The sequence below is a fragment of the Homarus americanus genome, unplaced genomic scaffold (genome assembly GCF_018991925.1).
Source record: "Homarus americanus isolate GMGI-L3 unplaced genomic scaffold, GMGI_Hamer_2.0 scaffold23518, whole genome shotgun sequence".
NCBI classification, from domain to species: domain Eukaryota; kingdom Metazoa; phylum Arthropoda; class Malacostraca; order Decapoda; family Nephropidae; genus Homarus; species Homarus americanus.
In genome coordinates this window covers 295875-440053 of record NW_024745451.1, presented here as the reverse complement: position 1 = coordinate 440053, position 144179 = coordinate 295875, and the positions used below count along the sequence as shown (strand labels likewise).

Below are 144179 nucleotides of genomic sequence, written 5' to 3'. Positions count from 1 at the left end.
GGGGGCAAAAATATTATAATAATAATAATAATAATAATAATAATAATAATAATAATAATAATAATAATAATAATAATAATAATAATAATAATAATAATAGACCATAAATAAATGCAAAAACTAAAAAAAAAGATCAAGACTCCTGTAGTGAGAAATGATATATGTATACTGTATTGGGTTGTCAAAGTAAGAGAAACAATTGAAACCCTGCAATTGTGGGCAAATGACACAGAAAGTCAGATCAGCAACCTGGAACTTGGTCACAATTTTTGTGATGCCATATGGCAGCAGAGTCTACTGTACCATGAGACAACACATTATGCCTCCAATATCTTACCAACACAGATAATTCTAGCTAAATTTTTGAGAACACCTCAATGTAGTAAATACTGTACAATACAGTATAGGGAAGAGCTGTCCATCTACCCTTAAAACAAAAATTATGAGGTTTAGAGACCATGGCTGTTACCACACAGATGTAGCTCACATGCACAACTTTCTCAAAGGCATTTCCTTCATTGTTTGTGAAATATTTCACTTTTCTGAATCATGCACCTAAATTAGACAAACCAATTTAGGCTGTAAAGTACTATATACTGTACACACAGTGAAAAAAGTATCGCGCAGTGGGGGGGGGGGGTGTCTGCTGACTTCCGTAATGATCCATACATCACCTCATGTGCCGGGAGGGTTGGCATGCGTGCCTGTATGGAAAAGATTTCCACCTACCTATTACTTACGTCACCACAGGACCGGCAAGGACAGCAGAGCTACCACCATAATACAGGACCAACACACATATTCCACTATCCCTCGTCGTTGGTGTCATATTGTTTCACACATAATCCGTGCGGTACTTTTTTTACTGTGTGTACACTCGCCAACAAAAGTCCTGTCGCCTCACCTCCCTCTTCATGAACCCAGAGATTCAGAGACCTCACAGGTCTCTGAATCTCTGGGTTCATGAAGAGGCAGGTGAGGGAACAGAACTTTTTGTTGGTGAGTGTACATGTTAGTAAATATTTCTTACTATCAAAGATAATATTTTTCCTAATTATTAACCCAGATAGCATAAACACTTATACTCACATTCACTATGACTCATAATACTGTATACAGAACTCAACTTCTAACAAAGGTTTTACCTCTGCATGTAAAAAAACATAATTTAGGTTATTCTTTCATTATAATACAACTGCAGGATTGCTAAGAATTCCTCAATTTGACAATGTCTTGAGTATTAATAACTAAAATATTAACACAAACAAAATATTTATGTATTCACAGGATTTTAGTATACATGAAGGAAAAAGTAGGCAGAATCTTAAACTGCAATACTGTACTATACCTGCTAAGTGTAAGGATCACAGCCAACACATCCCCCAAACACCACAACATACCGGGTAGCAATGCTATGAATTCTGTTCCTGGATCACATTATCAACAGTATAGTTGACTGGAACTTGTGATGCCATTTGGACATCTGGTACATGTCTGGCACGGCAATATGGGCAATTCAGCTTGCCTCTCATAAGTGTTTCAGCTACACAGTTTGTGCAAAGGGAATGACCACAGCTCAGAGAACGCGGGCGTCGCTCAATATTGTCATAGTCTTCGAGGCAAACCTGACACTCAAACTTTATCTGCAGGTAGAAATATATATCTTGAGCAGTTTCTCTTCATTGTATATATAACAAATACCAAATATAATCTTCAAGCAAATCACGACAATAATTGACATACGATTTCTATATAATTTGTAGCCATTAACAAGAAATAGCAACTTTTCTAAAACCTTACAATTGATTATCTAAATTTTACTGATCAACCTCAGTGCAATGACCTATACCTGGGATGAAATATATACAGTATACTGTACACTAAGTTAAGTTAGGTTAGGTTAGGTTAGCATCACTGGGTAATCTTATGGTGAAATAAGCTGGGTGGGCTAATCTTTAGGTGATCCAACATAACTACAGTAGAATCCCAGTTATCCTGCACCTACAGGGATTACGAGGTGCCGGATAAAGATTTTTTCGGTTAGCTGAAACTCACTCTTATGATCCCCCAAAAAATCCTTCAATGCAGTGCTACAGGCTGACCTCACAAATGTGTGTCTCAGAAAAATGGACTTCTTTAATACTTATTCCACTTTATATAAGTAATGTGGCTTAGAAATAAAGAAAATATAATGTAAAACTATAAAATAAGAAAATGAAGAGCATGAGTGTGTGTGGAGGCGGTGGGCTATAACTGTGTGGCCACGCTGCATCCCAATGTGATGTCATGACATACACACAGTGCAGAGCGGCAGCCACTCGTCTGTGAGTCAACTGGTTGACTGCTTGACTGAAGTGGGTCGTGTCGCCCAGAAGATGGTTTGAGTGTGGAAGGAGCTATTTTTTGTACATAAAATACACAATGTGCTACGTATTTTATGATATGCTATGTATCGATTAATGTTTTCATAACAATAAATATGGCAACTCATCCCCGTCACGCGTGGTATTCAAACTCACGGTACCAGCTGATCTTGAAAGAATCTTTATTATTTAATTTTGATGCCGGTTAGTTGAATCGGCCAGTCGTCTAGTTACTGGATAACTGGGATTCTACTGTAATATTAGCTGAGCCCAATAAAATAAGGTACAGTACTGAATCCTGTGAACCCATTTTATGACTAAGAGGTGAACTAATGGCTCAAGACTCTTACAACCTGCTACTGTAGATCCCAGTACAAGAGTCATACTGTTACACTCTGGAAATAGTGACTAAAGTTACTGCAAAAACACCTTCTTTTCCTACCACACGTGGATCTCTCAGTCCAAAAAAGATAATGTCACTTCCCCAATCAGCTGTCACAAATCCCTCAGTAAATCTTCTCTTCCTGTTAATTTTTTCTCTCATAAAAAAGAAGATTAAATGGGACTTTAGTAAATATGACTGGCTTCAATCACTTGTATTCCAAATTGTGAAGAAAATGGTGGAAAACTTTCATCTCTCACTCGCAAAAAGGAATTTCAGGACAACCATTAAAAAAATGAAAACACAATTAGTAAGTGGCAACTAGAAAAAAAGGTGGCGGAAATGATCTACAGTACTTGAAACACACCCAGATGCTTCAGCACATTTGGTTTTGGACTGCACGTTGACACCATGTATGCATACTTCCTTCACCTCATTGTTGCTGGCAAATAAATGGCATTTCATAGTTTCTCAAAGGCCCAACAGTTGATAATCAGATGGGGTATGGTCCGAGTTGTATGATGGGTGACTGAAAACCTAAAACTTCAACTGCTGCATAATTTTACCAACTGATGACTCAGTTCTTAAATACATTATCTACTGTTTGCATTGATACTCAAAATGGTGGGTTACTTCAGGATGCCTTGTGATTAAATTGATTGTTACCCTTTTGTTGTCAAGAATCATATTTGAACAATTCTGACATTTGTATTGGTGATTCATTTGTACATGTTCTACTGTGACAAAGCTTGTTCACCACACTGTACAGATAATGCGTGAAATTCTGCCACCTTTACAACCTTATCCCAGAGAAAATGGATGACAGCAAGTTACTCTTCTTTGGTGCAAATCAAAAGTTGTGCTGCCATGTTTACAGTGTAATTACACCTGAAAAACTGTGTGTGAAGGTATGAAACTCACAAAGCAGTGATCTGTATGCTAAGTGCCTGCAGAAATACCAATAGCAAGCAGTGTAGACAATTAAGAAAAAAAAAGACAAATTATGGATACTTTTTTACTTATCCTCACATGTCTCGGTGTAGTGAGACAAACAACACAAGTAAATTCCACTTTCTAAGAGACTGTGAACTGTGTCAGGGAATTGAGTGCGGAGATTCTAGGCCGAGTCCGGTGACTTCTTAGTCTTAAATGACAAAATCCATAATATACCGGTAAAACAAAATTTTCTTTTAAAATTAAAGAAATCCAGGTATGACTGGTAATGTACCTGTACCGATCATGCTGCTATTTCCAAAATCTTAGAGGGAGCTGATGAGTTGTTACGATCACAAGCCCTTTGTAGAAACTTAAGACATAAAAATGATGATGAAACACTCGAATATGACTAATCTAATTCCATCCTATCAGAAAAAAAATAGTAAAGAAAAAAAAGCCTTAAAAACATTATTAGTATTATATAACACTTACCTCAAGACAGCTTTGAACTTTTGTGGGTGATTTTTCCATTTTGAAGTCTCCAAGTGCTAGTAACTGTAAGGAAAATTCATATAGTAGCTACTGTACATTGTGTTTGTTTCAAACTAATTAACACATAGATCTATACATCATATGTGCCATATAATTACTGTATTCTTAACAGTGACCAAGTTATTAAAGCATTTCTTAACCCCTTGTGTGTGGGGTCCCCATTGTGTTGAATAAAATTGTCTGGTGTTAGTCAAATAAAATATTGAAAGTGGCATCCCCATAGTGAAGGGGTTAAAGTATCATACTGTACTGTTAATACATAATTTATGGGCACATGACTCAAAAAGTGTATATCATGGTTAACTTATGGGCACACGACTCAAAAAGTGTATATCATGATTAACTTATGGGCACACGACTCAATAAGTGTATATCATGGTTAATTTATGGGCACACGACTCATAAAGTGTATATCATGGTTAATTTATGGGCACATGACTCATAAAGTGTATATCATGGTTAACTTTTGGGCACATGACTCATAAAGTGTATATTACGGTTAATTTATGGGTAGTACATGACTCAAAGTGTATATCATAATTGAAACAGCATGAAAAATTCTTCAACAGATGTTCCAAACACTGCTTCAAGACAGAGGTGGTGTGGGGTAGAAATATTTTTAAGTACATTACTGCATGTAATCCTAAATGTGGCTCCACCCTGAATACAAAAGGAATAAAGCTTGATAACCAATACACACCTGTGGTAGTTCTACACTCTGAAGGTATTCCACCACGTCAGAATGATCATTAGAGGCAGCCAAGGATATTGCAGTATCGTTGTAATTATTCACTGCGTCCAAATCTAAGCGGCACTATAAATAATGTAAAACAAAATAAAAATATAAATAATATACATCCCATACGGAGCAAATAAATTATGTTTCTACAAATTAAATACATGTTAACATTAATCAGAAATTAGAATCCTATGTTTGTTGAAGAATTAATATAAGTAAAATTAAATACAACCATCATTCTCATTACTATCAATATTTTACAGACACCTACACACATTCTAAAAAGTAACTTTACGGTGGGGTCTGATGAATTTCAGAACGAACACCGTGACTCCTGTTGCCTCAGTAGGGTTGTCAAAATCCCTCTGCCATTGTGTCATATTGTCTAACAAAAAATCGTAAGGATACTTTTTGGAGCAAGTTTACCGGATACTAACTGGATGAGGCCTCGTTATCAGTTCCTTCACCACATCAAAATGCCCCAGCATCGCAGCATACATTAGGGGAGTGTCACCGGCCCAAGTTTTGGTGTTCCGATGAAGATACGGCTGTTTATGCAAGTACCGCACCAGCGCCACTTGTCCTCCAACACATGCACTTGAAAGCAGGGTATAACCATCCTCATCTGTGGCATTGATGTCGCTTCCATTTTGTAAGTACTGCCTCACCTCCATAATTTTTCCATTTTTGGCAGACAAGTACATTCCCTAAAAGGAATAAGCGGTTAAATCACAGTGTATAAGAGTTACAAGTGAATACACACACAAGGTGTCTGGGAAAAAAATTGTTTTTTAGAGGTACAGGTACTGTATTTTGGAAGAGTTTGGAAGTGTGTTGATGCTAAGAGGTTGTGAGCTCCTTTACTGTATCATATCTCGCTTGTTAGAGATGACTGGTGTGGTGTGGAGGCAGTAAACATCAGAAGGCTAGTTCAGTACAGTACAGTATTTCCCCAAACTCATCCTAAAAAGTCATACAAGTCTCATCCAACTTCATATGCTGTACAACACATACAATACCTTACTGAATAAATAAAAATAATAAATCTATAATTCAAATAGAATATTTTCAAAAAACAAACTTAAAGAATATGTTATTTACATACCTCAGGTAATGCATGATAAGGAACAGATGGGCACGCACATGGCTTACCGTCATCCTCTTCCTGGAGAGAAAAAATTATAATTATCTTCAAGTTTGTCTTCTAAAATCCTAGCAAGAGTTCAATCTGACAAAGGAAGTGGAAGGTAAAACTTACAACTCTTTACTTCAGAGCTGCTATGGTTTACAAACTGTGACAGTACAATATTCATTTTTATTTATCTTAGGGTTTACCTGTCACAATTAATGAATCACAGCCACACACACATCCCTTGAAATCTTCCCCACCCATTCACACCTGTTCCTTCCACTTACATTTAGTCTTATATTGACAGATTTCCTACTGAAAGATCAATGAATTCCACACTTCTGCCTCTAAAAACATGAACCTGTCAGTTTAAAGCATAGATATAGTTCCACAAAGGATACACTATTTTGTTTTTACTTTTACATAACTCTCAGAGTGGGCAGAGTAAGAGGAACCCTCAATTACGTGCCCTACTCAAACACATATTTCCCAAGCCACACCCAAGTCTCACACTACATTTGCCTCCTCATTCTTAAACACATCTCAATGATGAATCCCTAACTTAGTAGTGCAGTTACTATCCACCATAAAAATGTAAATGACGTCCTGATTTATCACAGATACGGATGCATTTTCATGAATGCAAACTACTGTGCATATAATGTGATTCAATTCTATGGCTGATAAGGACCATTATAATATTTATATATACTGTATATATATATATATATATATATATATATATATATATATATATATATATATATATATATATATATATATATATATATATATATATATATATATATATATATATATATATATATATATATATATATATATATATATATATATGCAAGTAAATCACTGTAGGTGCGCGTGATCTAGGTATATGCTGATAACCACAAGGAAAGAAGAAAACACGAAGTTCCCACGAAGGTTATCAGCATATATATAGTATATATATATGTGTGTGTGTGTGTGTATAGACATACACACACAAAACACATACAAATAAATAATAATGGGAAAATCCTCTCACAAATAATCAGAAACAAATGTAGTACGTATTAAAAATGTTGAGTTTACCCCTAAGACTTGAGGGTAAACTCAATATTTTTAAAACATTTGTTTCTGATTATTTGTGAGAGGATTTTCCCATTATTATTTATTTGTATGTGTTTTGTGTGTGTATGTCTACACACACAGGTAAAGGAAATTACAGGTAAAGGAAATTAGTCTCTAGAACAAAGGGCTCCCTGTCCCATCCACGAAAAAGCCAACAACTTTAAAACAACCCACAGACATTCTTGGGTACATCCAGGATGTCCTCCGCGAATAATAGTGGACTGCGAAATAAAATACCAAGAATTATCCGGGCGCACTGTAGTTTCAATAAGCAAGAAATATCAGAATGTGAGATAAGTTCAGTGTTATGAAACTGACTATGACAAACTGGGAAAGTACTTGAAGAAACTCACATTACTCGCCATTACGTCTGCATTACTTGGTTAACTGCAGTGATCTGTAAATAATATAACCAATGTATACTAATCATGGAATCTGTGAGATGGGAAACAAAAAATCAAGCAGCAGCAGCAATAATAATAATAATAATAATAATAATAATAATAATAATAATAATAATAATAATAATAATAATAATAATAATAATAATAATACCTGCAATAATAATAATAAAACACAAAGATTAGCACATCTACCTTATTTCTGATTAAACACCTTAACACTAATCTAACCAAACCCCCCCCCAGGTATAATTCCAGCATCAATTAAACATTTACAGGTACAGTGGGGTATGCTATAACGAACGGATCCTACTACGAATATTCCTATAACGAACGGTTTTACCTATAAAATTGAGAATGCTATAACGAACGCAACTCCTACAACGAACGCGGATGAATACGGGACTATTTCGCCTGGCGCATGAATATTGTTGTACCGCGACCCACAACAAGAGCGTCAGGCGCCATCTTTGTCTCATTGTGTAGCCAGTGCACCACTGTTATTGTTGAAATTTCGTCTTTTGATGTGGAAATTCGCGTTATTTGTATAACTATTTTGTTATACAAGTATACAATTGTAACAATGAGTCGTCCAAAGCGAGTGAGAAAGCTAATAACCCTTGAAACTAAGAAAGAAATTATAAAGAAACGTGAGAATGGAAGAAGCATTGCGAAACTTAGTGATGAATATGGGATGGCTAAATCGACTATATGTACGATTTTGAAGAATAAAGAGGAGTTAAAAACTGTGCAAGTGGCTAAGGGAATCTTTAGACTTAGCAAAGCAAAGTGTAATGTGATTGAAGAGATGGAAAATTTACTCTTAGTGTGGATAAAGGAGAAAGAAATGGCAGGTGGTAACATTAGTGAAGCTATAATTTGTGAGAAGGCCAGACAATTGTTTGAGGACCTTAAAGCCAAGACTCCCAGTGGAAGTGATAGTTATGTGCCAGTGTTTAGGGGTACCTGCATGCTGAATAACACTAAGGTAAGATAAAGTACCGTATTTTTTACATTTTCCACAGAATTTTTCCAGTGTTAAGTGATTGTATTTGGGGGCCTGGAACGGATTAATCCTATAACGAACGAATGCTATAACGAACGAGGTTCTGGAACCAATTACGTTCGTTATAGCATACCCCACTGTACCAAGAAATTATCAACTTATCTTGTGGTAGCATAGCATGCAAAAGATCTCCCCTAAGTACAGTATTTACAATGTCCTATTAAAACTACTGTTCATCCTGATCATAGAAACAATTTGAAACATTAGTTTTTTAAATGATCAGGTGCTGTACTGTAACCAGTCAAATGTTTACCAAAGTCTGAAGAGAAGCACTAACATGATGTGACCCGTGACCTCCAACCAACATCCACAATGACTAACCTACCTCAGTACAGTATTACAGAAATATTTCTTAAGTTATTCTACATACAGAGGATTATTGGGCATGATTCTCAGGTTAACAACACATGTCAGAAAGCCAGAACTATACTAATATTAATTTACTCTTATTGTGACCATGGAAGTGCAATGAACAAGAACACACAAATGGAATCTAGTAGGTAGTAGGCAGGTCCCAAACAGGGAGGTACTACCGCCTGGGAAGATATTGGAAGCATAATGTATTGTCTAATGGTAGACCCTGCTGCCATATGGCATCACAAAAATTGTGACCAAGTCCCAGGTTGCTGATCTGACTTTCTGCTTCATTTACACACAATTGCAGGGTCTCAATTATTTCTCTTACTATTGACAACACAACATACATACAATGTTTCTCACTTTTTATTTTTTTTCATTTTTGTATTTTTGTATTTCTTTATGGTTCTTTGTTATTATTTTTATAATTTTTATTGTATTTTATTATCAACTTTGTATTTTATATAATTTTATTTACTATGAATTATTATTATTATTATTATTATTACAGTATTAAATTTTCGCCCCCCAGGCCCCGATGTGGGTCAGTGACCTGTGCCCGGGTGGGCTAATTCAGGTACTGAACCCGAAAAAAAAAAAAAAAGGAACCGTATTATATGTTATCTGAAGATGACCTACACATCACACCGTAGCTTGACATCAAAACTTTACATCTCACCACAGCAAGACACACAACAGTCTACATGCCAGCCTGGTACCAAATTTATACAAAGTGGCAAGTAGGCTGTGGCTTTTATGCCTACCAGAGTTCCAGTGATGTTCAGTAAGATCTTGTATTTCGCGGGTAATATAGACAGGAAAAATTTCGCCAAATTCAAATTCGCCAAATGCAAATACATAGACTAATGGGAAAAATAACAATATAGACTGGCCACTCTACACCAACCTCTGATTTTCCCATTTATAACCTCAAAATGATACAAATTCTTCCTTTATTGACCTGATTGTGCTTTCCAGAAACTAATTTGAAGGCCTTCCTCAAGTAACTTAATCACACGCTGCTTATCCTGCATCGAGTACTTGGCAAACTTAACTCCCTTATTATAGTCCCACTTCTCCTTTTCCTTATTTGGCTGCTTAGGTGAGTCTGTCCCACCAGCACCAGTAGAGGTAGAGGCCATTATCTTGACTCAACAGGTGGTAGCACCACCCAAAAAAGCACACAATAGCAGCCCGGGCGGTCGCTAGGATAGCACGGGCTACAACGCGATAGTTGCGTTCTTGTAAACCTCTTTTACATCCACTACCGGCAATTCGATCACCAGAACACTTCTTAGAAACATTCTTCTTACCTTGTCTTTCCATATTCATTGGAGAAAACAGCGAAAATCACGGAGCAATCGACAGAAACAGCGCGATTCAACTGATCACGTGATGTAAACAGAGAGCGCTGGAGTAAACCGTTATTATTCCTCACTGCGAAACATTCTTTTTACTTATTCCTTTCATGCAGTATTTATGGGTAACAGCTAAATTTGCACAAAAAAAAAGAACGAAATTTACAGAGTACCTCTCAAAAAACACTTCACAAACAAAAGACACGAATCAATTGAACATGTGATGTCGAATGTGAACTGTAAACACTGCATAACCCCGCGGCACGCTTAAAACGTTGAGGATGGAATCAAGCTATAGCCAATATTCTTAAGCAAAAGTTCGAGTTTTACAAACAGCGTTCCCCTATTCATCAATCGTGTTACAACGCGAATGCGTTGAGAAAACACGCGTTGTAACAGATATGAATGTAACTGGTATGAGGGCTGTGGTGTCATTCAAGACGGTGGCCAGCATTCAACTTGCTGGATCTCGCAAAATTCACAATATTTTACGCCAAATATATGACTTGGTTACATTAGGTAGTGCTCGCGAAATTTAAAAACAAGAAATGAAATCCACCAAAATATGAGATTTTACTGAATATAAAATCACTGAACTTTCATCCCATCACAAAAAAATCACTAAGCAGGACTATTTAACTTATTGCTGAGTTTAATGGCTGGCAAAAAATAACTTAAACAGTCTTTTGCACTAATATTTTTTTAACAGATTCAAAGAATTTTCAACAATTCTAATACAGTACAATAAAAGGCACAGTATCATTTTAAGCTAATTTTTTGGGTAATGTAATACCGGTAAAAATTAATCCTTTAATCACTTGGCATTAAATTCTTGTGTAAGTACTTCAAATAATAATAAAACCTAACCTACTGGAAGTAACAGTTTTCAGCTAAACCTGATCTAATCAACGCTAACCAAAGCCAATCAAACCAAACCAAACCTAAGCTTTATTATTTTACTTGGTAATAGTGGAGCAGCTGGCTAACACCAGTTGTTCCATTACACTAATTTTTTTTTCTCCAGATGTTCTTTGTATGACAGTAAGTAATAAAAACGATACAACATTTTATTTTCTAGTATTTTTATTTTTTTACCTTTTTAGTTTTCTCTATCTACAATCATAAAATCACCTGTGGGCAGGGCTTGAAGGATGGGGGAAATTGCGGGGTAAAACACCATGAAAAATTTATCATATGACACTAAAATGTCTTTACGTGCTTTGTAAGTGAAGAAATTAATTATTCACCATATATATTCTGCCAAAAAATGCTGTGTTCACTCATGTTGTTGTCCACTATTAGTTTGTTTCAGTAACCGATCGGGTAAATATTTAGTAGTTACCATCACCTTCTTATATAAAGAAAATGATGGAAAAATAAAAATAATTTGGCTATTCTTTAACATTTCCATAGGAAACTTTTATTTTCCGAGTAATTTAACTGATAAAATTACCAACAATATTAGATGTTCAAAGTGGGCAGGGCTTTGAAGTGGATAAAAAAAATGTGGAATAAAATACTAAAAAGAACAACAAACACACCTTTAAAAACTTTACCCAACCTTTCCTAATTTGTAAAAAGGTCAATAAGAATCAATTTCATGTTTATGAGTCTCTCCTCATCTGAACACCAAAAACACCACCGTGACATACCAAACACCAAAAGAGAACACCACTACACACATAACAGCAAACACACGAGTAAGGTAAGTTTTTTATAGTTTAATGATTTTTATAAGTTAAGAAAGGTTAGGTAAGGTTTTCAAATTTTTTTTTATTTAGTACTGTACTTTAACCTTGCATTTTCCCTCTACTTCAAAGCCCTGCCCAATTTGAACAACTAATATGGTTAGAAATTATTGGGGGTGGGGGGTCACATCGGTTAAATTACCTGAAAAATATAAATTTCCGATGGAAACTCAAGATTTTTTCCACTTCATTCTCCCAATATATGACTCAATATATATGTAGGTTTTGGGAACTACTAAATATTAACCGTTCTACTTCACTTCACCTTTACTTTTTACACAGTGGATATTTTGCCATGACCGGCTAAGTTCCTAACACTATTTTACCATGATTGTGCTCCGATTGGCTAATCGTCCATTACCGGCAAAAAAAACAGCAAAATATCCACTGCATTCATTTTTTCTGGGGATGTTGTTTGGATGATAGTAGGAAAATAGAAATGACAATGCACAGGTTTGGAAGTTAGGTTAGGTTAGGTTAGGTTAGGTTACGTTAGGTTAGGTTCTAATAGGTTCTGTGCATTGTCGTTTTGATTTGATTAGCCAATCAGAGCGCACTCACGGTAAATAGCATTAGTAGGAACTTAGCTGGTCATGGCAAAATATCCACTGCGTACTTTTTACTTAATTTATATTTCTGGGGAAAAAATAGAAGAGAGACCAAGTACAGTACAAGGAGCTGTGGATAATCATTTTATGGTTTTAATGACCCACTTCAAACAGGTAATGCCAAGCGTCACAAAAAAAAATCAATTGAAGCGTCAACTGTCTGAGTTGTGAATTAATGTCACACCTGCGAAGGAATAATTTACAACCATCACACATTGGTTATCATTTTACTGATAAATTGGCAAAGCTCTTCTGTAATTTCACCCCTTTGTGAATACATAGTTGGTGTGCAAAGAGTTAAGATGAGTAAAAAATTTTTAACAGTACGTACAGTATTTTACCAATGGTTATGACTCGCTATCAACATCCTCCCTAGTGGTCTAGACAGTAAATACTGACGACTGACCCCCCGGCAATTTAGCATAGTAAACGATTATAAAAACACTGGTACATTTTTACTTTAGGACATGAGTCCCAAGGGGTTGACCAATATGTTTTTCCAGTTTATTTTGGTGTTTTAAACGAACCTGACCGCCACATTACAGCCAAGAAGACAAAGTAGTGAGCACCTTAGGCATCTAAATATCTACCCAACAAATCATTTGCACAAGAAATGATCATCATATCACAACTCACTGATGAAGAGAGAGTCAACTTAGGATAGAGGCCAGGTTTCAGTTAGGTTAAGGCAGTTAGCACCAGAAACGAAGATCAAATTCGTTAAAATTACAAGAACCATAGGAAAAACATATAAAATACACAGTGGATATTTTGCCGTGACCGGCTAAGTTCCTACCAACACTATTTTACTGTGAGTATGCTCCGGCTAATCATCCATTACCGGTAAACAACACAAGAACGATATGTGACCGTGGCTGACGGCATTTGGCATTTATTTTACTGAGTCGATCGTTGTGTAGCTATAAATATACCAAACCAGGCGTTGTTCAATTCTGTAAAATTTTTCCACTGACGTTCATATTATAAAAGAGGCGACTTTACAAGAACCTAATAGAACCTGACCTAACCAACCAAAGAAACCTACCTAACTTCCTAGCCAGGGGCTTGACCCCGCCTCCCCCCTCTCCCATCATATTAAACAGAAAGTACTTAAACTCTCCGAGCGTACTCACGGTAAAATAGCGTTAGCAGGAACTTCCCCGGTCACGGCAAAATATCCACTGTGTATTTTATATGGAAAATCAAAACCTGGCTACTGTGATAAACTGACCGAAGAGAAGAAAATAAACACCAAACAAGTAATTCGTCGGCAGATCAGTCGTCAATATTAACCTCGTAGGTTTCGCAGCCCTCCAATTCTAATAGTCATCATTATATTAACCTGAAAGTATCTAATATGTCAACTCACTTTACTCTGCTTCCCACACTTGCTGGCTGGAACTATTGTGTCTTAAGTCTTAACCAGTCAGACATTCACTAGTTTGCTTATAAGACGACAGCAACATTCGTCCGGATCATTCTACACGACCTGTCTTCTGCTCTGCCCAGAGCCGTAGAGACCTCCCCTTCACAAGTGTCTTCCTTACCTTTAAAATATATCTTTACTGAGATCCTATAATTAATTTACTTTTAAACCAATAAGGTAATATTGAGTTATAATTAGGGATAAACGTTGACTGCACAAACTTTCGTAGAAGGCGCCAGTCGACGACCAAGCCAACGACGTCACCATGTTTGAGTTGACCAAAGACTTTTGTTTTTATTGGGCACTACCCCCTACATCCTTGTGTAAGGTGAAGCGCAGAAGCGTTTACAGCGCTCAACAGGGAAGCATGCTTGCCTTATGTCTCATGAGTTAAGGGCGTAGAAGCCTGAAGAGTCAAGGACATAGAAGCCTGAAGAGTTAATGGTTTATGTCTAAGCAAGTTATTGGAAGCTCCAACAACTTGTCCCTGAATACGAATTCGCAACTTTCGATTTACAGCAGGTACCTACTTTTCTGCTAGATGAACAGGGACCAAGTTGACTAGGAAGAGTGTCCAAACAACTTCCGCCGGCCCTTGAATCGAACCCGTGACATCTTGCTTGCGAGGCAAGAGCGGTACCGCTCTACCCCAAAGACTCTTTAGTTTTTAATTTGACTATTTGGCTTTTATTCTTTCCAACTTACTCGCAAAACACTATAGCTAGTCTGTACTATAAAAAATGTTTCTCGGAAAGTCCACCCAAGAGAAATATTAAAAAAAAAATATAAAAAAGTATTTACTATTTATGTAAAAAAAATTGGTCAAGATTGTATTTTCTGAATGAAAGGGGACCCATTTAAACTGAATTGAATTGAAACAGTTTATTTAGCCAGAAAAACACAGATACAGAGTGGATAATAATAACAATATTAACATGGCTGAGCCATTAAAACAGTTGCTTAATGTGGTAATGATTAGGTGTTAGTGATCAATCAGTGGCGATTCTAGGATATTTTTCTTGGGGGAGAACGGGGGCAAAGGCTCAGAAATTTCCCTAATTTGTGTGATTGAGGGAGCAGCCAATTACCCAAACACCAAGAAAAGACTAGAGTAGGTTGTGGACTGTGGGCACGTCTCAAAACCAGAATGAATAAACGTTTACTGTACGCATAACATCTGGTGGCTGGGGATGCCACCTGTGATCAATGGATTCCTTCTGAAAGAGGAAGCCAAACCTTAAATATTCAGTAATATACTGAACTAGACGATATACTGTATACCTGTATACGTCGTCCTTAAGTCTAAAAGAGGAGGATTCATCAGTAAATATAATAATATATATATATATATATATATATATATATATATATATATATATATATATATATATATATATATATATATATATATATTGCATAATACATACAAAGTGTAATATAACACATTTTATATTGCACTTGATCCTCAGAGATAAACAATTGTTCGAATCTTCACTGCCAGTTTGTTTTAGAAGTTCAAGAGGATATATATATATATATATATGAATTCAGCTGTTTTTATTCTGCTTCCCCGATTCGGTTCTTTCTATTTCCATCACCCATCACTGCCCAGATCATCCTTGGCGTGGAGGGAGATAGTTGACACGGGCGTTGAAGCCTCCCGCGCCATTGACCTTGTAAGACACCACCCTGAGGCGGCCGTCGGGCTGCAGGAGGTGATAGCCGCCAGACACCACCCCCTTATTGTCCTTCACTTCGTGGGCGCCCTTCACGTCCCCGGTGGTGAGACTATTAACTGTGTACCCGTGTGAGTACTGGGGTTCCTGGAGGAATGTTGGTTCATTGACAGTAAATTTATAGTTTATTCTAAGATTTTATATTCCATTCTTAAACAAACTGTCTACATGGATACAAATGAGTGAATAGGCAAAAAGAGCACATTACTGAACAAAAAGCTTCGTCTTAATTCCTTTTGAAAATTTAAAAAGAATATTACAAATATATGTAAACTTTTTGTAGTTCATTCGTTGGGCAATACATATTCTCCTCCTTTACCTTGATTTGTTGTTTAATTTTCTTACTTGGTGGCTATCACTTCATTGTGAACTGGAGTCACATCTAACCGTGACAAAATATCTTTATAAACTTGAATTAACTATTACTTGAGTGATATCATTTTATTAAGCCACAAATCACTGCCAATCTGACCAAATCAAAGTCCTACCTTATGAAAATTACTCCACAGATGAAAACAAGCCTCTTACCTGTTCGAATTCATACACAGGTGGTTGCAGTACTATATCTGGATGGCTGTGAACAGTGGGAATCCCACCACTGTGTCCCTGACCTGAAGGCTGCAAATTCCTGACGATGGGGAAATTGTGTGAGTCAAGCTGGTTGCTAGCGAAAGTATGATAGCCGAAAGGATTTGTCACCAAGAAATTTGGATTTGGGAACCTCGGCAATGGATGAATGTGTGGGTAACCCTGGGGTATGACTGGGTAGCCGCTGAAGTTAGGTACAAATAACAAAAAGTTGGGGTTCAGTTGGCTACCATACGACGGTACTCTGTTTACGTTGGGATGTAAAGGTGGCTTAAAGACGCCTGGAGTAAATGTTGGTGGGTGCAGAGGTTCTTGAGGAGATGTTGACGGGTTGGGAAGTATTGGAGGGGATCTTGTTATTTCGGGCGACACTGAACTTGGTGTCGTTGGTATTGGGAAAATTATGCCAGTTATCGATGGTCTTTGGGTTGTAGGTCTCGGGACAAATATCGTTGGTCTTGGGACAAATGACCCTAGTGTTGTTGGTCCCGGGACAAATGGCCTTGGTGTCGTTGGTCCTGGGACAAATGGTCTTGGGACAACTGGTCTTGGCGTCGTTGGTCCTGGGACAAATCGGCTTGGCGTCGTTGGTCCTGGGACAAATGGCCTTGATGTTGTTGGTCTTGGGACAAATGGCCTTGGCGTCGTTGGTCCTGGGATAAATGGCCTTGGCGTCGTTGGTCCTGGGATAAATGGCCTTGATGTTGTTGGTCTTGGGACAAAGGGATTTGGAGAAAAATTATCTGGGAATAAAATATTTGGCGTTGAGGGTTGGGAGGCAATTGGGGGGAAGTTGGATGGTGTTTGGGAGGGGCGACTTGGGACTACAACTCCTGGAGCGAAAGGAGTTGGTGTGGTTGGTATGAAGTCTGGGGGATTTTGAGCAGTTGGTCTTGACCCAAAGGAATTCTGAGTAGTAGATACTGGGAAGGAGAGACTTGGTGTTGTTTGTCTTCGGTCAAAGGGATTTGGGGTAGTTGGCCTTGGGATAAAGGGACTTGGGGTAGTTGGCCTTGGGATAAAGGGATTTAGAGTAGTTGGCCTTGGGATAAGGGGATTTGGGGTGATTGGTCTTGCATCAGAGGGACGTGGAATGGTTGGTCTTGGTGTAAATGGTCTGAAAGTGGTCGGTACTGCAAAAATAATATTAGGCCTTGGCGGCTGAGGGAAAGATAGGAAAGGTGTTGTTGGCCTTGAGAAGAGAACGTTTGGAGTTGTAGTTACTGGGAACAACGTGCCTGGGTAGGATGGGCTATGAAATATTGTAGGAGGAGACTGTATGCACGGCTGCCCTGACGGATTACCAAAAGGACAACCACCCTGGAAGGTATCAACTGGCTGCTCTGAAGGATTATCAATGGGTCTATTTGGGAAACCATCTTCAGGCCGCCCCGAGGGATTATTAAAAGGTCGACCTTGAGAATTATCGAAGGGCTGCTCTGAAGGATTACCATAAGGACGATTTGGGAAACCATCTTCAGGCCGCCCCGAGGGATTATTAAAAGGTCGACCTTGAGAATTATCGAGGGGCTGCTCTGAAGGATTACCATAAGGACGATTTGGGAAACCATCTTCAGGGCGCCCCGAGGGATTATTAAAAGGTCGACCTTGAGAATTATCGAGGGGCTGCTCTGAAGGATTACCATAAGGACGATTTGGGAAACCATCTTCAGGCCGCCCCGAGGGATTATTAAAAGGTCGACCTTGAGAATTATCAAAGGGCTGCCCTGAAGGATTACCATAAGGACGATTTGGGAAACCATCTTCAGGCCGCCCCGAGGGATTATTAAAAGGTCGACCTTGAGAATTATCGAAGGGCTGCTCTGAAGGATTATCATAAGGACGATTTGGGAAACCATCTTCAGGCCGCCCCGAGGGATTATTAAAAGGTCGACCCTGAGAACTATCGACTGGGGGCTGAGGACTGCTAGAAGGACCACCGACTGGACGGCCAGTTAACGGATCGATGGTTGACCCAGCACCAACGTTGACGAGTATACCTGCGCCCACCGGCACCTCTAAAGCTCGTGCCGGCCTTTCTATAGCTGTCAAGAAAAAACAACGTTGGATCACCAAACTATACAAACATATATGAATCTGTAATATATACACAACACAACAGTGAACTTCCTACGTTTATGTGGTAATATCTGAATCTCATGTAATAAATGATGAAATTATATTTAATATCATGAAATATTTATAAAACTGCCAAAAGTTGGTGGGGTTTTCTCGAGCGTCTGCAATGATCATGTTACATACACGGGTTAATTCATCGTTGCAGCATTTGAAAATAAAAATAAAGCTGCAAACGAAATGAATTACAACAGCAAAATGTATGTGTTCGATGCGTATATCCCATGTGGACTTAAGGAGCGTTTTATAATTTTGTCGTAACCCTTGATGTCTAGTTGCTTACGTTCGCCATTCTCGCCAACTGGAGCTGGTTTTAGCACTGGCGTCAACTCCCCGCGCCTTCGTTGGATGAAGTCTCTCCTGAATGACGCCGCCTCCAGGAACCTTGAAGGAGGTGCTTTGGCCTTGTTACGATCTGAAATAGAACCCACTGATATTATTTATCCTGTTCTTTTTTTTAATTGAATGAAAATTAAATAATAACGAATATCAGATTATAAACAAACAAAAGATGTACTTTACCAGGTGAATCTGTAAACGGAGGATGTCGTATTCCCTTTTCTCCTGCACCCACCAGCTGGGGCATAGGATTCACTTCGCCTTGAGGGAACGGAAACTTCATTTCCTGCTGCAGCTCGAAAACACCCTCGGCGTTCGGGGCCTCCGTTGATTCCGCTATGGATTTCGGGAATGAGTCAGACTTCGGGGATGAATCAGACTTCGGTGATGATTGAGAAACAAGATTTGACCCTGTGTCCGGGGAGGAGATAGAACCCCAGACATCCTTGGGAACTGTGACGGAACTCGAATCCCCATCGGAGTTATTACTATCAACTCGCGGTGAGGGTCGAGGAGCGTGTATTGGAGCAGGTACAGCACTGACTACTGCCACCACACACACCGCAGCACACACAACCTGAAGTCAACAGTAACACCATTACCACACATGAAATAACCTCAAGGGCTTCAAGATAAATCATACCTTATATAAATATTAATTCAAGACCGCATATTAAAAACATGGTATTGTGATTTCTTGATTTAATACCAAAGTGCTTCTTCTAATGTTTCCTGACAAGACTGATCGCTCGATGCTCCACCAACGTAAACAAACTTTTCTTCGTTAGTGTGGCTAATTTTTTACACCAGACATTTTTCTATCAAATATACCACTTTACCTATCAATTAATTAGAATGACTGAGAAAAAAAAGTTATGTTGAGTTTGATAAGTATTTTTTTTTACCAAATTTGAATGATTTCTTTATCAATGCTTATTTGGATAAAACTGCTAGCCTAGTGCAAGGTCTATGGTCTAAAGTTGACTTCAGTAAGCACAGATATACCCAGACATACTGTACCTAAATAATTATTTAAACATACAAAACAGTCTCTTAGAATGAGGATTGTGTCGATTTGCGTTCAGTACAGTCTTGACGCAGACGGATCTTAGTTGATCTTGTGAATCAATAATTACATGTATTTTTTTCGGACATTAGCCCACCCGAGTACATGTAACTGACCCACATCGGGGTCTAGGAGGCGAAAACATAATAATAATAATAATAATAATAATAATAATAATAATAATAATAATAATAATAATAATAATAATAATAATAATAATAATAATAATAATAAATACAAATTATAATAAATAAAGAACCATAAATATTTATAACAGTGAAGAAAAAAGTGAGAAACGATATATGTACAGTATGTGATGTCATTATGTCATTGAGGCAGAATGGCAGGTCAGCAACCTGGGACTTGGTCACAATTTTTGTGATGCCATATGGCAGCGGGGTTTACCATTAGACATCACATTATGCTTCCTATATCTTCCCAGGAGGTAGTACCTCCCTGTTTTATAGCTGCCTACTACCTAATACCTTTATTGTCCACTTAATACCTTCACTGGCAAATTATACTTCGACAGCGAACAATCAGTCATTTATTGCCGAAGTAAACGGATGCTGTGCACTTATTGTGTACACTGTTACACCCCAACCACCAGTCAGCGGTCAGCAGCTACCCTGGCCGTAATATCCAGCGTGGTTCTTGGCTAACTGTGAGTGAAGACAAGGCAAGACAAGACGCAAGTGAAAATAAATAACTTAAAAATCCTCCAAGGTATACAGTTAAGTATTAATATATGAATTAACTGATAAATAAGTCACGGTAATCGCCCCTGGTTAGCCCTTAAAAACTTACATTGAATTATCCACAACAAAACATACACACTCCCTATGTTGGAGTATCAGTGCAATTTCTACGGCATTTAGACTATTATATCTGAGTCCCAGTTTAAGTGAGTCAGATCTGTTCTCACATCACAAATTCGTAGAAAACGAACTCGTGCAGAGGAAATAGCTCCCTGCCTCACTGAGTAAACGTCCTGCCATCAAGCTACACACCAAGGCCAGCGATAAGCACAATAACACACATTCTACTGCACTCACTAGTAATGGAGAAATGTAATGATTACCTACTGTGACACGCACATGTCCTGCTGAATTACGAAAAATCATTAAATTTAAACCACCACTTATGACCTATAATCTATATTTACTTAAAACCTGATTATAAAGCATGTACTCTTTCAAAGTAATAAAAATATTAATACTGTACATAACTCTTTTCGATCCCTTACTGCCCTCGGTTGCGCCCGGTCGAGGAAACATCCCCTAAAAAACTGAACCTTCTTGAGAACAAGAAGTTCTTCGATAGCAAAAATATTGAAGGAATCACCAAAGTAGAACGCCTGCAACACGGAATTATCAAGATCACGTACGCAGAGCTTGGACAGGCCAGACAACTCGTGGATAACACCATCACCGGCATCGAGATGCTCTCATTTGCCTATGGTTGGGACAATCTGAAGCTGAGAGTTATCGCCCACGGCGAAATAGCCCACATGGACAATGGAGAACTAGAACAACGACTAGACAGACAGCTCGGCGTTATCAAGAGGCTGTCCGAAACTACAGCACTAATCGGGCACCCCCAGACCATGCCCAAGGAACTTCAGTTGGCCTGGGTTACCATCCCAGTCAAGCCATACATCAAACCTATACGCTGCTACAAATGGCAGAAATACGGACACACCGTACACAAGTGCAAAGCGCAGGAGGATGTATGCTCCAAGTGTGGAAACACCGGGCATCGCTACACCTCCTGCCCCAACCAAGAGAAGAAGTGCGCAGCCTGTGGCGGCCCACACTCCTCCGCCGACAAGCTATGTCACACGTGGCAGGAGCAGTGCAGGGTAGCCAAGGTTAAACTCGAGAAGAAACTCAGCTACAGGGAAGCTCTCCTTGCAGTACACTCCCAAGATAAGAAAAAACAAGAGACCAAGAATCAAAAAGAGAAGAAATACAAGAAAAGACACAATTACCAACTACCCCTGTACCAGGTGCCCCTGTTGCCCCTGCACCAGCTGCCCCTGCTGACCAACACCTCAAGATGTCCGACTTCTTCCACTTCTACCGTCCGCGAGCAACTTGGACACGAGGAAGAACAAGAACAAGACACTCGTGAATGGACAGTCCAAGAAAAGAAGAGGAAGAGAAGATCTTCGTTTTCAATATAACAAGACTCATAGCAGCCCGCCCATCAGAAACCAGCAATTACACCAAGAAACGTTTACACAAGAGACCAAGCCGACTTGAAGTAAATAACTTGTCGCCATCCACTCTGTTGCCGAGCCTGGCCATTCACCAATCAGAGCACAGCTCACCTCCCCCACGCAAGCAGTGTTTAAGCCACTGCATCCTTCTTCTCTTCCTAAAATTCACTTCATTCTGCCTTTATCCTTCCCCTGAACCTACTTTCCCGTCACTAGCCTTTATTCGTTCATTCGACGGCCTATATAAGTATTACAATATATCCACTATGGTTGTGGGTCTTACGAGTCTTACCCTACGTTGCTGCACCTGAAGTTTTTTCTTTAATTCTGAATAAATTTCAAAAATAAATAACTTTAAATAAATTTAATTTGCCATATAATATGATTTTAACAGTAAAAAAAAAACAGATTTCGCGAACCAGATCAAACCCACTGCACAGGTCTTCGCCGACTGTACTGAGTAACTGTACTGTTTGGTGAAGTAAAGGTTAACACGTTGACCCCTGCTGAGATGATGTTATGTAATAGATGATCCGGAAAGCGTAAAATAGTTCGGTGACGTACTGTCTAAAGAACTGTGATTTTCTTGCACCTCACTGATCACTCCACTGCAAAATCTGAACAGTTGATGCTTACATACATTACTTGAACTGTGATTTTCTTGCACCTCACTGATCACTCCACTACAAAATCTAAACAGTTGATGCTTACACACATTACTTGTATATTGGTCATTTTTTTGCAACTAAGGCTTTCTTTTAAACCTTTCAGTTCCGATTTCGGTGGACAGCATATTTATCTAGCTACTTTAAAGGGATACATGTACACATTAAACCTGCACAGATACAAGTCAAGAAACTCAAATTAGGAGTGGCCCATTCATCAACACTCCAGTATTGACTCGTACAAAGTCAGCCATTACAAACGCTTCTGTGACGTATTTAATGAATAGAAATAGCTGTTTTGAAAGACACCACTAATTATCATTTTATAAATACGATTATCACTTTATATATAAAGGAGATTGAGAGCTTTGCTAGAGAATATGTAAACAGTTCAACTAACCAAATGGTTGTCATCCAAATACTGTACAGTACGTTTCCCGATATTGTCGAATAGCGTCAAGGTACCTGGGTTAAGAAAACCGTACAAACATTATCACCCATCCTTAACTCCTTAACACATAGTCAGTAACTCGATACATAATAACTATTCCAAACGAAAATATATTGAATATATAATCTACTAAAGGGCCATATCGTAGCCAGACATTAAGATTTGTCTGACTGACTGGTAATATTCACCATTATCGCACTAATAAAGAATGGAAAGGACATCAACAAACACCTTGAGTGGCGCCATCTAGGCAACCTCTCACACCGACCCAGACAATAACACTCCCGACCACACCCGACTGACCAACTTATATCAGCGCTGAGCCTCAAGGACGATCAGCCTCGGAACGCATAACTAAGGGATAAGAGAGGAACGGAAAAAAGAGAGGAGGGGAAAGGAGGTGTGACTTACGGGATGACGACATGTACAGTAGGAACTGGGTGATACACAGGGGAGCAAAACTCAGAAATTATATTCTTTTATGAAACAGGAAAGATAAAATAAAATAAGTAGACCAAAGTACAAAAAAAAACGCACAAAGATAATATAAATAAATAAATATAATTATAAATATATATATATATATATATATATATATATATATATATATATATATATATATATATATATATATATATATATATATATCTTGATAAAATCACACGGGAAGATGGAAACCGTGTGATTTTATCAAATTATCTTATCCACGTTTTCATTATTATTTACATGAAATATATATATATATATATATATATATATATATATATATATATATATATATATATATATATACAGTGTATATATATATATATATATATATGTATACAGTATATATATATATATATATATATATATATATATATATATATATATATATATATATATATATATATATATATATATATATATATATATTTGTCAGTGACCCAAGTTAAAATGCTTTTAAAGCATGTGAGTGGATATATATATATATATATATATATATATATATATACTGTACTGTATAATTATTATCTACCTTACGTGCTTTCAAAGCATTTTTAACCTTGGGCCACTGACAAATATATTTATGCTACATAGTATTAGTTTTGTACTGACCATCACTAAGGTTTAAAGAATACATTCTCTAATCAAACTTGCTTCAACTAGAAGTCTTTCTGTGACACATGATTTATACACTTCTAAACTGTTTTCCCAATCTATGGGATGATTATTGTTCCTTATACGAACGAAAAGCGCACTGCTTTCAGATGCCGTTTTAATATTGTACTTGAGCTGTTATATATATATATATATATATATATATATATATATATATATATATATATATATATATATATATATATATATATATAAAATACTAAACGTATGTTTAGTATTATATAATTATTATATCAAATAATGGTTCTTCAGATAACAGCGCCTCCACACCCCTTATTGCTAGGGACCAAAGAAAGGTTATGCCCCAATAATCCTTTAGTTCACAATAAAAATAGAATGCCTAGTACTGTACTGTATCGTCTAACATTATACATAAAATAAATAAATATATAAGCTACATCGGTTGATGAATACACTCCACATATACACATACACACTGATAAATCAAAGGATACCTTAATTCATGTGGTGATAGCGTATGTCGGCACATTTATCATCGGTGAGCTGAGACGCGGTGAGCAGTAGTGTCACAGGGCTGGAGTCTCATCCAGGGTGAGTTCGGGGCTGGCTGTCATCAGTGACATCCACACAAGCACACACTACCTGCACCATTCACTCACCAAGAGTTCTCCACGCACCTATTTTTTCTGCGGTTGAGAAGCTAAGGAGGTGTGTCAGTATAAATGACTTGGAACAAGATATTTGGTATCAACATGGTCGAAGAGAATTTTATGTAGATACCATCTTCCATCCGCCTTTAGAATAAACTAATTAATTAGATACAGGGCCTTCGCAATTTCGGAGGTTAAATTAGATAACAAAGATGACGCAGCAAGTGTCCACAAAAAGCTCCTATGCCATTGATCAGAATTAGGCTAATTAGCATTATAATACCCATGCCTTAAAAAATAATCCTTTACTAAAACTACAACCATTGGTCAGAATTAGCACAATAACACCTAAACCCAAACTCCATGCCCATACGGTCTGTTTAATCACGAACTGGAAGGAAGACCGTTCCACTGTAACCTTGATGGAACGTCAGGTTTCACCACACAAACCTGTGTCGAATTGCAGCGCTTCGATACAACTTAAAGAATGAAATCTTCGCATCATTTGGTGTTAGTGGGGAGGGAGGAGAGAAGAGAGAAATACAGGCAGAAAGGGAAAAGAATAATACACACACACACACATATATATATATATATATATATATATATATATATATATATATATATATATATATATATATATATATATATATATATATATATATATATATATATATATATATATATAAGGCAGAGAAAGAGATACAGATTGATAGTATCAACAAATAACTGAATAAACAGAAAAAAATAAAAAATAAAAAAACGAGAGGAGGGAGAGACAAGGCATTTAACAGCCTAGCCGTGTCCATCCTAAGCATCAAGGTCGCTTTGCTCCACTGTGCAAAACTAAGAACTAGGCAAAATCATACTTCGTGAAGTGTAAGCAAGGACCCACCACGGACACAAATTTGCATGAAATATTGTCAATGCTACTCACCGCCAAACATCGAAAAATAAGTACATGTAATATGCAGTTTTACAATACTTTTTCAAGAAAAAAAAAACAAAAGATTTTAAATCTTTCATTGCATTGAAATACTGCGTTGAATGAACACTATTGCAATAAAAGAGTCAATTATAACGATGCAAACTTTAGAATAATATATAAAATTGAATTAAGTTTCACTTTTTGTTTTGGAAGATATGAAGGAAACGTGGTAAGTTTTCTTCTGTCTATTAGTATACACTATACAGTATATATCTATTTTTTAGTATATCGGTAAAGGGTGGACATTGCTTCCAAGGTTGAGTTCAATCTTTCCCTCCACTTTTGTATTTTGAGATGCCAGTCACTGTATACGGACCAATTCTTGAGGTATGTTATCAAGTTAAGCATCGTATTTGCAAGTTAAACACATAATAAGAATACCTTATTCAATGGGCATTATTTTAGTGATTGGGATAACTAGCCGTAAGTTTATGGACCCACCAAGATATATCATCGATAAGCCAAGCACTTCCCTCTCGTAAAAATCATCACATTTTATTGAAGCAGATTCACTGAGGAAAAACCGTGTCCAAGGATAAGTAAAAAAGTAAAAATAAAAACGCCATTTCCTCAGTGAAAATTATTTGATATGTTGAACATATTAAAGCATAGGAAAACTGACCAATACGGGGATAGCAGATATACAGTCATCACTATTTACTGTAACTTGCAAGAATGCAGAGGCCAAGTGTTGTCCTAACAAAAGATGATAAGTTATATAATCCTCAGAGCAACTCACACCACCGGAAGTGATGTCAAGGAACATATCTTTCACTGCTCTATTGAAAGTGAGTGGAGAAGTAAGAGGAAAAATGAGTGATGTTAAAACAGGTATATTACAAAAACATAATAGCTAGTTGATATGTTATTGTAACATTTTCTTGCTGCAAGTTTTTTTTTTTATTCCGGTCGAGTGTGATTAAAATATATATACTTTTTAAACAAATTCAAGCATTATAGATTACAAATATACAATTAAGACCTGTCAACTCAAAATAGTGTTGTTTCCACTCCACTGTGGTACAATAAGTACAGTAATAAATAGAAAAAGATGTGCGTACGTGTATATTTATGAAAGTAATTCCATGTTTATTAAAGTCTGTGTATACTCGTGTACAGTATTGTGTTTGTGCGCGTGAGTGTTATGGCATGCGCTCCTGGCTACGGTTACATAGGGACGGACGCTGGGGACTGTGAAGGCTAGTCACCAGTGCCACCAAGGTAGGTAGGTATCTACCTACCTTGACTGCCACAACTTCCTCCAAGAAGTCACGGGCTAATAATATAACCTTACCGCTCAGTTTTCGCTTGTTCTCTGCTTGATTTTCTCTCGTTTCCCACTAGCTTCCCGCCCTCTTTCCTTTCGTTTCCGCACACACTTGGCCAATTGGCCTTGTTTTCCGGCACTATTTCTCATATTTTACATTAAATCTCCGACCACGTACTTCGTACAGCGTAGCAGATCAATAGTGCCATGGTACAGAGGTCATGATTTGTTTTCGCTGTACGATACAGGCCATAAACCTTTTTGTTTTGGATACAGAGGTCATGATTCTTTTACCTAGAGGTCATGAATCGTTACACATTGATCCAATAGTCACGCATAATTTCTGCTTCACGGTGCCATTATATTCATGAATACGAAAATACGGTTATGAATATTGTGCTACGATTGCGTTATGAATCAGTTTGCGATGGAAATTATTGTGTTATGTGTAATATATTCAGGCATGAACGGTGTACTACTGTAATCATGGCATGAACGGTGTACTACTGTAGTCATGGCATGAACGGTGTACTACTGTAGTCATGGCATGAACGGTGTACTACTGTAGCCATGGCATGAACGGTGTACTACTGTGAACATGGCATGAACGGTGTACTACTGTAATCATGGCATGAACGGTGTACTACTGTAGTCATGGCATGAACGGTGTACTACTGTAGCCATGGCATGAACGGTGTACTACTGTAATCATGGCATGAACGGTGTACTACTGTAGTCATGCATAACGGTGTACTACTGTAACATGGCATGAGCGGTGTACTACTGTAATCATGGCATGAACGGTGTACTACTGTAGTCGGCATACTGTACTACTGTAGTCATGGCATGAACGGTGTACTACTGTAGCCATGGCATGAACGGTGTACTACTGTAATCATGGCATGAACGGTGTACTACTGTAGTCATGGCATGAACGGTGTACTACTGTAGCCATGGCATGAACGGTGTACTACTGTAATCATGGCATGAACGGTGTACTACTGTAGTCATGGCATGAACGGTGTACTACTGTAGTTATGGCATGAACGGTGTACTACTGTAGTCATGAATCGTTTACTAGATTCCAGACGTCAAAAATCATCGTAAATATTAGAACAGAAGCTCATGAAACATATTATTATGATATACTGTTATGATTGGTTGTCTGTGAAGAAACAAACAATAAACACATCTGCAACACATTTCTAAAACAAAATCGAGTTTCCTATATAACAAATAAAAATTTTTTGATTGACATTTACATTTCGTTAAATGTAAAGTATACTAATACAGTATACAGTATACTACCATTCAGAGTGGTGACCAAACAACCGTGTGCTATTATATATTTAAATACCGGAAGTGTAGAGTACACTATCAAGGACAAATGCCAGCCACAAGGCTACAGAAAAAAATAAATACCCAGGAAAGCAAAACAACAGTATTCGTGAAATTATAGACATTTTGAAGTTTGTTATTAACGTATAGAGGGAAGGGAAATGTTAATCTTGGAAAAGCATACTTGACTAAGTATATCGCTAAACTCGATAGGCCTACTTCTTAGCTCTATCACCTCTGTAACTGTTGCTAAATCTGTCTTTAACTGCATTTATTCGGGGATTTTCAACAGTGAATGGGGTCGTAAGTTACTGAAGTTATTTTTGAATTAATGTTTACAAATCAAAGCTAGATTCTCGGGGGGCGCACACTGCATACTTTATTTACCTACCTAACCTAATGGCCACCCCAATTAGAGGTGGCCATGCCAGGGAAGAAGTCTATTGGCCTGTATAGGATCTCTCCATTGTTGTTTACAGGTAGTCTTGCCAAGTGCTATTTTGCAGTACTGTTCTCACGTCTTCCAAAACTTGAGCTGTGCGAAGAAATATTTCGTTATATTCGTCTTGCTTGATGTATTGGAGAGCTTCTTTTATCCTCTTCACCAAATGATCGGCTCGTTAGCCGCTTGGGCGATCGGCCACGTCTCTGTTACGCACTGTTGGCAAGTACTGGGCATGCACCGGCTCCTGAACCTGCTCCAGTGTTGGTCAAGTCTTGTCTTGAAAGAGCTCACACTCGGTGCCATCACAACACTCTCTGGTAGATTGTTCCAAGAGTTCACAACCCTCACTCCGAAAAAGTTTTCCCTCACAGTTTTCTGGACTTGCGGCTTCTTCAATCTTGAGCTGTGACCCCCTGTGAGGCGAGCGTCCGCCAGCTCCAAGTAAGGACTCTCGACGAGTAGTGCCCCTTGAGATGCTTATACACCTCAATTAGGTCACCCTTTGCCCGGCTGTAGTATAAGCTAGGGAGGTTCAGGCGCTCCAATCTCTTAGGGTAGCTGAGGTGCCGAAGTAGTCCCCCTGTAGTCTTATGTTGGTCATGCGTGACAGATAACTGACGGTAAGTCGGTGACGCGCCTGACAAGTGATGACATAACTGTCGAGTGTCGATTAGTGTCGAGTCCGAGGTGTTCGACATCAGGTGATCCGGAAATAATGGCTTTGTTTACGTGTCATCCCATAATTTCAAGAATAAATATTGACCCTTTTCATGTCTTGTGTGAAGAGTTATTAGTTCTTATGCCCTGAAAAAATTACATATTGATATATGTTATGGCTAATAGATTGGCAGTTAATAGTTTAAGAAGAAAGTCAACCGAAAAAAAACCCAGCAGAAATCTTGTTTATTCAGAATTGGTGAAAATGAATTATCCGGCACATTAGTACAGTAAGCGACTATAAATATATGTGATAAAAGAAGAAATAACGTTTGTCATATTCATGTTGTTAATGATATTTTTAATAATATTTGATATTTTAATGAGCTGAGCAAAATGCACCAAAAGTGCTACTAGAGGTAAGTAGCACCTTTTTCTATTGACGATGACAAGTGTATTTAAAAACCTGGAGTATGAGCTTAGAAATTATAGTTGCCAAAGTGCAGTTATAGATTGAAGATTAATAAAATGATAAAGTAAAGTAAATTAACTTAGCATCAGCAAAGAGTACAAGAAGCGCTACAATTGTTTGTTTACAGATGGCGGTGCTGACGCTTCACCCCATGGACCTCGTCTTTAGTTCCTCTCCAGGCTAGACACGCACTTTCTAGCCATAAACTTAATTGAACTTGACTTAATATAGTATAATATTATTTATAATATTACAGTACAATACAAATATGTTTTTTGAACCTATTAAAATTAATTTAACCTCGTAGAAGCAGGTGGTTCATTCTGTACCTCTCACCGTAAGAAACTAATGATCACAGCAGTGAAACACGTTGTTTGTCAGCAAGTGTAATTACTAATTCTTCATTAGCTTTTAATTATATTACAGTACTTGTTAGCTATATTATGGAGGTGGCTAATTCAGTAAATATTTGTCAAGTGTGTACAGAAGCTACTTCGAAGTATAAATGTCCAAAATGTAGATTAAAATAGTAAGTACCCCTGTATATTCTATTAACTTTCCATAAATCTAATCCAAGGCCTTATGCCCTAATAATCAGCTTAGTGAATTGCATGTTTGCAACCACTGCAATTAGTATTTTCGGTAAATTTGCATAAGTGCACACAACTGTTAGAAAGTAAAAAATATGTTTTTCCGGTGTTTTTATGTGTTTAGATCGGTTATAACCTTCATTTCCGTCGGAAATTTGCTGTTTTTTTATCGTTTTTTGGGGTGGTGGGGCGTTTTCCAACAAAAATTATGTAAGCGAATATAAAAAACACGAGAAAAACAAACCTGACCTAACCTAACTGACTCACCATATGATGGAATCACTTATTTCTTACCTTATTGGCCTGGTTCTCGTTTGTCGTTGGATTCTGAGAATAGTACATGATGCTGACGCTGATTCTCGCTTAACGGGGGGTATAGGCGGGCAGCTTGCACTTAGGACACTTTACTAGGGTCGGGAGAACACCATGAGATTGAAAAAATGCCATGTTTCTTAGTTTTTTCTTCAAAACTCGCAGTCAGCTCCATATAATTGAAGTGACACCCATCGCAGACTTCCACGGTCGGAAATGAATTTGAATTTCAAAATATGACCCAAAATAAGAATCGAATTTGATTGGGCCAAAAATACAACAAAGTAAACCACAAATCATTTTAATTGGTTGTCCCCCCCAAAACGCTTTTGATTGGCCGTGTGACGTGCACAGAAACGCATGCGAGTGATGATTTATGAAGGAGACACGCAGTGTGGGAGGTGAGGTAGGCGATAATGGCAGAAGATAAATGGAAGAAACTAGATCAAATTTTGGATACGCTCTCTCCATTATTATACATTTGCGACGGTAATGTAATAAAAGAAAATTTTCTTATAATTAGACGTCTTATTCGAATATGATAATAGATTAGGGGTTGGAATGTTGTGTGCGGAAATGCAATAATACTGTATTTTCTTTGCTCTTTGAAACCGTCCAATATAGTCAGGGGTAAGTTACGGTATTTAGGGGAATTAAGAACTTAGCAGACTGAGGAGCTGCAGAAAGATCTCTTTGAGCTTCAAGAATTGTTGAAGAAATGGCTGTGAAGATTCAATGTTGCGAAATGTAAGAGGCTGTACCTAGGACGTACCAACGGTAAGGAGGCGTATCATAATTATATCCCAATGAGATGAAAAAACTGCATTATTTAAAATTGTGAAAAGGTCCTAGGTGTGTACCAGTACGTTGACAATGAAGCCTGAGCAAGTGCAGAAGTATCACTTGATGCCATGACTTCAGCTGCTTGGCAGGTTTTATTCATGTGAGGAAGAAGTAAACAATGTATCCTACTAATTTGTGCTTCTTTAAGTGAAATCGAAAAGTAAAAATAACAAAAAAATATAAATGTGCAACGGAAAGACTATAAAATATTTTTTGCTCTTTCTCCCCATGGACCGTAAACATCAATATAGAATTCTGTGGTTGTCCTTTAGTTACATAATCTAAACAATTGATAACCAGTAACATTTCCATACAAATGCTTACATCAACTGCTACGTTATATGATTTATGCTTTCATGATTACTGTACCTGATGGCATGGTGTCCTGGTTACCTTCAGGCAATTTTTTTAAGCAAGTTTTAGAGCTGGGTGCCCTTCTAATTTTTACAGAATGGGAATTTGGCATTTTATTTAGGACTTCCAAGTGCATTCTTTATTGGCAAGTCAGGGTTGCAACTCCCTTAGGTAATCAATGATTAATTATTTATCTGCCAACCTATAGCCTCACTTAATTATGTAATTTAATTAATTTAAATTGTTTGGCTCATCTTAACTCAGATAAATCATATAATGCTGTTCCCTTTAAACATGATACTATATTTTTATTAATTTTATTATCAAGGTATTGTAATCTGATGGGTATCACTATGTTCACCACTCATAAAATCCTTTTTCTTGACAGCTGCAGCGTAGCATGTTACAAGGTCCATTCTCAAGATGAGTGTCGTGTCTCTCCACCTGAGCCCAGTGTTGTAATAGAGTTTGATACTAAAGGCAATATATCATCTCAGAGAGTTCTCTTCCCTACTGATGATACAGTTATGCCTCAAACGTTGGAAAAACTACGTAAGTATACATTGGTAATAGAGAGATTAAAACTTATGGTATTCATTTTCATTTAGTTATATTATCCCTGTTAAGTGACTATTACCAACATTGGAAGGATGATACAGTACAGTACCCTGTTTAGAAACTTCCATGTACATACTGTACTATGGTTTCTGCACAGGGCCATGTACAGTATGTATAAATGTTCTGTACTTATATCCATCCCTATCTCACTTTTATGTAACCCTTTATGGTAGTTTATATAATATCTAAGGCTGGCCCTGCTCTTGGACATGCTGATTGGAAATCTTAGTTTAAAAACCACAAATTCAAGTGAATGAGGATTACATATCCCTACTTGGACTACTATCATAACTACTAATACAGGTACCACAATTATAAATAATACCATCATACCACCATCATTATAACTGCCACCACCACCATTATAGCTAATATTGTACAACAACCACCATTATAACTGCTGTACTACTACTATCATCACCATTATATAATGACTACTACTACTACCACCACAAATATAATGACTACTTTTCTACTACAGTACTACTAAAATCATAAGATAGAGAAAATCTAACCTATTCAAGGTGACGTATATTGCATCTTGAAATTACAGGGTGTACAGTATGCCTGAGATGATGGGAATTCATGATATGATCGAGTGTCCTCACGACAATCATGAATTTATTTTTTATTACTTGGTATATAAAACACAGATAGCATTACAGTATAATTTTATGTTCTTTGCAAGGCTATCTTAGAGGTCTTATTTCTTCTCTTTGAACAGACTATGGGATTTATTTTATACGCTAATCCGTATTTATGTTCTTTTGTGTTTGATACTCTGTTATATTGGAAACGGTTTATTAGAATAGCATTACTGTATGATTATACAGGTATAATAAAAGATAAACTACAACAACCACTAATAATTTAGAAGCAGAACATGGGGGAAATAATTTATTAACTGATAATTTATAAACAACAGAAACACCAGGATGACTTATACAGTATGTACTTTGTAAATTCACAGTTATTTACAAAATCTTTTCCATGTATTTTGTATATAAAAATATATTTAATCCAAACACAGGTGATTCCAGAATCCTTAAAACCCTACTGAAGAATCCCCATTTAAGGGATGTGATAAAAGAGGTGGACAGTGCACGCAATACTGATGCTGTCATCCAGAGAGCCATGATGGAACCCATCTTCACAGAATTTGCCGATGTTTGCCTGAGCCTTACAGAACCAGCAGAGGAGGATGTAGATCTTGAGTCAGGCGATGATGCTTAGAGGTACTGTACGATTTATTAATGATAAATGTTCACTTTTGTTAGATATAATTTCTATACTGTACAATAGTTCTTTTTTGTAATTGTTCACCATTGACTGTCATTCTAAGGTCATGTTCTGATAGTTAGCAGTTGATGAGTTTCAATACAGTACCTACGATCAAAATATACAGTACATCCCAAGAATTTATTAGGCATTTTACTTGTAGACTGATATATTTTTAGTATCAATCCCCTGGGCTGAGCTGAGGTACAGTAATACTTACAGATGTGTGCAGTTCCATAAGTCCAGAATTTGTGTAACTTGATATTAGCTATAGCCACATATACAGTATAGAGTTTATTACATTGTCTAGTACACTTGACTTAATGGTGCTAATTCCTCAGTACCAAAAAAGTGTCAGATAAAAAAATGGGGGAGGGGGAGAGAAAATTAAAATGAAAGTTAAGAGGAAGGTTGAGGAGGGTGAGCCTAGAACCCCTCACCATTTTTAAATATTTCCTACCACCTACATTCCTCACATAATTTTTTCATCTTTCACTTTATTGTTCTTCATTCCTTCATATCACAAACAGGATACCTCTGCCTTTCTCTCATCTGTGACATTCAGTAGTTGCACAAAATATTCTGTTTCTCATCTACCCGCTCATTTGTCTTCAACTGTCATAATCATTTGTTCTCGGTTTTTTTTTTTTTTTAGTACTGTCTCTTCCATAAACGTATGATAGTATAATCCCGAATGACAGTAAGGCTTTATAAAACCTATGTAAAGTCCAAAATAAACTACAATAAACTTACACAAAAGTAAATAAACCAATACAGTACTGTATATGTCTTGTCTTGTGGAAAAAAAACAACACTTACTTATTCTTAGGAGGCTGCAGCCATCAGGAACTAGAGAGGAGGAGTATACCTGAAGGTTTTGCAATGTGTGTTATAGTAACTTTCAGAATACACAAAGCACGGTTTCATAATCACAACTCTGAAATCCGACCACTCACTTAATAGACTTCCCATAAAAAGTACATGAATATGAATAGCAGCAGAGACTTGATTGTTATCATTGTTTGAATATTCAAATAATATTTCAGAATTTTTTTTAATCAACTTCACAACACCCAAAGGACTGTTTTATGATCAAAACACTAAAATTTGAGAGTGCAGCGAGGCACTGAGTGTAATGGGAGATTTTTTTTAAAGGACAAGTTGCCTGCTGAGAGAACTGAAATTATATCTTCTATGCACTGCCCAGCCTAATTCACTAAACAGTAATTAGAAACTACATTGGGAGTGAAGGCCCCGCCATATGACGCTCTTTGGATGCAAACTTAATTTATGGCAAATATTTTAATTTCTATGACACATTTCAGCCACTGATCAAATTTGATAAAACCAGCTTGACTAGCCTTACACCTCCTTACCATTCATTTGCTGCTATCCTTTTACCATTTTCTTTCTTATCTGTCTGTACTTCCTCCTTTATACAGGTACAGTATTTGATAGGATAGAATGAATAGGCAAAATGGGTGTGTGTAAACTTATCACCAGAAATAACTTATGAAATTGCACTAAAATTTCTGGAATGTTAATTGCATGATACTAAGTAAGAAAATGGAAACAACAATGCACAGAACCTGATCTACCCTAACCTTAACTAAATTCCTCCCTGGACCCCCCAGCCATATAAAGTTGCTAATCAGGGACTCCCATAACAGGAAAAGAAGCGTACTTTACCTTAAAATGAAGGTAGATCAAATGCAGTAATGGCTTCCGACTGTTACTCCTAAACATGTATTTTTCCTTTAATGTTACTTCCACATCTCATTTTGGATACTTGTACAGCCTTCCAAGATGTCCTTGATCACGTATTAAGTTTTTAATACGATTTTGATCCCCAAGAAGCACAGATGGCTTGGGATAACTTAGATTATCCAGAAGATGCCATTATTGCATTTATATGGCAATGCGTTTCTGATTCTCCTTGTGGAAAAACAACAACAGTAGGAACACACAGCTGACTTAGAATCCAATCCTATAAAATAAAAAATAAAAGAAAATCAATCCATTAATTTTATGTTACAGTATTACAAACCCCACATCAGATCATCCTCCATCGTTTCTTGTACATGTTGACAAAATCGGATTCACTTCCTTATATCTTGAGAGTAGCAGGACGATAGTTGCCAATGGAGATGTGATGCTGCCACTTTTTCGGTAAATAAATTATTTCTTCACATACAAAGCACTTAAGAGACTGTTAATTACTGCGGTATGATCTTTTTTTTGGGGGGGAGGTGGGGGGGGGGGCTATATTTTAGCCCATAATTTTTCTCTTCTTTCATGCCCTGCCCACTACAGGTGAAAAAGTTGTCGTCAAGTGCTGACCCGACCCCTCCCACTTAGCCACATCTAACACTGAGAGCACCCATCCTGTAAGCACAGAGGTGAAAACAGTGGACCAGCCCTTAACCACTAAGTTCCTCCCACTAGTTACATAGGCTGGCAGATGTGTTTCTAAGGGTGCAATTTGAGTCTGGATTGCTCTACCAAATGTGTACTAAAATGGAAAAGCCGTTCGTGTTACATACGAAAGACTGTGAGGCGGTGTGATTGTAAATGGCACTTTTTGCATTGAAACCGCAAGGGGGTGAGATTTCCGATCATGGCCAGGAGTGGAAAAAATGAACGAATTCTAAAAACTCTTTCTGGTGATAATCGTCTCCCCTTTTTATCCAGCAATCTACAATGAGGTGTCCAGAGAAGCTTGTTTGTGGATGGCATCAAATACTTGAAGATGTTCATTGGACATGTACAGTAGACAATATAAACACTTATAAAATAGGCTAACAAAAGGTAATTCATTTTAAGTTTTCTTTATTCATTTTGGACACATCATTGACACAATGTCATGCTGTTCTTCAACCTATGATAGAAATAGTTGAAAATATACATTATAGTCATAGTCGACACCTGTTCAAAAATAGAATCGGTTCGTTTCTAAACATACAGTACATGGCAAACTAATATGGAGGTGTTTTCTTTGTTTTATGAAGTATGTGTTTAATAATATTTGAAATATTGTGAGTTGTTGGACCAATCCACAGTTGGCTCAAATATAAGCAGAGAGAAGAAAGAAGAGAGACAGAGATTGTTTGATGATCATCAGTTACAAGCCATACAAGTAAATGTATTGACGCCTATAGTCCTGATTGTTGTGTCAAGTTTTTTTTATGGTTTCAGCGAGTTAAAAATACTATACTGATTTTATTTAGATAAGCTGAAATTTCAGGGTTTGGACTGAATTCTCTTGGGTCTACTTTATGGTGATAAAGTCAAAGACTCTGATACATCAGTTATCATTAAGATTTATAGGGTATCAATACTTACATAAATCTGATATTTGAGATTATACAATGTTCTGTAAAGTTGTTCCTTGGACAGCCAAAGTTGTATGTAAATATAATTTTTTTTATCACAGTTGTAAACTGTCATTATCTGACCTCATATCATACAATGGATTCAGGGTAGAGTCAACCCAAATTTAACATGAAATCTTAATTTTGACATTCATTTGTAGACAATGAAAATGTTAAAATTTACAAAAGGAGATCTATACAGCACTCCCTAAAACCACAAAACATAATATTCACAATCATCCTTAAAGAGCATGGAAATAGGTAAATTAAATGCTTATATTGTATGTAGGAATTCATTTTACTGTTTGGAATGCTTATGGTCTAGTTAGTCATCCACCACGACAGACTCCTCAATCCATTCTTGATCCTTTTATTTATATAACCGAGTTTTCGTTAGATATACTCCAGCATGACACAGTACGCAATTGTAAACTAAGCCTGAAAACCTTCTCGTATGCTCAATCTGGGACTAGCAATTACTAAAGACCTATAATTGAGCATGGAAGTACTCAAAGTGTTCTTACTTTACACCCTCAACTCTTACCTCAATTGTATAAGGTAACAACCCATGAGTTATTGCAAATGAGGTGTGCAGCTGATGACAACCAGGAAGTGGTTAGATTGTACCAACGCACTGGTACATAGATTGAGATTTCTTCAGGTACAAGATAACCTACTGAATTGGAATTTCTTGGGATGAAATCATTTGACAAAGGACAAGGGATATATCAAAATAAATGTCAAGGTGTCAAAACAGAAAACAAAAAAGTATTAAGTCATATATCACATAATCTTCAACATATTATTAACTAATTAGGAAAAGCCTATATGGCAACCATATAAAATGAAGAATGAGAGACACTTGCATGAAACTTGCCTAAGTATCCAACATTATGAAAATGAAGTACTATACATTGCACATACAGTAGTTAAAATGAAGTTGGGAAGCTTGAGAGTAATGGGGCATAATTTGCTATTTTTACCCAATCACAGATTTTCCTGCTCATTGTTAAAGAGATCCATGTCCCTGTGGAATACTCAGTGCTGTAGCTTGAAGAACTTCTTTATTGCCCTTTAGTCATTTGCCAGTCTTCACATTCCACAATAATCAAAACCCTTTTTTTCTTTTCTAAATGATATGTTATTGTCCACTTTTACAGTATTTACTATTGGTTTTTTTCTAAGAAAAAGAATGAGTAATCAGTAAGTTAAATTTTTATAGAACATTGAGCGAATCATCACAGAGTTATTCCACATGCGTCATTGCAAATATATACTGTATGACAGAAATCCAACATATTAGGATCCTGATCATGTTGTACACTGTATATCCTCTTCATCCAGTAAGTGAAGACGTGATCACGCACATGGAAGTTGGTAGTCTTAAAATCTGACCAGCAGATAACTACCGACAATTCATGACCAAGTTTATGATGAGGTGATTACTTGAAAGCCATCCAGTTATGAATTGTTCTACTCTGAATTTTGTATTATGGGGCTAGTAACCATATATAAACTGAAAAGATTTCTGAAGTTAAATTTCTATATATAATTGAAATACTACAATGTTGGAACTAAAGGTTCTAGAAACCTGCTAAACTGGCAAAGTACAGTCTACTGATACAGTAGTGAACACCTAGAACTTCCTCCCACAAAACCACTTTACTAAATTGGATAAAGAGCTCTTTGTCTGATCAAAGCTTCAATCCCTTGATGGTAATATCAATGGACGAGTTTCTGATCAATACGAGTAACAGCATACAGCAGTGTTTCACATTTTCAGAGATATTCCTGGTAATGAGGAATCCATGAATTGGAGTTATCATGAAGCTCATAAGTGTTTCTTCAGGAAAGTTTAAATCAAACTTCCTATTGTTTTTCCATATCAAATTGTCTCACATTTAATAACGTCAGTTTAGTTTGATTAAATGTAAATGTTTTTCCCCAATTGGGAGCAAAATCATTCTTTGAATTCATTCAATTGGTCCTTGAGCCAGAATGTATGAGAAGGTATTTTAGGTAGGGTTCAGAAGTGCATACTTTGGCGTCGTGTTTTAGCTTGGCCGCCATTAGTCACTTTGTAGTTGTGATCACGTGTAAGCATCAATCCCGGGCATGAGAAGATAGAGTCCTCTGTAAAAATATAAATAAATTTGTTTGCAGTGTTACATGAAATAACTATTGTAAGTCTTAAAAACAGAACATGCCTATGAGTAAACTGTTGTCCACTAATTGAGTTTCATAAAGTATTATATTTTGCATCTGAATGAAAACTTTTAATTATTACAAAATTAAACAATTAACAAAGATGACTTACGATCTTTGAGGGTGTGTATAGTATGTCCTAAAGACTCAAAGAATGGGTGTTTCATTGCTGTTGCTGCCGAGATCCTTTTCTTGGCTTCATACTAGAATGATATAAACTAATAATAGTGAAGAGTTCACTTATGCACATTTTTTATATACAGTAATTGGATTACAGAATTATAGAAAACACAGTTACATAATTATTAATTTTTGAACCTTTAAATAATTCAGCAATCTTATTTCATATCACTTACTTTCATCAATTATTTCACCTGTTATTTTCAATAAAAAAGTTAAAATAAGAGATATTTAATATTTAAACAACTGAATCAATAACACAATAAAAAATATTTGTACATTTTAAGTCGGCTCTATATACAGTACAGGTATACCTTTCTTGACTGAGCCACTAAAAATATTTCACCTACATGCAGGGATGACACTTAAATGGGGAGAAAGCAGGTGTGGGTAGGTTCTAGTAACTACAGTGTAACTAAACAGTGCTCAGGAAGCCTTCTCTGTTTCTGTTATTGCATCAAATCATTTTAGCTTCAATTGGGTAAATTTACAATTGTTGTTCTGTGTGTTAGGTGCTGATTAGCAACTTGACAGAAAATATGTAAGCCCCTTTCTTTTATGCAGCAGTGTTTAGTGTAAGTTTGAAGAATAATGAGTGCAGTGACATCCAAACAAACAAAATAATATTCTTGAGCCACCTGATACACAAAACAGCTTCAAAATAAGTTCTGTATGTACTGCACTACTCTTTATTTATTTTTTGTGTATTGGAGGATTACTGTACTTTGAAAGGGTGTTTTGCTTGTTGTACTTAGTAAGGTACATATAAATTTATTCAAATTTTACTATGACTCAAATAAGGAATTGCCTGGTACCATAAAAATATTGATACTGTACAGTATTACTAACCAAAAGGAACTTTGTTAGAAGCCCTAATGCAGAATCATGAGCCAGCCTAGGTGCCCTGGCCAGTAGTGGCTCTCCTGTGTGAGCAGGAAAGGAATACTGGCCAAATTCTTCATTATTGCCAATACCAGCCCAATTTGCTTCTGTGGGCGTGCCAAAAGTACGGAAAATTAAGTGAAGTTCATCTTCAACCGTGGCACCGGGGAAAAGTGGTCGTCCACTGATCATCTCGTACATTATACAACCAACTCCCCTGTAAAATGAGAATGTTATAAGTAACTTAATGATTTAAAATTTTTACATACAGACAGTACTGCATTTACTTTTCATGAACCTGTCTATCCCCCCCCAAAATACACAGGGAATAGTTTGTTAAAATTTACTTCCATATCTCAACCTGCAGTATTAAAAAACAAAGTGCACAAAGATGAACATGGCACACAAGACGTTGCAATTGTTATACCTACACCATTTTTCAGGTTTGGGGGCAAATATAAATTATATCTGACTTTGCAAGATGATAATATAACTCACCACATATCAATTTGTGTGGAGTACTCTGTTGACCCTAGGAGGACATCCGGAGGTCGGTACCATAACGTAACAACCTCATTACTGTATGTCTTGGTTGGTACAGACTTGGCCCGAGCCAAGCCAAAATCTGCAAGCTGGAGAGAATAAAATGTAATTAATTATACACTGCACAGTAACATACATACATATATTCAAGTACAGTAAATGTGGGACAATACAGTATCCTTATATAAAATATAAAAGTAAAGAGAAAACTATTTAATGATTTGGGTGAAGACTGTCGTTTTAGAAAGATCACCTTATCATATGTACAGTGAGAGTGCTATGTAACAGAGAACTTCAAGTAGTAGTATACAGTTACCCCTCATCAATTCTGGATTTCCCATCTGCGGATTCCAGGTATCCACGGTTCTATTTGTATACCATTTCACCAACCATGGCATTGAATTTTGAGTATCCATGGATTAGTGTGGCACCTTTATCCCTCTACAGTCTAATTTATTCCTACATAAATACGAGGAATTAATAAAAATAATACCTGTACTAATAGATAAAACAAAAACAAAAACAATCTTTTCACTAAAGAAACGGGTAACAGGTACACACTCCCCCATCCCCCTCCCATGATTGTGGGCTAATTCCCACGCATATAGGAAATGTTTATTCTCATTTGTATTTGACCTTATGATAACTTTTTTTGTTTGCACATTCTGTATGAATGATTGTGTACTGAGTATATAAATAAAAAGTATATCTATTGAAGTTGCGAGTTGAAAACAAACAATAAAGCACCTCACAGCATGACCTAGCAGGGAGAGGCTGAGATCCTCACCACCATACCTCCCCCCCTTTCTAAGTTCCGATACTAACTCCCGTGGATGTAAGAAGTGTTTATTCTCTTTATTTACCTTTCTACACATTCTGTGTGGACGAATGCCTGTGCATGTAATAGTGCCATATATATATATATATATATATATATATATATATATATATATATATATATATATATATATATATATATATATATATATATATATATATATATATATATATATATATACTGCATATACAGTGGTCCCTCGGTTAACAACCCTGTTGTAAAGAGATGAGACAACATGCCTAGCTTTGTCATTTAAATATCTATTACCATTTCACACTTGCTTCTTCCTTTCTCCAACATTCAGTTCACTACAGCAAACTAATCTGGAAAAATCATTATGAAAATGTAATGGAACATTTACAAGATGAATCATTCAAGCACTAAAATGTTGCCTTTTTGTGTCATTACAAAAACTAAAAGTTACAGCAATATAATAATTCTTTACCTTTAGTTCTCCGAGGTCATTGATAAGAAGGTTCTGAGGTTTTAAATCACGATGCAAGACCCGTCGCTGATGACAATAAGCTAACCCACGTAGCAGTTGAAACAGGAAGATCTGCAAATAAAAGCATTACATTACTTTTTTGCTCATTTAAAGTGCCGTAGCTGCATAATTTAGTGATACTGAAAATCCAGAATAATCCTCATGTTACCTAACTCAAAAGGTTCTCTGCTCCAATTTTACTCAAGCAAACACAAAGAGCAGCTTCCAATGGTTGAACTGTCAAGATACCTACCTGCATGTCCAGAACAACATAACACCAGTCTGGGGTTTTTCCAACCAATTTTTTACACAAAAAATTAGACAAACCTCAAGTGAACATTACACTCAGTGGTGAGGCTGGTTCATGCGAGTCCTGAATGAATAAAACCAACTCAGGTTACCAAATTTACCAGACTTATATTTATATACCTTAATGTCAATGTCTTTTCTTGTCTATTTGTACAGATAAAGAATATTACCATACAATTTATTTATACGTCTCTTAATATAAATGTGCTCGACAGGATACCAGCATACTGTATTTACTTTTTTATGTACCCATGTGTCTTCTGTGGGCAGAACTGGGATCTCGGATAACAACTGGATGTATTCTCTGGATTACAGATGTTTGACAACCTCCAGGAAGATCCTTGATTACTGACACAATGCCACAGTGTAAACTGCCTTGAAATAATGTTTTTTTTAATACAGTACTGTACTGCTCAGCATGCAACACCTTTGTTTCTCTTGACATGACTCAACATATACAGTACCTTTTTTTACTTTATTACAATCCACCAATATATTCAAAATTTAATTGACACTGGTTATATAGTTTTAGCTGATACTGTACAGATTTATGAAACTGGCAACGTCAGTGACAACAACACTGATATACCCTACGGAATGATTTAATTTAAAATCTATAATCCTTCCACCGAACTAAATACAGTGGGGTATGCCATAACGAACGGATCCTACTACGAATATTCCTATAACGAACGGTTTACCTATAAAATTGAGAATGCTATAACGAACATTGTTTAAAAAAATTTTTTTTTTTTTTACTAATTTATTGTTTTTTATTACAAGTATTAATGATATTGGTTATTTCAGGGGTTTATATGCATATTTATGCACTTTTTTACAATTTTTACAATTTTATATTATATTTCTCACTGTTAAGTGGTTGTATTTGGGGGCCTGGAACGGATTAATCCTATAACGAACGAATGCTATAACGAACAAGGTTCTAGAACCAATTAGATTCGTTATAGCATACCCCACTGTACAATACTGGTACAGCTACTCCCTGACTTACGACCTACTCGACTTACGTCCACCCGCACTTACGACCTGCCTCAGTTGTACCAAAATTTGGTCAAATTATGTATTTTCAAGTCCCAAAGCCAGTACACAGACAAAATTTTAATCTGAAATTCACTTTAGAATGGCTGGCAAGCTTAAAAGTGAGTGTTTTGTGGTGCCGAGAAGAAAAAGAGACCCCCATTTTCGATTTTATGTGTGTTATTTAAGCATTTCCGATTTACGACCATTTCGACTTATGACCTGGATGTAGGTCCCTAACCCCGTCGTAAGTCAGGGAGCAGCTGTACTGTACATTACCGTTGCTGCAGTACCTATTACAGTCAGTACTGTTTTTACTAACCTAACTCATTCACCATTAACACTACCTGGCATACAAATATCCTGAAAGTGTGTTTTTACATCAAATTTTTAGGTTAACAAAAGTAACCATATTTATGTATCAGCAATTGTAATTAAAGTATCCAAGATAAAATTAAAGTACAGTACAGTACATTAACTGTTCGGTTTAAGTCTATCATGATTTTTCTCTAATAAGGTGGAAACTACTGATGTGTTGCATGGTTTACTTACCTTAACATTATTCATTGATAGTTGTGCTCCACATTCATCCATGTATTGTTTAAGATCACGGTCTAAATACTCAAATACAAGAGTTAAACTCTTGTCTGTATGAACAATATCATGTAATGTGACTGAAAAGAAAGATAAAGAAATCATTAGTACCATTATAAACACAGTTGTTTCTTTTAGAATAAGTACAAAAAGATCCATCACATAAATACATTATTTTTATCTGATTTCAGGTAAGATAAGTCCCCAGTCCAGACAGATACATCATGTCCACTTTATACAGTCAATGCAACTAAAATACTATGTCCCTGGATCACAATGACCCCCAGTACCAGCAGAATGCCACTCCCAGGTAAAAATTAATAGTGTTGTGGTTCTAGACTGGGAGTGGCATTTTGCTGGTACGAAGTTCAAATATCCAGGGATATTTCAGGTATGCCCTCCAAATTATGTAGAGTCTGGGAAACAAATACAATTAATGTTTATGGTTATAAAAAGTTTGAGAAAATTAAAAATCAAACACTTGATAATATTATATTTAAATGTGAAGGCTATTGCTCCAGAAAATAAATTTATAATATTGTACTGGTATTTTCAATTGGATGTATTGTACAAGGAATTCTTGTCATACTTGACTACAGTACGTATATTATCAGAAAGGGAATTACACTTGAACTCCCAGAAAGTTTTGAATTGGTGCCATTCACACAGAGTTGATGAAGTTCACTCACCAATATTTGCATGTTTGAGTTCCTTGAGCAGAGACACCTCCCTGATGGCTGTACATGGTGCACCCTCTTCATGTTCCAACCGAATCTCCTTCAGCGCCACTAGATTGTCAGTTAGTCGTGATCGTCCTTTGTACACTGTTGCATATGTTCCCTGTAAGATATAACTTTATAGTAATGAAAAAATAAAGTAACTATTGAAAAACTATACCCGTAGTCATTTTCTCAAACAATCATAACTAGGCCTTTTTTATTCACAAAATTAGGTGTTTACCCCTGGCACCAATACCTACTGTTGTGTAAATATTTTAAGAATATTGTTTATTCTTTATCAGAATTATTAGGTTCAAGTACTGAACAGATTTATGAATACAATATTGTCAAGTACATAAAAATTACCTGGGAAAAAGATTATAGAGCAGATAAAATAGTTGAAAAGATGAGAAATAGAATCTCTGTTCCCTGCATCTCTCTCTCTCTCTCTCTCTTTACAATATCAAACCTTTATCATAAAAATTGCTCCTAATAACTAAAATCATCAAATAAAATTTTTTTTACAGTAGACTGTACTGTACTAAATCCTAGTGTAAAGGCACACAAGATCAAGCCTAAAATTGAAAATAAATCTGAGCTAACACACCATGCAGAGTACACTGCTGGCTTTTATGTCTACTCACCTCTCCTAACTTATCAAGTTTGGTATATGTTTCCATTCTCCCAAAACCAATTTCTGATAGGGATTGTCTACGAGAAGCTCGGCTGAGAGGACCATCTGGGCTAATGGACTGCTTCTGAAGAAACGCATCTGGCACCCGCAAATCCGCTGGCAACGATAACCGTTTGTTGACATCCTGCAATAATTATATATTTACACAACACAGGAATAATAAGTAACACTCAAGATTGATAAATCATAATGCTATCTAATAAAATCCCTGTGTCTTTATACCAATTCCTACTGTATCACAAATGAAGGTCATTAATTAATAGGTATTGAATCATGTTTAATACTGCATTAATTACACCAGGTCGGTTCTCCTTTTACTATTGAAGAGTTTGCATTGTTTCAACAAATAATAATTCCTTCACCATAACAGTAATACTGTATTGCTAACTATTGGAAAAAATCAAATACTAAACCATACAGGTACAAAGTCTCATAAAAACTAACCACATTTAAAATAAGGGAGTAAATGATGACAAACCAACAATGTAAAATATACCAATGATATAATATTTTGGAATACATTTAAGTGTACAGTGCTAAACCAGTTTTTGCAGTGGAAATGCACAATTCTCCATGACTCACACCCACAATGTTCTCTAAAAACAAACTTTCTAGCCACTTGGCAGACCACCTGAAGAACAACTCTAATATGACATCACTCAGAGCCTACATATATTATCAGGGTTGACAAAAACTTGTTTAACAGTTTAAACAAGAGTTGACTATTAGACTACACCCATCAGTGGACACACAAACATCACATAATTCCCTTAAATTTTGACCAATGAGCTTAAAAAGGAAGTCTAAAATCATCTAATGAATCCAAATACTGTACCCTGTACAAACATAGACTGCATACAGTACAGTACTCGTATATCCAAGACATAACACAAACTACAGTTAAAAATCTGGAAATGTAATACTGTACAACTACAGTGCTAGATTATATGAAAACCCGGGGAACTGGATCCCTGGTGCACAATTTTGAGCCAAGAACCACAGTCGGAAAACTGTGTGTCCAGCTGTGAAATACCCAGATGTTAGGGGTAAAAGTCCAGCACAGTGGATCTCAAAACCAAGAGGGGCAAATGGAATTGTAATAAGTATCATACTCCCACCCAACACTGTTGGGTGGGAGTATGAACACAGTTCATCTGACAACAAATAGTTTCTAGGTCAAACACAAAGTGAGAAGTCAAATCAGGTCAATATGGAACAGCAGCAAGCAATATGAGACAAGCTTGGCCAGGTCAAGTGAGATAAACATGCTGACACTCAATGTGGTGGGACAGGTTGTGTGCAATGGGGTTGGTTATTGAGTACAGTACCTGCCACAGACCACCATGTGTGGCTGCTTCTTGACACAATTGTTAAGGAAGATCTCTATCTGTTGCATCATTTCAGAGCAAGGCGATCATTTGACCAGACACCAAGGAAGAGCGAGCTTGGAACACTGCCATTGTAATTTCAGTGAAAAACAGTGAAATCTAGCTTTCAATTAAGAGGTTTCAATGTCGTGTTCTTTGTCACAATATTAACCTTGTTGGAAAACTAACAACTGACATTTTATCAACAAATTATGGTTCGTATTTAAATTACCACATTCAGGCAGGTAAAAAATAGATCAAACCAAATAAATATGAAAAAGTGGTGCGTGACCAAAAATAGAGTTGTAACAAACTTAACAGTTCTGCCCTTCCACTGACTCAGAGGTACAGTACTATACTGTATTCAATTCATCTCTGGAGTGTAAGTGGATGGCAAGTATGGAGGTTGAGCACATTAAACAGTTAAACATTAAATCTGCTGAATGCTGATGACCCAAGATCCTAAAATACTGTCCATACACACAAGTCTTGATGGAACGAGTGTATTGCAGAAGCTCTGGTGGCAGTAAATGGTGAAATAAAAAACAAAAAAAGTAGCAGAGGTAGACTGAGTGTGTTAGAATAAGTTGTGAATTATGGGATACAGATGATGGGACTGCAGTGATGTAATGGTTTATGTACAGTTTAATAAAAGTACAGGTTTTTAAAAATAATAACAATAATCAAGAGGAGTGAACTAAACAGTGATATGAAAAAAGTGTATGACAGAAGAATGTATGAGAGTTACGAATATACCAGGTAGATGGAAAGATAAAAGACCATGTGACTTAGGTAGACACACTGAACTACGTGTTAAGGTAGACACACTGAACTACGTGTTAAGGTAGACACACTGAACTACGTGTTAAGGTAGACACACTGAACTACGTGTTAAGGTAGACACACTGAACTACGTGTTAAGGTAGACACACTGAACTACGTGTTAAGGTAGACACACTGAACTACGTGTTAAGGTAGACACACTGAACTACGTGTTAAGGTAGACACACTGAACTACGTGTTAGTGGTTTTGAGGGCAAATTATTCTGGAACATAGATGTGATCAAATATCCAGGGTATTTACATGTCGAACTGGTTGACACATGGTAGCTCACGACACATGCCTGTACCTCAAAACAATCTACTGTGTTGTGTTAGAGCATCGCCATCTGGGTCTTTTTTTAAAACTGGCTCAACAGGATGTCAACAACACTTGCCTCTTGTGTAATGCGTCGATTTTTATTCTGCCTGAGTTTAACGTTGACGGGTGAGGTGACTTCATCGCTGGCCCCTGACGCCTCCTCACTCTCTCCATCACTGCCAATCCTGGGAACCTCATGCACCACACCTGCAAGATAACACAATATACTTAAGAAGGGAAGAAAAAATAGCAACTTAAACTTAACTTGCTTTTTAAGTGGCCCAAATTTTGCACTCAATGATTTCCTATTGACAGAAATATAACAGGACGAAATTCAACAATTTTTCTGGTCAAATTCATCCAAGATCTTAATAGGTTACATCCACATTTTAAATAACATCAAATTTCTTTTCCGACTGTTTCATTTAGCATATAACAAGTTGGGCCTAACCCAGCACACGGGTCATAATTCCCTCAAATTCTGAACACACGGGAAATAATGACTACAACCAACAAAGACTTTATTGGGCAAACATCCACACTGCATCAAAATCTGTTAATTTTTATCCGAATTACCATAATCACTATAGAATATACACAGGAAAGCAAAGTGAACCACAACTTAAAAAAAAGTTAGGAAAAATTGACATACAGGGGTTCTCAACCAGGGGGGAATTTCCCCCCTCAGGTTTTCGGGGGGGGAACTGATACTAATATGGAAAAAATAAAGGATTTTCAGTATTATATGCATATTATTTGGAATGCACTTTTTGAGGCAGACAATCTTGGAAAGGAGGGGGGAATGACATTCTGACATATGGTGAAAGGGGTGCATGGGGCAAACAAGGTTGAGAACCACTGTTGTAGAGGGTTTCATCCACGTTCTTTTCACTTGTTTAATGGGGTGACCCTGATGATTCCAGATACGATGACAAGAGTGGCCGCCTGGGGAATGAGTGGAAGTGACATTTAACTTTTCATCAAGTGATATTTAAGAAGTGGTCAAGTGATATTTGTAATACAGGAAATGCGGAAAGTGAAAAAAAATACCACTTTTATTAATTATGTCTTTATAACACGGAGGGTGCGTTTAACTGACTGAGCATCAATTACTGTGTGGCCTCCTGACAATAATTACGAGAACGACTTATAATTAAATAATTTCCTAAGATGACATATCAGAATTTTCATTTATGAGCTTTGAACATTTGGGTCATGTCGAAATTGCACCGCCTCCTGTTACTCTTGTCAGAGGAGAAATATCGACCCTAATGTGTTCAGTGATTACGGGAGAGATAAAGTATACAGTACATATCATAATGAACATATTAAGTTATATTTTGGCCTGTGTGTGTGTGATATAACATATGGTAGATGCAGGTTATGTCACGAAATGTTTATTCCTTTTCAATATAAATACTGAATTTACAAATGGTGGCATGGATTTTAAACGACTCTGGAACACGCCGCCTTCTCCTCCTCCTCCTTTGTAAACCATCAAACAACACAACAGGGGCAGGAAACACATCCCCTGTCTGGTCATAACATGATGTTATCACTCAACCTCGCTTGAATATATATATATATATATATATATATATATATATATATATATATATATATATCTCTCTCAAGAACTTAAACAAGTGAAAAATTTTGTGCATTAGAGAAATAACATTACCTACGATGGTAGATGTATGGAAGAATTAAAAAACAATAATAGGGGAAAAACAGCATATAACAATCTAAAAGACCTAATGAAAATTGAGAAACTTCAATTTAGGAAAAAGGCTGCTGAGTGGCTTTACAGTATACGGAAATGACTATTGTGTGGGTCAGATGCGTGGACACTTGGCAGACACCAGAAAGTGGTTGAAGGACTTTGAAATGTGATAGGCGAATGCTAAGAATAAGCTACACTGACAGGAAAACAAATGAAGTACTAAGATCAGCACAAAATTCAAGAGCAATACTTTAATGTACAAACAAAAAACGAAAAATAAGCTACTTTGAACATATATATAATAATTTGGGATGCGGGGATAATAGCAAATATTAACGAACAAAGTTGAAGGTGGGAGGGTTAGGGGAAGGTAGAGACTGGGATAGATGAATGGAATTAAAAACTGGTTCCCCAAAGAGATACAACACCTTAGAGGATTGGTAAAAACAGCCCGAGAACGTTTAGAGTGGAGGACTGTGGTCGTCAATACTAAGATTACAAGGATTCAGCAGGCATTTGGCGCACCATAAAAAGAAAAAACAGTGACCATGATCTCACTCTCTGTTTCACGACCAGAACAATTGCGTCACAACACTTCTGAAACAACTCCAATTTGGCCAACTAATTATTCATAAACTCACAACAATTATCCTCAGTCTGGTTCGGCAATAAATTCCTGGTTCCTAAAATGACCGCCATAATTTTCAGCATTCGGAGAGCTATTACAGTATACGTAAATCTTTCCTTTCAGCAGAATTCTCCAATATCTGTTTTAATGTAATAAATGTTGCAATATCATGAATCACAAGCAATATAAATAGGCTGTGTAATACTGTACGTACATATAACTGTCGTCTTTCCTAAATGGAGACTAAAATAAGAGCGTAACAGAACAGCAATCTTGACGAACCTGACATTGAGGAAAAAAATAAAATAAAATAAATAAATAAATAAATAAAAGTTATGATTTTTTCAACATTACCTCTTCCCATAAATTTTAAACCTATGCACCACCCTCCCCCTTCTCTATTTACACTATCCTCTAATAAATTTCAATGTTTGTATCTTGCCATCCCCTGCTATTAAGGGTTTATCCCCCTACAATCACTTTCGGTGTTTGCCGCCCACTCCAGCACATTCAATGTTTACCTCATACCTGTATTTTTTTAGGGCCGTCTCCCCTAAGCAATTACAATTTTTGTGTTATTTCCACTGCTCACCTACCCATGCATATTCAATGTCAGCATCCGACCACTTGTACTAAAGGGTTGTTATCAATATTCACGACGTGATTACTGTACTCATAGGGTTGGTATCGTACTCAATAGATTGTCATTGGACTCGCAGGGTTGTAACATACTCACGACTCTTAACTGTACTGGTTTATCTTATAGCGAGTCCTTCATAAACGTAGCCACTTTGACAGGCGGACACATGTAACAGGAACAGCAGCAGCAGTATATTAAAAATTAGCACTTGGACAGCAACAGCGGGTAGAGTATACAGTAGATGGTATACAAACGCTAGGAGCAACTTGGGTAAATGACGCTCCTGAGGTACTGTACAACACACCGCAAGGCCGCTACACTCGCCCACGCTGTGTACTGTGACCCCTCAACACTCCCACGCTGTGTACTGTGACCCCTCAACACTCCCACACTGTGTACTGTGACCTCTAAACACCCCCCACGCTGTGTATTGTGACCTCTAAACACTCCAGGTCAACAATAACACTCACGATTTAACAATAACATATTTACACATTCACAATTTATACACCCGAGCGTCTATCTCAAAACTCACTAAGTGTTGTTTCCATGTGGTCTCAAAACTCACTAAGCTTGTATCCATGTGGTCTCAAAACTCACTAAGCTTGTATCCATATGGTCTCAAAACTCACTAAGCTTGTATCCATGTGGTCTCAAACCTCACTAAGCTTGTGTCCGTGTGGTCTCAAAACTCACTAAGCGTGTGTCCATATGGTCTCAAAACTCACTAAGCTTGTATCCATGTGGTCTCAAAACTCACTAAGCTTGTGTCCATGTGGTCTCAAAACTCACTAAGCGTGTGTCCATATGCTCTCAAAACGAACACCAGAATCATCAATAAGACGACAGGGATGGTTAAGGTATCCATCCGGTACCCTGAATGGTTAATATTATACTGTTTAACATATATCCTAACTCTGATAAGATACCGGGAAACACACGGATCATGTCAAGATTAAGGCTTATCACCTGACGATCCACAACACCCTAATGCTACCAGGTGGGTGGGTAAGCGTAAGGGTTGGTGACCTCTGACCTTCTATAAGCACACCCCCCCCCTACATTACGCCTCAACGGTACCATCACTTTAAACATAATTTTCTACACGGGCCTAGGAAACCTGACCCACCTCCGCCACACACACACGAGAGAGAGAGAGAGAGAGAGAGAGAGAGAGAGAGAGTGTGTGTGTGTGTGTGTGTCGTACCATCACCAAGACAGACGAAGCTGGTGGTGTAGTGTTGTGAGTATATTTTCCAGGCCTGGTGACGTCCGCAGATATCACAACAGTGCCGGAAATGGTCAGTAGATAAACAGAGAGGGAATGGAGGGATGGGGGGGAGGTAGATGGAGGAGGGAGGGGAGGTAGATGGAGGAGGAGGAGGGAGGGAGGATGGGAGGGAGGAGGAGGGAGGAGGAGGGAGGAGGGAGAGAGAGGGAGGGAGGAGTAATGGGAGAGAGGGAGTAATGAGAGAGAGAGAGAGAGAGGAATGGAGAGGAATGGAGAGAGGGAGGAATGGAGAGTGGGGAAGGGATGGGGGGGTGTGTACACATTACCATCCCCGGTTTAGCAGACGCCTTTAACCTCCCCCCCACCATAATGACTGCAGATATCACCCCCTCCACATTTCCTTCCTCCCTCTCATCATCTTCATCACACACCTCTTCCACCAACACCACAACCGCACATCCATCATCGCCTCCTTCCCCTATCACCACTACAACCACACCACTTCCCCCATCACCACCACACTGCCTCCTCTTCCCCCATCACCACCACACTGCCTCCTCTACACGGCCGCTTCACTGGCAGCGACAACCCAAGCCTCGAATCAAGTGGTCATGAATATTTGTGTCAATCTACGTATACATAAGATCAAGTTACAAGTGTACATGGCCAACACACACACACACACACACACACGTCTTGAAAAAAAATCAGGGAACCAATCCATACCTCCCCCAGGCCCCGCCCAGCGAGACTTTGAACCGCGTCAGTCCTGAATCCCCGTCGAGGTTACTGACTTGTGACCTTACTACCAGCGGCGCCCTCTCGTGTACCCGCTGGGTCTCCACACGTGCCGCCCGCAGCGATGTCTGGGTCACCTGCAGAGGCCCTGGGATATATCTGGTAAAGCCAGCCCACCACCACCACCGCAGTCTGTTTGTCTTTTTCTGCCTGCGCCGTGTGTGTGTGTGTGTGTGTGTGTGTGTGTGTGTAATAATAATAATAATAATAATAATAATTAACGGTTTATTGAAAGAGCTTGGCAGCCAGAAGGCTGAAAATATACAGTTACATATTTGGGGAATGGGTTACGAATTACAAATAATATTCAAGTAACATAAGTGACACAAATAAGACATATAATAACTAGATGTGGAAAAGCTCAAACTACAGTTCATTTCAACATAGTGACAGTGTAAGGAGCAGTGTTTACTGGGAGTGAATACACTGATTTATTACAAGTTATTGATAATTTTTACAATGGTTGGGACTGGGCTGTTCTTATAGCGATCAGTTCGTGCACGTATGGGCTGAATGCGGTTGTGGTGTCGAACAGCAATTCTCGGACAAGGGATCTCAGGTGGTAGTAGGAGCCGGTGTCGGGGATGGTGTAGAAGCTTCTTACCAAATTTGCAGATGAGGTCGTGGTGATGGTCAGTGAGAGTCGAAAGGGTCAGTGTGTTGAGCGCTTCTTGATATGTGGAGTAGGAAGGGGAGAGAATAATCTTGCATGCCCTCTTTTGCACTTTTTCTAGGTGTTTACGTTGTGTGGTATTTAGGGAGGAAGACCAGGTGGGGGAGGCATAGGTGAGCTTGGGAAGTATGAATGTTGTGTAAACACTGAGGAGCTCGTGTGCAGGAACTCCGAGGGACTTGAGTCGGCGGAGGAGGTGGAGACGGAAACTGGAGGATTTGATGACTTCACTGACGTGTGGTTTCCAATTTAGTTTGTTGTCTATGGTGACGCCGAGGAGCTTCGTGGAATCTACAACCTGGAGTGTGTTCGGACCAAGAGTAATGGAAGGAGGTGGGACATTGTCGGAGGAGAGGTGTGTGTGTGTGTGTGTGTGCGTGTGTGTGTGTGTGTGTACTTCTGCTACTTCCTGTCTGCCATTGTCATAATATATGTGTATTATTTATCCCCCAACAATATCTCCAACAATACCTTCCAACATAACCTCCAACAGTACCTTCCTACATATCCTCCAACAGTACCTTCCTACATAGCCTCCAACAATACCTCACCTTAACACACCACAAAAAAATCTTACACAACCACGAAATTATTCTCTTGGTTGTACAGTACTTGACGTTAACTACGGGATGATGTTAAGTTTATCTTTTAACATGTTCAAAATAATAACAATATTATCAGCAAAAGTTCTAACATTATCATCTCAGTGTGATGTGGTGACTGTGTCGCGTGATGTGGTGACTGTATCGTGTGATGTGGTGACTGTATCGTGTGATGTGGTGACTGTATCGTGTGATGGTGGCTGTGTCGTGTGATGAAGCTGTGTCGCGTGATGTGGTGACTGTATCGTGTGATGTGGTGACTGTATCGTGTGATGTGGTGACTGTATCGTGTGATGGTGGCTGTGTCGTGATGAAGCTGTGTCGCGTGATGTGGTGACTGTATCGTGTGATGTGGTGGTGACTGTGTCGTGTGATGGTGGCTGTGTCGTGTGATGAAGCTGTGTCGCGTGATGTGGTGACTGTATCGTGTGATGTGGTGACTGTATCGTGTGATGTGGTGGTGACTGTGTCGTGTGATGGTGGCTGTGTCGTGTGATGAAGCTGTGTCGCGTGATGTGGTGACTGTATCGTGTGATGTGGTGACTGTATCGTGTGATGTGGTGGTGACTGTGTCGTGTGATGGTGGCTGTGTCGTGTGATGAAGCTGTGTCGCAAGATGTGGTGACTGTATCGTGTGATGTGGTGACTGTATCGTGTGATGTCGTGGTGACTGTGTCGTGTGATGGTGGCTGTATCGTGTGATGAAGCTGTGTCGTGTGATGCCGAAGCTGTGTCGTCTGGTGTCGAGGCTTCAGTCAGGCGAGGAAACTCGAGATAGCTGTTCGTCTTCCGCCACCGTACATAATCGTTCAATCTTTCAGCTATCATTTATTTTATTTTTTTACTATTTTCCTTTTTTTCTCGATAAGGTGGTAAGGGAGGTGGAGTATGACCTCTATGAAGGGTGGCAGTACTCCTGAAGGTGTGGCAGCCGGTGATGCTAATGTAGGTAGTGTAGGTGGTGTCGTTTTCACCTGAGAATATAAGGCATTGAAGTATTTTTAAATGTAATTATTTCCTGCCCAGGTCGATTCTCGGATACCTTTACCAGAGGGGCACTTCACCTCCATCCAAAACTGCCAGGTGCCACTAATTGTCACATCACAAATTAACGGCACCTACTGTACATCCATACACAGACAGACAGACAGACAAATTCGCACGTTCTGTCTGTCAGTCCGTTTCCCCCTTCCACTTGTCTGTCTGTTTGTCTATCTATCTATCTATCTATCTATCTATCTATCTATCTGTCTGTCTGTCTCACGAACACGTAAGCTGCCAGGCACTGTAACCCTCCACCACCACCACTACTGAAGAGCCAATACCACACAGGTGACCACACAACACCTGTACTACTTCACACTTAATTAACTCCTATCTTGGTCAGTCAGGTTCTTGTTTCACCTATACCTCCATTAGTCATCAGTAGCTCAAGGTGAGTTATTTTATACTTGTTATATATATATATATATATATATATATATATATATATATATATATATATATATATATATATATATATATATATATATATATATCTTTGTTCATTGTGATTATTGTAAAGTCTAAGTGATGTGAATTTTTTTTCTATATGAGATAGACAGACAGACAGACAGACACACCACTCCTTACACACAGACACTTCACTGCCACCTCTCTCTCTCACACACACACACACACGAGCATCTTATAAAAAGCAGAGGAATCTAACCAAGTGCATCGAATAGTTCACAATTTCCCAAAGGAGGCGTGGACTCCCTCCCCCAAGCTACAAATTACCTCCCTGCTCCCGAGTTTAGTTCAAATTAATCTCCCGCTCAGTTTATTTTAAAAGACTATAAAGAACCTCGATTTTTTTGCCTTCCGTAATTAACATAATATTCGCAGTAGAGAATTGGCCGAAGGATTTATGCGTGTGAGCTCGATGTCACCTCCTCCAGCAGAGTCAACACCACTACTACTATCATTATCATCACCATTATAATGGTAATAATAGTTGCTCCTCGTGTAACGAGGATGGCCGGCCCAAGGGCCACCTAGGAGCAAATTTGTTTTAAGGTGAAGAAGCTGTCGCCAACACAACAACCACACTCTAAGTTAACGAGTTGCATGGCCCAGTGTCAAGGAATAGTCTGAGAAGACCGGACAACTCACCAACTGCACTGGCTTACCATTACCCCGGAATATGATCCGCAAATCGATTAACATATACAGTAGGTCCCCAATTACTGCTGGGTAGACAGAGGCAAATAGCATAAAGATACTTGCCCATAGTCTCACCCTGCCCTGGGATCGAGCCCGGGGATCGAGCCCGGGTCTGCTCGCTTGCGAGGCAAGCATGGTGACCATTACACCACCATTAGCACTGCTACCATCAATGACCAGCATCATCAGCACCACCACCACTAACACCATCATCACCACCACCACGACGAGCACCATCAGCGTCACCACCACCCACACACCACCAAGGCCTCCCCCACAGTTCTCAATAATAAAACACCTTTATATCTTTCGCTAAACCTTCTCCCAAAGTTCCTAATTTCACCTTGTAATTGGCCATTCTCCTCATTATTTTTTCTTCCCTAACGCGTGGGATCCATTTCAGGACAAATTGAATAAAACCTTAAATCGATTGTTTTTCCCCCTAGTAATGGCGTACCTACTTACGTCTTTCCAAGCTATCTCATTTAAATTGGTCGATATCTATTTTCCAAAGTCTCAATTAATTTCGTCTGATCGTCTTTTGTTTTGGTCGGTAACTATTTTCCAAACTCTCTTAATTCACCAATTCGTCTGGTCGTCTTTAGTTCTGATCGATAACTATTTTCCAAACTATATCACGGGATCAGTAACCTCTATGTTAAGCAGCAGGATGCAGAGGTTCATCAATACAGGTATATACAGCACAGTATATTTGACGCAATCTTCAGCAAGAACATTTTTTTTTCTCGTACAATAGCGGCAGTAATGGTGTTTGCTTAGAACGAGATCAGTGTTAACATATCCAAGCTGAGGTGGATTATCAGCCCTGGTTAATTATGTTTCTATCTCTCGTGTGTGTGTATGAGAGAGAGAGAGAGAGAGAGAGAGAGAGAGAGAGAGAGAGAGAGAGAGACCACCGTCTTGACCATTAACTCTCACCAACACCATCTACCACCACTCCCATCAACTAACTAACCACACCCCGGTATACCAAGTCCCTTAATTATACCAACCAACATCAAAACAAACACAACAACGTACAACAACAAACACTCCAATAACCACAACAACAAACTTCAATAATTACTACAGCAACAACAATCTTCAATAACCACAACAACAACTTCCAACCACCACAACAACTGACCCCCCAAAAAAAGACTATCCCCAATCAAAGAAAAACAAACACGTATCGTCATTTTGTTTACATTACCACACTACGCTTCCCAAAATCAGAAATACGTCTTTAAATTCTTCATGCACCATATTTGTTTAATATATTCGGCGACTGACACGTTACTTAAAATAAAATAAAAAAGACTAAAACGATAATACATAATAATAATAAAAACAACAGACACTGGTACTTATACAAATCGGCAAAACAAAAGAATAACCCACGATGTCTATACTTTTATTATATTCGATGATCTAAACAAAACTAACCCACGAACCTAATATTGTAATTCTCTACTGCATTTGTAATTATCTATATCTTTTGTCAACTCAGAGTAAATAACAAATTAACTATATAAATAAAGGGGGAGGAAGTTTGCATGAGTACACACACATATACATCATTACCTCCACCGCCATGTCCTCACCACACCCACACACAGAGATAGATCATGGGGCCACCTCTCATCACCTCTCTGGCATTGCTGCTTTAGACTATTAAATAATCTACTAGGAACATCGGCCACGAACCCACAACCAAGTGTATCCATTTCAGAGGAGTGTGCGTCCGTCTGTCTCTCTCTTCCCCTGCCGCCTCGCCCTACACCACCACAAGGTAAACCACATTCTCTCTTGACGAGTATACTATGCCTCCATAATGTACTGTTTATGCCCTAAGCCAAAAGTGGATATTCCCCACGTCATCATAACTAAACCAATTTTACTTGCAAACTACTATAATTCGCTATATAATTACACTCTTACTTTTACACATAATTTTTCTTGGATGTGTTGATATAAGGTAATGTATATATATATTTTACAGCGTGTTGGCATAAGATACACCTTTAAGAATATACTTGCACTGCGGGTTACGAGAGACCGCGGGGGTCGCCATAGCAACGGTGGTGTGACGTCATCAAACAAGAGACAAAGACCTGGCAGGGGGGAGAGGGTAGGAAGGTTGGGTGGAAAGAGGGAGATATTATGGATGCAGATGACATCACTCAAATAACAACACATCAAGGAAAATCTCGAGCGTTACAGGCCGACAACACCAGGCGGGAATTGGAAAGGGTAAATAATTACGAAAAACAATGGAAAATCCAAACCAGTCTCCCGAAATTCACAGTGATATCCTCATGCAGAAGGAAAACCCATCCATTAGTAACCAATAATGCCCAGATAGAATACAAAAGCAGAGGCACCCTCCTGGACCTGCATATATCCACGACAGGTTACTCCCATCATGTCCACAGCAGGAAGGAAAAGGCAAGAAGAGAGCTGAGAAAACTATACCACTTTAAAGCGCTTCCTGAGAAAATAAAACTCCGCCTGGTGACATCATTTATCACACCGATAATAACTTACCCAGCAGTACCTCTTCATACTATGAGCACCACTCAAATATTAAAATTACAGGGGGTCCAAAATGAAGCCCTAAGATTCGTCACAGGTGAAAGATACCCCTTCACCAGAACCACAGCCGAGATACATAGAGACCTGAGAATGAAACCCATCATCCAGCAGCCGCACACCCTGGCCAGCAGAATCTGGCAAAAGATAGAACGATCAAAGCAAGAACTCCTTCAAAGACTCCCACCACATAACGACAACAACCATACATGGTTCCCAAAATGTTACCAAATCTCAAAAGGTCCATTACCACCCCCGATCTACACGACCAGGCAATAGACAACCTCCCTAGACCAGCATCCGCCAGTAGGGTCGGCGGAATATGAAATAAGGCCCTCAAAACACCCATATATGGGACAGGGAAGGATGTCTAGTGCCTTTACCGACAGACAATAACTAACTCATGACACAACCCTAACACACTATTAGCTTAGCTAGGCGGTCAGTCCGCCTTCTCTTACCTCTTCCTAAATTTCTTCAATTTCCGAACTATAACTTCCTTCCCCCACCTCTAATCTTCTTTCACCCCTCCTTTCTCTACCAAAAAAAAAAGGGGAGGGAGGGGGTAGAACAAGAGGTGGGGGGGATATATATGGACAGTGAAATAAAAACAACCGCACAATTCGCCTGCCAAGATCAGACCCCGCTATGCCTCCTGTCATCTTTTCAAAAACTTTCACAGAAGCAACATTACCCTATACACCACTCCTATACAGCAACACTATGCCTCTAACCCACTACACAGACCACTAACTATACTATACCCCCCACACACACAAACAGGTTCCTCGACTCTCAAAAATTCTTATGTGAAAAATTCCCTTTAACTCAGGTGAGCACGTACTTACCTGGTTGCCTTAAGATACAAGTTAGCTTCAGCATATATATATATATACTATATATATAGTATATATATATATATATATATATATATATATATATATATATATATAGTATATATATATATATATATATATATATATAATTATATATATATATATATATATATATATATATATATATATATATATATATATATATATATATATATATATATATATATATATATATATATATAGTATATATATATATTATCCCAGTCAATGCAATGCTTGTTATCCCTCAAATGAACAAACAGAGCATTGGATTCCTGGCCTGTCCTAACACTATATTTATGTTGTTTAAGTCTAGTTACAAGATCTTTACCTGTATGACCTAAGTAAAACATATTACATTCCTTGCAAGGAACTTTATAAATGCAACCAATTGTGTTGTTGGTGGAGTTCTTGATTAACATTTGTTTAACAGTGCATGAGTTAAACATACCGAAGCATTCAACATGAATTTGAGTAATGGCATGTACAAACTGGAAAATTTTGTAATTAAGAAGATTTGTAACCAGGTGAGAAGGTTGGGTCACCTTACCCTCTGACCTGACTACCGACCGTTGCCGTGCTATTTAAAGATTAGTAGGGTCATTACCTAATACCTGACCATTGTGGACCTGGTCTCACCTCCTCTGTATATATACACCTTGTTTTGTACTTCTCTTTAGTCTGTACTCACCCCTGAAGATGTGAATTACACGAAAGCGCTTGGGAACTTCGTGTTTTCTTTCCTTGTGGTTATCAGCATATACCTGGATCACGCGCACCTACAGTGATTTAATTATATATATATATATATATATATATATATATATATATATATATATATATATATATATATATATATATATATATATATATATAAAATGTTGATAAAATCACACGGGAAAAGGGAAACAACGGAGCACCTTAGCTTTCGCCTTGAATAAAGACGAAAGCTAAGGTGCTCCGTTGTTTCCTTTTCCCGTGTGATTTTATCAAGATTTATCTTATCCACGTTTGTTGATCTACATGATATATATATAAATATATATATATATATATATATATATATATATATATATATATATATATATATATATATATATATTATATATATGCCCTGCTAGTCTGTACTCACCCTGAAGATGTGAATTACACGAAAGTGCCTAGAACTTCTGTGTTTTCTTTCTTTCCTTGTGGTTATCAGCATATACCTAGATCACGCGCACCTACAGTGATTTACTTGGTATTGACATATATATATATATATATATATAGTATATATATATATATATATATATATATATATATATATATATATATATATATATATATATATATATATATATATATATATATAAGGTGTTTACAAAGTTCCTTAATTGATGGTTGTTTTTTGTGTCCCTTGATGTTTGTGTTTACAGATTCCCTTGATGTTTGTGTTTACAGATTCCCTTGATGTTTGTGTTTACAGAGTCCCTTGATGTTTGTGTTTACAGAGTCCCTTGATGTTTGTATTTACAGAGTCTCTTGATGTTTGTGTTTACAGAGTCCCTTGATGTTTGTATTTACAGAGTCCCTTGATGTTTGTATTTACAGAGTCTCTTGATGTTTGTGTTTACAGAGTCCCTTGATGTTTGTGTTTACAGAGTCCCTTGATGTTTGTGTTTACAGAGTCCCTTGATGTTTGTGTTTACAGAGTTCCTTGATGTTTGTGTTTACAGAGTCCCTTGATGTTGGTGTTTACAGAGTCCCTTGATGTTGGTGTTTACAGAGTCCCTTGATGTTTGTGTTTACAGAGTCCCTTGATGTTGGTGTTTACAGAGTTCCTTGATGTTTGTGTTTACAGAGTCCCTTGATGTTGGTGTTTACAGAGTCCCTTGATGTTTGTGTTTACAGAGTCCCTTGATGTTTGTGTTTACAGAGTCCCTTGATGTTTGTGTTTACAGAGTCCCTTGGTGTTTGTGTTTACAGAGTCCCTTGATGTTTGTGTTTACAGAGTCCCTTGATGTTTGTGTTTACAGAGTCTGATGTTTGTGTTTAGAGTCCCTTGATGTTTGTGTTTACAGAGTCCCTTTAATATTTGTGTTTACAAAGTCCCTTAATGTTTGTGATTACAGAGTCCCTTTAATATTTGTGTTTACAAAGTCCCTTAATGTCTGTGTTTACAGAGTCCCTTGATGTTTATGTTTACTGAGTCCCCTTTAATGTTTGTGTTTACAAAGTCCCTTAATGTTTGTGTTTACCGAGTCCCTTAATGTTTGTTTACAGAGTCCTTTAATGTTTGTGTTTACAGAGTCCCTTTAATGTTTGTGTTTACAGAGTCCTTTAATGTCTGTGTTTACAGAGTCCCTTTAATGTTTGTGTTTACAGAGTCCCTTAATGTCTGTGTTTACAGAGTCCCTTTAATGTTTGTGTTTACAGAGTCCTTTAATGTCTGTGTTTACAGAGTCCCTTGATGTCTGTGTTTACAGAGCCCCTTGATGTTTGTGTTTACATAGTCCCTTGATGTTTGTGTTTACAGAGTCCCTTGATGTCTGTGTTTACAGAGTCCCTTGATGTTTGTGTTTACAGAGTCCCTTGATGTTTGTGTTTACAGAGTCCCTTGATGTTTGTGTTTACAGAGTCCCTTGATGTTTGTGTTTACAGAGTCCCTTGATGTTTGTGTTTACAGAGTCCCTTGATGTTTGTGTTTACAGAGTCCCTTGATGTTTGTGTTTACAGAGTCCCTTGATGTTTGTGTTTACAGAGTCCCTTGATGTTTGTGTTTACAGAGTCCCTTGATGTTTGTGTTTACAGAGTCCCTTGATGTTTGTATTTACAGAGTCCCTTGATGTTTGTATTTACAGAGTCCCTTGATGTTTGTGTTTACAGAGTCCCTTGATGTTTGTGTTTACAGAGTCCCTTGATGTTTGTGTTTACAGAGTCCCTTGATGTTTGTATTTACAGAGTCCCTTGATGTTTGTATTTACAGAGTCCCTTGATGTTTGTGTTTACAGAGTCCCTTGATGTTTGTGTTTACAGAGTCCCTTGTGGAAATGACACGTCTAAAACATCAAAAAATATTCCATTATTTTCTGCACAAAACAGTTTTCGTCGTCATGACCGCTGCGGCATTTCCCTAGGGCCTTACAGATGGTACAGTGCATAACGTGATCTACTGACCTACTACTGCCGCTGGTACTGTTCTACTGTCGCCGGTTACTCATCTTCCTACAGTCCTACCAGATTACTCGCACACTGAACTACTTACTACCCACGGTTACTGTCCGAGTGACCTACTGACGTGACACTGATCTACACCAACACTCGTTACTGAGCTCCGTGGACACACACACACCTCTAATGGTCCTCAGGAGAGTCATTAACCTCGATCGTGCACCACCCTATCACTTAACTACATCAACCATACGGGGAATACAGTAAATCCCAACCACCCAAGGATTTACGAGGAGGATTACCACAGCGAATTATGGCCCATCCAATCACTATAATCCACCAACTCTGGGAGAAATGGCCTCCAGGATAACCCATCGAATTGTTGACACTGCCCCTCCGCCACTCCAGATTATATCCAGTGGAATCAAGCCTAGTACATCACGGTATAAGCTCTCCAGAGGTCAACCCTGCCTCGCGACCATGATCCACAGGTGGTAAAGACAAGGTGTTTTAAGGTGACAGTAAAATAATTAGTGATATTAATTAAGAATCACTCAGCTGTTTAGGGTATACCAACTTAATATTTAGTGAACTGTGTCAAGGTGTTTAAAGATAGATATTATTATACTTCTTATTTATATTATTGAAGTTATTGTTATTAGTGGTAGTGGTGAGCCCTTGATACACACCCTAGCCGGGTTGAGGGACGCTACGTGCGTGTGTGTGTGTGTAGAAGCGTTACCTCACATACGACGCTCCGTCACCCCAAGTCTAATTACATGAAGCGAAAAATTTATGACCGACAGGAGTGGAGTTATGTTATAATAGTCATGAATAATTACAGATAAACACAGCGTACAGCTACAGTATCACGTGTGCATAAATATTTTCGGATCACCTGAAGAATCTCCACTCCAGATGTTGTGTTTACTTGTCACAACACAGTGCTAGTGTGTACAGTACAAGCAGGAGGTTACCAGTTAAGTTGAGGCAAGCCCGGAGGTGGCCTCTCTATACCCTGTTGGAGGTCAAGCAGCCCTTAGTGACAGACAGGAGCCCTGCCCTCCCCCCTCCACACACACACTACACCCACCTACCCACACCAGCAAACAACAATGGACTTTCTTATACAGTGAGAGAGGTGTGAAGCAAGACTCCCTTCACCCCAACTCCCCTTCCTCTCCTCACACACTGTTTATAAACCCAACACCCACCACCACCCCTGGCTCCCACCTGCATACCTCAGTAACCACTAACATGATGCTCGTCAACACAACCACCACGCTTCTGTAAATATCACTTTGTATGTATGTATGTATGTATGCATCGGCTAACAGGATACAATACTCGCCTCCCGTCCTAAAGGTAGCGTCCGGGGCACCCTCAGTCCACCCAGCTGTGAATGGGTACCTAGGTTTACCTGTAGGTGAAGGCGGTCGAGTACACAATGACTCTTTTTTGTGGTACCGAAAAAGAGATAAATAATCAATGTACTGTATCACACACACTGCCCCGTCAAACATAAATAACTTTTACGAAATTTAAAGTAACTCTTCTACAGTATAAAAGGAAAAAGACGTATAGTATGTTAACTCGTTAACTCTCTCTCTCTCTCTCTCTCTCTCTCTCTCTCTCTCTCTCTCTCTCTTGTTAAGGTGAGTCAGTAAATGTTATATCAGGTAATTTATCAACAAAATGGTAAGTATTCAAAGCACACGATCGCCACTCTAACCACTACCACCATTAACGCCATAACTACTAACTACCAGTATTATCGCCATAACTACTAGCTACCACCATTATCACCATAACTACTAGCTACCACCACCACTACCGACGATGAAATTACTACAACAATAACCTAAATTCCCTTAATATCGTCATCACACACCTGCCCTCACCATAACTAACACCATCACCACCTATTACTAAAAAGATGTGAACAAAACTAAATGAAAAGTGTCCGGCCAGACATATGGCCACACACTCCTGTACTCACGCTGTTGTGAATAAGTTTACCCTTTATATACAGAACAAAAAGAATTTATTTGAAATACTGTGTAACATTCAGTGCCATAATATCCTGACCACGGGGGTTAGTTATACTGAACCTTTATGAACTCTACACTGTAATCCTTTTGTGCTACCGCTCACAGGATGAGTATGGGGGTGCACAATAAACTAGCCGCTGTGACAAAAAATAAAAAACAAAATAACGCCTACTAACAACTACCCCCTACTACCAACACACCTGCCCTCAGCACCACTCCAGGTGTAAAGTTACAACAACTCTCACTCCAGGATGGAAATTGGACGACCAGCCTCATTTCCACACAGTAATTTCTGTTAGGTTGCCGGAGAAGAGGGAGGGAGGGAGGGAGGGTGGCAAGGAAGGTAGGTGGAGGGTAAGGAAGGAAAGAAGGGAAGGAAGGAGGGAGGGATAGAGGGAAGGATATGGGAGGAGGAGGGACGGGAAGGGAGAGAGGAGAAGTAAGGGAGCGAGATTGGCATGGGGAAAGGTAAGGGAGGGAGGGAAAGGAAGGGAGAGGGAGGAAGGGAGGGGAAGGGAGAGGAAGGAAGGGAGGGAAGGAGGGAGGAAGGGGGAGGAAGGGAGGGAAGGAGGGAGGGAGGGAGGGAGGGAGGTCCAGAAAATCTCTCTCTCTCTCTCTCTCTCTCTCTCTCACACAACATACCCAGGGCGACAGTCACACAGTAACTCACCATCATGGCCGCTGAGGGGAGCCACCCAGCACACACTTTCCCCTCTATTTTTATAATGGTCACTCCCACCACTTGCTAGGAGAGGGGAAACTGGTTCAATGTTTTTTTTTTCCCTCTCGGCCTAGTAAAACTATTTCGCCTTGAGTGAGGGGAAACGGGTCCGTATTTCTCGAAAACGGAGAGGGTAGTTTTGGGTATAGCCGAGGGGAAACCGCTCTAGTTTTTATCTAAGACGGAGCAGTGGGTTTTGTGTCCGCATCTGAGGGGAAACTGTTAACTTTACGCTTAAGACCAGGTTGACTGTTCACCGCCGAGGGGAAATTGTGTTAATTGTATTGCAAGACTGGGCGCCCGGGCTGACTAAGGGGAAACTGTGTTAATCTTATTCTCAGACCGGGTGAACTCTACACATCCGAGGGGAAATTTATTAATCCTTTCTCAAGATGGGGGGGGTTATCTCGCTTAAGCTCAGGGGAAACGATTCATTATTTAACATATATACTTTTTATTTTAGATACTAGGGAATACGTTCACAAGAGGGGAAAACCAATCCAACATTTTCCCACTTATGACAAGACTACTTCACCCTCGGTATCTGAGGGTAAACTCGTCTAAATTTTCCCCTCAGACAAGATGAGAAAGGGGGGGTGTATCTTTAGTCAGTGAGGGAGGGGGGCGGTTGTCTCTCCTAGTCGTGTGTGAGGGGAGGGGGGCGGCTGTCTCTAGTCGTGTGAGGGAGGGGCGGCTGTCTCTAGTCGTGTGAGGGAGGGCGGCTGTCTCTAGTCGTGTGAGGGAGGGGGCGGCTGTCTCTAGTCGTGTGAGGAGGGGGCGGCTGTCTCTAGTCGTGTGTGAGGAGGGGCGGCTGTCTCTGGTCGTGTGGCCGGGGAGGGCGGCTGTCTCTAGTCGTGTGAGGGAGGGGGCGGCTGTCTCTAGTCGTGTGTGAGGGGAGGGGGGGCGGCTGTCTCTAGTCGTGTGAGGGGAGGGGGGAGACGGGGAGGGGACAAGTGTTATTATTTCTTTACAGTCGAGTAACACCAATCACCAATCGCTGACAGAGGGGAAACCTAACCAATCCACACATCCTTGTACATCAACCGAATCTTGCTGCTTCTTTTTTTTTGTCACTTGAGGTGAAAAGAGGGTAAATTTATTTCCCCTTAAGAGAAACGAGATTTTCAACAGTTTATTACGTAAATTGCTTTCCCCTCACCTTTCTCCTACCCTCACCTGTCTTCCCCCTTTCTCCTGCCCTCACCTGTGCCCCTCCCCTTCAGCCCCCACCACGTCCCAGCCTATGTAAGCACTTCAGTCCCCCTCACCTGCTTACCCCCCCACACACAATTATTTCATATCCAGGTAGGCTCTGTGAAGTTAATCCTTACTTCTCTCTAATAATTATCAACACGTCTACCCTCTCTCTCTCTCTCTCTCTCTCTCTCTCTCTCTCTCTCTCTCTCTCTCTCTACCACCTACTCTCTCTCTCTCTCTCTCTCTCTCTCTCTCTCTCTCTCTCTCTCTCTCTCTCGATTCCTGTTTCTGTTCACATCTCCCTCTTCTCTCTTCTACACTCCCTTTCCCTCCTTCCCATTCTGTCTTTGTATTGTCTCTCCCTCTTCTCCCCAGGGTCTTCCCACTATAAGAAAGAAACCCCTCACACTCCCTAATTTTCACCTTCCCTCCCTCACTCTCACCCCTCTCTTCCCCTCCTCTCCGTCTGTGTTTCCCCTTTCCTCCCTCTCTTTTTTCTATCTTCTTTCTCTCCCTCTCTCATTAATCAACCCCCTTATCATTTATATTCCATCGTTCTCCCTCTCTCCCTCCCTCTCAACTCTCCACCATTCTCCCTCTTCCTCTCCCACACTCTCCCTCTCCTTTCCCTCTTCCCCCCCACACACTCCATCACTCTCCCTTCCCTCTCGCCATTCTCCTCCTCCTCCCTCCCATCTTTAATCACCGTCCCTTGCCATTCTCCATCACCGTCCCCTCTCCCTCTCTCTTCTCCCTCTTCTTCCTCCTTCATATCTCCTTTTCCTTTCCTCCCCTAACTCTTTCCTCCGCGAGAGAGAGAGAAAGAGAGAGAGAGAGGTAAGTTGGGGAAAGGTTAAGTTAGGTTAAGGTTAAAGTTACGTTAATGTTAGGTTAAGGTTAGGTTAGGTTAGGTTAGAAGTTGCCATGTTACTTTGTGGTCAGAAATATTCGTTATATTGGCTAATGCTACGACTACGGTATCAGAGTTCAACATAATTTTAACTATACAGACAGACAGACTGATAGACAGACAGACGCAAAGAACGGCCCCAACAACCCAGTACCTAAGACCATGTGTCGTGTCGGTCCTGGTCCCCTCCTCCAGGCTGGTGTTCCCTGCGCCCTCCCCTCCTCCAGGCTGGTGTTCCCTGCGCCCTCCCCTCCTCCAGGCTGGTGTTCCCTGCGCCCTCCCCTCCTCCAGGCTGGTGTTCCCTGCGCCCTCCCTCCTCCAGGCTGGTGTTCCCTGCGCCTCCCTCCTCCAGGCTGAGGTGTTCCCTGCCTCCCTCCTCCAGGCTGAGTGTTCCCTGCGCCCTCCCTCCTCCAGGCTGGTGTTCCACGCCCTCCCACCCCTCCAGGCTACAGTGTTCCATGCGCCCTCCCTCCTCCAGGCTGGTGTTCCCTGCGCCCTCCCCTCCTCCAGGCTGGTGTTCCCTGCACGCCCTCCCCTCCTCCAGGCTGGTGTTCCCTGCGCCCTCCCTCCTCCAGGCTGGTGTTCCTGCGCCCTCCCCTCCTCCAGGCTGGTGTTCCCTGCCCTCCCTCACTCCAGGCTACAATTGTTCCCTGCGCCCTCCCTCCCACTCAGGCTGGTGTTCCCTGCGTCCTCCCTCCTCCCAGGCTGGTGTTCCCTGCGCCCTCCCTCCCTCCAGGCTGAGGTGTTCTACGCCCTCCCCTCCTCCAGGCTACAGGTGTTCCCTGCGCCCTCCCCTCCCTCCAGGCTGTTGCCCACACCCTCCCCTCCTTCCAGGCTGGTGTTCCTGCGCCCTCCCCTCCCTCCAGGCTGGTGGTGACCTGTGACAGGTTGGGGCGGCAATAGCATGTTAAACAAGGGTGTGTGTTGTGAGACTTCCCTGGGACTGATCCTCCCCTGTTTATTCCAGGGGGATATACATCTCACCTGGGACACACACACACACACACACACACACACACACACACACACACAAAACAAACACGATACAGAACACTACACACACACACACACACACTACACACACACACACACACACAAAAACTACACCGGGTTCTTTGAAAAAAATAAATAAAAATAAATAAAAAATTGGCGTCACTAGAAGGTTCTTGTAAGTAGAGTTGAAGAGGGGGTTCCTGTCGGCCTATACCTGCACCTGCGGCGTCTTCTTCACTAGCGGTATAGGGTTCTTGTGAGAGAGAGAGAGAGAGAGAGAGAGAGAGAGAGAGAGTGATGGCCTCTGGGGAGACAAATTGAATCAGTGTGTAGGGCGGAGGAGACACATCACGTCCTGCCCCCCACCAGTACTACCACCACCACCACCTCTCTCACCCACCACCATCCTCCACCACCTCTCTCACCCATTCTCCTACCCTCCCTCATGCTCTCCCACCCCCCCCTCCCCCAAACACACACACACATACAAAACACCACAAACATGAACGAGGGACAAAATATATGGATAAAAGAATGAAATAACGAATAATGGCTGTAGAATAATATAACGTATACTGATGAATGACGACGATAGGGATGACGCCGACGACTTAACCTCTTGTATATTATGATGACTTTGTTCATTTGTTTTCATATTAATTAAGCTTCATTTGTCCTCGGAGTTATTTTCTTGCATTTTTTTTTTTTTTGTCCACTGTGGCCATTCTACCTAAATTAATTTGTGGCCATTTTACCTTAATTAATTTATCATACTAATTTGTTCTTCCATTTAGTAAGAACATCTGGAATTAATATTTTTTACAACTAATTTAAGCCATTTGTACTTTTTTCCCATATCAATTTTCCTGGAGAGTGAGGCCATTTTTTTCCCCGAGAATTCACTTCTTTTTCTTCTTTTTTTTCTGCCCGTGTGGCCATTTTTCTCTTTTTTTCACTTAACGATCGACAGTGAAGCAGCCTGGGCATTGTTATACTGAAATCCCAGTCAACGGGTATGGTATGGTTAGGTTAGGTTAGGTTATAGATGAGGTTAGTTGATGTTAGGTTAGATTAGCACCAGGGTGGTTCGGTTAGGTTAGGTCATGTTAGGTTATAAATGAGGTTGGTTAGGTTAGGTTAGCACAAAGGTGGTTAGTCTTCACGTGAAACAATTTAGGATAGTGATGATTCTTCGTCTTGTCTCTCACTTTGCATCTGCATTTCTCTCTCGCCAAAAGAAAATGTTTCAATATCAATTTCAAGTTTAATCGACTCGAGTGTTTCAAGAGGTCATCCTTGAGGGCGTCGAGGGTCAAGAGGACTCAGGGAGGGAGGGAGGGAGGGAGGGAGAGGAGAAAAGGGGACAGGGAGGAGGGGGAGGAGAGAGGAGGAGGAAGTGAGAAAAATGAAGGGAGACACAGAAAGGGAGGGAGAGGGAGGGAGGGAGGGAGGGAGGGAGGGAGGGAGCAGGTCACCTCTCCTCCTCCATATAAGCTAAAATAATCGAGATCCTCCAGCCTGAAAAAGATAATGAAGATGCTGAGAGACCCGCAGGTGGTGTACGTGAGGAGGGGGTGAGGGGGGGGGGTTAGGGGTGGTGAGAGAGGAGGGGGTGAGAGGGTGGTGAGAGTGAGGAAATAAGAGCAAGGGAAGAGGAGATGAATGAGAGAGGGGAGGTGGGGGGAGATGAATGAGAGGAAGAGGGGTGGTGAGTGAGGGGCTAGAGGGGAGATTGAGGGACAGGGGGGGAAATGACTGTCTAGGGGAGAGAACAAATCTAATTGTCCAGGGAGATGGGGCGCTGGTGGCCCTGGGGGGTTGCCTGGCTGAGAGAAAGGAGGGAGGGAAAGGGGGGAGAGGAGGAAGAAGGGGAGGGAAAATAAGAATAAAACGAGAGAGAGAGAGAGAGAATTATAAACAAACAAACATCAACAAACAACTCTTGACAAAACATATACAACATCTGGTCTGGTCTCCTTGTCACTCACTCACGAGCTTTCTACTGTAGACCTGCTGAGCCCCACCTAGGCTCCACCAGGTAAGGCTCCACCAAACTGTACCCAGAGACCCGAGCTTACAAAAAAAAAGCTCCACACAGAACCTCTACATCCAAAATACCTATTCCTCCTCCTCCTCCTCCTCCTCCTCCTCCTCCTTCAGGCAGCTCTTGGTCTCCTCAAGGCAGGTAATAACTCCCGGGAACACCAGGCAACTGTATCTTTCCTTCAGGCAACAGCAGGCAACCCTACGTCTTGACGGCTTCTATGTTAATTACACCCGGGAAGAATATCATTTTACTGCACCTGTCAATACCAACACGACCCCCTCACCTTCCCCCTCCTCCTCTCCCTCAAGTCTTCCCCTCACCTTCTCAAGTCTTCCCCTCACCTCCCTCAAGCCTTTCCTCGTAGAAGAAGTGTAAGAGGGTGGGAAGAAGACGAAGAAGACGAAGACGAAGAAGAAGAAAAAAGAAGGAAAAAAAAGAATAATAATTAACGGAGGAGGAAAAGAGGTGTGTGTGTGTCCAGCGCAGCGGTGAGAGAGGGAGGACAAGACCAGAGACAGAGAAACAAAAACCACACACACACACACACACACGAGTGGAGTCCCTCAGGGGAGCGTCCTCTCCCCCACCCTATATATTATCTACACAAGTGACACCCCGCCTCCCACTAGAATAGGTAACGAAGATATTATGTATGCAGATGACATCACTCAAATAACAACACATCAAGGAAAATCGCGAGCGTTACAGGCCGACAACACCAGGCGGGAATTAGAAAGGGTAAATAACTACGAAAAACAATGGAAAATCCAAACCAGTCTCCCGAAATTCACAGTGATACCCTTATGCAAAAGGAAAACCCATCCATTAGTAACCAATAATGCCCAGATAGAATACAAAAGCAGAGGCACCCTCCTGGGCCTGCATATGTCCACAGCAGGAAGGAAAAAGCAAGAAGAGAGCTGAGAAAACAATACCGCTTTAAAGCGCTTCCTGAGAAAATTAAACTCCGCCTGGTGACATCATTTATCACACCGATATTAACTTACCCAGCAGTACCTCTTCATACTATGAGCACCACTCAAATATTAAAATTACAGGTGGTCCAAAATGAAGCCCTAAGATTCGTCACAGGTGAAAGATACCCCTTCACCAGAACCACAGCCGAGATACATAGAGACCTGAGAATGAAACCCATCAACCAGCAGCCGCACACCCTGGCCAGCAGAATCTGGCAAAAGATAGAACGATCAAAGCAAGAACTCCTTCAAAGACTCCCACCAGATAACGACAACAACCATACATGGTTCCCAAAAAGCTACGAAATCTCAAAAGGTCCATTACCACCCCTGATCTACACGGCCAGGCAATAGACAACCTCCCTAGACCAGCATCCGCCAGTAGGGTCGGCGGAATATGAAATAAGGCCCTTAAAACACCCATAAATGGGACAGGGTAGGCTGTCTAGTGCCTGTACCGGCAGACAATAACTAACCCATGACACAACCCTAACACGCCATTAGCTTAGCTAGGCGGTCAGCCCGCCCTCTCTTACCTCCTCCTAAATTTCTTCAATTTCCGAACTATAACTTCCTTCCCCCACCTCTAATCTTCCTTCATTCCTCCTTCACACACACACACACACACACACACACACACACACACACACACACACACACACACACACACACAAAACAGAAATAAAAAATAAAGGGAAGATAAAATACAAGCCCTAAAGTGCAAAACCATGAGACACCACCATCACCTGCCCAGCGTCTCTCACCTGTGGCAGCCTGGGGAAGGAGGGGGAGCAGGTGGAGGGAGGGTAAGAGGGTGGAGGTAAGAAAGGAGGTAGAGGGTGAAGAAGGGGGTGAAAGGGAGGTGGAAGGGTGGAGGAGAGGGAAAGGTGGAGGGAGGTAGAGGGTGGAGGAGGGTAAGAGGATGAGGAGGGAGGGGGAGGAGGGAGGGAGGGAGGAGGAGGGTGGAGGAGGAGGGAGGTGGAGGGAGGGAGGAGGAGGAGGAGGAGGGAGGAGGAGGTGGAGGGAGGGAGGTGGAGGAGGAGGGTTGAGGGATGGAGGAGGGTTGAGGGATGGAGGAGGGTGGGGATGGAGGGTGGGGATGGAGGGTGGGAATGGAGGAGGGTGGGAGGAGGGGGAGTGGGAGGAGGAGGGGGTAGGAGGAGGAAGAAGGGTGGGGTCCAACACCCACCAACACAATAAGCAGACGGTATTGCTGACACACTAATTGGAACACGACGATATGAGTCTTAGCAGGAGGGAGGGAGAGGAGTTACCAGGAGGAGGATGGAGGGAGGGTTACAGTAGGAAGAAAGGAGGAGAAAAGGAGGTTCGCAGAATGAGGAGGAGGAAGAAGGAAGAGGGAGAGGACGAGTCTCTTCCTCCTCCTCTTTGTGTTAGTCTGTCAGTCTGGTCTATCTATACCTCTCTTATTATGTCCCTCCCTCCTCTCCAGTTACGGAAAATCTAATAACACAGACAACGTGGCCATCATCATCTCCCCTTACCGTTCCTCATTTTCCCCTCTCTCCCTTTCCCTCAATTCCCCTCCCTCATCTCTTCCATCTCCTTTCACTCCCTCTTCTTCCACCTCCCTCACCTCTCCTCCTCACTTCCCCTCCCTCGCCCCACACTGACCTCACATTACACAACAGTACAGTACCTCCTACCTGACCTCACTTCATACCCCTAAGATGTCACACACCTGGCCATCACCAAACTCACCTGGAAACAAAAAAAAACAACATTAATTAAACACAGGTGACCGACAAACACTAGATTACGTTACATATAATTTACACTAAGTTATATTTAAGGCTAGACTATGTATCTCGTATGGATTATGACACATAGTTTATTGACCTACAAACACATACATATTAGTGAACAACAACGATACTAGCATGGGGGTTGGAGGGTTAGGGGGTTGGAGGGTGAGGTTGGTGGGAAGTGGCGGTGAGGGCGAAGGTGGAGGGACGAGTGGTGGAGGGACGAGTGGTAGAGGGACGAGTGGTGAAGGAAAGAAACAAGTGGTAGAGCGGAAGTGGAGGGACGAGTGGTGGAGGGTGAAGGCATTGAGGGGTGGGTAGGTGGGGCTGCCTGGCGCCGCCTCTAGTGTTGAAGATATCGTACTGCTAAACGATTCAAATTTTCACCAATACTTCTAATACGAGTAGGAACAAGACAAATCACAGTCAATACTATTATAAAAATCAATACTATTTATTCTTCTCCTCGTGATAAAAAATTCACAGCAGAAATCGGGGAATATTGGTTAATGTTATCGTACGTATATTGAAAGGTCTCCTCAGTCCCCCACCAGTGTAAACAGAAACAACACTGCCTTTGTGGAATCAATTCTCGACTTTAAACAGAAACTTAAGACAGCGACAGGAGGCTGACAGCATCCACAGGTTAAAAATGAGTTGAAAAGAGTTTATATTTTCGAAGTCATTGACATTTCAGAGCGAGTCTATCTGAATGAGGTTAAATCAATGTGGGCGGAGCGGTCCTGTGTGTGTGTGTGTGTGTGTGTGTTTGTTTGTTTGTTTTGTCGATTTCACCAATTTGATTGGCTGCTGCTTCAGTGGCGGAATTGGGGTTACGTTCCATTGTTCGCCTGGTAGCGCTATGCAAGTCAGAAACAGCGCTATTTAACCCAGAAACAGTGCAAATCAGAAACAGTGCTATGCAAGTCAGAAACAGTACTACGTAAGTCAGAAACAGTGCTATTTAACTCAGAAACAGTGCTATGTAAGTCAGAAACAGTGCTATGTAAATCAAAAACAGTATGTAAATCAGAAACAGTGCTATGCAAGTCAGAAACAGTACTACGTAAGTCAGAAACAGTGTATTAACCTTAGAAACAGAAACAGTGTAAATCAGAAAAAAGTGCTTATTAAGAAAAACAGTGCTATGTAAAACAGAAACAGTGCTATGTAAACAAAACAGTGCTATGTAAGTAAAGCAAGTAAGCTAAGTGAAAAGTATTTAACTCAGAAACAGTGCTATGTAAATCAGAAACAGTGCTATGTAAGTCAGAAACAGTGCTATTTAACCAGAAACAGTGCTATGTAAATCAGAAACAGTGGTAAGTCAGAAAATGAAAATGTAAATCAGAAACAGTGCTATGTAAGTCAGAAACAAGTAAGGAAGCAGAAACAGTGTATTTAACTCAGAAACAGCAAGTTTAATCAGAAACAGTGCTATTTAACTCAGAAACAGTGCTGTAAAATTGAAACATATGTAAGTGAAACAGCATTTAACTCAAAACAGTGTATGTAAAACAAAAGTTATGTAAATCAGAAACATATGTAAGTCACAAACAGTGCTATTAACAGAAACAAGAACTTCAACAATAAATCAGAAACAGTGCTAGGAAACAGAAACAGGCAAATTGTGAAACAGTGCTATGTAAATCAGAAACAAAGCAATGTAAGTCAGAAACAGTGCTATTTAACTCAGAAACAAAGAAATCGAAACAGTGCTATGTAAGTCAGAAACAGTGCTATGTAAATCAGAAACAGTGCTATGTAAGTCAGAAACAGTGCTATGTAAACAGAAAACAGTGCTATGTAAGCCAGAAACAGTGCTATGTAAGTCAGAAACAGTGCTATGTGTCAGAAACAGTGCTATTTAACTCAGAAACAGTGCTATAAATCAGAAACAGTGCTAGGTAAGTCAGAAACAGTGCTATGTAAATCAGAAACAGTGCTATGTAAGTCAGAAACAGTGCTATGTAAGTCAGAAACAGATATGTAAATCAGAAACAGTGCTATGTAAGTCAGAAACAGTGCTATGTAAATCAGAAACAGTGCTATGTAACTCAGAAACAGTGCTATGTAAGTCAGAAACAGTGCTATGTAAGTCAGAAACAGTGCTATGTAAGTCAGAAACAGTGCTATGTAAGTCAGAAACAGTGCTATGTAAGTCAGAAACAGTGCTATGTAAGTCAGAAACAGTGCTATGTAAGTCAAACAGTGCTATGTAACCCAGAAACAGTGCTATGTAAGTCAGAAACAGTGCTATGTAAGTCAGAAACAGTGCTATGTAAGTCAGAAACAGTGCTATGTAAATCAGAAACAGTGCTATGTAAGTCAGAAACAGTGCTATGTAAATCAGAAACAGTGCTATAACTCAGAAACAGTGCTATGTAAGTCAGAAACAGTGCTATGTAAGTCAGAAACAGTGCTATGTAAATCAGAAACAGTGCTATGTAAATAAAAAACTGCTATGTAAGTCAGAAACAGTGCTATGTAAATCAGAAAGTGCTATGTAAATAAAAAACAGTGCTATGTAAGTCAGAAACAGTGCTATTTAACTCAGAAACAGTGCTATGTAAATCAGAAACAGTGCTATGTAAGTCAGAAACAGTGCTATTTAACTCAGAAACAGTGCTATGTAAGTCAGAAACAGTGCTATAAGTCAGAAACAGTGCTATGTAAGTCAGAAACAGTATGTAAATCAAAACAGTGCTATGTAAGTCAGAAACAGTGCTATGTAAGCTCAGAAAAGTATTTAACTCAGAAACAGTACTACGTAGTCAGAAACACTGCTATGTAAATAAAAACAGTGCTATGTAAGTCAGAAACAGTGCTATGTAAATCAGAAACACTATGTAAATAAAAACAGTGTATGTAAGTCAGAAACAGTGCTATTTAACTCAGAAACAGTGCTATGTAAATCAGAAACAGTGCTATCAGAAACAGTGCTATGTAAGTCAGAAACAGTTATGTAATCAGAAACACCTATGTAAATAAAAAACAGTGCTATGTAAGTCAGAAACAGTGCTATTTAACTCAGAAACAGTGCTATGTAAATCAGAAACAGTGCTATGTAAGTCAGAAACAGTGCTATTTAACTCAGAAACAGTGCTATGTAAGTCAGAAACAGTGCTATGTAAGTCAGAAACAGTGCTATGTAAATCAAAAACAGTGCTATGTAAGTCAGAAACAGTGATATGTAAGTCAGAAACAGTGCTATGTAAATCAGAAACAGTGCTATGTAAATCAGAAACAGTGCTATGTAAATCAGAAACAGTGCTATGTAAGTGAGCAACAGTGCTATGTAAGTCAGAAACAGTACTATGCAAGTCAGAAACAGTGCTATGTAAGTCAGCAACAGTGCTATGTAAGTCAGAAACAGTACTACGTAAGTCAGGGTACAGCTCTGCGTCTCCAAGCTAAAAGTTGTCATTGGTTTAGTCAGTCAATTAGCCAGGAGGAAAGTTGTTCATGCAGCTGCCGCACTATAAACCCTTCACGCCTTACTGTTGACAATAATACTCTTTAACGCCTTTAGTGTGCTGTGCTGTGCTGTAGAGAGAGAGAGAGAGAGAGAGAGAGAGAGAGAGTCTCCTTTATCCACTGACAAGACCAATACCAGGGACTAAGGCTTCACACCTGTGTCCAGCCCACCTGTGACGCACCGCTCCCTATCCAATCTTTTCCTCCCCTCATGGGACCAGACTACCTGTGAACCGCCATTCCCCTTTTCCCCTTTCCTTAAATTCCACCTCTTCACAGGTATAACCCACGGCAAGTCAGACTCCCTCACCCCCACTACCACCACCTCAAATAAGCACCCCAAACTCTCACTCTCAACCTATAACCTCCCCAGGAACCCCCACTACCTCCCTCTCTCTCCAGCAGGTGGTGGGGGAGGGAGGAGGAAGGAGAAAGGGAGGGAAGTGGGGGAGGGAGAGCACGGTCTGTTCTTAGTGACCCATAACAGATTGCAATTACCGTCTTCCAAAGTTTTAATCATGGATGGGTTTCGCCCCCTAGGAGAACACCCCCCTCCCCTCTCTCCCTTCCCACCTCAATATCAGTAAGTGTAGATCTCCTCAACTCCCCAACAGCGACGGTCCCCACCTAGGTTGAAACTACCCTTCCTTTCTCTCCCTCCCATCCCAGTACAAACCACATTACCACCTCCTCCTCCTCCTCCTCCTCCTCCTACCTATCACGCTTTCAGGACAAGAGAGAGAGAGAGAGAGAGAAAGAGAGAGCGAGAGAGAGAGCGAGAGAAGAGGAGAGAAGAGAGAGGAGAAGAGAGAGAGAGAGAGAGAGAGAGAGAGAGAGAGAGAGAGAGAGAGAGAGGTGGGTCGTGTCTCGCTAAGTTGCCTCTTTCCTCACACAAGTTTATGTCTAAATGCATTAAAGACGCGAGGAACTTCACACGAAAGGGGAGGAAAAGAGGAAGAGGGGAGGGAGGAAGAGGGAGGAGGGAGGAAGGGGATGAGAGGGAGGGAAGGGGATGAGAGGGAGGGGAAGGGGATGAGAGGAGGGATGAGAGGGAGGGAAGGGGTGGGAGAAGGGGAAGGGATATGAGGAGGGGGAGGAAGGGGAAGGAGAGAGGAGGAGGAGGACGGGGAGGAGAAAGGCAATAGGAGGAAAGGGGAAGGAGGGAAAAAAGGAGGAGAAGGGAATGAGGGGTGAAAGAGGAAATCGTGGAAGGAGAAGGAAGATCGAGGAAGAAGGAAGGAAGGACAGGTCCAAGAGGAAGAAAAGCCTAAGGAGTAGGAGGCAGGACCTCTTAACACATGCCCCCACACACTTTCTAAATTGACTCACTACTCAATACTAATACCTTACCAGTGTGGGGCCCTAAACTCTAGCCCAAAGTTCTGTCGTTTTCTCCGCTAAAATTTACACGCGGCGTAAAGTTTTAAAAGCGTTGTAATGTTTTTTTTTTTTAAATATCCTCAGGGAAGTGTACAGTAACTAAAACAACTATCTGTGCATACTTTGTGGGGAAACAATATGAGACCATGGACGATAAATTTTGGTTATGAGGGCTGTCACTAGTCACACGTAAAATTTCGGAGCTTATCGACCTCCCACCTGCACAGATAGTTGTTTTAGCTACTGTACATAGGGAGGTGTGGTCGGCTACAGGTGTATATAAGACGTCACACGATGTTAATTAAGAAGACAAAAAAAAACAGGTATTTTTTGGTGTTGAGTTTTTTTCTTCTTTTACGATATTTATTTTGTGATTCTACTATACTACCGTTACACGATTACTTCAACTACCACTACTACTACTACTACTACTACTACTACTACTACTACTACCTACAGAACCAGGTAGTAGGACCACCCTATCATCACCACAACAACACCAGGCAGCAACACCACACCTACCACTACTACTCCCCCCTCACAACACCAGCAAGCAGCATCACACCTACCACCACTCTACTACTACTACTACTACCACCCCCCAACACCAGCCAGCACCCCATTACCACCATTCCCATACTCCACCCCCCACCCCCCCCTCCACCCACTAACAGCTATAACGCCACATTAAAACTTGGCAAAAATCTCACTGCTTTGCTATCCACCGCCAATATAACCAGCATAAATTAGTTCACAGGAAAGATTTAGATAGTCTTTTACATACATACATACATCATAAATACATACATACATACACACACACATCATAAATACATACTACATATACATACATACGAACATTATACATACACACCTACTGTACAAACATACACTATACATAAACACACGCATAACAATAAATACATACATACATACACGTGTTCTATAGCAAGAAATACATACATATTATATTTACCTGTAACGTTCACCTGTAATATAAACTGTAATGTACACCTGTAACGTTAATACTGTAGTGTACACCCTTGGGGAAATTACAGACACTGGGTGAAACTTAACGTGTATAAGAATTAACATATTACTTCACCAGACTTGAAACCTAATTGCCAGTATCACATCTTAAACTACTATGAATATCAGAGCCACAAAAATTAAGCATGAGGGAGAGGTGAGAGGGAGGGATGGAGGGGAGAGGTGGGAGAGGGAGGGGATGGAGGGAGAGGTGGGGAGAGGGGAGGGGATGGAGGAAGAGGTGGTGAGGAGGGAGGGGATGGAGGGGAGAGGTGGGGAGGGGAGGGATGGATGGAGGGGGGAGGATGCAGGAGGGAAGGGGAGGGGTGTGGGGAGGGAGAGAGGTGGGGGAGAGAAGGGGAGGTGGAGGGAGAGGAGGGGGGAGAGGTGGGTGGTGGAGAAGGGAGGGGAGAGGTGGAGGGAGAGGAGGGGGAGAGGGTGGGTGGTGAAAAGGGAGAGGGAGGTAGGAGGGAGATGAGGGGAGAGGTGGTGGTGAAAAAGGGAGGGAGATGGTGGAGGGAGAGGTAGGGAGGAAGGAGAGGGTGGGAAGGAGAGGAAGGGGGGGTGGAGGGTAAAGGAGGAGGGGTAGGGGAGGGGTGTGGAGGGGGAGGTGGAGGGGAGGGTCAAAGGAGGAGGATTAGTGATAAAGGTAGGGAAAGGAGGAGGAGACAGAGAGAGAGAGAGAGAGAGAGACGAGGATGATTCAGAGTCACGTCTCACGGAGACGAACAAGAAAAGGACTGTCAGGAGTACTGTACTCGGTGAGTCAGAGGAGGAAGGAGAAGGAGGAAGGAGAAGGAGGAAGAAGGGGGGAAGGTGTAGAGAAAATGGAGGAAGAAGAGGAAAAGCAGTGATACTTTCTCCACCACAAATAATTCAAACTGCTTCCTATCATTCTATTGAGGGCGAAAGGAAATAAGAAAGACTCACGCAGTAAAATGATGACAAATGAAATGACTTCCAACTTTCACGAGAAAAAACACACACACACACACACACACACACACACACACACACACACACACACACACACACCTCAACCTTCCTTCCAAACAATAAAATAATTCGTAAACTATTGTTAAAAACACTATCATTTTATAACAAGGCGGGAATCACCTGAAGATTGGCCACCCCCAAGCTTATTTTACCTGATGATTAACACCTTCCCCCACGCTACCTACCTAGAGGAGTTAGGTTAGGTTAGGTTAGGTTTGATTAGAGTAAGGAAAGGTTGGGTTAAAGCTAGGTTATATTAGGCTGGGTTAGATTAGGTTAGGTTAGGTTAGAGTTAGAGTAAGGAAAGGTTGGGTTAGGCTAGGTTATATTAGGCTGGGTTAGATTAGGATAGGATAGGTTAGGATAGGTTAGGTTAGGTTAACATCAAGTATTTAATCATCAAGTGACATAAACCGGGGTGCCTAATCTTCAGGTGATCCGATTAGTTAAAAAAAATCGCGATGCCGACACAGGTTAGCGCGTATAATGGCCACAGCCGACATACAAACAAGACTGATAAGCGGCTTTACCTCCTGAGCCTGTAAGCCACACAGTGTCATGGCAAAACGGCTTTTAAGATCACGTGTAAGAGGAAAGCCGAAACACACACACGTACTGTAAAACACCTCGACTCGGCTTACAAATGATTCTGTATAGGGGTAAGACAGTTATGAGAAGAGAGAGAGAGACTGCACACATTACAGTAACTCCTGAAGCCTGAGTAATACTGCTGAAGCCTGAGTAATACTGCTGAAGTTTGAGTAATACTGCTGGAAGTTTGAGTAATACTGCTGAAGTTAAGTAATACTGCTGAAGTTTGAGTAATACTGCTGAAGTTTGAGTAATACTGCTGAAGCCTGAGTAATACTGCTGAAGCCTGAGTAATACTGCTGAAGTTTGAGTAATACTGCTGAAGCCTGAGTAATACTGCTGAAGTTTGAGTAATACTGCTGAAGTTTGAGTAATACTGCTGAAGCCTGAGTAATACTGCTGAAGTTTGAAGTGTCTGCTGAGCCATGGCAACAACACATCTGTAACCATGGCAACAACACCCTTCTATAACCACGGCAACAACTCTGCTCATGTCACAACACCCCATCTGTAACCATGGCAACAACACCCATCTGTAACCACGGCAACAACTCTGCTCCATGGCAACACACATCTGTAACCACGGCAGCAACACCCATCTGTAACCATGGCAACAACATATAAAACAACTCTGCTCCATGTCAACAACACCCCATCTGTAACCACGACACCCCATCTGTAACCATAGCAACAACACCCTGCAACAGCAACAACAGAAGCAACACGTCTCTGACACGTTTATTACAGCCATTTGTTAAACTAATGTTACAAACCCAACCACGAGCAGGGCCAGATTTTCTCTCCGCTGTGAATAATTCAGACAATAAACGTTAATGTGGGAAAGCTTGAAGCAATTAATGGCCCGGCCTGGGAGTTATGGTGCAGGCCGAGGTGTGTGTGGGGAGGCTGAGCATGGGAAACATTTATTTATTTTGTTAAGTCTTGTGTTTTAGTGTTTTGATTTGTATATAAAGAGCACGTGTTGTGTTTAGTATAACTACAACATGAAGATTGACAAAATTACTAATATTAATGTTGGAAAAATATATCCGAGTTTATTTGTGTGTGTGTGTGTGTGTGTGTGTGTGTGTGTGTGTGTGTGTGTGTGTGTGTGTGTGTGTGTGTGTGTGTGTGTGCGTTGACCTGAATACACATAAGGTTCCACATATCAAACGACAAAACTACAGGCCATAGGAGCACCTCCATTCCCACACCTGGCAGGGACACCTTCACCTGAACACCAACACACGATACATCACCGAACACCTCTCGGATCATGTCAGTTAGGTATTCGTCTCAGATCTTGTGGGAGGACAGTGTGTGTCTTTCAAGTGTCAAGGAGGAGTGTGTCCAAGGCTTATAAAATCTCTCTCCTCATCCAAGGCCCATAAATGCCCCCCATAAGTATCCTCCCTTCATCCAACTCCCAGCCCCCTATAAGTGCCGTTCTCCCCTCATCCAACCCTCATCCACGTCTCCTTATATCGCCACAGAGGGCATTAGAGATGTAAGCCTAACGGGACACTCTTGCATATATCGCCTCTGACACAGTTAAGTGTTTTAGGGGCATAAATTAGCGACATTACTTAATCCTGGGGTAGCCATAGTCCGTGTGTGTGTGTGTGTGTGTGTGTGTGTGTGTGTGTGTGTGTGTGAGCGCCTCCCAAACACAGGTGAGCTTCTACCCCATTCAAACACCCTCACCTCCTCCACAAACACCCACCTCCACAAACACCTCCACCTCCTAACACCTCCACCACCCTAACACCTCCACCCCACCCCTAACACCTCCACCCACCCCCACACACAAAACACACCGGTCTCCTTTGTACGACCTCCGGCCCTAATTACCTTCAGGGTCTGTTATTCAGGCCATTTGCCCGGTAGTTTGCAATGACTTCTGATTATCAACCGTGTTTGTATTACCTCCACCCCACTCCAAGTTTGTATTCATCCTCCCCACTCACTCACCCAGCCAGCCCTCCAAGTTTGTATTCAACTCTCAACACACACACACACACACACACACAGGCAACAACCCACACACCCCACAGGTAACAACACCCACCACACCCACCCACAGAGATTGCAAGATTCCCCAACTTCGTCTTTAGGGCCAGGCGTTTTTCCATTTTCTTTACCAAAAAAAATCAATTTTGCATCTCGGTACTGAATTTCGTCTTTCGTCATCTTGGTCGAGTTATTAGCGGGGCGTGGGTGGGGGTGTGTGGGTGGGTGGGGCGTGGTGAGGTGGGGCGTGGGTGAGGTGGGGCGTGGGTGGGTGGGGGTGGTGATTGGGTGGAGTGGGAAGGACGAGGTGTGGGGAACTTCCTCTTTGATTCATTACACGGTCGAATTACGGTTTCTTTCACCCTCCTTTTATTCCTATTTCCCTGCTCTCCTATTCTCCCCCTTCCTTCCATCGTTTCCTCCTCCACCATCTACAACCATTCTTTATTTTTTTTCCCCCCCCCCCCCCCCCCCTCTCTCTCTCTCTCTGTGTGATGATTGAAATACACGACGATCTGTACTTGAGGCAGAGATCACCACACACACGCACCTGTAGCTTAATGAGACAGGTGTGGCAGGGCTCAGAGTGTAAGAACGACCTGGGTGGCATGTGGAGGTCATTGCCGGTGCAGCAGGTGACTGGATATTTTTGTACATTCCTTCTGTCACTCACTGTCCTCTCCTCGTCCTCATCCCCCCTCACCACTACCTCCCTCTCTCTCTTGTAACTCACCCCCTACCCCCCAACCTCAGTCTTTCCTCATCCATCAGAGAGAATAATGACTTACTTGGAGAGTTGCAGAACATTCAACAAATGGGGGAGAAGGTTAGATCTGGACGAGACTCTGCCCACTTGTCCCCCACATCACGTCGCTGTGGAGGACAACCCACCACATGATGTTCATATACCGTAAACCTCACCCAACCTGGACGAGGACGGCGGCAGTAAAGTACCTCTCTCTTTAAAAACAACAACTACAGTTTCCAGTCCTCTTTCCTCCCACTCCCTCCCCTTCCCTTTCCTCCCACTCCCTCCCCTTCCCTTTCCTCCCACTCCCTCCTCTTCCCCCCCCCACCCTCACCAACCACAACACAACTAAAATCCACATCATAAAATAAAATCATAACCCACACACACCCACACTAACGCCCTTATGCCTCACTATCATCACAGGAGACTTACTCTTATGTCATTAGTCACCTCAAATATATTTCCTTGAGTCTCGTTACCAGCTGTCACTCCCGGGCTGGTGGTGGTGGTTGGTGTGGTAGTGGTGGAGGTAGTGATAGTGGTGTGGCGATAGCGGTGGTAGTGGTGATGGTGGTAGTGGTGATGGTGGTGGTGGTGGTGGTTGTGAAGGTGAGGAGGTGGTAGTGGTGGTGGTAGTAGTAGTAGTGGTAGAGGTGGTAGTGGTGGTGGTAGGGGTGTTCCACGATGGTAGTGGTGTGTTAACATGACGCCTTTGACAGACAGGCGGCTAACTAACTACCATCGCTGTCTGATGTTTCTGGCCGGCACAGGGGAGTGGTGGTGTGGTGATGGTGTGATGGTGGTGTATAGTGTGTGGTAGTGGTGTAGAGATAGTGGTGGTGTAGTGTGGTGGTAGTGGTGTAGAGTTAGTGGTGTGGTGGTGGTGGTATAATGGTAGTGGTGTTGAGATTGTGGTGGTGTTGAGATTGTGGTGGTGTAGAGATAGTGGTGGTGTAGTGGTGTGGTGGTTGAAGGTGTGGAGGTGGTGGTATGAAGGTGTAGTAGTGGTAGGTGGTGGTGGTAGAAGTTGGTGGTGGGAAGCGTTGGTGGTGGTAGAAGCGTTGGTAGAAGGTGGTGGTGGTGGTAGAAGGTGGTGGTGGTAGAAGGTGGTGGTGGTGGTGGTGGTAGTAGTAGTGGTGGTGGTGGTGACGGGACGAGGCCTCACTGACCCACGATCAATACCCCCATCCCCACCCCCCCTCCCGGCCTAAGTTCGACGTCCCAACCCCACAACCTGTCACCACACGACCCACACCACCACACACCACGACCCACACCACCACACACACGACCCACACCACCACACACCCACGACCCGACACACGACCCACACCCACGCCCACCACACCCACGACCCACACCACCACACCCACCCACCCACACCCACACCACCACACCACCACCACACCACCACACCACACCCACCACCCACACCACCACACGACCCACACCACCACACACACACGACCCACCACCACCCCACACACTAACTGAATACTAAACACCACATCAAACAGACCCACTTCTAAGACACAAAGATGAATGTTTCCACGGACGTCAACCAATGCACAAAAGGATCTGAAATACACACTTGATTATGTCCCGTCGACTTCCAATTCTCGAAGAAATTTAACGACAGATGACTCCTCCCTCTCACCCACCACGTCCCTACCTTAAAATCCTCCTCTCACCCACCACGTCCCTACCTTAAATCCTCCTTAAAACCTGTCACCCTCCCACCCACCGTCCCTACAAAATCCTCACCCCACCCGTCCCTACCTTAAAATCCTCCTCCTCACCCACCACGTCCCTACCCCCTAAAATCCTCCCCTCTCACCCACCACGTCCCTACCTTAAATCCTCCCTCTCACCCACCACGTCCCTACCTTAAAATCCTCCCTCTCACCCACACGTCCCTACCTTAAATCCTCCTCTCACCCACCACGTCCCTACCTTAAATCCTCCTCTCACCCACCACGTCCCTACCTTAAAATCCTCCCTCTCACCCACCACGTCCCTACCTTAAATCCTCCCTCTCACCCACCACGTCCCTACCTTAAAATCCTCCTCTCACCCACTCACGTCCCTAACCAAATCCTCTCACCCACCACGTCCCTACCTTAAAATCCTCCCTCTCACCCACCACGTCCCTACCTTAAAATCATCTCTTAAAAAAATATATATTATCTAAGTATTAATATTTTTTTGTAATACCTTTCCACTTTTCCTGTACCACCAAAACCATTATATTATGTTGTATTGCTTCCACTCACTCACTAAATTACTGTGTATCTCTTCTATGTATATACTTATAATACAAATGTAACAAAAACAAGATTCAAAAATAAATAACTTAAGTAATAACTCGGGTAACATTCACTTATTACCACCATGTTACGTGTACTTATCCAGATGATACTAAATTTTAACAATACTTCCTTGAGATAAATGTACAGTATATATCAGGTGCCTACAAGAGAGCTCTCAACTGGTTCAGAGCACGCACGCACGCACGCACGCACACACGCGCACGCACGCACACACGCGCACGCACGCACACACACTCTCTCTCTCTCTCTCTCTCTCTCTCTCTCTCTCTCTCTCTCTCTCTCCTTCCTCCTTTCCTTCATCTAAAATAGCGACGATATCTCCTTCCTTCCTTCATCTCATCTTAAAGTGACTTGAGACCTCCTTCCTTCCTTCCTTCCCTCCCTCGTCCGGAGCAGTGAATCACTCTCGGTTCATCATGCATAATAAATGACCTGCGCCACTCCTCTCAAACAGCTTGTAATTGTAACAGGAACTTGTGGGCCTCGACTGCATTTCATTTTCCTCGGGATGTTGACAGGAGAGAGAGAGAGAGAGAGAGAGAGAGAGAGAGAGAGAGAGACAAACAAATCTCCATCACACCACACATAGACAGGGGGAGGGGAGGGGGGGTAAGGTAGAGGGGGAGAGGAAGTTGTGGGGAGGGAAGGGGGAGGGGGGAGGACAAAAAATATGGCCTCTGACCCCCCCCTCCCCCTCTCTTTAATTAACAAGAGTAACTACCAGTGTTGACTTAATTAAAACTCTTTCTCCCCTCCCCCCTCCACAAACAACAAGAAGCAGTCAGCATCTATATCACTAGTTTACGATTTCAACCCATTCCCACCCCCCCTCCCCCTCCTCCCCTACATTTTTTGGGGGGTGGTGGGGGGGTGGGGGTGTCTTATAATTCGGGATTTCCACCTCGAGGCTTATAATAGATATATATATACATACAATAATACTCCTACGTGAGGTATAATTACACACTATATTCCCAGTTCTTTTGCTCCCCAGTGTGTACATGTTAATGAGAGCTACAGCAACACTTTAAGTCGCAAATTACCGTATAGGGTCATTCATTGTTTGGTTGGGTTCATTTACAGTTTATATATGTTTGGTTAGGTTAGGTTGGCGTTACGATGTTTATTGACCAGGTGAATAATAAACTGGGGTGTTCTAATCTGTAGGGACACATAAAACACCTCTAGTTAACCTTACACGTCTCACCACCATCACTCACACACACACACCACGTGAGGTCCTTCATATCAACACCCGAGGATGAGTTACTACACCACGTGAACACCACACCACCTGATGTCTCCATGACCACGTGAGGTCCTTCATATCAACACCGGAGGATGAGTTACTACACCACGTGAACACCTCACCACCTGATGTCTCCATGACCACGTGGGTCCTTCATATCAACACCCGAGGATGAGTTACTACACCGTGAACACCTCACCACCTGGTGTCTCCATGACCACGTAGTCCTTCATATCAACACCGAGGATAAGTAACTACACACGTGAACACCTCACCACCTGGTGTCTCCATGACCACAGGGTCCTTGATATCAACACCCGAGGATGAGTTACTACACCACGTGAACACCCACCACCTGGTGTCTCCATGACCACTGAGGTCCTTCATATCAACACCCGAGGATGAGTTACTACACCACATGAACACCACACCACCTGATGTCTCCATGACCACGTGAGGGTCCTTCATATCAACACCCGAGGATGAGTTACTACACCACGTGAACACCTCACCACCTGGTGTCTCCCATGACCACGGAGGTCCCTTCATATCAACACCGAGAATGTTACACCACCATGAACACCACACCACCTGGTGTCTCCATGACCACGTGAGGTCCTTCATATCAACACCGAGATGAGTACTACACCACGTGAACACCACACCACCTGATATCCCATGACCACGTGAGGTCCTTCATATCAACACCGAGGATGAGCTACACCACGTGAACACCTCACCACCTGGTGTCTCCGCATGACCACGTGAGGTCCTTCATCAACACCCGAGGACCACACACACCACCTGCCCCCACGGGTCCTTCATCAACACCGAGGATGTTACTACACCACGTGAACACCTCACCACCTGGTGTCTCCATGACCACGTAGGTCTCATATCAACACCGAGATGAGTTACACCACGTGAACACCACACCACCCTGATGTCTCCATGACCACATGAGGTCCATCATATCAACACCCGAGGATGAGTTACTACCACGTGAACACCACCACCTGGTGTCTCATGACCACGTGAAGTCCTTCATATCAACACCGAGGATAGTAACTACACCCGTGAACACCACACCACCTGGTTCCCGCGACCACGTGAGGTCCTTCATCAACACCCGACCTCACCACCTGCCCCATGAGGTCCTTCATCACCCGAGGATGAGTTACTACACCACGTGAACACCACACCACCTGATGTCTCCATCCTTCATATCAACACCGATGATACACCACGTGAACACCACACCACCTGATGTCTCCATGACCACGTGAGGTCCTTCATATCACCCGAGGATGCTACACCACGTGAACACCACACCACCTGGTGTCTCCATGACCACGTAGGTCCTTCATCAACACCGAGGACACACCACTGAACACCACACCACCGATGTCTCCATGACCACGTGAGTCCTTCATCAACCTCGAGGATGAGCACACACCCGTGAACACCTCACCACCTGGTGTCTCCCATGACCACGTGAGGTCCTTCATATCAACACCGAGGATGAGTTATTACACCACATGAACACCTCACCACCTGGTGTCTCCATGACCACGTGAGGTCCTTCATCAACACCCGAGGATGAGTTACTACACCACGTGAACACCTCACCACCTGGTGTCTCCATGATCGGCCCGGGCCATCAACTGAAAACTATAATAATTTGTGTGTTCAATCATTGTTCTTTCTTCTTTTACTAATGGCTTTTGTTAAACAACCCACCCACCCCATGTCTTTGTATGTAAAGTCATTTTTGTCTAAAGTATATTTCCAGCCCTCAGACTGCTAACTTTCAATAAACCAAACATTCACACACACACACACACACACACACACACACACACACACACACACACACACACACACACACACACACACACACACACACACACACACACACACACACACACACACACACACACACACACACACACACACACACACACACACACACACACACACACACACACACACACACACACACACACACACACACACACACACACACACACACACACACACACACACACACACACACACACACACACACACACACACACACTTTTAAACAAGTCACTAACAGAGGAGGAGGTCAATCAAACACGTCCAATTAATGAATGACTGCACATAACCACGCCCTTTGACCTTAACGAGCTTGAAATGATTCCCTGACAGTGGTGTGTGTGTTGCAGGACCGGTGTCGACCTTCTTCTCCTCCCTCCAACACCCAGTACTCAATGTGTGGTGGAGATGAACACGTTATTATAATGTTTGTCCCTTGTGTTGGAGATTAGCAACATGGACGAGAATTTATTTAATGGGTTGTCGAAACTGTCGCCAACAACACGCTATGGAATTACAACCGTATGAACCAGTAGTTAAGGAAAAACCCTGGAAGACCGGACAGCTCGCCAACTGCACTGGCAAAGCATTACCCAGGAACACGATCACGGTCCCCAATTACATACACACGCTTACAGACAGACAGAACCACCCACCCACCCCCCCACACACACACACAAAATCAGAAGGTCACTCATATGCAAAACAAACTTTTACCCACCCGTGAACGTGCTATTTTCCGGCTACTGGTTCTCACTGTTCTCTCTTCCTGTAGCTGAGAAGAGAGAGAAAAAAAAAAAAAGACCCGTATTTGCCGGAGGCTTTGTAAGGGCTTATTGAGCTGTGTCCTTAATGGTGGATGTTGATATACTGCCACAGACACCATTAGTTTTATCTCTCTCTCTCTCATCGGAGTATAAATGACCTCAAACGACCCTTTATGAATCCAATTACAACATAACAACACCTACAAGTTTCACAGAGTATCACAACACTTTATACCTGAGGTGCACTCGTTGACCTTCGACGTGTAGACGACGGACGGACATGACAGACAGGAGGGATAAAATTTATTCTCATTTCCGGTTTCGTTCGTCAGGAAGCTCTCTCTACCCTTCCTCCCCTACACACACAAAAAATGGATCATTGCATTAGGCTAGGCTAGGTTAGGTTAGGCTAGGCTAGGTTAGGTTAGGTTAGGTTAGCTTGAGTTAGGCTGGGTTAGACCATCCCTTAAATGCAAAGTACCGGTCATTGTGTGCTGGGCTGAAGGATTTGGAACAGCGGCCACAGTACTGCTGCCTCCCATACCACACCAGCTGCACCTCTCTCTCTCCTTACACAATATATTTCACCTGTGCAGTTTTCAACCAATAAAGATTTACACTAAATAAGCCATGACAGAGAAGGACCTGGACCCCCCCCCACACACACACACACAGTTATTATATATCTTATTTGATCACTTTATTTACTTGTATATTATTTGTGATTCATAACCCACCCCAAATATGTAACTGAAATTTTCAGCCTTCTGGCTGCTGCTCTTTCAATAAACCGATATATTATTGTTATTACTTACACACACACACCTACGCCAGATGTAACAGCAACACCACCATTACCACCATCACTTCCTCCTGCCCACACCACCAAGTCATAAACCTTCCGACCAGACACATTTTTCCTCCCAATTTAGTATACGTCTATCACCCCCCCTGACACATAACTCATAAAAACTCACAAACGTTTGGTCTCACACAAGGCCAGGAGACTTTTGCTCATTAAGTCTTAAGAAAAAAAATTAATTATTGTGTGTGTGTCCGGAGAAAGGAACTATTACATAAACAGACAAACATAAATATATTACATCACTCCTCTCCCATGCCTTCCTTTCTGCCTACCTTCCTCCACTACCACCACCCCCACCTCTCTCACTACCACCCCCCCCAACCTCTCCTCACCACCACCACCCCCTACCCTCTCACTACCACCCCCCACCTCCACCACCACCCCCCTACCCTCCTCACCACCCCCCATCCCTCCTCTCACTCACCACCCCGCCTTCTCCTCACCACCACCCACCCCCACCCTCCTCCTGCACCACCACCTCCCACCCACCCACTCCACTCCCATCTCTCCTCACCACCACCACCCCACCTCACCACCAACCCACCCTCCCTCCCTCACCACCAACTCCTCTCTCCTCACCACCAACCCCACCCCCACCACCAACTCCCCACCTCCTCCCCACCACCACCCCCACCAACTCCACCCCACCACCAACTCCAATCCTCCCCACCACCAACTCCACCCTCCCCACCACCAACTCCCCACCTCCCACCACCAACCCCACCATCTCCCACCACCCCCACCTCCTCACCACCACCACCCCTCAACCTTCCTCACCACCACCCCCACCCTCTCCCCCACCACCACCCCCACCTCTCTCACCACCACCCCCCACCCTCCTCACCACCACCCCCACCTCTCCTCACTCCAACTCCCACCCCTCCCCCCCACCTCTATCACCACCCCCACCTCCTCCTCACCACCAACTCTCACCTCTCACCACCAACACCCCTACCTTCCTCCTACCACCCCCTACTCCTCCCTCACCACCTACCTTCTCTCCCTACTCCACCCCCCTCCTCTCACCACCACCCCCCACCCTCTCTCTCACCACCACCCCACCTTCTCCCCTCCACCACCCCCCTCTCCTCACCACCACCCCCACCTCTCTCACCACCACCACCCCCCACCTTCTCCGCCACCACCCCCCCACCTTCTCTCACCACCACCTCTAACTCCCCACCACTACCAACCCCCCACCTTCTCTCACCACCACCAAAAACACAGTGACCACCATCTTGTTTTCCAACACAGTTACACATTTTCCGTTTGTTTTCCCCCTCTCCACGCTGCTCTATCCCCTTCTCCTCCTCTTCCTCATCCAACCCTCTCATCCCTCACTAGTCATCCACCTCCTCCTCCCTCACTAGTCATCCACCCCTTCCTCCCCCAACATAACCTTCCCCACCTCACCCCCCAGAGACAGACGTCAGAGAGGCACCCAGACAGCAGTTTAAAAGCAACTTGCCTCGTCACTATGGGCGTTTCATCTCAATTCAATTAAACTAAATTGGCCTCTCGTCCATAAAAGAAGCTCAATCCTTAACCGGGTGTAGGTGCAGGCAGGGGGAGATACAGCAGACCCTCCCAGACACGCCCACAGACCCTCCCAGATACGCCCACAGACCCTCCCAGATACGCCCACAGACTCGCCCACACTCGCACTCTCAGACACGCCCACAAACGCGCCCACACACTCTCCCACACAATCAAATCTTCCAGTAACCCAATATATATATATATATATATATATAAAAAAAACAAACAAAACACAACCCCCACATATATATATATATATATATATATATATATATATATATATATATATATATATATATATATATATATAATAATGTTTATCACTAAGCTCCATTTTTCCCCTCACCCCGGCCACGCAACCTTCCCTGTGGTCCCTCACCTAGCAACACCTGGTCACCTGTACACACCTTGACGTTTACCACTGTTCAGCCAGGTCGATATTATTGTTGTTGGCTAAATAAACTGTTTCCATTTCAGTTTAGATCTCAATAGCATTCTTTTCTCTCTCCGGTTCATTAAAAGATCACACAGCCATCACCGCCTTGTCATCAGGTTCCTCCCACTTGTTACCTTCTTAGATAAACACCAACACACGTGATGATGGGTTAAATATTCTCACGTGACACCTTACTTGGCTTGTCACACCTCTCTCATACACCCACACCTGCTTCTCCGCAGGTGTGGCGAGGAGGACGGTGAGGCAGGTGTTGGTGCTACCTGTCGCTGTACCCGCAGGTCTCCTGTTACACCTGGTCTAATGGTGACTCAGGCCAGGTGATACCCCGGGTCCTGCGGCACTCCAGGTCCTACGGCATTCCAGGTCCTGCGGCCCTCGAGGTCCTACTGCATTCCAGGTCCCTGGCACTCCAGGTCCTATGGCACCGCAGGTTCTGTGGCACTCCAGGTCCTACGGCACCCCAGATTCTGCGGAAACCAAAGTCCTGCGGCATGCAGCTTCAGGTCCTGCGACAGCTCAGGTCAAATCTAACTGCAATATCAAGTTTGGCAGCACCTCAGCCCGCCTCCCTCTCCCTGCCAGCCGTGTACACAAGGCCTGGAAGGAGGAGGAGGAGGAGTGCCAGAGCCCGTCGGTGGCACCCCGGCTCGGCCTGGCCCCTCAGTGTCAGGGGCGGCTCCCTCCATCACACATTCACTCTGCTGTATCTCCTCAGGCCCGCCTTCCACCTCGCTAACTCTGCGTCTGACTCTCCCTCACTTCCTCTCCTCTCCTCCCCCCACTACCCCTCCTCTCCCTTCCCCATCACACACACTCACACACACCTCTTTCATCTCACACATGTACTACACTCACAACCTCCTCCATGTCACAGATCTTACTCCAAGATAACAAAACTCACTCCATGTTCACATTACCAAAGAGTCAACATTTACATACCACGTAACACGGCATAATAAATCCGGGAGGTGGCGGGAGGTGAGGTGAGGTGCTCAGTTGCTCCTCCTTCACCAACACCACGGTATGAGTTGCTCTTATCACCACCACCATCACCCTCTCTTTCGTCAACACAGTAAAAAGACTCCACATGTAACACTTAACATATTACATTATTGGCTAATTGCCCATCCTGCCCACACACCCGCCATTTACCCCGCCCATAACCCCCGCCCATTAGCCCCCCACCTACCAATCCTCCCTGTTCCCATCCAATCCTTACATCCCCCTCCCCACAAACATATTTTTCACCCACAAGTTATTCAGTCAACCAATCCAAACCCATTCTCGTCCAATTAACTCCCCACACAACCCTTTACACCCCAATCCCTAATCCCCGGACCTTCCCCACACCCCAGTGCCACTCCCCTCGACTCGTGACAGCACACCTCCCGGCGTTTCTGTGTTTCGAGGTAATTGGTTGTCTCCCACCTCACCAGTGACACCCTCCGCCCTGCTCCTCTGTCTGTGATGTGACACCTCCCTCCCTGCCTCTGTCTGTGGGGATGTGACACCTCTCCCCCCGCCTCTGTCTGTGGGATGTGACACCTCTTGTCTCTGTCAGGGGATGTGACACCTCTCCTGTCTCTGTCTGTGGGGATGTGACACCCTCTCCCTGTCTCTGTCTGTGGGGATGCACACCCACCTCCCGTCTCTGTCTGTGGGGATGTGACACCCTCCCCTCTCTCTCTGTCTGTGGGGATGTGACACCCTCTCCTGTCTCTGTCTGGGGATGTGACACCCTCTCCCTGTCTCTGTCTGTGGGGATGTGACACCCCCTGTCTCTGTCTGTGGAGATGTGACACCCTCTCCTGTCTTGTCTGTGGGGGGTGACACCCCCCCTGTCTCTGTCTGTGGGGTTGTGACACCCACCTCCCTGTCTCTGTCTGTGGGGTGTGACACCCACCTCCCAGTCTCTGTCTGTGGGATGGACATTCTGTCTGTGGGGATGTGACACCCTCCCTGTCTCTGTCTGTGGGGATGTGACACCTCTGTCTCTGTCTGTGGGGATGTGACACCCTCTCCTGTCTCTATCTGTGGGATGTGACACCCTCTCCCTGTCTCTGTCTAGGGGATGTGACACCTCCTGTCTCTGTCTGTGGGGATGTGACACCTCCCCCTGTCTCTGTTCTGGGGGATGTGACACCCTCCTGTCTCTGTCTGTGGGGATGACACCCTCTCCCTGTCTCTGTCTGGGGGATGTGACACCCTCTCCCTGTCTCTGTCTGTGTTGTGACACCTCTCCTGTCTCTGTTCTGGGGATGTGACACCTCCTGTCTCTGTCTGTGGGGATGACACCTCCCCTGTCTCTGTCTGTGGGGATGTGACACCTCCCCCCCTGCCTCTGTCGGGGGATGTGACACCCCATCCCTGTCTCTGTTCGGGGATGTGACACCTCCCCTGTCTCTCTGTGGGGATGTGACACCTCCTGTCTCTGTCTGTGGGGATGTGACACCCTCCTGTCTCTGTGGATGGACACCTCCTGTCTCTGTCTGTGGGGATGTGACACCCCCCCTCTCCTGTTCTGTCTTGGGGATGTGACACCCTCCTCCTGTCTCTGTCTGGGGATGTGACACCCTCCCCTGTCTCTCTGTCTGTGGATGTGACACCCCTCTCCCTGTCTCTGTCTGTGGGGATGTGACACCCCCTCTCCCTCTCTCTGTCTGTGGGGATGTGACACCCTCTCCCTGTCTCTGTCTGTGGCTAGACACCCTCTCCCTGTCTCTGTCTGTGGGGATGTGACACCTCCCGCTCTGTCTGTGGGGATGTGACACCCCCCCTGTCTCTGTCGGGATGTGACACCCCTCCCCTGTCTCTGTCTGTGGGATGTGACACCCCTCCCTGTCTCTGTCTGTGGGGATGTGACACCTCCCCCTGTCTCTGTCTGTGGGGATGTGACACCCTCTCCCTGTCTGTCTGTGGGGATGTGACACCTCCTGTCTCTGTCTGTGGGATGACACCCTCCTGTCTCTGTCGGGGATGTGACACCCTCCCCTCTCTCTGTCTGTGGGGATGTGACACCTGTCTGTCTTGATGTGACACCTCTGTCTCTGTCTGTGGGGGACACTCTCCCCTGTCTCTGTCTGTGGGGATGACACCCTCTCCCTGTCTCTGTCTGTGGGGATGTGACACCCTCCCTGTCTCTGTCTGTGGGATGACACCTCTCCTGTCTCCATCATACCTTCACCCCCGTTCCGCCGCTCTCTCCCTCACATCATTCCCTCTCCCCCCGAGCCACGTTTGCTACACGCCCTCCCTCCCCCCCCTCCCTAGGGTTTCTTTGATGCAGTCTTACCCTCCCTCCCCCCCCCCTGGCTATATACACACACACACTCGTCACTCTTTTTACAGTCTAGTCTCCCCATCCTGTTTCCTCCTCTCCCCTCTCTCTCCCCCACTCTACCCTTCCTCCTCCCAGAGCCCCCCTTCCCTTCCATCCCCTTCCCAGTTTCTTACCTCCCTTCAGCTCTCTCTTCTCCCACCCACCTATATCCTCCTCCGTATCCTTGGCCTGGAGGAAGAAGAAGAGGAGGAGGAGGAGGAGGATTTATGTGCGTCACTTAAACAATCAATGTATTAATGGGCCCACACACACACACACACACACACACACGTACACCTCTCTCTCTCTCTCTCTACACACCTAAGACAAAGTGAAAACACAAATTAATAAATACTAATTACACTCATTATACCAACAGGTAAATTAGTTTTGTGATAACCACATTACTGATTAATTAAGATTAGTATTACTTTATTACGTTACCTGTTCCTTAATTAGTTATATTGGTAAAGGGTTAATTTATATATAGAGATGTAACTCTTATAACTATATTTCTTCTACGATATTCACGATTTTTTTCTTCTTTTTTTTTTCTTTATCCTTTCATTTCTTCTTTCTTCCTCTTCTTCTCTTCCACCTCTCTTCTTCTTCCACCTCTCTTCTTCTCCTTCCTCCTCTCTCCCCCCCCCCCTCCTTCACTTCTTCTTCCACTTTCTTCTTCTTCTTCACCTTCTTCTTCCCCTTCTTCTTCTTCCACCTCTCTTCTTCTTCTTCCTCCTCTCTTCTTCTCCTTCCTCCTCTTCTCCTTCCACCCATTTACCTCCGTGGTGATTGATGTGGTTGATTAATGATGATGACAACTTACACCCGTTACGACATCCTGACACCTTGTTTATCTACACCTCACACGACCTACACTTGAAACTGACCCCCTCTCTCTCTCTCTCTCTCTCTCTCTCTCTTCTTTCCCTTTCTCTCCCTTTATCTCCTTCTCTCTCTCTCTGTCCCTCTTTCCTACCTCATTTTCTTCCTTCTCGTTTTTCTTTCTCTCTTCCTTCTACTTTATCCTGTCCTTCTATATCTGTTCCTTCTTCTTCTTCTTCATACTCTTTCTTTTCTTCTTCAATCTCTCTTCCTCTTCCTCCTCTTTTTCATCTCTCCACCATCTTCCTTCTCCTTCCCACCTCCTCCTCCTCCTCCTCCTCTTCTCACTTATGTAAACGTCGTGTGAAAGGGCACCAATGTTGGATGTGACGTCACTGATGGGAATGACGTCACTGATGGGATTAACGCTTGGTGGGCATGACGTCACTGATGGGATTAACGTCATTGGTGGGCATGACGTCACTGATGGGATTAACGTCATTGGTGGGCATGACGTCAGAGCGTTAAGCTGGTGTGGGTCGCTATCATGTAACCTACTTGGGATCATATCGCGGCACAGATTGTCACCTGCTTGCTAATGGATGCTCTTACCTGCTGTATGTGTGGCGTCGAGCGTTTAATCAGCTGAATACCAATGGCAAGACACTTACACAACAACAGGACGCGAGGAGGCCAACCCGGCGGTCACCTGAAGATTAGCCTCCATAATACTTGTTTATTTCACCTTTATGTTCAGCTATATCCTAAAGCTAACCTAACCTACCATAAGTGTGCTAACCTAACGCTAACATAATATACCCTAATCAAACAAACTAACTGTCCTTACAAACTAATCTATCTTCACCCATCCTAACCTAATCTAATCCAATCGAATCGAATCTAGAATAGCCTACCAAAAAACTGTGCTAACCTAACGCTAACCCAATCTAACCTAACCTAGCCTAGCCTAACCTAACCTAACCTAGCCTAACCTAGCCCCATCCACTCCAGGTAGTAATGTTAAGGTATATTTAATCATCCGGTGAAATAAAACAAGGAGGGTAGAGCTTATGTCCAGGTGATCCCGGGCTCAGGTAATTGTCCCCAACCTAACACAGGACTATCCCCTTCAACTGCCCCCACGAGACCCTACAGAGCTAGATTACCCAGCTGCCCCCCTCACAGAGCAAGCTGAAGCCAGCTACCCCCTCAACCACTCCAGAGACAGAAACATTTACGACCCAATCTACGGTGTCAGACATGTGGGCGTGGCGTCACGTAACACACACACACACACACAGACGGGGTTAGTGCAGACAGACAGACAGACAGACAGACAGACAGACAGACAGACTCACTCACTCACTCACTATGGATGAAAATATTAACAGAAAAAACAACAAACACAATACCATTTTTTCCTTTCAATAAATCTTTCAGGCGTGAGGGAAAAATGTCAAAACACTGTACGCTGTATCTATCTTTCAACGTCACTTTCCCATAAAAGAGAGAGAGAGAGAGAGAGAGAGAAGAAGAAGAAAAGAGAAGAGAGAGGAGAGAGAAGAGAGAGAGAAGAGAGAGAGAGAGAGAGAAAGAGAGAGAGAGAGAGAGAGAGAGAGAGAGAGAGAGAGAGAGAGAGAGATTAAAGATTAAAGCTTTTGTGCTGTAGTTTTTTGCATCGCTGTATCTCTTGTGAAAAAGGAAAGAAAAATATGTCATGTTTTCTTTTTTCTCCCCTAATCTCACTTTGACATCAGAGCGCCCACGAGGCAAGCATACGGCAAATAACTCTATACCGGTACAGTACACATACACACACACTTGACCACCGGAGGGCCAAGACCTACCAGGCGCTGCTGCTTCCTTGGCCATGTTCGGCTCACCCTCATGTCCCTCTCCCCGACCCATCCTCACCACCGGGATATCAACACAATCAGTGACAATTTCGTTAGGAAAGAAGTGTCAGAGTTAATGAATGAGAACAGTATTTAGAGGGTCAGCGTAGATGGTGTTAACTGATGGGCCTTAACCAGTGGGTTCCCCAGGGCTCACTGGGCCCACTCTTGCTCATAATCTACATAAACGATCTAGATACTGGGATCAGCAGTGACATGTTTGTGATGACACCAAAATAGGGCGGCAGATTAACTAGGGCAGGATGCAAATGTACTACAAGAGGACCTACGGCCTAGAAAACAGTGCGTTAATTTTCGAAATAAGGCAAACAGAGTATTAGGTTTTATATCTAGAAGTGTAAGTAATAAGGGTGCAGAGGTCTTCTTGCAACTATATCTTGCGTTAGTCAGGCCGCACCTCGATTATGCGGCTGAGTTCTGGTGCCCTTATTATAGAATGGATATCAATTCACTGGAGTCGATGCAGCGAAGAATGACGAAAATGATTCCGGGACTTAGAAACCTTCCATAACAGGATAGGTTAAAGAAACTAAACTTACATTCCCTAGAAAGACGAAGAGCGGGGAGATATGATAGAAGTATTTAAGGGTGAAAGGAATGAATAAAGGAGATATAGATAAAGTTCTTATAATCTCCGAGCAGGATAGACCTGTAGCAACGGATTTAAGTTGGATAAGTTTAGGTTTAGAGGAGATACGAAGGAACTGGTCACAAATAAGGTGAACGAAAGGGAACAAGCTTAGCGACTTTGTAGTAAGTGCTGTAACGCTGGAAAGTTTTAAAAGGAGGCTAGATAGATTCATGGATGATAGAGAGTGGTAGTAACTCTCGACAGGAGCTGCCATGCACAGGTCAACCGGCCTATTGCAGACTCCTTATTTTCTTATGTTCTTATGTTAAGCCAGTGAATTCAGCAATAGACAGTACCAGTGACCAATCACTGAGATAAGCACCAAGGAACGGACCACCATCTTCTGACCAGGTGGTGTTAATCTGTCCACCATGGGAACAACAGAGGGTCGGCTTTACACCTGACTACGAGATAACACACCACCACCTAGCAGAGAGTGAGGTACTGTGAGACCACAGTGTCTCCATGACCACGTGAGGTCCTTCCTATCAATACCCGAGGACGAGTTACTGCACCACGTGAACACTACACCACCCGGTGTCTCCATGACCACGTGAGGTCCCTCATGTCAACACCTATGGACGAGTTGCTGCACCACGAGGCCCATGTGACCTCGCAAAGTAAGGCAAGAGACCAGCCCGGACCAACAACTGTAAACTATAATAATTTGTATGTTCAATTCATGTTCCTTCTCCTTTCAGTAATGAAAGCTTTTGTTAAACGACCCACCCACCCCATGTCTTTGTCTGTAATACGCCATTGTTGTCTAATGTATATTTTCAGCCTTCGAGCTGCAGAACTTTTTCAATAAACCGTTAATTCTTATTATTATCATTATTACATACATACATACATACATTACACACACAAACACAAGGTTAAAATTAAATAAAAACAACAAGAAAACAGATTGTGACAGGTTTAACCTAACCTACTTAACCTAATTAAGGCCAAGGTGAACAGCAATCTGTAATTCACGGCTGTTATTGGGCATCAATGAAGGAGGGAAGGAGGGTAGGGGAGAGGAGGGAGGGATCGTTGTTGCTATCAGTATGTATGAGGGTGGTGGTGGGGGAGGAGTGGGGAAGAGGAGTGAGGGGGAAGCGGATTGCGGAGGAGGAAGGAGAATGAGAAGGAACAGGGGAAGGATGAGGAAAAAGAGGAGGTGGAGGAGACGGAGAAGGGGGAGAGGAAAAATAGGAGGAGAAGGAGGAGGAAGAGGAGGAGAAGGAGGAGGAGAAGAGGAGAGGAGAAGGAGGATGAGGAGAAGGAGGATGAGGATAAAGAGAAGGAGGATGGGGATAAAGAGGAGAAGGAGGATGGGAATAAAGAGAAGGAGACAGAGGGGAGGAAGGACGAAGATGAAGAGGAGGAGAGCACTATATTGCCCCGTGTGAATAATTGACGGGGAAGTCCGCGGTGGTGAGATATGAACCTAGGAGCGGCTGCCACTCCCTTCACCTGGCTTAAACGAGGTATCATCTTTATCCCCCAATCCTAACCTAACCCAATCCTCTTCATGTATCCTTACCCTAACCTACCCCAACGTAACTTAAACCAATCCTAACCTAACCCAATCTAACCTACACTAATCCTAACCTAACCTCGAACCCTAACCTAACATCTATGACCTCACAAGCACCGAAGCAACACACACACACACACACACACACACACACACACACACACACACACACACACACACACACACACACACACACACACACACACACACACACACACACCACACACACACAAGCAGGACATAAACACGAAAAGCAATTCCACAGGCAGACAAACATAGAGACTCAGGTGTACTCGTATATATAATGCTAAGAGTCGATAATCCTGCCTAGACATGTAAATATTCTGAATAAACGGTTACAAACTGACAACCAATATATTAAACTCACACACCACCAGATGCAGTTTCCGCTTACAGATGTTATCGGTAAACAAACCAAAACAACTGCATTACCGTTATGAATACGAAGATGTAATAACTTCTAGCAATACTGAGTAGAGGATGGAGTAAGTGAAGAGAGGCGGATCCAGGAATATAAAAAACATAGGGTCCAAGAAGTTGTGGGTGGGGGAGCATGGTGAGCGCAGGGAGCCCACCCAGCTGGCCATTTTGAGGCCATGTGCACTTGATGTTCGGAGACATTATGAAGCCAATAGTAAATACTCTTTACTATAGAAAAACTCCTGAGACAAGTATTGGAATTTACTGGTGAAAAGGGAGGGGGGGGGTCCGGACCCCAGCACATCCTCCCTGGATCCGCCCTTGGAAAGAAAAGGTCGTGGTGGTGTAAGAGGAGGAGGAGGAGGAGGAGGAGGAGGAGGAGGAGGAGGCGGCGGCTGCAGGGAGGGGTATTAATAAAGTGTGAACTCGATATTAACAGGTGAGGTATAGGTACAGCCCAGGTGTGTGTGTTACAAGAGGAGGTTAAATTGACACACACACACTGGAGGAGGAAACTGCAGCGGGCCTATTGGCCCATACTGGGCAGTCCCATTTACACCCAACCCCTATTGCTCCTATATCCATCCAACCTATGTTTGAAGCTATCCAGCGTAATCGAGTTTATGGTGATATTTGGTAACTTGTTCCATTCACCCACAACTCCATTTCCAAATCAATGTTTACTTATTTTGCGCCTAAATCTAAATTTGTCTAATTTAAAACCATTGTTACGAGTTCGCTCCTGGTTGGATAGTTTGAGTACATTTGTAATGTCACCTTTGTTTAGCCCTGACTTCCAGGGCTAAGGGCGTACTTAGTTCTTCCTTACAATCCTTTAATACTCTGGCAAATATCTCATCGGGACTGGTGACTTATTAAGCTTTAGTTTGTCTATTTGCTTAATAACATCGTTACTAATCACTACTATCTCGCTTAGTATATTTTCTTCACTACCTCTGTACAGTATATTGTCGGTGCCTCGGGTATCTTGCTGAAATTTCCGGTGGTGAAAACTGTTGACAAATATTTATTCAGCTTATTGCTCATTTCTCCGTCGTTATCAGTTAGCTCGCCGGTATCTGACAGTATTGGTCTAATCTTTTCTCGTGTTTTAGTTTGATACATTAGATAGAATCCTCGGGGTTTCACTTCGCCTCCCTTGCTACCTTCAGTTCATTATTCCTCTTTGCTTTTCTTATCTCGGTCTTAACCCTACCGGCCAATACCTTATAATAATCTCGGAGGTAAACTTCACCATGATTTATTCTCCTACCTATAGCCTTCCTTTGTCCAATAATATTCTTTAAATAATTATTTATCCATTTAGGGTCATTGTTGTTTGATCTGAGTTTTCTGTATGGTATGTTCTGCCTTTGTGCATTAAGTAACTCATTATTTAAATTATTGTGGAACTCTTCAACCTCAGACCTCGTGAAAAGGTCGTCCTCATCCGTCATATTTTGTGAGGTAATCGTTGCCAGGTCTCCCTCCAGGTGAAGTGAAGTCGCCCTCTGTGGGTACATTGTGAGGTCATATAATTCACCCCCAAACGTGATAACCTTCTCAGCTGTCTTTTCAAACTATCAAAGTTTGCCCTTCTGAAATCTGGGACTTAAATGGAATTTTCCTTGCGACTACCCTGAAATTCTAATTGGAATCTAATATCTTTGTGATCGCTGTTAGCAAGTTCGTTCCCTACCTCGACATTACAAATGAGAATTTCTCTGTTAGACAGAACTAAATCGAGTATATTATTACCCCGGGTGAGTTCGGTTATATGTTGACTTAGAAAACAGTCCTGAACTGTTTCAAGAAAATAGGGTGCTACCTGAAGTATCATTAATTCTTTCACCGGCAACACACTTGGCTATTTAAATGACACGCCTTAACTCTCCATCACCGGCGCTTTAAATTCCTGTCCTGACACGCTTGAAAATCTCTTATATTCGGGATCTCATTTTCATATTACTCCGTTCAGACTTCTTGACCCATTGACATCGTGGAGAGAGAGAGAGAGAGAGAGAGAGAGATGGTAGATATTGAAAAAAAAAGAGAAAGACAGTTAAGCAAAGAGAAAAAGAACAAGAGATATGAAAAAGAGTGAGATAGAAAGAGATAAATAAGCGACATAAAGAAGAGCGAAAGACCAACACACACACACAGAAACCTCCCCGAAGCAAGAGCCTCAACACGGTGGGAGGGAAGGCACAACAACATCAAAAGACTCGCACTAAAACCTGATTTCACAGAGGAAGTTACTGAGGGCAATTTCCAATAAGGCAGAACTGGACCGACCACAAGGGAATGGCTGCACTTCTTACCAAATCAAAAGAAAACTAAAAAAAAAAAGATTCCTCGAGGTTAAAAATAAATACAATGTAATAAGATGAAAGCAATGATGATCATAATAGAAATAATAATAATAATAACAATGATGATAATAGAAATAATAATAATAATAATAATGATGATAATAGAAATAATAATAATAACAATAATAATAATAATAATAATAATAATAATAATAATAATAATAATAATAATAATAATAACAACAACTAATATTAGGAAGAAAGAAAAAAGAACAAAAGAAGATAAAGAACAATAAGAAAACAAGAAGAAATATACACTGTAATAATTGGAGAGAGAGACAGATAAACGCGACCTTCAAGACACCCAATAAAATAATGAAGAAAAGGTTAATGACACACAACAGACCCACAACACAATGGTCAGGTCGGGTCAATAATGGTCAGGATACTGGGGCTTTGAGGCAGAAAGTTAAAGTCTTCGATCTGGGGGAGGGAGGGCCACAGTTACGCAACCCGAGGCCGGACCACCACACTAGTGCGCAGGTACGGCCGCCGGCACCTGGTGTGGTGGAGGAGACTGGGTGGAGCAGCGGGGGAGGTCACTATAGGGTGGTAGAGGAGACTGGGTGGAGCAGCGGGGGAGGTCACTATAGGGGGTGGAGGAGACTGTGGAGCACGGGAGGTCTAGATTGGTAGAGGAGGAGTCTGGAAGAATCATCAGGAGGTGGTCAGTAGCCGATGTACTGTACTCACAAAACAAAAGCAAAATATGAACAGAAAACAAACAAAACAACTAATACCGAGATATAAGTCAACACACACAACACCCTCCTCCCCCACAAACACACACACACACACACACACAACCTCCCCCACAAACACACACACACACACACACACCTCCACCTAATACACTCCCACGACCCTGTACTGACCTACCTGACTAGAGCGCCAATCACCCTCTATCAGTACAGTAATGCATAACACATCACCCCCCAGAAGGTAACTACCACCATCCATCGCTCACACAACACATTGACCCTCTCGGCTCTCTCTAACCATCACCACGACCTCCTTTGCAAACTTGGTGAGAAGCTTCTGAACCATCCTCGACACCGGCTCCTACTACCACCCGAGATTCCTCGTCCGAGAATTGCTATTCGACACCACAACTGTATCCAGCCCATACGAGCACGAACTGATCACTATAAGAACAGCCCAGTCCCAACTATGTAAAATTATCAATAACTTGTAATCAACCAGTGTATTCACTCCCAGTCAATCTTACTTTTTGCACTGTCACTATGTTGAAAATGTGCAACGAGCTTCTCCCCACCTAGTTATTATATATCATATTTGTATCACTTATGTTACTTGTATATTATTTGTAAATCAAGAGACCCATTCCAATTATGTAACTGTATATTTTCAGCCTTCGGGCTGCAAAACTTTTTCAATAAACCGTTAATTTATTATTATTATTATTATTATTATTATTATTATTATTACACACACACACACTAAATAACAAAACAAATGAGTATCCTTTCTTTACCAACATCACTCCCTAAAAAAAAGTGACGTCACAATGATCTCAAATGGGGCTGTTAAGATTACCTCGAATCACCCATTCACGTCGATGTTTAAGAGAGCCCTTAAGAGGTAACAGCTTCCAGGAAGGTTGAAACAGCCAGACGAGACAGGAATATCATCATCGGAAAGACTTATGGGTCGCTTTTGGTGTTGGAGTTTTTGTGTATCCCACGAGGTCGCTGTCCCCTTCTATCAGGTTCACCCCTTGACCTGTGTTGAACTACCATGACCTGTACTGAACTCCCATGACCTGTGTTGAACTCCCATGACCAGTAGTGAACTCCCATGACCTGTAGTGCACTCCCATGACCTGTAGTGAACTCCCATGATCTGTAGTGAACTCCCATGACCTGTAGTGAACTCCCATGACCTGTAGTGCACTCCCATGACCAGTGTTTGAATTCCCATGACCTATGTTGAACTACCATGACCTGTGTTGAACTTCCATGACCTGTACCGAACTCCCCATGACCTGTGTTGAACTTCCATGACCTGTGTTGAACTTCCACAGTCTGTACCGAACTCTTCATGGCCTGTATTGAACATGCAGGTGTAAAGTTCCTCAACCTTGTAAGCAAATAGTGATCTAACTCGCCATTGCAACCGACCCCTCACCTAACTTCAAAATTATATTAAGAGGGGAAGGTTGCCTGAAAGAAGCCAGCAGCCTTACCTAAGACGCTAACACATCCTCCCTCTCTTTCTCTCACTTCCTGAAGAAACCCAATCTCTTGAAGTACTTTCCCACCTTCCTAACACGATCCAGATGTGAGGTTCTCCTGCGTCTGTGTGGGGGTGGGGGGTTCTCGTGGTGGGTCCTTGAGGAGGAGGTGCTGGTGAGATGAGTGCAATTAAGACGTAAGCTGCTAGTGAAGGGTAACATGTGACGTGTTGATGAGGAGTGACGTGCTAGTGAAGGGTAACATGTGACGTGTTGATGAGAGGTGACGTGCTAGTGAAGGGTAACATGTGACGTGTTGATGAGGAGTGACGTGCTAGTGAAGGGTGCGGAGTGACGTGTTCATCCAAAGTGACGAAATGTTCCTCCTACTCGTGTTGTGTTGTGTGACCTTATCCGGTTACACCTGGCTGGCTCACCTCGTCCACTTGACTGACACACCATCGTCTGTGTCACATGAGGTGGGTACAATGTATCTGGCACGAATTTGATATTGAAACTGTTTAGCCAGAAAAAAACAGATACAGCCTGGACAATAACAATCATATTGACATGGTTGAACCAAGTGAGAGCCTGGGGCCCTCTTGGTGGCACCTGATATATTGTATACTGTACATTTATCTTAAGGAATTATAATATAACATTTAATATCATCTGGGTTACTACATGAAAAATGGTGTTAGTAAATACATCGGAGAAAGTTGTTATTAAAAAAAATTATATTTTAAATTTGTATTATACATATTTTTACAGTAGAGTTGGTACACATTAATCTGATAAGAGGGTGGAAGCCATACATGGGTTGTGTTGGGGTGACTCGAGGGGGCAGACGGGCACAGCCAGGATCACGTCTTGACGGCAAAATATATTAATTGTTGCAATGGAAATTTCTATCAAGGCGACAATATAAGATATAATGGTTTCCAATGTTATAGTAAAAAGTATAAAGTGTTACAAAAATATTAATACTTAGACAATAGATAATTTCTAAAGAGGTGATTTAAAGGAAAGGAGCGTAGTCTTTGCTCGGATGGGTGGGGGGTAAGTTGTTCCACATTCACACCATGATGGTCTGGGATTGAGAGGGGGCATGGGGGTGGTCTTAGTAACTCTGATTGTCTTAAGCTGTATATCTGATTAATCTGGAACTGGAAACAATTATTCACAATCAGGCGATTAACTGATTTATAAACAAGTAGAGCACTGTAGTAAATATTCTTATCAGAAAATTTTATTATTTTCCATTTAACAAATTGTTCGTTGGTAAACAAGATGATAATAGATTTATTTCGTTGCTGCAGAGTGAGTGAGTGAGTGCCGAGTGTGATACAGGATACTGCACTCTTTATTGATTTTACTGTGAATGGCTCGTATGTGGTTTATAAAGTTTAGTTTATCATCAACAACAACCCCAAGGTATTTAGTATTTTGTTCACGTTTGAGGACTGTATTACCAAGGTACAGGGGGCACAAATCTGGGGGACCTCCTGTGAAAAATTTTGTAGTGGGTTTTTCCGAGGTTTAAGGTGAGTTTCTTGCATATTATCCAGCTCCAAACTTTAGTCAATTCGGTTAACATCAAGGAATGGAGGTCTGAGTTGCTGGCATAGAGATTGCTATCGTCTGCAAATAAGTTGTATTTCATGAGTGTGCTGGCGTGGACTATATCATTTATGTACAACAAGAACAGTACGGGACCGAGAATGGAGCCTCAATTGAGTCTGGTACATTGCATTTGACACGAATTAGGATTACTATATGACACTTGACCCAGGTACATTGTATAGACACACGAACTAAGCATAACATATATGACACACACAAATATATACGACACGTGAACCAGGTATAACAGAGAAACAAACACGCGTGAGTGACCATCAGACTATGACACAAGGAAGGTTATACACACAGGTATACTAAATGGTCTTCACGGGCTGTAATTCATGAGACTCAGCCACCAGGTATAATTCCTATTAACTTTTCACCTTTTAAAATACTACTACTACTACTACTACTATGGAAAGAAGAACAAGAAGAACAAGAAGAACAAGAAGAAAAAGAACACCTCCATCGAATAAAAACAATTCTATGTACATTAATCACCGGACAAGTGAGTATGTAAGTAAATAAATAAGTAAAGTGAGAAAGCAAGTAAGTAAATATGTAAGTTAAGTAAGTAAATATGCAAGTAAGTAAATAAGCAAGTAAGTAAATAAGTAAGTACTTAAGTAAGCAAGTAAGTAAAGTAAGAAACGAAGCAAGTAAGTAAGTATCACCGAAGGTAAACGCAACAAACTTTCCCACAATGACTGTCTCTGCTCCGGCTGCCTCTCATTCAACAACAAACGCCAAGACTAGATTTCAGGGTAAGAAACATAAGAACCTTGTTGAACTTGTTAACGATTTGAACCAGGGTAAAAGTTTGAGTGTAGATGGGGGGAGGAAGAGGGTAGGGTATGTATTATTCTGGGGCGGGGCTGGGGTGGTGTAGATGGGGGAGGAAAGGGTTATGTATTATTCTGGGGCGGGGCTGGGGTGGTGTAGATGGGGGAGGGAGGGAGGGTATGTATTGTTCTGGGGCGGGCTGGGTGGTGGATGGGGGGGAGGGACAGGTTATATGTGCTGAGGCGGTTTGGATGATCTAGATGTGGGGGAGGGTTTGGTGTAGATGGGGTGAGGTTTGATGTATAGGGGAGGACTGGTGTAGATGGGGCTGATGTAGATGTGGGGGGTGGGGGGAGTACTGGGGTGGGGTTGATAGATGGCGCTCCAGGGGAACACCAAGGAAAAAGTTCAGGAGCAAAGTTGTGTCCACAGGGAGTTGGGTTTATCCTGGAGTGTGGGGAAAAAAAAATCTCTCTCTCTCTCTCTCTCTCTCTCTCTCTCTCTCTCTCTCTCTCTCTCTCTCCTCTCTCTCTCTCTCTCTCTCTCTCTCTCTCTCTCTCTCTCTCTCTCTCTCTCTCTCTCTCTCTCTCTCTCTCTCTCTCTCTCTCTCTCTCTCTCTCTCTCTCTCTCTCTCTCTCTCTCTCTCTCTCTCTCTCTCTCTCTCTCTCTCTCTCTCTCTCTCTCTCTCTCTCTCTCTCTCTCTCTCTCTCTCTCTCTCTCTCTCTCTCTCTCTCTCTCTCTCTCTCTCTCTCTCTCTCTCTCTCTCTCTCTCTCTCTCTCTCTCTCTCTCTCTCTCTCTCTCTCTCTCTCTCTCTCTCTCTCTCCTCTCTCTCTCTCTCTCTCTCTCTCTCTCTCCTCTCTCTCTCTCTCTCTCTCTCTCTCCTCTCTCTCTCTCTCTCATGTTTGAGGGTTAGCGACCACAACCCTCTTCCAATCGTTTATGGGTTTCTTTAATTAGAGCTAAATGCACTGCTGTCTAAACGAGGTAACCTGAGTGGGAGAAAGAGTGGGGTGAGGAGTGAGTGGGGGAGGTGGGAAGAAGGAGAGTGAGGAAAGGAGAGTGAGAGAGGAGAGTGAGAGAGAAAGGGAGAGTGAGGAAGAAGAGAGAGAAGGGAGGATGAGAGAGGGAGAGAGGAGAGTGAGAGAGGAGAGTGAGAGGAGAGGGAGAGAGGAGAGTGAGAGAGGAAGGAGAGTGAGAGAGAGGAGAGTGAGAGAGAGAGGAGAGTGGGGGAAGGGGGAGAGGAGGTGGGAAGGAGGTGGGGGAAAGAGGTGGGGGGAGAAAGGTGGGGGGAGAGGAGGTGGGGGAGGAGAGTGGGAGAGAGAGGAGAGTGGGGAGAGGAGAGTGGGGGAGGAGGGAGAGTGGGGGAGAGGAGAGTGGGGAGAGAGGTGGGATTGGAGTGGAAGGGGAGGGGGGTTAGGGGTGAGTGGGAGCAGAGGAGAAGTGGGGTGAGGATGGTGGTGCATTAAAATCATTATTGGGAGTGGTAGTCTGGGAGGAGGGAGGAAGAAAGGGGAGGGGAGGGAAGAAGGGGGAAGGAAAGGGGAGACCTGGTGCTTCTTTCCTCCTATTAGATAATGATCCCTCTCTCTCCCCCCCCCCCTCTCTCTCTCTCTCTCTCTCCTCTCTCTCTCTCTCTCTCCCCTCTCTCTCTCTCTCTCATTTACTCTCGCAGTCACTCATCAGCTGACACACACACGTGATCAGATGACCAGAAACACCCGTGGTTAAAAGAAAAGTGGACCACACAACACCTGATCATCATTGGTCGCACACGTGATCAGATGACCGCCGACACACACACACACACACACACACACACACACACACACACACACACGAGACTTATGAAGGTGATAAGAGGAACAGGGAGGCGTAATGGTCACTAAGTTAGGCTAAATTATAAGCAGGTCTCGGCCATAGTCAGTCACCCCCTCCCTCCTCCCAACCTGATCAATATAGTGCAGTCCTCCTCCTCCTCCTCCTCGTTTCCCTTCTCTCTTCCTCCTCCTCCTCCTGCCTTTTCTTCTCTTCCTCCCACTCTTCCTTCTTATCCTCATGCGCTCCCCTACTTCTCGTCTTCCTCCTCCTCCTGACTCTGCTGTTTCGAGGAGGGGTATACAACCCTATCTCCTGCTGTGCTGTGCCCATGGCTGTACCCTCACTGGCTGTTGTTGCTGCTGTGGTCATTTTACAGCAGCTACACTTGTTTAGCCGCCTCCCCCCCCCCTCCCTCCCTCCATCATCGGCGGCGAATGACACCTGACACACACCTTCACCCAACCTAATACTAACCTAATGCTAACGTAACCTAACCTAATACTAACCTGACCCAACAAAATCCTAATCTAACCCAACTAAACCTTAACCTAACCTAGGTAAACCCTATACCGAATCCAACTAAACCCTAACCTAACCCAACTAAATCCTAATCTAACCCAAGTAAACCCTAACCCTAACCTAACCTAACTTAACCTAACCTGACCTGACCTGACCTAACCCAAACCACAGGGGTCAAAAACTTTCTATATGTGTTAAAAGAGTGATTCTCAGGGACCAATAACAGGTGTCATATCAATTTTCTACAGGTGTTAAATGTGCTCGCCCCCCCCCCCTAAAGCACAGGTGTCATGCCAACTGCAGAGCTTTAAGGTGACCCCTAACCACCAAAGAGAGAGAGAGAGAGAGAGAGAGAGAGAGAGAGAGAGAGAGAGAGAGAGAGAGAGATCATGTGGGATGGGAACAACACACGTGACTCCCTGTACCAGGCAGGAGATGTTTTTAAAAGTTCATAGCTGAGAGTGATACATTCCCCGCTGATTTTACCCCATATTACACTGCAACACCATCATCCTCCACACCCACTTCCCCAACAGTACACACCCCCTCCTCCCCCACACCCACGAGAGAGAGAGAGAGAGAGAGAGAGAGAGAGAGAGAGAGAGAGAGAGAATTACCATATGAAAGGCAACACTCTAAAACAGTTTCAAAAGCAAGCACGCACACGCACGCACGCGCACGCACGCGCACGCACACACACACACACACACACTACAACAAACTGAATTGGAAACCACACGTCAGTCAAGTTGTCTAATCCTCCAGTTTCCGTCTCCACCTCCTCCGCCGACTCAAGTCCCTCGGAGTTCCTCCCCCGAGCTCCTCAGTGTTTACACAACATTCATACTTCCCAAGCTCACCTATGCCTCCCCTACCTGGTCTTCCTCCCTAAATGCCACACAACGTAAACACCTAGAAAAAGTGCAAAAGAGGGCATGCAAGATTATTCTCTCCCCTTCCTACTCCACATATCAAGAAGCGCTCAACACACTGACCCTTTCGACTCTCACTGACCATCACCACGACCTCATCTGCAAAATTGGTAAGAAGCTTCTACACCATCCTCGACACCGGCTCCTACTACCACCTGAGATCCCTAGCCCGAGAATTGCTGTTCGACACCACAACCGCATCCAGCCCATACGTGCACGAACTGATCGCTATAAGAACAGCCCAGTCCCAACCATTGTAAAAATTATCAATAACCTGTAATAAACCAGTGTATTCACTCCCAGTAAATACTACTCCTTGCACTGTCACTATGTTGAAATGCACTGTAGTTTGAGCTTTTCCCCATCTAGTTATTATATATCTTATTTGTGTCACTTATGTTACTTGTATATTATTTGTAATTCGAAACCCACTCCCCAAATATGTAACTGTATATTTTCAGCCTTCTGGCTGCCTAGCTCTTTCAATAAACCGTTAATTATTATTATTATTATTATTATTATATTATCACACACACACACACACACACACACACACACACACACACACACACACACACACACACACACACACACACACACACACACACACACACGGGCCAATAGTGACCCACCTGAGGCCTCTTAATATTTGACGCTCACCTGTGCCTAATTAACATGCAAACCACCCAATTATGTAGATGACACGAGGAGTAATGTTTCCCTTCAGTTCACCTCACGGGACAACAATGCTTGCTTTACATAATACATCAGCCTGCAGTCAAGCTTTAACCTATACAATAAACTCGAAAATGGAAACAAAATAAAAGAAAAGCAATCGGCGTCACGTTGGTTTGTGTTGACGTCAAGAGGAGAGCAATATGAAAAAAATCAAAATAAAAAATGTATACCAGAAAATATGAGAGCTTGCAATATCCGCACGTCGAGCTGTGATGACGTCAATAGTACAGCAATATGACAAGAAAAATTTGCAAGGTACCAGAAGACGAGTGAACTTTCAATGGCTGTGATGACGTGAAGACTACAGAATTATGTAAAAAAAAAAAAAAAAAAAAAAAAAAAAACCAACTTGTAATGTTGGACTTAAGGACGTGATAACTTTCAATGGGTGTGATGACGTCAGAGTACACCATTACGTAAACAAGACCTTTGCAATGATGCACCATACCACGTGTGACCTTGCAATGGACGTCAGAGTTCTGTACCACCAGTCAAAGCACCCTGCAACACTGAACCTAAAAGAGAACGTGAAAACATTGAATAGTCGTCACGTTGCATGACGTCAAATACCTGCAACATGATTGTTAAGGTCGCGTGGACTGTTGCATGACAAATTACACACAGCTAAAGTCTTTCTTCACTGCAAAACAAAGTGGGTGAAGTTTTATGACACCGCAGGTATTAACAACTGCACTCAACAGCGTCACCTGGCCAAACTACTCGTGTCATGTTTAACGAGATGTGTTTAACGATGTGTGTCATGTTTAACGATGAATTCACGTTCACAAAAGATGCAACACTGACCGAACAAGGCCATGTATAATGAACAACATAATATTTTACCGCATACACAAGTTCACTACCGATTGTTTAACGTGTTTCATCATGTCTCCGGTCACGAGGAAAGTGGCTAACGTGTCTGTCTCTCTCTCTCTCTCTCTCTCTCTCTCTCTCTCTCTCTCTCTCTCTCACCTCGCCACGTTTAACAACCCCTATCGACACCTCTCAGTAAGCAATGGGTAAAATGTCCGTAAATCCGCGTTGTAAAATATAAGGGCGATAACAGCCCCCGCCCAGCCCTTCCTCCCTTGGTGCTCAATTGCCTGTAGGGTTCCGGCGCTCCGTGCTCTGTTGTCGGCAGGGCCGCCAGAGTTTCAACACTCACAAAGGTCAACAAACGGACAGTTGAGAGCCCCAGATTCCTACATATATAGACTCTTGTGCTTTCATGGGCTCTTAGCGCTCTCAAAGACTCTTACTGCTCTCTAGAATCTTAGCGCTCTTGTAGGCTCTCATACTCTTTAGTGGGTATAGCACTCTTATAGACTCTTGGCGCCCTCAAAGACTCAAGCGCTCCCAGAGACTCTTAGCGCCCTCAAAGACTCTAACCTAACGCTCTCAGAGACTCTCGCACTCTAAGAGACTTTTGAGCCTCCTATTTAATACAGTACCCAAACATTTACTATACCAGAAACAAAAAATTTAATACCTGCAATCACTATTCCCATACCAACTTTCCACCAATCCTCACTCCACCCACCTCCACCTCCACCCCTCCCCACTCCACCCATCTCCTCTCACCCACCCTCCCTCCCCACTCCACCCTCCTCTCTCCCACCCACCTCCTTCACCTCCACCCACCCTCCTCCACTCCACCCACCCTCCTCTCTCCACCCACCCTCCTCTCTCTCCACAGCTCACACGATAAGCTAGATTTTCTTCCTCAATATTCTGGCCTGATCAAATGCATCTATTAAGCACCCATGATATATATAAAACAAACACACACACACACACACACACACTTACGATAGACCAGAATATCCTGCTCAATATCCTCCAAGTAAATAAATAAGCCTGTTCCTGGTTCCTGGTCGACCGAGGCGCCTCCATCACGCCACCACATTGATAAGGGATATTTGTCATCAATACCTGTTTGTATGTGGGTGGTATAACATCTAACGGACCCACGATATAACGGACCCTCAATATAACGGACTTTCGTGCCTCTAGATAGTTCGTTAAATGGGGGATTTCACACCTAACGTACCTTCGATATAACGGACTTTCATGCCTCTATATAGTTCGTTAAGTGGGGGTTTCACATCTAACGGACCTTCGATATAACGGACTAACTTAACCTAACCTCCCCAACCCAGAGTAAAAATAATTAAATCACCCAGATAAATCTCCCAACCCTTGAGGACGATGAAAAAAATAATATAACAAAATGAAAGAAGTATAAAAATGAAATGAGGAAAGAAATGAAAGAAGCGTAACCCAAGAGACTAGTGGAAGCGGGGTGAAGAGGGAGGCGAGGAAGGGGGTGGTGACGAGGGAGGAGGGGGGTGGGTGGGAGGAAGGGGGTAAGCATGGGGTGGTGGGAGGTGGAAGAAGGGGGGGGTGGAGGAGGGTGGGGGAGGGGTGGAAGAAGGGGGGTGGAGGAGGGGTGGGTGGGAGGTGGAAGAAGGGGTGGAGGAGGGGGTGGTGGGAGGGGGACACCGCCCACCAGTTCACTAAAACTTGTCACCTCATAAAAAAAGTTATATGGTAGCTTTTCTTTCAAGGATTTTTGAGCTGGAGAATAAACGAGAAGGAAGGGAGGAAGATGTGAAGGAAGATAAGGACTGAAGAAAGGAAGAGAAGAAGGGAGGAAAAGAGAGATGAAGATACGAAAGACGGAAGGAAAGGAGGAAGGATGGGCGGTGTTAGATAGGAAGGGAGGGAAGGAGGGGAGGGAGGAGGGAGGGAGGGAGGTGGAGGGAGGGAGGGAGGGAGGGAGGGAGGGGAGGAGGGAGGGAGGAGGAGGAAAGGGAAGGATGATGATGATAAGGAAATGGAAGGAATGAAGGAAACATAGACTGAAGGAAAAAGGGGAATATGTAAGGGAAGATGATAGAAGGATAATGGAGAGAGAGAGAGAGAGAGAGAGAGAGAGAGAGAGAGGAGACAATAACAATATACAGGACGAGAGAGAGAGAGAGCACAATACAGTATATAAGGTACAAAGAGAGAGAGAGAGAGAGAGAGAGAGAGAGAGAGAGAGAGAGAGAGAGAGAGAGAGAGAGAGAGAGAGAGAGAGAGAGAGAGTAAAAGAGTCAGCACGCACAAAATACATAAAGGAGAAAATAGGGAAGACGTTGATAGCACCATAGATAAGCACACGGACCATAGACTCAGAGACATACACCCCCCTTCCTCCTCCTCGCCCCTTTAAAAGAATTCCACCATTTTTCTTCCAAGACATCTCAACCACCACCATCACCACCATAGTAACCTTTTTGGATAACTCCCCCTCTCCCTATCTCTTCCTCCCCTCTTGTGTACATTCATCTGTCATGGAAATTAAGAAAGATTAAGAAAATAACAAACTTTAAAATACACAAATACTGGCTAAGTAAAAACACAAAACCAATGCCAAGGCCGCAGCATCACCTTGGGAAGAGTTGCCAACCTCGGGGGAACATTCTTCACGAGAGGAGAATCAACACCGTCGTAACCGTCATAACTGCCATAACCGTCATAACCGCCATAACCGTCAAAGACATCGCGGCAAACACCCTCGTATATTTCGTTCCCTCCTCCACGCCCCCCCCCCTGCCTCACACAATTCTGATTCAGCCAAACATTCCTCCCCTTATGATGTCTTTCTTCTTCTTCTTCACGTTGTATTGCCAGAATCAGCTGAAGAAGACAATACTGCGCCGCTAGACTCAAAACAGCCTTTACGCCGTGTCTGTTGTCGACTTGAAGTGACGGAGGTGACAAATAGCTCAGTGATGGAAAGTCGATACGGGTGACGCACAGGTGACAAAAGAAGCGTGAAAAATCGACAAATTGGGAGGAAAGTCCGACGTAGGAAGAGTGATGGGTAAAAGTCGACAAGAGGATAGAAATCGGCAGTAAAGAAGATAATCGACAAAATGGGAGGACAGTCGACATGAGAGTGCAAGTCGACAAAAGGCTAATAAAATCGACTAACTGGGAGGAAACTCGACGTAGGGAGAACGAAGGAGAAGAAGTCGACAAAAGAACTCCAATCCTCAGCGAAAACGAGAATCAACAAATGGGTGGGGGGTTGGGGGGGGGTAGTCAAAATCGACCCCAAAGGATAGTAAATTGACAAAGACGAATGAGAACCGACAAGAAAGATGAAATTGGACGAAGAAGAATGATAATGACTAGAGAAAGAAGATAATCCTCACCAGAAGAAGAAACCTCGACACCCACACCCTCCACACCACACCAAGGCGCGATAGATACACTCACAAGTACACTCTTAAGTAATAGACACAACATCCACCTACCTACATCACCACACAACCCAATACACTCAGGTAACACACACAACACCCCGCCTCTCCATACCACAACACCCACACTACTCCACACCCCAATAGACGAATGAGAACCGACAAGAAAGATGAAATTGGACGAAGAAGAATGATAATGACTAGAGAAAGAAGATAATCCTCACCAGAAGAAGAAACCTCGACACCCACACCCTCCACACCACACCAAGGCGCGATAGATACACTCACAAGTACACTCTTAAGTAATAGACACAACATCCACCTACCTACATCACCACACAACCCAATACACTCAGGTAACACACACAACACCCCGCCTCTCCATACCACAACACCCACACTACTCCACACCCCAATACACTCAACATCCACACCACAACCCCACTATACTCTCAAGTAATACACACACCACCTACTATACACACCACTCCACATCACAACAAAGGTCCACTACACACACACACTCAAGTACACCCGACCACTACACCAACACTATTTCAATATACCATCCCACCCACGTTATGACTCCTCCCTCCCCCCTCACCCACGATTCCCTCCCCCCCACCCACGATTCCCTCCCCCACCCCCTTAAGACTCAACATACAATAATCTTCCACTAACAAAACAAAAGAAAGGAGAACAAACGCCATCTTTTGGGAGACTTAAAAACTAATATGAGCCCGGGGAGAAAAATAACCCCTTTTGAAGATATGATCACATCCCGTCAGGCTAATGGACGGACCGTGGGCCTTCGATGGTAGAGGCGCCATAGAGAGTGCTGGGGGTGGGAGGGGTGAGGGAGGGGTGAGGGGGTGTGATATGGAGGAGGTGAGGAGTGTTGGGTAGTGGGGTGAGAATGTTATGGAGGTGATAGAGTGTTATGTGGAGGTGATGGGGGTGTTATGTGGAGGGTGATGGGGGTGTTATGGAGGGTGGAGAGTGTTATGTGGAGGGCTGATGGGGAGTGTTAGCATGGAGGGTGATGGGGGTGTGTTATATGGAGGGTGATGGGGTGTTATGTGGAGGGTGATGGGGTGTTATGTGGAGGGTGATGGGGGTGTTATGTGGAGGGTGATGGGGTGTTATGTGGAGGGGGGTGAGGAGTGGTGTTATATGGTGAGGGTGAGGAGTGGTGTTATATGGTGAGGGTGAGGGGGAGTGTTATGTGGTGGAGGTGTTGCGTGGAGGGGGTGTTGCGTGGAGGGGTGTTGCGTGGAGGGGTGTTATGGGGGGTGTCATAGATACATGGTGAGGAACTATGTATGGGGAAGGGCAGTGCCAGAGCCAAACAAGGAGAGAAAGTATCACAGCTAAGCAAAGGGAGAAAGTACCCCACGTAGACAAGAAAACAAAGTTGAGTGTGACAGTCAGTGAGAGGCGTGAGAGTGAGGCTTGAGTATGTGGAGGTGAGTGTGTGTGAAAGTGTGTGTGTGTGAAAGTGTGTGTGTGTGTGTAAAAGCTTGTGTGTAAGAGCTTGTGTGAAAGTGTGTGAGTGAATAAGAGTGAGTGAGTGAGAGGTGAGAGAGGGCAAGGAAGAGCTACCTGGGTGCCTGGCGGTAAGTGGCACTCGGGCACTAAGCTGAGGCAAGCGGTGGCGCTAAGAGGAACGTATTGTAGGAAATAATATACTTGAGTTTTTGTTTTTCTGAGAAGTATGAGAGAGAGAGAGACGGGGTGCAGCTGACAGCCACTAATGGATTTAAAAGGTGTTATGTCACGGAGAACACCAGGGATGGGAGGGAGGAGAGGAGGGAAAGGGGAAAGCATGTCGGTTCGAGAGGAAAGGGAAAAATGGGGGCTGCATGTGATGGGAAAGGAAGGATAGGGAATGGGAAGGGATCATGTAGGCACTGGGGGCGGAGGTATGGGGGGCAAGGTTATAATGAAAAGGAAAGGGGGAAGGAGAGCACAAACACTGGTGTGTAATGACGGAGAGGGAGGGTAAGAGGAAGGGGAAGGAGACAGAAACGTAAACACAGCATAACACAACAACCACATCCACCAGTCAGTCATACAAAACATTGCATCATCTTACATCAAAACAACACCCCCTCCCCAACCTCAACACCTGCACAATCTCTGCAACACATTTATGCAACGCAGCAAAAAAACTAATATACAACAACACTTCAACACTTTTACCAATGTTACTGAATACTTTTAAAGGCGACATTAACACCTCAATTTATATTAGGAAACCGGTTATGCAGACTCCTCACTGACCCAAGTTACAACATCCACATCAAACTAATGGCCAAAACCACTCCCAATATGCAGTAATGTACAGGCTAACAATTTGCACTGACACGGAAAATATTTATATATATTGCTGAATCTATAAACTCACACACACACACAGACAAAATACTATGTTACGTGCAAGTTATATAGAGAGTTTGGTACAGTATAGGAGTTTGACAATATACTGTACACCTGAACTAACCAGGTATATTTACGGTGTATATGTGAATTACCTGATTACAAAAAAAAAAACGCATGGAAGGTGGGGTGGGGGTGAGGTGAGGCCGGTTGAGGTGGGTGGAAAGGGGTGGAGTTGGGTGAGGTCGGGTGGATTGCAGAACTGAGGTGAGGTGAGGTCGAGGTGGGAGTGGAGTGGAGTGGGAGTGAGGTGGGGTGGGGAGTGGGGTGGGATTGACTTGTACGCAGTAGTAGAAGAGAGAGAGAGATAATTCGAAGACGAGTTATTTTGTTATTGATTGGTGAGAGTGGTTGAGTTGTTTATCAAGTATAACACGGCATTACCTCCTTAAGTTATTTTAGATTGTGGTAGAATTTGAACTGGTTTGTTTAAAGTGATGATACAAACCTCGAGCATGATCGAGAGAGAAATTTGACTGACTGAGAATTCATCATCACACTCGGCGCTGATCGGGAAAATAAACTTTAGGGGAGGGAGGGAGGGAGGGAGGGATTCATTAAGACTTTGAGAGCCTTAGGTGAGTCTTTATTAATGTGACGGGTGGCTGAAACACGCCCTCTTAACCCTGGAGTAGACGATGGTTTAATTGCTTGAGTACGGTGGTTATGGAGGAGGAGGAGCAGGAGTAGATGGTGGACGATAGGAGTTGGTGTAGGAGGTTAAGTAGTAGGAGGCGATGTAGATGGTGGAGTAGGTGTCATTCATCATTCTCAGCCGACGTTCCAACATACGGACCAAGGAGGTGAGGGAGTGTACGGTACAAAAGAATATCAAGGCTACTCACTGAATAATGCGAGTGAACGAGAACGCCAAAATAATAATAATAATAATAATAATAATAATAATAAAAATAATAATAATAATAATAATAATAATAATAAACACATTGAATGGAGGTTGAAGGGTGACATTCTTCCCAACACCATTAGTGACACTCGTGAGAACCTATTCTTTCCCTGCCCTGCCCTGCCCTGCCCTGCCTTGCCCTGACCAGTAAATACCAGAAACAAGACTGACAGGAACAGACAGCAAGCAAGCACAGCCACCAGCACAAGTACCATTAGTGAAGGCAATAACATTAACAAGAGTCTGTTCCTACTCCTGCTACAGCTGTTTGACGTGTTCCTGCTGTTCCTACTCCTGCTACAGCTCCTACTCCTGCTACAGCTGTTTGACGTGTTCCTGCTGTTCCTACTCCTGCTACAGCTCCTACTCCTGCTACAGCTGTTTGACGTGTTCCTGCTGTTCCTACTCCTGCTACAGCTGTTTGACGTGTTCCTGCTGTTCCTACTCCTACTACAGCTGTTCTACGTGTTCCTGCTGTTCCTACTCCTGCTACAGCTGTTTTACGTGTTCCTGCTGTTCCTACTCCTGCTATAGCTGTTTTACGTGTTCCTGCTGTTCCTACTCCTGCTACAGCTGTTTGGCGATGTGTTCCTGTTTCCTACTCCTCTTCTGCTCCTACTCCTGCTACGCTGTTGACGTTTCCTGCTGTTCCTACTCACTGCTACAGTCTACTCCTGCTACAGCTGTTTGACGTGTTCCTGCTGTTCCTACTCCTGCTACAGCTCCTACTCCTGCTACAGCTGTTTGACGTGTTCCTGCTGTTCCTACTCCTGCTACAGCTCCTACTCCTGCTACAGCTGTTTGACGTGTTCCTGCTGTTCCTACTCCTGCTACAGCTCCTACTCCTGCTACAGCTGTTTGACGTGTTCCTGCTGTTCCTACTCCTGCTACAGCTGTTTGACGTGTTCCTGCTGTTCCTACTCCTACTACAGCTGTTCTACGTGTTCCTGCTGTTCCTACTCCTGCTACAGCTGTTTTACGTGTTCCTGCTGTTCCTACTCCTGCTATAGCTGTTTTACGTGTTCCTGCTGTTCCTACTCCTGCTACAGCTGTTTTACGTGTTCCTTCTGTTCCTACTCCTGCTACAGCTGGTTCACGTGTTCCTGCTGTTCCTACTCCTGCTACAGCTGTTTTACGTGTTCCTGCTGTTCCTCCTCCTGCTACAGCTGTTTCACGTGTTCCTGTTGTTCCTACTACTGCTACAGCTCCTCCTTCTACTACAGCTATTTCACGTGTTCCTGCTGTTCCTACTACTGCTTCTGCCACTGTCCCTATAATGACGTTGAAATTACACTGCTATAATGTTCTTGTTCATGGCATTATGTTCACCCAGCCAGTTGCTATCACGCACCTCAACCCGACTCCTCTTGACTACACTACTCTCTCGGCCTCAAAGCCTTCACGAGAGATACTGGGTCTGTGTCGTGTGATGCGCCACTAAACAGTCCTCGTAAGGGTATAGTACAGTATATGGTGTTATGGTAGTGGTGTGGTAGAGGATGGTGTTATGGTAGTGGTGTGGTAGAGGATGGTGTTATGGTAGTGGTGTAGTAGAGGATGGTGTTATGGTAGTGGTGTGGTACAGGATGGTGTTATGGTAGTGGTGTGGTAGAGGATGGTGTTATGGTAGTGGTGTAGTAGAGGATGGTGTTATGGTAGTGGTGTGGTAGAGGATGGTGTTATGGTAGTGGTGTAGTAGAGGATGGTGTTATGGTAGTGGTGCAGTAGAGGATGGTGTTATGGTAGTGGTGTGGTAGAGAATGGTGTTATGGTAGTGGTGTAGTAGAGGATGGTGTTATGGTAGTGGTGTAGTAGAGGATGGTGTTATGGTAGTGGTGTAGTAGAGGATGGTGTTATGGTAGTGGTGTAGTAGAGGATGGTGTTATGGTAGTGGTGTGGTAGAGGATGGTGTTATGGTAGTGGTGTGGTAGAGGATGGTGTTATGGTAGTGGTGTAGTAGAGGATGGTGTTATGGTAGTGGTGTGGTAGAGGATGGTGTTATGGTAGTGGTGTAGTAGAGGATGGTGTTATGGTGGTGGTAGTAGAGGATGGTGTTGGTAGTGGTAGTAGAGGATGGTGTTATGGTAGTGGTGTAGTAGAGGATGGTGTTATGGTAGTGGTGTAGTAGAGGATGGTGTTATGGTAGTGGTGGGTAGAGGATGGTGTTATGGTAGTGGTGTGGTAGAGGATGGTGTTATGGTAGTGGTGTGGTAGAGGATGGTGTTATGGTAGTGGTGTAGTAGAGATGGTGTTATGGTAGTGGTGTAGTAGAGGATGGTGTTATGGTAGTGGTAGTAGAGATGGTGTTATGGTAGTGGTGTGTAGTAGAGGATGGTGTTATGGTAGTGGTGTAGTAGAGGATGGTGTTGTGGTAGTGGTGTAGTAGAGGATGGTGTTATGGTAGTGGTGTGGTAGAGGATGGTGTTATGGTAGTGGTGTGGTAGAGGGATGGTGTTATGGTAGTGGTGTAGAGGGGATGGTGTTATGTAGGTGTAGTAGAGGATGGTGTTATGGTAGTGGTGTAGTAGAGGATGGTGTTATGGTAGTGGTGTAGTAGGGATGGTGTTATGGTAGTGGTGTAGTAGAGGATGGTGTAGTGGTAGTGGTGTGAGTAGAGGATGGTGTTATGGTAGTGGTGTGGTAGAGGATGGTGTTATGGTAGTGGTAGAGGATGGTGTTATGGTAGTGGTGTAGTAGAGGATGGTGTTATGGTAGTGGTGTAGTAGGAGGATGGTGTTATGGTAGTGGTGTAGTGAGGATGGTGTTATGGTAGTGGTGTAGTAGGAGGATGGTGTTAGTAGTGGTGTGGTAGAGGATGGTGTTATGGTAGTGGTGTAGTAGAGGGATGGTGTTTATGGTGGTGGTGTGGTAGAGGATGGTGTTATGGTAGTGGTGGTAGAGGATGGTGTTATGGTAGTGGTGTAGTAGAGGATGGTGTTATAGTGGTGTGGTAGAGGATGGTGTTATGTGGTAGTGGTGTGGTAGAGGATGGTGTTATGGTAGTGGTGTGGTAGAGGATGGTGTTATGGTAGTGGTGTGGTAGAGGATGGTGTTATGGTAGTGGTGTGGTAGAGGATGGTGTGGTGGTAGTGGTGTGGTAGAGATGGTGTTATGGTAGTGGTGTGGTAGAGGATGGTGTTATGGTAGTGTTTAATAGGCTGGTGTGTGTGTGTGCCCCTCTCTCTCTCTTTTCTATCTTCATTTATTTGTCTGACTTTTCTCCCTCTCTTTTCTTTGTCTATCTGTCTGTCTGTCTTTTGCGTTTGTGTGTCTGCCTGTCTGTCTGTGTCTTTAGCTGTCTGTCTGTGTCTGTCTCTCCTTGTCACACCCTCACACCACACTACTACCCCTATACGGTGGTGTAAGGTTACCGCACAGCATCACCTTACAATAGTAGTATCCGGTAACTGTTTGATCATTAGGGTAAGGTTACGACAGAGCATCACCTTACCACCCAATCACTAACTACTCATCATTAGGGTGAGGTTACGACACATCACCACCTTACCACCCAATCACTAACTACTCATCATTAGGGTGAGGTTACGACACATCACCACCTTACCACCCAATCACTAACTACTCATCATTAGGGGTAAGGTTACGACAGCATCACCTTACCACCAATCACTAACTTCTCATCATTAGGTAAGGTTACGACACATCACCACCTTACCACCCAATCACTAACTACTCATCATTAGGGTGAGGTTACGACACATCACCACCTTACCACCCAATCACTAACTACTCATCATTAGGGTGAGGTTACGACACATCACCACCTTACCACCCAATCACTAACTACTCATCATTAGGGTAAGGTTACAACACATCACCACCTTACCACCCAATCACTAACTACTCATCATTAGGGTAAGGTTACGACACATCACCACCTTACCACCCAATCACTAACTACTCATCATTAGGGTAAGGTTACGACACATCACCACCTTACCACCCAATCACTAACTACTCATCATTAGGGTAACGTTACGACACAACATCACTCTATCACTAACCATTCCCAGGGGTGTCTGTGTACTCACGTAACTTCATCTCGCAGTGCTATTAGGTTACAACACCATTAGTCAGAGGTTAGGTCAGGTCAGGTACCGAGCCTGCCCCGGTGTGCCCGGCTGCCCCCGTCCACCCACCGAAAGCCGCGCCTGCTCATGGACCCGAGGACACCACCCCCGGCTCCCCGTCCCCCACCAGCACCTGGGGCCCATCCACTCCAGTTCTCCACATCAATTGACCACCCTGCGGACATGCTAGTGGACTACGTATCTACGCCAAGAAGGATGTCCCCTACCAACCTCTCGACGTCCCCCTTGAAGCCGACACTACCGACGTACACGCCATCACAATCACACTAAACGGTATGTCCCTCAATACTGTCAATGCCTATGGCCTGGCACTTGACATTATTAGGGACCTGCCACGCTTTGCCATAAACAGATAAATTGTACCGGGAATTTCCCCCCACACACTCATCATTCTGTCACTTTATGTAACTTGCTGACAAAACCCATGACCCTTCAGGCTTTTACGCCCTTAATGCACGAGTCATAAAGGCAAGCATGAACTCCGCATGCTTCCCAGATGGGCGCTGTAAACGCTTCTGCGCTTCACCTAGCACAGGATGACAAGGGGGTGCCCAATAAACTAGCCCCCTCGGGGGCAATCTAATCTAATCTAGGTTCCAATATGATTCTTACGAAATAATGGATCACTGCACTATGACTATTGTTTGTATATCTGCACTATGTAAAACCTTCCTCGCCATCACCTTCTCCCTTACCACCATTTCCTCCCTCACTAACTTCTTTACCCTCACCACCACCACCTCCATCCTCACCACCACCTCCACCCTCACCACCAGAACTTCCCTGACCACCCATCCTTCACCCTTAACCCCATCTCCTCCCTCACCAACTTCTCCACCCTCACCAACAGGAGCCAGGCCAACACCGCAGACCCAACACCTGAAGGATCGATAGCCAGGGGTGTAAATAGGCAGTGGGGTGGTGAGGTGAGAGAGTGCCTGACCTGACCTCACCTCACCTACATTATAGAGAACAATAACAATAGTTGATACGTGGGGCGTTGCTGGCTCCCTTCTGCCCCCGCCCCACCCCCGCCGCCGCCTCGCCCTCGCCTTCTTCATATTGTATCATCGGCTCCTCTTCCTCCTCCACCAAGTCGAGGTCGAGCGTGTGCAAGTATCTCTTACCACACCCAGGACCACACCATGGGTCGTGTACCACACCCAGGACCACACCATGGGTCTTGTACCACACACCAGGACCACACCACAGGTCTTGTACCACACCATGGGTCGTGTACCACACACCATGGGTCGTGTACCACACCCAGGACCACACCATGGGTCTTGTACCACACACCAGGACCACACCACAGGTCTTGTACCACACCATGGGTCGTGTACCACACACCAGGACCACACCACAGGGCTTGTACCACACACCAGCACCACACCATATCTTGTACCACATCAGACCACACCACAGGGCTTGTAACACACACCAGCACCACACCATGGGTCTTGTACCACACCAGACCACACCAGGCTTGTACCACACCAGACCACACCATGGGTCTGTACCACACCAGGACCACACCCACAGGGCTTGTACCACACACCAGGACTAATACACCATGGGTCTTGTACTACACACCAGGACCACACCACAGGGTTTCAGCCACACCAGGACTTGCACACCAAGGGTCTTGTAACACACTGTAACCACACCTGGGTCTGGTGGACCACACCACAGGGCTTGTACCACACACAGGACCACACCATGGCCCTGCACACACACTGCACCACACCATGGCTGTACCACACACCAGACCACACCACAGGGCTTGTACCACACACCAGGACCACACCATGGGTCTTGTACCACACACCAGGACCACACCATGGTAATGTATAACACACCAGCACCACACCTTAAGGGTCTTGGTACCACACACACCAGGACCACACCAGGGCTTGTACCACACACCAGGACCACACCCAGCGGGTCTTGTACCACACCATGGGGTCGTGTACCACACACCAAGACCACACCACAGGTCTTAAATACACACTAGGGACCACACCATGGGTCTTGTACCACACACCAGGACCACACCACAGGTCTCAGTGGTACCACACCATGGGTCTTGTACCACACACTAGGACCACACCATGTCTTGTACCACACACCAGACCATACCACAGGTCTTGTACCACACCATGGGGTCTTGTACCACACTAGACCACACCACAGGTCTTGTACCACACACCAGCACCACACCACAGGTCTTGTACCACACACCAAAGCACCACACCACAGGTCTTGTACCACACACCAGCACCACACCACTAGTAGTCCTCACCCCTCCATCATTTTTCATCTGTAGGCGAGAGTTTATCCTGACCAATGGGGAAAAAAGCTGTTATTCTCTGTGTACGTGTCTGTCTGTCTGTGTCAATCTGTCTATCTTAATCTCTGTCTGTATTTTTCTGTCTGTCTTAATCTCTGTTTGTCTGTCTGTATTTTTCTCTGTCTGTCTTTATCTTTCTGTCTGTCTAAACCTCTCCCTGTGTCTGTCTGTGCTCTTTCTATCTGTCTGTATCTCTGTATTTCTCTGGCTATCTGTATCTCTCTCTCTCTCTGTATCTCTTCCTCTCCGTCTGTCTCTGTATCTCTTCCTCTTTCTCTCCGTCCGTCTGTTTCTGTGTCTATATTTCTCCCTTTTCTGTGTATCTCTCTCTCTCTCTCTCTCTCTCTCTCTCTCTCTCTCTCTCTCTCTCTAAAAAAAAAAGTCCAACTATAAATAAAATTAGACAGTTAGTAATTCAATACAATATGGCGGCGGGTCTGCTGGGTTACAAAGTTTCCAGTAACAGAGAGGACGGGAGAGGAGAGCCATTTAAGAATTACTCATGTTATTCATCGTGTTATTGTTCATTTGTTCACTCGACTCTTCCCTGTTATGACTGAACACTCGACGAAGTGAATAACAGTGAAGTAGTTGAGGGGGGGTTGGTAGAGTATGGTGGCTGGTGGTGAGGTTGACGGCGAGCGGCCCAGCTGATCCCAACCACCGACTGTAAACAAACATCAGCTGATCTGTGACGTCACGTGTAACCCACCCTTCCTCCCCCCCTCTCCTCCTCCCCTCCCCTCTCTTCCTCTATTCCGGGAACCATCCATCACTCATACCTTCAGCCGATGACCCAACCATCAATAGTGATTAGCTAGTGACGCAAACACACCTGTTAGTACTGCTTTGATACTCCACACCTGCTAGTAGTTCTAATACTCCACACCTGGTAGTATATACTGTTTTGATACTACACACCTGCTAGTTTCTACACTATAAACATCTGCTCTGTATCTACTCTGTACACACCTGTCACTTTTACACTCTCAACACATCTACTCTCATGTACACCCCAGCTCATGTACACATCTACTCTCATGTACACATCTACTCTCATGTACATACCTGCTCCCATGTACACATCTACTCTTATGGATAACCCTACTCTCATGTACAACTCTGCACCCATGTTCACACCTACTCCCATGTGCACCCTTTGCTCCCATGTACACCCACTGTTCCCATGTACACACCTGTATATCCCCAGCGCCGGTAATTGAAGCTCCCAGAAGCGACAAACAAAAGGTGTGTGACCGGGATACAAAAGCCGTTTATCACGACCAATAACAAAAGCATAACCCACACACACACAAAATCAATAACGAAAAGCAGGCACCAGATAGGATATTATTCGCCAGCCAATCACCACGCATGATGAGGTAAACTAAGGCGCCTGAGTGGACAATTCACCAGCCAATCACAACACCGAAACCTTCAATAGACAGCTAAACAATATAATAATAGCAACACTAACAAATTAACAACAGTCTATCACCCGCAAGTTAAAAAAAAAATAAGTCGCAACACAAAAGGCTTCACAGTTAACAAAAGCTGTATCAAGTGAAGCCATCCAGTTATTTAGCCACAAAATAACAAAATTACCCCCCTGTCTCTCTTACCACCCCTCTCCTTTCCCTCCTCCCTCCATTTCTCCCCTTTCATCACTTTTCCTTCCCTCCCTTCCTCCCTTCTCTCCCTTACCTTACCTTCTCTCCCTTACCTTCCCCCCTCCCTCTAGGTGACAACTTCACCAACAAGGAAGCCTAATTGTGTTTACCGCCCCAAGTGGCAGAATAATTAAGTCTTTTAATCACAGCTGATCACCCAGAGAGAGAGAGAGAGAGAGAGAGAGAGAGAGAGAGAGAGCCACAATGATCACCTTGATGCTAAAGTCAGAGGTCATGGCGATAGAAAAGGTCTACGAGAGAAGGAAGGAGGAGAGGAGGGGGAGGGAGGGGAGGAAGAGGAGGGAGGAAGAGGAGGAGGAGGAAGGAAGAGGAGGGAGGAGGAGGAGAAGAAGGAAGAGGAGTAGGAGGGAGGAAGACGAGTAGGAAGGAGGAAGAGGAGGGAAGGAGGAGGAAGAGGAGGGAGGAAGAGGAGGAAGGAAGGAAGAGGAGGGAGGAGGAGGAGAAGAAGGAAGAGGAGTAGGAGGGAGGAAGACGAGTAGGAAGGAGGAAGAGGAGTAGGAAGGAGGAGGAAAACGGGGAAGAGGAAGAGGAGGAGGAAGGAAGAGGGGGAGGAGAGGAAGCAAAGGTTAGAAGTTGACCTCCCTGCAGTATCCCACACACACCCCGCGGCTCTCTCTCTCTCTCTCTCTCTCTCTCTCTCTCTCACTGAGGTTCTCTGCTCAGGTCACCATCACAGAGGCACTTTAGCATATTAGTATTAGCTTTATTAAGATCACAATGCACTAAACTGGAGGTGGTTAGTGTGTGGTGGTGATGGTGGTGAGTGGTGAGTGGTGGCGTGTTAGATACATGTTATGGTAATGTGTGTGTGTGTGTGTGTGTGTGTGTTATAGTTATTACTGTTGTTGTTGTTGTTGTTGGTAAAAAGATAAACAAACACACACAACCACCATCATCTTATGACAATACTCCACAAGACTCTCCCAAGGTGAGCCATACTAATACAAATCTCACCTTCCCTTCCCCACCCCTTCCCTACCTCACCGCTTCTCTTCCCCACCTCCCCTCTCACCCCTACCCTTCCCCACCTCACCGTTTCCCTTCCCCACCTCCCCTCTCACCCCTACCCTTCCCCACCTCACCGTTTCCCTTCCCCACCTCCCCACCCCACCCCACCCCTCCCCACGTACCCGCACGGCTGTAGGCACTTCTGACCTGTAAACGAAATCACCAGATAAATTCTTTTCCCTCCGCCCCACCACACAAATTTTGGAGTACAGGGTAATACTAAGCCTTCTCCCTCCTCTTTCCCTCTCCTCCATTCCCACCACGAAAATGCGTCAAAAAACCCATAAGTCTTGCCGACGGATCAAAATTCATGGATTCATCGGCCAGCAATTTGGACTGTATTCACTTCTCGTGGGGTGAGGTAGGGAGAAGAGGGGTAAGAGAGGGGTGGGTAGGGAGGAGGGGTAAGGGGGGAGGAGAGGGGCAAGGGGAGAGGGGAAGGGGGGAGAAAAGAGAGGAGAATAGGGGAAGGGTGGAGGAAGAAGAAAGGGGAGTGAGCGAGGAGAGGAGGGCGGTGGATAAGGGGAAAAAGGGGTAATGGCTCGGGGGGGTGGAGGTAAGGGCGGGAGAGAGGGAGAGGAGGGTGGAGAGGGGGAGGGGAAAGGAGTGGGGAGAGGAGGTTAAGTGAGGTGGATAGGGGAGGGTTCGATTATCTTTTCATTTGCTGAACGTACTGCAGGTAACAAAGTCAACAGGACGATTGCTGTCAACATCTGGCCGGCGCTACACCTGTCAGCCACGCATCAACATTTAACAACATCAATGTCAGTAACTTTTATTTTTGTGCTTGGGGAGATTTGTTTTTATTCATTTATTATTTTATTGGGGAGTGGAGGGGGGGGAGCTTATTATGTCTGGGGAAATTTCTTGTGTGTCAGGGGAATTTGGGGGACGAGGATTTTTTTTTTTTTGTTGGGAATGTTTTGTTTTGGGGATTTGTTTTTTTTGTCGGGGGGGAGTATTGCTTCTTATCTCTTATTTATTTTGTAACTGTGTATTTTTCACCTTATTGTTGTCTGATCTTACAACAGAGAAAAAAAATTGTCGGGATCATCTTTTACAGGTAATACAGGGGCGATGTCTCCGCACAGTCTCTCTCTCGGTTTTCAACAATGAAGACCTACACACCACTACAGCTGGACTTCTCGCCTCAACTCCCATTGCCTTTCACAGCTAAGGTTCTCACCTCGACAAGCCACACACACACAGCTGATCCAATCACAGGTAACAGTAGGCACCGGCTCAACGTGGCGCACACACACACACACACACACACACACACACCTGGCGGGGCTCTCACACCTCACATCATAATCTCTTCTCAATCTTTATATATACCGTATATATACATACAGCATATATGAATATGTACGAGTATATTTACCGCTGTGTATAACTATAACCCATCACAACAAACATATCATCAAAGTATATCACTGATACATAAGATATACTCATCAGTATGTGAGTATATGAATATTCAATAAATATATCTACCATGTATACATACCGCTACATATACACGACCATCATACACACATGTATATTCAACCAGAGTATACATGACCCCTCGCCTGGGAGTATTTATAAACAACCCTCTTATATCAGGGTTGTAAAATTACCAAACTAACAACTCAACACCCCCTCCCACCCCCCCTCCCCCCACCACCACTCACCCCCACCCCTAAAGCCCCTCCTCACCTTTGGGCTTCACACCTGTTTCATTAACCTGCCTCAAACTGTTCACCTGCAATAAACCGCCCAGGTGACTGCTGTTGATGTCAGGGGGTTTCAACAACTACAGGGTACCAGGGAAAATGTCTACCTACCTACAACATCTACACGTCAACAAGTGGGGACAATGCACTACAACAACATCATCATCATCATCATCAACAACAAAAACATCAACAAAATTATCAACAACATCATTATCATCAACATCATTATCATCAACATCAACAACAACAAAAACATCAACAAAATTATCAACAACATCATTATCATCAACATCATCATCATCAACAACAACAACAAAAACATCAACAAAATTATCAACATCATCATTATCATCAACATCATCAACAACAACAACAAAAACATCAACAAAATTATCAACAACATCATTATCATCAATATCATCATCAACATCAACAAAATCATCAACAACAACAAGACGGAGATCTGGAAGCCACGATCTATATACCTCACATAAAAGTAAATTAATCTACCTGAACTAATGACAATAACAACACCACTACACCTGTAATTAAGAGCGAACAGGTAACAACGAGTCGAAACAGAGATATAAAAAAAAAGTGATTTAGGCGAGAATTAGGTCAAAATAGGTCAGAAAATAAACAACTGTGGATGAATAGAACAAGTCATTAAACAGTCATTAATACGAGGTCATTGGGAAGCTTCGAATATAGACAAGATAGTTATAGAAAAAGTGAAATAACTATATATGAATGATAAGGGAAGGGTATAAAGATGGCTGCCTATAGTATGGACTAATTAAACTTAGATTACAATAATTTTCTTCATTCTTATGGTCCTTTAAAGATAGTCGAGGAGAGAGTGAGTGAGTTAATGAGTGAGTGAATGAGAGAGAACAGGCGAACGAGTGAATAAATGAATGGGTGAGTGATGCCGAGATAAATACTGCTATCACCACTACCATTAACACCTGTATTCGGCACTAGTGTTATATAGGTTGAAATACTGATAAACCAACACTTACTACCATCATTCAGTACAGCCGTCACCACCAACACTCTTCGCGTCTTACCTGGAAAAAACAAAACATTGACTAATTAATAAAATCCTCAACTCATCCTGCTTAAAATAAACAATCCTCAACTCATCCTGCTTAAAATAAACAATCCTCAACTCATCCTGCTTAAAATAAACAATCCTCAACTCATCCTGCTTAAAATAAACAATCCTCAACTCATCCTGCTTAAAATAAACAATCCTCAACTCATCCTGCTTAAAATAAACAATCCTCAACTCATCCTACTTAAAATAAACAATCCTCAACTCATCCTGCTTAAAATAAACAATCCTCAACTCATCCTGCTTAAAATAAACAATCCTCAACTCACCCTACTTAAAATAAACAATCCTCAAATCATCCTGCTTAAAATAAACAATCCTCAACTCACCCAGCTTAAAATAAACAATCCTCAACTCACCCAGCTTAAAATAAACAATCCTCAACTCATCCTGCTTAAAATAAACAATCCTCAACTCATCCTACTTAAAATAAACAATCCTCAACTCACCCAGCTTAAAATAAACAATCCTCAACTCATCCTGCTTAAAATGAATAATCCTCAACTCACCCTGCTTAAAATAAACAATCCTCAACTCATCCTACTTAAAATAAACAATCCTCAACTCATCCTGCTTAAAATAAACAATCCTCAACTCATCCTACTTAAAATAAACAATCCTCAACTCACCCTACTTAAAATAAACAATCCTCAACTCATCCTACTTAAAATAAACAATCCTCAACTCATCCTACTTAAAATAAACAATCCTCAACCTATCCTACTTGCACAAAACAACTCAACTCATCCTGCTTAAAACAAACAATCCCTCAACTCCATCCCATTTTAAAATAAACAATCCTCAACTCAATTCTACTTAGTAAAATAAACAATCCCTCAACTCATCCTGCTTAAAATAAAACAAATGGACCAGAAAATACCACATATAATTTTCTAACAATAGAGAAATATAATATAAAAATACATTGTTTTTTTTTATTGAAGATTAACTTGAAGATTATTGAAAAGATTTAAACAATATGGAACTTTTAAGAGGTGAGACGATGCAGATAACGGTAGGGGGAAGTAGTACTCGGTGAAGATGATCCTCTTAGTAGACAAATAACCTATCCCTTGTACTGTTACCTTGTCCCTTGTACTGTTACCTTGTCCCTTGTACTGTTACCTTGTCCCTTGTACTAGTCTTCCTAACTCGCCCCATGCCCCGCCCCTGTCTCTGCCTCACCCCCGCCCCGCTGTCATGATAAGTTCCATCAACCACACCTTTACTGGCGCCATTTTCTCAACACCTATACATTACCATCAAGGTCTCTCTCTCTCATTGTATTTCTTGTTACTATCATAATCCAGCTATTACCGCCCACAACCCCACTACCGGATGTAAGGATGTGTGCCCAATAAACTAGCACTGTGTGAGGCGTGAGGTGTGGGGGGCAGAGGGGAATGGCGTGGGGTATATGGTGTGGTGGAGTGGGGGTGTGGTGGAGTGAGGGTGTGGTGGAGTGAGGGTGTTTTTGTTACCACGCCTCTACCACCACAACCACCACACGTCTACCATTATCTTCTCTCCTCCAAGAATCACCCAGCACCTACCACCACACACCTACCAATACCTTCCCATCTACAACAATCACTACCACATCATCAACCATCATCCAACACCACACACTCCCACATCCATCACCCACACCACCACTCAACCATCACCATTGTATATAACTGCCATCAACATCTCTCTCCCACACTAACCACAATCACAGAAACACGCCTACCACCACCACCACCGTCTTTCAACCACCGTAAGAGGCTATACCACAATCACAAGCCTGTCATTACATTTTCTCTCGTTCACCACAACAACACGGCTACCAACACCGTCTCTTCCTAGATCAACCACCACACACCCACCATCACTACCACCACACACCCATCACCACTACCACCACTACCACACACCTACCACACACCTACCATCACTACCACCACACACCCACCATCACCACTACCACACACCCACCATCACTACCACCACACACCCATCACCACTACCACCACTACCACACACCTACCACACACCTACCATCACTACCACCACACACCCACCATCACCACTACTCACCACCACCACACACCTACCATCACTACCACCACACCCACCATCACTACCACCACACACCCATCACCACTACCTCTCTCACACACCTACCATCACTACCACCCACACACCCATCACCACTTCACACCACCACCACACACCCCACCATCACTACCACCACACACCCATCACCACACCAACACACACCTACCATCACCACCACACCACACACCCACCATCACCACCACCACACACCCATCACCACCACCACCACCACACACCCACCATCACCACCACCACACACCCACCACCACACACACCCACCATCACCACACCACCACCACACACCACCATCACACACCACACACCCACCATCACTACCACTACTACCACACACCCATCACCACTACTCACCACTACCACACACCTACCATCACTACCACACCACACACCCACCATCACTACCACACACCCACCATCACCACCACACACCCACCATCACTACCACCACCACACACACCTGGGCTCATCACTACCACCACACACCCACCATCACTACCACTACTACCACACACCCACCATCACTACCACTACTACCACACACCCACCATCACTACCACTACACACCTACCATCACTACCACCACACACCTACCATCACCACCATCACTACCACTCAACCACCATCACTACCACACACCCACCATCACTACCACCACACACCCACCATCACTACTACTACTACTGGGGTGGGGTGGGGTGGGGTGAGGTGGGGTGGGGTGAGGTGGGGTGGGGTGAGGTGGGGTGGGGTGGGGTGGGATGGGGTGGGGTGGGTGGTGGGATATTTTTTTATTGTGTAGAGAAAGGAGGAATGAAGGAAGATTAGAGGTGGGGGAAGGAAGTTTTAGTTCAGAAATTGAAGAAATTTAGGAGGAGGTAAGAGAGGGCGGACTGACCGCCTAGCTAAGCTAATAGTGTGTTAGGGTTGTGTCATGGGTTAGTTATTGTCTGTCGGTACAGGCACTAGACATCCTACCCTGTCCCATATATTGGGATGGGGTGGGTGGTGGGATGGGAGGTGGTAGGGTGGTGTGGAGGTGGAGGTGGTGCAGTGGTGGGTGGTGGTTAATCTTCAGGTAATCCCATCGCAACTTACCTTCCTTCTGTAAGTGGAGTAGGAATGAGAGAGAGAGAGAGAGAGAGAGAGAGAGAGAGAGACTCACAGGCAATCCTTGGGTAAGCCTTCATATCATCAGTCCTCATGAACGCACACTATTCAACCAACAGTAACCAAAGTGGCTCTTAAAACGACGGTAGAGAAGAGTGTGAGGGTGACACACACACACACACACACACACACACACACACACACACACAACACACACACACACACACACACACACACACACACACACACACACACACACACACACACACACACACACACACACACACACACACACACACACACACACACACACACACACACACACACACACACACACACACACACACACACACACACACACACACACACACACACACACACACACACACACACACACACACACACACACACACACACACACACACACACACACACTATTAATTATTACATAGAGATGACAAAATGATGGCAGGAGTTTATATACCTGGAGAGTCTTGGAGATCGAAGAGGAAACACTCATCACATACCTGGAGGGCCTTGGAGATCAAAGAGAAACCACTCACATACCTGGAGGGCCTTGGAGATCAAAGAGAAAACACTCACATACCTGGAGGGCCTTGGAGATCAAAGAGGAAACACTCACACACCTGGAGGGCCTTGGAGATCAGGGCTGTCTCACCCAGCTGGAGGTCCAGACTTTAAGAAAGACATATGAACTCACCTAGCTGGAGGGACTTGGAGGTCTTGAGGACGGAATTAGCCGAGGTCTTCCGCCGTCGGTCGCCGATGTGACTGAACCAAGAGCCGATCTTGGCCGTGCCGGAGGTGAAGGAACTGAAGGTGGAGCTCTTGTGCAGCATCTTGAGGTCCATGACGCGACCCAGCGCTTACCTAACACAGTACAAACACCGGACACCACGCCCCTCACCGGGTCTCAAAGCCACTACACGCCCACACGCTGCCCACGCCTACGAGATCCACACCTTGACCAGTGTGGTGGCGCGGGTGCTGGAGGGAACAGGGGTGGGGGATGGGGGAGACACGAGGTCAACTCTTCATAGTGGTGTCATCACATGGGGTTGAAATACTAAGGACGGTATTGTGTGTCATCATCTGGCCATGCTGGTGACTGGCTCTCACCGGGGGCCACCAGGCAGGCAGGTAGGTAGACAGACAGGTAGGCAGACAGACAGGTAGCTCGTTAAGTTACACCGTGGTACAGGACCGGGTCAGAGGTCCCACACACACACACACCCCTGAGGCTTGGCTTCCCGGGTCAACACAGTTACCGTCGGCCTCAATCTCCCAGGTTGACGATGTGTCTTGCTAAGGTCTCCACAATTATCCAGTGAAGGAGCAGGAGGTATTGACTCACTTCCTCCTACCTTCTTCTATAACAGTATACACTCGTAAACGTTAACTGTGGGAGTGTGGGGGTGGGGGAGGAGGAGGGTAGATCGTCTTCTGGGTGGTGGTGGTGTACAAGACGACTGAATGAGTGTGTGTGAAATGTGTGCGCGCGCGCGAGGACAGAGGAAGTACCCAGCTCCGTCTTATTCCAGCTTATCAGTAGTAGTAACGATAAGGCCGTCGGTACTAACACCTCTACTATCTACTGATAACAGACTTACGACTCGGGAGGGAGGGAAGCCTTACGTGGCAGCAGCTTAGGTGTGGAGGGGGGACTGATTATTTAATAAGGGGTGATATGAGACAGGTGTCAACTCTGTTGGGAAAGGATTAATGGAGAGTAATTCTGTGTTTCATTAAGGGGCAGAGACGTGTCTTACTAAGAGGGGACGTGTGTGTTTATTTTTAAGGGGCAGGGACGTGTGCTTCTACAAAGGGACAGGGACGTGTGTGTTTACTTGTTAGCAGGGACGTGTGTGTACATTAAGGGACAGGCGACGGTGTCTTTACTAAGAGGCAGGGACGTAAAGCTTACTAAGGGGCAGGGGATGTGTTTACTATAGAGAGGAGACGTGTGTTTACTAAGGGGAGAGGAGACGCAGGTTTACTAAGGGGGGAGAGGAGACGTGTGTTTACTTTTGCAGGCAGGAGACGTAAGTTTACTAAGGGGAGAGGAGACGTGTGGTTTACTATGTTAGGGGACGTGTTTACTAAGGGCAGGGACGTGTTTACTAAGGGCAGGGAGACGTGTGTTTACTAAGGGGGGAGAGGAGACGTGTGTTTACTATAAGTAGGGGACGTGTGTTTACTAAGGGCAGGGACGGTAGGTTTACTAAGGGGGGAAGAGACGATCGTGTGCTATCTCTTATTAATATCATGTGTTTACCATTACAGGTGCTGGAGGGCAAACGTGTTTACCTGGAGGGGGGTCAAAGGGGTATTTTACTATCACTGAAATTAACGTGTATAATACCCAGAGACCGGGGAGCAGGGGATACGGTGTTTATCTCACGGGGGTGGGGGGGTGACGATGACCTTGTTTGTTTACTTACAGAGGGAAGGGAGAAAATATCCACTGTTTACTAATTGGTGGTAGGTGGTGTGAGGGTATGGGAGGGGGGAATGATGTGTGTGTGTAAGGTTGGATGGGTATATGGGTGGGTGGTTTGACTAGGACGAGTATATAGCACTTATGTTTACTTCAGAGGAGGAAGAGGAAGTGACGGCAGTGGAGGGGAAGTAGGAGGCTGGCTGAGACTGTACTCCTACACCACATATTCCTTCTCCTCTATGTAGCTCCTTCTTTTACTTCCTTCCTTTTCTTCCTTCTTTCCTTCCTTCCAGGCCCGACCTACAAGAAATAAGGATTAAAGCATTATAGCATCCAGCACCACGAGACAAGACAACCCAGGCGTGTGATCAAGTAAGTCATCGTTTGGAGGCAGAGGGAGTTACACCTTTACACCGTGGAGGTTTGAGGCAGTTACACCTTTACACCGTGGAGGTTTGAGGCAGTTACACCTTTACACCGTGGAGGTTTGAGGCAGTTACACCTTTACACTGTGGAGGTTTGAGGCAGTTACACCTTTACACTGTGGAGGTTTGAGGCAGTTACACCTTTACACTGTGGAGGTTTGTGCAGTTAAGCACCTTCTTACACTGTGTGGAGGTTTCTGAGGCAAGCACCTTTACACCGTGGGAGGTTTGAGGGAGTTACACCTTTTTACACTGTGAGGTTTCTGAGGGAGTTACACCTTACACTGTGGAGGTTTGAGGGAGTTACACCTTTACACGTGGAGGTTTGAGGCAGTTACACCTTTACACTGTGGAGGTTTGAGGCAGTTACACCTTACACCGTGGAGGTTTGAGGCAGTTACATTCCTTTACACCGTGGAGGTTTGAGGGAGCACACTTTTACACTGTGGAGGCTTGAGGCAGTTACACCTTTACACTGTGGAGGTTGAGGCAGTTACACCTTTACACCGTGGAGGCTTGAGGCAGTTACACCTTTACACCGTGGAGGTTTGAGGGAGTTAAGCACCTTTTACACCGTGGAGGTTTGAGGCAGTTACACCTTTACACCGTGGAGGTTTGAGGCAGTTACACCTTTTTTACACCGTGGAGGTTTGAGGCAGTTACACCTTACACCGTGGAGGTTTGAGGCAGTTACACCTTTTACACTGTGGGAGGTTTGAGGGAGCGCACCTTTACACTGTGGAGGTTTGTGCAGTTACACCTACACCGTGGAGGTTTGAGGCAGTTACACCTTACACCGTGGAGGTTTGAGGCAGTTACACCTTTACACTGTGTGGGAGGTTTGAGGAGTTAATGTACCCTTTCTTTTTTCGACGTCAGTTTTCACTACATGATAATATGAACCAAGAATCTGGCCATTGTGTACCATGAGGAGGAGGAGGAGGAGGAGGAGGAAGAGGAGGAGGAAGAGGAGGAGGAGGAGGAAGAAGAAGAGGAAGAGGACGAAAAAAGGAAGCTGAGGAGGAGGAGTTGAAAGAAGAGTACGTAGCAAGAGAAGGAAAAGAGGATGGGGGGAAGAGGAGGAGGGGAAGATAAAGAATAGAAGAGGAGGAGGAATAGGAAGAGGGAGAGGAGGGCGATATACGAGTACACAAGCACCTCACACTACTTCCCTTCCTCCTCCTCTAGACTGGCTGAACGTATGGGAATATATTTGAACGTATGGGAATATATTTGAACGTATGGAAATATATTTGAACGTATGGAAATATATTTGAACGTATGGAAATATATTTGAACGTATGAGAATATATTTGAACGTATGGGAATATATTTTCAATCATATTTAAAAAAAAAGTTTATAAAACAAATATCGTATCTTTTTTTTAATATAATTCGTAAAAAAAATATTTCTTTTTTCCGATGTCATACAAATCGCTTTTGTCTGTCAGTCTGCGTGTTTGTTTACATCTTCATATTTACAACACAGTCGCTGATATTTGTTGGAACACACACACACACGCACACACAGGCGCGCGCGCGCGCACACACACACACACACACACACACCAATTGTCTGTCTAATTTATCACTCCCCTATTTCTACTCTCTTACATGATGAGAGAGAGAGAGAGAGAGAGAGAGACCACCACACCTCCCACACCCACACATTACACCCCCTCCCTCCCCTTAACACCCCCCTCTCCCTGACTCACACACAAGCCATCACACCTTACGATCACAACAAAACAATACATTCTCAGTAGACACACCAACAGGTAAGGGAGGGAGGGAGGGAGGGAGGGCAGCCGGACCACACTCCCCGGGTCAAGGCGACAATGGCGAAAATTTATAAAAAATAAATAAATAAAAAAATAAAAGCTTGTGACAGGTTGGTGGCGGCGGGGGGGTCTCTTACAGACGTACATACACACGAAAAACACTTACATACGAAAACACACACATGCAGACACAAGCAAATATTAATACACACACACTATAGTACTGTACTGGGTGGCCGCAGGAGCTACTTGACACAAACCACCTTCTGTATTCACCGCCCTTCCTTCCTTCCTTCCTTCTCTCTCACTCCCTCCCTCTTTCCTTCCTTACTTCCCTCTCTCTCTCTCTCCCTTTCCTTCTTTACTTTTCTCCCTCCCTCCATTCTTCTCCTTTCTCTCCTCCTTCCTTCCCTACTTCTCTCTTTGGCTCCCTTCCTCCATTCTTTTCTTCTTTCTCTCTCTGCCTCCCTCTTTTTCTTTCTTCCCCTTCTCTCTCCCTACTTCCCTCCCTCCTTCCTTTCTTTCCCTTTCTCCCCACTTCCCTACCTCTCTTCTTTCTCCCCCCACCTTCTTTCCCTTATCATCATCTCCCCTCCTCCCTACTCCCTCCTCCTATCATTCTCATGGCACCCCCCTTCTCCTGATAACGATGGTAATAAAATTCTCCGGAGATCAATGTGGCACTGTGAATATGAATGGGATGGCACTATTTCCCCTCTTATCCACTTACCGCGGCACCCACCCACCGACCCACCCACACACGTAGACACTTAACCAGCCACCCACCCACACACAGCGGCAGCCACCCACGTAGGCATTTATACCACCCACATACACCCACCCACATTGACACTTAACCACCCACCCACCTACCGACCCACATACACACACAGCGGCAGCCACCCATTTAGGCATTTATACCACCCACCCACCCAATGCACCACTTAACCACCCATACACTGCGACACTCACTCCCCGCCACACACTGCGACACCCACACCCCGCCACACACTGCGACACCCACACCCAGCACTCCATCCCCCTCCCTCGTCTACTCTATATGCAAAACAATCAAACAAGCGGCCACCTCTCTGAATATTCACACCACCACCTACGACAATAACCTGGACTGCTGAATAATAATAATAACAACATATATTTCACCACAACCAACACCTAACGTATCGTGTAGCCTGACCTGACGTGTTCTGACCCGACCTAACCTAACATAACCTAACCAACACCTAACGTATCGTGTGACCTGACCTGACCTAACCTAACATAACCTGATGTAACCTACCCTAACTTGACCTGAACTAACCTAAAACCTCAAGTAAGTATCGTGTAACCTCGCCTAGCCAAACCTGACCTAACTTACCAAACACCTGACACCTCCAAGTACTATTGTGGAACCTTAACCTAACCAGAGCGCTACCGAACCACCTCAAAACCCCACCTCCTCCACTAGACACCCCCCCTCCTCCCAACCAACCCCTAAACCCCTGCCACCACCCCTCCCCCCAGGTAGATTATATAAATGTTTTTGTCCTCGTCTTCATGGGCACAAATTGACGTCTTGTCCCACTAGACTAGACCATAGGGGCGTGGGCGTGAATGTGGACGGCGGCACACCCTCCCTCCATCCTTGTTACGTTCTTACAACAAAAACAATAGTAATAATAATACCGGTAACAACAACAACAACAATAATAATAATAATAATAATAATAATAATAATAATAATAATAATAATAATAATAATAATAATAATAATGATAATGACAATGACAACAACACGGTATAATGACCAGCCTTACACATACACACATTATATTTTGACTCATAATAATATATTCCAGCACAGATGAGTCACAGTATTATATTTACATCCACTTCCCCCTACAACAACAACTACTACCCCCCCCCCCGTGAATATATAATAACAACAACTACCCCCCCACCGATACACCAACAAGCTATAATCACCCCTAAATGAAACACAAATCCCATAAATGTGTGCCTACCATAATTCCAGGTGCTATTGCGTATATATGAGTTATTTTTACGCTAGTGTACGTATATAATTCCAGGTGTCATTAAGGTATATACGAGTTGTACGCCAGAGTGTATACCATAAATCCGTGTGTTATTGTTATTGTTCCCGTTCACCTGTGTCGCCAGCCAGCCAGAGGAGGGTTACTACCGGTGGCCCTTAACGAGGTTTAAACGCCGCTACTAATGTGTCACATCAACATAACTCTACACTCGTTACTCTACCTCCCTCCCTCCCTCCACACACACACACACACACACACACACACACACACACACACACACACACACACACACACACACACACACACACACACACACACCCACCCCTCCTCCCACACACACACAACCCTAGACCCGACCTTAGGTGAATTTGAGTCGGAACTGAAGCCTTTAGCTAACCTCAGCCTGAATCTACAATGAACCTAACCTGCTCCCAAGCCTGAACCTAACCCAGAATCTAATCTAAACCCGAGCCTAACCTGATCTCAAAGCCTGAGCCTAACCTGATCTCAAAGCCTGACCCCCGGCCATGCACCAACGCCATAAAAGGTGGACGGGGCCAACCTTCCATCCCTGAATAATTTGGCGAATGGAATTTAATTTTCGAGTAGAAGCACTCAATTAGCAGCAGACGCCAAGTGTAGTGTTGGAGGCATGAATTATTCAGAGTCCAGCCTCCCTCATTTCACCCCCTTCCTACCTCCACTCCTTCCTTCCCTCCCCTCCCTCACTCACCCCTTCCCTACCTCACCCCCTTCCCTGCCTCTCACCCCTCCCTCCCCTCACCCCCTTCCCTACCTCACCCCTTCCCTCCCTCCTCACCCCTCCCTCCACTCACCCCCTTCCACCTCCTCCTTCCTCCCTCCTCTTCCTCACTCCACCCCCTTCCCTACCCTCCTCCTCCCTTCCCTACCTCCTCCCCACCCCCTTCCCTCCTTCACATCAGCTGATTACCCTCCCTCACCCCTCCCAGCTGAGTCACCCCCACCTCCTCTACTCCCTCCTTCAAATCAGCTGACTATCCTCCCTCTTGAATTCCTTCACTGTCCCGGCCTGATATAACTCCCCTCTCCTCCACTGACCTGTCCACCTTTATTCTATCAGATGACCCTCCCTAACCCCCCTCTGAATCACAGGTCTAACCCCTCCCCTCCCTCCCACACACTTGTAGCTGATTAAATACTCTTTTAATCACGTCACCCCCCCACCTCTCCCACCCTTCA

The 144179-nt window shown here is 43.1% G+C and overlaps 4 protein-coding genes across 15 annotated transcripts in view; 1 reads left to right on the top strand and 3 right to left on the bottom strand.

The window, feature by feature from the left end:
- LOC121878686 (protein VAPYRIN-like) overlaps positions 1–14824 on the bottom strand; it is an 18301-nt gene extending 3477 nt beyond the window's left edge. Inside the window, exons 1-9 of one of the 8 annotated variants that reach the window (XM_042385025.1) lie at positions 14415–14498; positions 14137–14314; positions 7583–7626; positions 7404–7450; positions 6078–6137; positions 5410–5679; positions 4934–5047; positions 4174–4236; positions 1401–1643 (exon numbers count right to left, since the gene is read on the bottom strand). In XM_042385025.1, the coding sequence (XP_042240959.1) occupies positions 1413–1643; positions 4174–4236; positions 4934–5047; positions 5410–5679; positions 6078–6137; positions 7404–7421 (756 nt within the window). In that variant the 5' untranslated portion in view covers positions 7422–7450; positions 7583–7626; positions 14137–14314; positions 14415–14498 and the 3' untranslated portion in view covers positions 1401–1412. Of the gene's footprint in view, positions 1–1400; positions 1644–4173; positions 4237–4933; positions 5048–5409; positions 5680–6077; positions 6138–7403; positions 7451–7582; positions 7627–13403; positions 13428–14136; positions 14315–14414; positions 14500–14723 lie in introns of those variants that run through there. The other 7 variants (XM_042385024.1, XM_042385026.1, XM_042385030.1 and 4 more) reach the window with 7 other exon arrangements.
- An 898-nt stretch (positions 14825–15722) lies between these two features.
- On the bottom strand, positions 15723–23663 carry LOC121878681 (proline-rich extensin-like protein EPR1). Of its 2 annotated transcripts, none has more exons than XM_042385007.1 (5): positions 23627–23663; positions 19176–19569; positions 18937–19068; positions 16458–18562; positions 15723–16016 (listed from the first exon to the last, which is right to left on the bottom strand). In XM_042385007.1, the coding sequence occupies exons 1-5, from the start codon at positions 23639–23641 to the stop codon at positions 15807–15809; spliced, it is 2856 nt and encodes a 951-aa protein (XP_042240941.1). In that variant the 5' UTR covers positions 23642–23663; the 3' UTR covers positions 15723–15806. The 2 variants fall into 2 exon arrangements, with proteins under 2 accessions (XP_042240941.1, XP_042240942.1); XM_042385008.1 differs by having other exon boundaries at positions 16458–18556.
- Positions 23664–30480: 6817 nt separating this feature from the next.
- Positions 30481–45314, top strand: LOC121878690 (zinc finger HIT domain-containing protein 3-like). Of its 3 annotated transcripts, none has more exons than XM_042385042.1 (4): positions 30481–30863; positions 32822–32985; positions 34082–34286; positions 44965–45314. In XM_042385042.1, the coding sequence occupies exons 1-3, from the start codon at positions 30778–30780 to the stop codon at positions 34282–34284; spliced, it is 453 nt and encodes a 150-aa protein (XP_042240976.1). In that variant the 5' UTR covers positions 30481–30777; the 3' UTR covers positions 34285–34286; positions 44965–45314. The 3 variants fall into 3 exon arrangements, with proteins under 3 accessions (XP_042240976.1, XP_042240977.1, XP_042240975.1); XM_042385043.1 differs by lacking the exon at positions 44965–45314 and adding an exon at positions 43457–43879; XM_042385041.1 differs by lacking the exon at positions 44965–45314 and having other exon boundaries at positions 34082–36531.
- Positions 37142–137932, bottom strand: LOC121878689 (cyclin-dependent kinase 17-like). 2 transcript variants are annotated; one of them, XM_042385039.1, is made up of 10 exons: positions 136956–137932; positions 48771–48901; positions 46137–46310; positions 45463–45613; positions 44732–44853; positions 42794–42904; positions 41466–41599; positions 40935–41184; positions 40018–40108; positions 37142–39833 (listed from the first exon to the last, which is right to left on the bottom strand). In XM_042385039.1, the coding sequence occupies exons 1-10, from the start codon at positions 137104–137106 to the stop codon at positions 39727–39729; spliced, it is 1422 nt and encodes a 473-aa protein (XP_042240973.1). In that variant the 5' UTR covers positions 137107–137932; the 3' UTR covers positions 37142–39726. The 2 variants fall into 2 exon arrangements, with proteins under 2 accessions (XP_042240973.1, XP_042240974.1); XM_042385040.1 differs by lacking the exon at positions 136956–137932 and adding an exon at positions 52221–52251.
- Positions 137933–144179: the final 6247 nt, after the last annotated feature.

Bases quoted from the DNA above. Each gene is read 5' to 3' on its own strand.
- LOC121878681 (XM_042385007.1), bottom strand. The intron at 19,069-19,175 runs GTAAAGTACATC...GTTCTATTTCAG, and splicing joins TCCGTTTACAGATTCACCTG to ATCGTAACAAGGCCAAAGCA. The intron at 16,017-16,457 runs GTAAGAGGCTTG...ACATTCCTCCAG, and splicing joins CTGTGTATGAATTCGAACAG to GAACCCCAGTACTCACACGG.
- LOC121878690 (XM_042385042.1), top strand. From the start codon at position 30,778: ATGGAGGTGGCTAATTCAGTAAATATTTGTCAAGTGTGTACAGAAGCT. The intron at 30,864-32,821 runs GTAAGTACCCCT...TTTTCTTGACAG, and splicing joins CCAAAATGTAGATTAAAATA to CTGCAGCGTAGCATGTTACA. The intron at 32,986-34,081 runs GTAAGTATACAT...ATCCAAACACAG, and splicing joins TCAAACGTTGGAAAAACTAC to GTGATTCCAGAATCCTTAAA.
- LOC121878689 (XM_042385039.1), bottom strand. From the start codon at position 137,106: ATGGACCTCAAGATGCTGCACAAGAGCTCCACCTTCAGTTCCTTCACC. The intron at 48,902-136,955 runs GTGAGTTCATAT...GTTATCTTGCAG, and splicing joins CTCCAAGTCCCTCCAGCTAG to GTGTGGTGCATGAGGTTCCC. The intron at 39,834-40,017 runs GTAAGTCATCTT...ATATTTTTACAG, and splicing joins TATACACACCCTCAAAGATC to AGGACTCTATCTTCTCATGC.